The sequence below is a fragment of the Phacochoerus africanus genome, chromosome 6 (assembly GCF_016906955.1).
Source record: "Phacochoerus africanus isolate WHEZ1 chromosome 6, ROS_Pafr_v1, whole genome shotgun sequence".
Lineage (NCBI taxonomy): Eukaryota > Metazoa > Chordata > Mammalia > Artiodactyla > Suidae > Phacochoerus > Phacochoerus africanus.
In genome coordinates this window covers 16164420-16308598 of record NC_062549.1, presented here as the reverse complement: position 1 = coordinate 16308598, position 144179 = coordinate 16164420, and the positions used below count along the sequence as shown (strand labels likewise).

Genomic DNA, 144179 nt, shown 5'->3' with positions numbered 1-144179 from the left:
AAAAGTTTATTTTCAAGGTCAGGGGTTTAGAGCGCATCATCTAATTTTCCACGGAAATACACTTAAGAATAGTGGCGAAGGCTTCGGGCTGGTTCACCAGCACCCAATCATCTCTAGTGTGCTCCCCACATCCTGCATTTTAACCAGGCCTATTTCTGTGGGAAACGAACACTGAGTCCTGATGTCCAAAGGAAACTGCTCAGAAGGCCTCCTCTTTCTCGCCAAGTCCCGGCAGTTCCCTGTCCCCAATCCCAAGGCCTTGGTTCAGGCCAAGCTCATACCTTCCTAGAACCTTCCACACCGCAGCCACCAACTCAAAACTCAAGTCACGTGAGCTTCAGCAGCTCCCGCCTCCAGCCCTCTCCCCCTCCCCATGCTTCAGCCAGTTACTTTTTCAGCAACAAATATGAAAAATCTTTCAAGGGTTCCCATTTCCCAGTCATGCTCTTTCTCAGCCTGCCATTTTCCACCGATCTTTCAAAATCTAACCCTTCTATCCAATACAGCTTATGTACTTCCACTCTAGCAGCTTATCAAGTTGTATTGTAATCTGTGTTCACCTAGTCAACAAAGCTGGAGTGCTCAGAATGGGCCCGGCCATCTGCCTCGGTGGACAGATCACTATAAAGACAGGGGTTGCATCCTATTTGTATCTGCCTGGGCCCTGCTCAATAGACACTGTATTATATCTAATTTCTTTCCTTCCAGGCTACAAGGCAATTCCTCCCAGGGGTGACAGCTCCTTGATACCTGCAACGATTGTTTCCAAATGCGTTGGCCTGCCTTTTCAGCCTGGCAAGAAAAGAACCTTTTGGTGTCACTTCATGCCAGATTCTCAAGGTTGGCTTCCTCCACTGCAAAGCAGCAGCAGTGGGTCTTCACTCAGGGGTTGCGTCCCTTACCTTGTCTTGGGGACCTTCTAGCTGCTTGCTCTTAAGTGATTTACTCTCCTTCCTTACTCGGGATAATACAACCTCCATGAGGATAATACGACCACCTTCACAAGTGAGTTTAAGCATTGATTCCCACACCCAGGTGGAGTATCAGAACTTTCAGAAGATGCAGAATGGGAACGAAGCAAGAAATCTGCATTTTTCAGAAGTACCAAGGGATTCTCACACGGAGCCAGACTGGAAACCAGGGCGGGAGGCTTAAATTAGTTGTGAAGTACCGTCACATTAACGCCCGATACCCAGATGTGCTGCAGAAGATGGGATTTTACCCTGAGGAACAGAGGTGGGAGAATAAAAGCATATGGAGGAGCACTGTGGGCATACAAAAACCACACACACAAGGAATTACACGGCACGATGTCCCCCCATTCCAATCAGAATCGCTGGAGCTGCTCTGGGGAAGCAAGGAGCTGCCAGGTGGCGTGTGTTCTCACAGCTCAGCCTTTCAAGATACTAACGGCGAAAAGGCCAAGCGGAGAGGAGTACATTTTTCCACCGGTGAAGCACTGCTGTTACTGTTGAGAAGTTCCAAGGGGTCAGGACCTGAGGTGGCAGCAGATGCAGCTGTTGGCAGCTCCAACATCGCCCATCAGCTCAGTGTTACTCAAAGGGCAGCTCAGAACAGTGGGGATACTGGTAACGTGCTGGCCTTCAAAACAAGGATTGTTCCCATTTTTTCGGTACTAGAAGAGGGGTGCACAGCCCTGCTCCATCCCATTGGCCCACCTCGTGATGAAGGAAGTGGGCCTGCTCCAGGCCCGGGATAGACTTCGACAGCTCGGGAATGTCATGGCCTCTGCCTTTCATGATCTATGCTTTCTTAGACAGAAACAGGATTAAACTAATTCTGTCGGGTCCTAGGACTCAGACTCATGGGTGGGGGCGACAGAAATGCTATAAAACATCCTAAAAGGATATAACCCCTAACCCAATGTTCTGAGGCATCCTGCTTCATTATAATGAAAACCCAGACATCCTACTTCCAGGAAGGAATCCTAGAGGTATTTTCCCACACACGAACAAAAGTAGGTATAAAACTGTTGGCCATGTCGCTGTAATAGCGACACACACTGGACCCTCCTCAGTGCCCACCAAGAGATGACCGGCTACAAACATCACGTCATGTCTACAAGAGGCGGCAGAGTAGGCATTTGGAAACTTAAGACAGACAACCATCAAGTTGCACATTTTAATTTACAATTTTTTACCAATAAAAAGGATGGGTTACAAAAAAGGGAATTTCTCCATACAAAATTAGGATTTTTTTCATTCCTAAAGAGAAGCCGCTGTCACGACTTGCCTAGCCAAGTCACATCTCAGATAGCTTGCTTAGCTAAAATTCTTCCCAAAGGATTGGTTATCCAGACAAAAGTAATAAAAGTATCAGCTTCCTGAATGTGTTTAAGAGGAAGAACTTAAATGAACTTTGGCCTTGAACTGAAGAATTCTAAGGACTGCCGGTAGCCTTGAGAAAGACTACTGCTCTGAGGCAGTTGAGCTGCTAAGACAGCATATGAGAGACTCTGGCTCACTTACCGTGAGAGTCTTCTGAGTTTCCACTCCTCATGGTGAGTCGAGTGCAACATAACAGGATGAAGGGCTTCTAAAATTTCATAAGTAAATTTTATTGTGGCCACAGGTCAACAGCAGAACATATGACAGTTAGGGTTCAGATGCTCCCCGCCTATTTTATCATATAAATTAAGTATGAGGAGGTACACACACACACACACACACTTCATTAAAAATGAGGCGCTGTTTTCAGACCCCCATTTCCTAGTATAACACACATCGCTGCGTCAGAGCGAGGCCCAGAGTCGCACTGTCCGCACACAGTGTTTCCTGCAAAGAGCCACTGATCAGAATGTTCAAAGCCTTTTTTTTTTTCAGTTGATTCAAAGTATGGCAGTCACTCAACCCTGCTCCTAGCAGTCTGCTTGCAGAATAAAAATATAAAATAAGAAACTGTGAAACATCGTAGCCTTCAAAAACACTATTTGGTGACAAGCCTAGCTCTGATGGGAAAAGCTTACCTATGAAAAAAGAGTAGCGGATGTTGAAGCTGGTCTGATGAACCTTCATGAAGCAAAATTAAAAAAGACCCTCGCACACTCAAACACAGATGTCTCTAAAGCCATTACCACCCCAAACTTTGTATTTCACTTAGATGTGCATATAACAGCTCCTAAAATAAGACCTACGTACACAGGGGCTGCACGCTCCTCAAAATTAACTGAAGCACATGGCTACCAGGGGTGGGGGGTAGGGGCTTGGGGGTGTCAGTTTGAAAAATAAAATAAAATTGACAACTTAAATAAGGTTTATGGTTCTCACCTTCGCTCTACTCGATAAACATATATCCAGAAAGAGAAGGAAGTAGAATTAACGCCCAGGAGCCTCGCAAAGAGAGGTAATCCCTGGGGCCAATGTGATTTGGAACTTTCTAGCACAGTACAAACCCACTCCTCTAGGTACCCACAGAGCCAGTGTACCCTACGTGAGATGCAAAGGGACTGTGCCCACCGCAGTTTAAACCCAGCCCCCGTGTCAGATCCAACTCCACCAGAGTTTTGATTACTTTGGATTAAAAAAAAAACGCCTAGCAACCACCCTCACGACTCATTCATAGCAATCTGAGGTCCTCACTGACTCAGTGGTGCTTTTGGTTGTTTTTATCAAAGAGCTGAAGACGTGACAAATGGGGGCAACTGACACCAGGTCACGGCCATTCCAAAAGCTGGGAGAGCTCTCCATCCGCTGCTGTGCCTTGTCCCCCACGGCGAGAGCTCAGCCCCGGGAAAACGGTGGAGCAAGGTCTTTGTCAGCCAAGCGTTGGCAGAAGTCAATACGCAGAGCTTGTCAGAGGCAGAACGGCTTTGTGGGCGACCTCCTCTAGCTGCAAATGTGGGGCTGGGGAAGAGGGGGGGAGGCATGTGTGCGAGAAAGAGGTAAGAGTCCCTTTGATGAGGGGCTGGTGACCCGACCCCCGATGCCCAGCTTGGTGCCAGCAGGGCGGGACCTGCCAAAACCCACTATGCAGATGGAAAAGGGAGAGAAGACACCAAAAGAACATGGGCAGTTCTGAAATTTGCACAGCTGATATTTGTTCTTCTCAGCAGTAAGGACTTGAATGAGAATCATGGAACGTGAGGAACACTTATATTTTTTTTCTTCAGGATTTAAAAAAACTGCTGTCTTGGACTGAAAGACTACATTCAGTGTGGGTCGGGTCCAACAGCATCGGCTAGAACTCGGTGGGTAAGGTCACCCAGCACTGGGAGGAGACTTCATCGGAGCGGAGAGGCTGGTGGGCGGGCCAGAGGCCACTCCTTCACTGGTCCCCGAGGCGAAAGCCCTGTCCCCAGTTGTGTCTCCCGCCGCCGCCGTTCTGATCGGCGGCTCGCCGCATGCTAGCAGGGGGCACGCCAAACCCTGACACCCCTCCTCTCCTGCTGGGCAGCCAGCGGTACCTGGAGCACAAAGGGAGAAACAAGAGAGAGAAGGCCACACCGTCACTTCCACGTGGTCATCCGTCCCACTGCTGTTCCTGCTGCATCTGCCACATCAAATTACATTCGTCTGAGGCTGCGGGAGAGGCTGAGGACAACGTCTTATTAAACTTCGCCCATTCAGCACTTAGCGCAAGGGCCTGGCCACAAAAGGCAGCCACTCTTGAGGTGGTTTTTGTTTTGTTTTGTTTTAATTGATTGAGCTTTCAGGCTAATGTCAGTCTAAAAAAAAATTTTTTTTTCTGATTATAAAAGCAATTCATGCAGACAGTATGGAAACAAAAATATTATACCCACAAGCCCAATATCCAGAAAGAACCATCTACAAGGCATTTTGGTTTATACAAATACGGATCGAACTGGCTCAAAGGATACAAAATTCAGTTCCAAAGGACAAACTTGCAGCCGGTGTGCATAAGCCCTGCATGGCATCTCTGTGATGCGTCTGGGGTCTTCAGCCCCCGTCAAGGGACAATGGAGAAGGTGGCTTTGTGCCTTGGAGTTTGGGCGTGTTAAGTCTACTCAGTCTGCCCTCCCCCTGCATTCTTCCCACCTATAGATGGTGGGAAGGCTGAGGCCCGGAAAGGTTAGCTGATTTCCCATCTTTCAAATTAATAAATGCAGTCACGGAATAGCTAAGAAAATGTAAGCCTAGGCCTCCACATTCTCAAAAGTTCTTCCAGCTATTTCCCTTCCTTAACGATTAGTCAACTGAGAATGTACTTTAACCCATTCCACTTATCAGATGCTCATGTCTAAATGTTTCGGTTTGAAAGCAAAGACCGTGAGCTGGGACCACTGTTTAAACTCCTCATGGCACCAAGAGCAGGCAGGCGCGAGGTGTGACCTGCCCACAGCAAGAGGCCTGCCGAGCTCACCCTTATCACAGCGTTTCCCTTACACCGGGCGCTTCAGGTTTGTCGGTTCATCTCATCTCCTCGTCCGCCCTATGAGGCAGCCACTGTGATCACCCCATCTCACAGAGGCGAAAACTGAGGCAAGACTGAGCAGAGGTCTTCTAAAGTGACAGTCGGGATTCGAGGCCAGGCGGCCTGGCTCTGGAGCTGGCACCCTGCACATGTGCCCACACCTCATGCTCCCACAGGGACACAGAGGGCGCCGTTCAGGAGACCGTGACTGGACCCCTCATGGGTCTGTATCATCCCTGTCAGCGGCAGCCTCCCTCCCCTCCAGCAATAAACCCCGTTTAAACAGAAAAATAACCGTGCACTGAAGAGGGTCTGTCTACGTTTCTACGTGGGATGCAGAATCGTGATACGTCTTAGAATTCTGTAGCTCACGTCTTCCTTTTTAAACAAATACAGTTTTATCATTCCATCAACATGTATTTGCAAGCGCCGGTTTCCCAACATTCATGCCGTTCTGGCACAATAACGTGCCTCCGAAGTATATAATAAATCAGGAGACTTAAAAAAGGCAACGCGAGGGCTGTCTTGCTTTGCTTCTTACTCTGAGACAATATGGAAGCCATCTCCAGGGCTTCAACAGATAGGGAAATTAAATGCAAGTAATTAGTATAAAAAGATACCCAATTATACATAATCAACAAAGATTTATGGTAATTTCAAAGCAGTTACTGCCTGTGCAAGGAGCTACATTTTGTCATCTGATCTTTATGCAAAATTTAACAGAAGGGCTTCTACCAACGGGGAAAGCTCAAGGGGAAGACGGACGCCAGCGTGCTGTTGATTTTGCCACTAGACTCCCATAGACGTTCTTGTCCACAACCGAGAAATCTCTCCAAGCCATGAAGACGACGGCCTTTTAAAGTAAAATCACCCTCAGCTGTCCCCACAAAGCAACAAGTGTTTGTTTTTTTTAACTGATGCATCTGCCATCCCACCTGATAACCCAAGATGAAAAATCCAAACCTGCTGTGATGTGTGCTTTGACAATTACAAAGCAGATCGGTCATCTGGGTTTTGGAAGGCGACTCAAGGCTTGGAAGGGAAATGAATCTCTTTTTACATTTTTAAGGAAAAAAATAAAACCAGCAGTTCCTGCTGTGGTGCAGTGGGGTCAAGAATCTGACTGCAGTGGCTCGGGTCACAGAAGAGGTGCAGGTTTGATCCCTGGCCCCGGGCAGTGGGTTAAAGGATCCAGTATTGATAGCTGCAGCTCGGATTCAATCCCCGGCCAGGGAACTTCCATATGCTTCAGGTGTGGCCATTTAAAAAAACAAACCCCCCCCCCCCCCAATACACACACACACACACACACACACACACACACACACACACGCATGCACGCGCACACACACCAACAGTATCTCACACACACGTACAACAGTGTACTTCCCTGTTTGTATATTTTATCTCAAGAAGTCTTTCAAAAACCTTCCTCTAACCTATGAAAGGGGGGTGGAGGGGTGCCTACTCAAGTTGTACTGCCCTCATTGGCCCCTTGGAGGAATGACAAACTGCAAAACATTAATATGAGCAGGACATGAAAATGGTTTTTTGCTTTTTTTTTTTTTAAGCTTCTAAATGCAAGCTATTATCGCATATGCACCAGTGGAGATGAGGCGTGATTGTGAGGCCGGCGGTGACACCCAGATGGCGATGTCACTGGTCCCTTCCTCAGCAGCCTTTCGCTTCACTGACAGAGGGGTCACACTGCTTACAGGCTTAAGCGTGTCAGCATCTCTTTGAGCTCGTCGGAAGCCCGTCCTCCCAGCCCCAACTTCAGGAGCGAGGCTGAGAGCCTGCATTTGCGGAATGCCCACTGCGGTGCAGGTCTCACCTCCTGCACGTCTCACCTCCTGCAGGGCCTCCCCCCGACTCACGGACCTGGAGCATTTACTCCGTCACTTCCCCAGTATCAAAGCTGGTACAGGAGGGGAACAGGACTCCAGGCCAGGTCTGCCCCCAAACCAAAGCTGGGCCCTCGGCATCCTGACCTTTGCATATCCTGCGGGGAGACAGGGTACAAGGACAGCCTCCGGGGGCAGGACTATACATGCCTCGGGTCTCTGCGTGGAACTCTGAAAAGTCCTTTCAGGATTCTAGCCTAGGGAATTCCCGCTGTGGCTCAGCAGTAACAAAGCTGACCAGTATCCATGAGGACGCAGGTTCAAGCCCTGGCCTCGCTCAATGAGTTAAGAATCCAGCGTTTGCTGTGGTATAGGTCACAGTTTCAGCTCAGATCCAGCATTGCTGTGGCTGTGGTATAGGCCGGCAGCTGTAGCTCCGATTCAACCCCTAGCCTGGGAACTTCAACATGCCGCAGGTATGGCCCTAAAAAGCAAAAAAAAAAAAAAAGCATTCTACTCTCTACTACTGAATACACAAACTGTTTTAGGCTGCTACCAGTGAGCCCGCTTACCCTCTTACCCCTTCCTCAGCCAAAATCTTGGGTAAAACCGTGGTCACCCTGTCACCCTGGCCCCTCGCTGTGCACACAGGTGCCTGCCTGCTCAGCAGGGCCCTCAGCTCCCTGAGATGCCAGAATCTGGGCTCAGTGGCCCCTGGCTACCAGGGCTCCAGGAGGCCAAGCCGAGGAGGCCTTGAGCCCTGGCTTCCTGTGACTGTGTGACCCGGGCAACGCCCTTGTTGGCTTGTATTCTTCCATCAGACAAAGAGGGAAATCCTACCCCTCAGGGAGTTTTTATCAGGGCGCAGAAGAACTTGGGCAGTTAAAACAATTGCTGAAAAAGAGGAAGAAACACTTACAAAAACTGAGGCGTGGACAGAAAGTTTCTTCCTCCCAAGTCCATTGGGTATCTGAACATGAGGAAGAAATAAAGGTGTCCAACGAGATTTCCGATAAGCTCGTTGATGACCCTGCGGACAGAAGACCAAGAGTTTAAAGACGGTCGAGTAGTAAAGTGAGAGGCCCCAAGTTTTAATTAAGAGCACAGGGATCAGATCCTTCGAGACCGCCCATTTCTGGGCCCTGGGAGTCGGTGACAGCTCGACAGCGAGCCCTGTCATCGTCTGAGTGGCGAACGCATCCTGAATGAGACGGGACGTCCATCCTGCTGGACCAGCGCGGCCTGTGCTCTTCAAGGCCAGCCGCTCCTCTGACATCTCTTTCAAGCCCCAGCCCATCCTCAAAATACGGTTTTTGCTACTCCCGGCCTCCAAGGTTGGGGGGAGCTGCAAAGCAAGCTTCTGAATGCTACCAGATGTGAACACCACATTTGCAAAATGACAGATGTGAGGGCGGGCAAGAGAGACGCAGGGACGGAAAGGAGGGAGCGTCCATGTCCACTCCCCTCTTCCAGACATGGACCCAGGGCTCATTCGCCTTTGCCCTTGTGTCCCTGACTGTGAGACATCATAGCGATCACCTTGGAAAGCTGACCTTCACCTTGTAATCCTGGATTCACAGATGCACTCCTACATAGCCTCCCGTCTTCACCTCTAGGGGACTCCTGTTGTAGGAAATCAGTGTCTACACCTCCTCCCAGACTCTGCTCTTCTGGCCGCAGGGCAGTTCTACCGAGCCCACAGCTTGCTCTGCTCAAAACAGAGTCTGTTTACTTGATTCATTCCCTCCCTCCTATGGATGCAGTTCAAGTCGGGACCACACGGAGCAAAGACGTCAGGTGTATTAAGCACTAGTACTATCATAAAACCGAAACAGACTCACAGACACAGCAAATAAACTATGGCTACCAAAGCGGGGGGAGATGGGAGGGAGAAGCATAAATGAGGAGTTTGGGATTAGCAGATACAAACGACTCTATAAAAAATACATCAATAAGATCCCACCGTAGAGCACAAGGGACTGTATTCAGTATCTTGTGATAAACCATAATGGAAAAGAATACCAAAAAATGTATGTACACGTATATATATGTATGTATGTATAACTGAATCACTTTGCTGTATAACAGAAACTAACACAACGCTGCCAATCAACTACACTTCAATTTTTAAACAGAATTTTAAAGGGACTAGCACTATGAAAATCTATTTTAAAAACATAAAAAAACATCTTGTAATGTCAGAAACAGGAGTTCTTAGAATAGCTGCATCTTGAAATCCTCCTAAAATTTTGACTGGATGCATTCAAGGTTTTCTTAAGTCTCAGGTCTAATTCCAGATTAGAAATCTGACCCTGTTTCACCAAAACTTCTGTACTATCAAACCGCTGACAAAACTACTTCCCACCCGATCTGAGGAGTTTCCATAGGCATTCTGGAATATGCCTTAGGAATAAAAAAACAGGGAGTTCCCTGGTGGCCTAGCGGTTAAGGGCCCAGCTTTAACCATTGTGGCTTGAGTTCAATCCCTGGCCTGGAAATTTCCATAGGCCACGGGCGCAACAACAACAAAAAGGAATAAAAAACATAGTAATTTTATGCACAGAGGGCTCAGCCTGGATAGAAACTAGGTCTCTACGTTTGCTCTATCTGGACAGTGAATCCAGAAATATTTATTCAAAAGCACATATATGGAAGTATACATACTCTAACAACAAACTAACCAAAACAAATAAAAAGACAGAAAAGAAAAAATCAGTGCTAGGAAGCTGCTGTGTGGCACAGACAGTTAAGGATCCAGCATTGCTCCAGTTGTGGTTCAGGTCACAACTGAAATTCAGGTTCAATCCCTGGCCCAGGAACTTCCACATGCTGCAGCTGTGGCAAAAAAAAAAAAAAAAAAGTGTTAAATATGTTTAAAATCCTGCAATTTTAAACAATTATATCAGAATGAAATTATCAGAAGGATAAGGTATCAAAGCATCAATGCTGAGATTCTTTAAAGTTCTTTTTTTTTCTTTTTTTTTCTTTGTCTTTTTGCCTTTTCTAGGGTCACTCCCATGGCACATGGAGGTTCCCAGGCTAGGGGTCCAATCGGAGCTGTAGCCGCCAGCCTATGCCAGAGCCACAGCAACACGGGATCGAGCCGCATCTGCGACCTACACCACAGCTCATGGCAACACGAGATCCTTAACCCACTGAGCAAGGCCAGGGATCGAACCTGCAACCTCATGGTTCTTAGTCGGATTCGTTAACCACTGAGCCACCACGGGAACTCCTCTTTTTTTTTTTTGTCTTTTTGCTATTTCTTGGGCTATGCTCCCGCGGCATATGGAGATTCTCAAGCTAGGGGTCTAATCGGAGCCGTAGCCACCAGCCTACGCCAGAGCCACAGCAACGCGGGATCCGAGCCACATCTGCAACCTACACCACAGCTCACAGCAACGCCAGATCGTTAACCCACTGAGCAAGGGCAGGGACTGAACCCGCCACCTCATGGTTCCTAGTCGGATTCGTTAACCACTGCGCCACGATGGGAACTCCTCTTTAAAGTTCTAATAAAGTTTAGAAAAAAAAGATAAATAATAATGAAAGTCTTCCCAGGATCAGTTTGCAATAAATCTATTATCACTTACGAGCCTCCGATGATATAGTTGAATCCAAGGATAACCCAAGGTAAATAACAGGCCTAGGAAAGAAGATACACAAACATGAATAACTCCATACAACTGCTAAGGGGCTGGTATGGGTACGGTTATCCTAACAAGGGTGTCTATAAATCTTTTGGAAAGTCGCTGCAAAAATTCCTTAGATCCATCTGGCATCATTCCTGTTGTACTTAAAACTTCCCACCTAAAATTATGCTTATTTATATATTAGTAATTCAAGACAAGGTACTTTGCCCGTAGTTTTCAGATGTGATACGTGCCCTGCTGAATTATAACAGCTTTAGAAAACAGACGTGTCCCCTATGGATGCTAACAGAAACATAGTCCATAAGAGAGCCACACTAAGACTCCAGCCAGCAAATTGTTACCAGTAACTTACCAAATAGCCCCATCTTTTTAGGTTCTCCTTTTACGTACGTCACAAAATCATTTCGAGTTTTTATCACTTTATACATCTTGAACTAACACTCTCCCATACAAGACTTCCTGTACAGCCCAGGGAACTCTACTCAATATTCTGTGATAATCTATATGGGAAAGGACTCTGAAAAAGAATGGATGTGTGTATATGTATAACTGAATCACTGTCATACAGCAGAAATTATCACAACCTTGTAAATCAATTATACTTCCATAAAACTTTAAAAAAAAAAAAAAAAACCCACTCTGCCAAATGAGATCTCCAGACAAATTCAACATTTGAGCCCCTGTAAAAAATTAATAAACAGAAACCTCAATGAAGTACAGTTGGGAGACCAGAAGGGGGAGCTCTCATGCCCTGTTCCAAAAGCAGAGCCCAACAGGAAGAAGACAGACTTCTTTCCTTGCAAGGACTCAGCCAATGACAAGCTCTGTTTACCACGGCCCTCCCAACTTCCTCTTCCTCTCTCTATAAAAGCTCTCTCCTTCCCTTGGTATGCAGGAACTCACACGTGGCCAGCCATGGCTGCAGACTCCAAAGTGCAATTCTCTGCCGATCCCAAGTAAACCTTCTTGCTGGAGAAATATCTGACAGCCTATTTACTTTGGATCAACATCCCTTCCCAGATTCAAGACATCAATCTAATAACTAAGGGAGTTGCAAAAATATCACAAACATCGATAACTTGAAGGTAGAATGTGGTAAGTGCTCTAAGAGGAACACAAAGTAGTGCAAGAGCCCAAAGGCAAGATGAATGCCACAGGCAGATGAGGCAGGAAATACATTCAGTCCCAACTCAAATGAAAAAAAGAGTATGGTTTCGGAGTTGCCCTCATGGTGCAGTGGTTAACTAATCTGGCTAGGAACCATGAGGTTGCGGGTTCGATCCCTGGCCTTGCTCAGTGGGTTGAGGATCTGGTGTTGCCGTGAGCTGTGGTGTAGGTTGCAGACACAGCTCGGATCCCACGTTGCTGTGGCTCTGGCGTAGGCCGGCGGCTACAGCTCCGATTGGACCCCTAGCCTGGGAACCTCCATATGCTGTGGGAGTAGCCCTAGAAAAGGCAAAAAGACAAAAAAAAAAGAGTACGGTTTGGAGTTCCCACTGTGGCACAACGGGATTGGCAGTGTCTCTGGCACGCAGGGATGCAGGTTTAATCCCCGGCCTGGCACAGTAGGTTAAGGATCAGGCGTTTCTGCAACTGCAGCTCGGATCTGATGCCTGGCCCAGGAACTCAATATGCCAAAGGCGGCCAAGGGGAAAAAAAAAAAAAGTGCAGTTTTCATAAAGAAGAAAATCAAAAAGATGTTGCGGGCGGATTGTGAGCAAATGCACAAAGGGAAGTGTTTAGGAGGCAAAAAAATAAATAAAATAAAAATCTGTTTGGCTAGAGTGTAAACCACATAACAGGGAGTGATAAGAATGGATTTTCAAAGAAATAGTTCCACATGAGTATCCCTCCCTCCCTCTACCACACACATACATGAGATCACTCGGGGACACAGGCCTAGGGGGCCAAGAACTAACAGCAAAGGACTGAGGTTTGGCTAAAGAACTGCAGGGTGACAGGAGGGGCGAGGGGGGTTGCCTGTGGTTTGCTGCTCTGCAGTGACCTCTGCTGGTTGTGTCAGAGAGTGCATCTTTGGGCTGAAGAGCGGGATTTTTGCAAAGACTAATGAAAAGGAAGATCTGCCAGCTAGGTTATAGTACCTTAAATCTTGTTCCAAACCAAAACGATACAATCATGTCTCTGTTCAGCTGGGCCCAGACGTAAAGCACTGACATGATCAGAGGGATCATCAGCAACTGCAAGAGAAAGGAACACGTAAGGACAGGGCTCCAGCGGCACTGAGAACAAGCCGAGCGTCAAGCTACCTTTTTCTCTTTTTAACCTCTCCCCTCCAAATAAACTCACCTACGGACAGTCAAAATGCAGAAAGAAATTCAACTCATCAGAATTAAAAGTTGGCCCTTTCCCTTAATCATTCAATGCATGCTTTAAAATCTTATAATAAAATACAACACAATTATATTATTTTGGGTAGATTTAGAAGTATCAGGGGCAAGCTTTGTTACTTGGAAAAAAGTATGCAATAAAGCTTTACTTACTGTATAGTCTCAATTTTTACAAAAACTACATATCCACATAGACACTTAGAAAATACTGGATAACCATCATTCTCAACGTTCATACATAAGAAGAAAGCCAGAAATGAACAAGAAAAGTAATGCTTTAGGGACCTCACGTAAGATCTTCAAAATATCATATAATTAACCATGTAGTTAATATGATTTAAACTTCTATCAAAGGCCATCTTTCGGCTGAAGAGGGGGTAAATTTGAAACACATAAAAAGGCAAACAGACAGTTTCAAGGGACACTTACCTGCATATCCATTGCTAAGCCAGTAATCTTGGTTTGTCAAGTTAAAGATCAGACAGAAACAAAGCATTCTGCACCTAGTAAAAGTTCACTGCATTCCAGTTTTCTGAAGGAAACACTCTATGGTTCACGTTGCTTAAAACACCCTAGAACACAAAGGCGTCTAATAATCTTCATTCTGAAGGTGCTATTCGACTACACGATGACAACGAAAGAATAGAAATTAACTGCTGTGGTCTATGACTCCGTCTGGTCACCTGTGTCCCCTGTGCCCTGCATTTTAGCATCTCTCCTTCAACTAGGAGATGGAGGTGCCTGCGCCCTCTGAACCAAAGAATGCTTCGACTCACATTCGGGGCTCCAGGGTGCGGGTGGAGACCCCAAAACAATTTTCCCTTCCCCTAAAGGAGGGAAAAGGGCATCCAAAGTGCCACATTTTTCTGGCTCTTGGCCAAGTTGCAATGGCAGCTGAGCCCCAGAGTGATCGTGGGCTCACCAACTCTGCACAGGACTTGAGCCACCAAACCCTTCTGCTGCTCTCACCATCTGTAGAGGTCGCAGCCAGGAGGCTGCCGACAAGTGTGGGGGATGCACCGCCAGCAGCGAGACTGCTGTGGCCTCTCCCAGGGCTGGGGACCTCCACGGGGCCTGAATGACGATTTAAGGCCCCGAGACTAAGACGGCAATCAAGTCAGAGAAGGAGGCTGGTTGTAAATTAATTTTCTGATGAGGACCACAGCTTTCAAAAGCTGTCTCATGGCACGGAATCTCTTTGTGCTGCAGTCAACAAGCTGTCACACACGAGAACACAGAGAACTGGGAACAAGGAGCAGGGATGGTAATAAAACTCAACCAAATGTGCAAAAAGCCCACAAAGGCAATGACGGGAGAATCCATCACACTAGGGTTCCATGACTTACTCCTGCTTTTGAAAAGGACTTTCATGATTCTTAATTATTAACTGCAGTAAACAAAGATGCAAATATTATATGTTTAAAATGTTATATGGATTACTATCTATCTCCCCAAACCCTGGGGTGGGGGGGAGGACAAAAAATCCTGGTTATTTCTGGCCCAAAATAACAGACTGAAGGATACCACAATGCAAATCCAGTTAAAGAGGAGCATGAATAAATAGTCGGCCGGCCTCCCATCGAAAGCTCCTGGAAACAAAAATAAGCCAAATGTCATGGTTCAGAATTTTAAACAATGGAATGTCAATGTTGAGAAATACTTCCAAAAATTACAGAAAAAGCAAAAAATTAGAATATTTTAAAACCACTCCTCTGAAGCAAAAGAAAATTGTTTTAATATCTAAAACCATGTGTGCAATAAAGCCCTGAACTCAAGTCACCTGGATATCAAGGCTAGGCTGTGTTCTCTCTCTTTTTTTTTTTATGGCCGCACCTGCAGCACATGGAAGTTCCCGGGCCAGGGATCAGATTTGAGCCACAGCTGCAACCTGAGCCACTACAGTCAGGTTCTTAACCCACCGCACCCCAGCGGGAGCTCTGACTGTGCTCTCCTAACTGAACTCCAGTCTGTAACATGTTCAACTGGCATGAGCTGAAAGAGACCCCAAGGGAGGATGGTCAGGCCCACAGCTACTGAGACCCCATCTCCTGAAGCCCCTCTCAGCCCGCGGACGGCTCTTGTCACGAGAAGAGATGGAGACACGTTTGTGATCACCTGGTTAACGCCATCTCCCTCCCCTAGACCGTGGGTCTGTCAGGCCAGGAACTGTGTCCATTTTGCCTCCCACTGTGCATCCTCCACATGACTCTGCTCGGAGGCTGTTATTACTGAACACACACACACACACACACACACACACACACAAAACTACCACTGAGTCCAGCACAAGGCTTACTGAGAAGACTCAGTCTCCATCTTCCGGAAGCTTATAAGCTGGCAAAGGAAAACGATGGTGGGGAGAGCTGGGGACAGCCAAACCTTTCCACGGCCTTGACTCATCACCCTCCTGCTACATCTGTCAGGGAGAAGGGAAAGACCTACGCCCCCTTGTCACAGATGAGGAGATGAAGTGACATAACCCAAGTCACATGGCTTTTAGAAGCACAGTGAAAGCTAACTAGTAGTTCAGTGTTCTTGTCCCTACACCACATACTGGGCTCTGTCTTATGACTGAGCAGAATGATCACCAGGGCCCCAGCTCTCCCTTCGAAGGATGATCCCCGTGCCTTCAGCTGCAAGAACAGAAGAGGGGCAGAGGAAGGAAACTAACGACTGTACGGTCCCTCCACCTCAGTTACTTTCCTCCCCTCCGCACCCCATCACAATTACATGACATACAGTCCAGTTTTAAAAAATAATCCTAACAGGAGTTCCCTGGTGGCACAGTGGGTTGAGGATCCAATATCACTACCGTGATGCGGGTTTGATCCCTGGCCCAGGAACTTCCACATGCCATGGGCAGCCAAAATAATAGTAACAACAATCCTAACAATCTAAAAACTATAACAAACTAATGAACATAATGAACAAGAAGCCGATTCACAGACATCGAGAACAAACTAATGACTGGGGAGCAGGGGGAGGAGCAGTATAGGGTGGGGGAGTTGGCGGAGTATGAATCACTGGGTATACGACAGGCTCAGAGATGTACTGTACAACACAGGTGTTACAGCCAACAGTCTGTAATAACTATAAATGGAAGGTAGCCTTTAAAAATTGTGTACAAAATTTTCAATAAAAAAATGAAATAAAAATCCTAACTTAATACTTAATCCCAAGCATCAGAAAGGCAGAAAGAAAATCTATCTAAAAGCAAACAGGTTCCCAGGAAAAGTCTCTCCTCTTTTTCCTATTCTTCCCCCAGCCCCTCTGAGTACCACTTTAGCTGCAGTGTTTAGGATGCTTAATGGCAGGGGATCATGACGGTGCATCAGAGCTGAAATTCTAACAAAATTTCTGAATTTTAAAAATAATTGTGCTTCTTTTGATGTGGTTTTGGCCTTTTGATCTCTATGGATTCTTTAGATTGAGGGCTGAATATACGGCAATTGCATACGTTACAGTACTATATTATCTGACAAACTTGCAACTGGGAATTTACAAATTAACTGGTCTCAAATTGCAGTCTTCCAGTTCCCATCAGAAGTCTCATAAATAAGCCAACACGGCTAGATATTTAAAACAGCCAAGCGGGAAAATATGCAGGTGGCAAACATCTTGTGGGAAATGTTATCTTGAGGCAGGGTGGTGGAAAGCAGGCTGGGGGAGGGGGGGGTCCGTAAACTGGCTGTGTTTCTCAAAGAGCTGTGTCCTCTGGAGACGTCTCCACCTCTCCAGACCACTACTTTCTTGCTTGTGAGATAAGAGGGTTAAACCAAAAGATCTCGAAATGTCCTCTCTACGTAAATGTAGCATTATTCGTAGGAGCCAAAAAAAGAAACAAGCCAAGCCTCCATCAACTGATGAGTGGATCAACAAAATGTGATCAATCCATACAATGGACTCTTATTTGGCAATTAAAAGAAATGAAGTTCTAAAAAAAAAAAAAAAATGCAGGAGTTCCCACTGTGACACCGTGGGTTATGGACCTGATTAGTATCCATGAGGATGCGGGTTCCATCACTGGCCTTGCTCAGTGGGTTAAAGATCTGGCATTGCTGTGAGCTGTGGTGTAGGCCGGCAGCTGCAGCTCTGATTCAACCCCTAGCCCAGGAATTTTCATATGCCACAGGTGTGGCCCTAAGAAGGAAGAAGGAAGGAAAGGGAAGGAAAGGGGGGGAGGAAGGAAGGGGAAGGAAGGGAAGGAGGGAGGAAGGAAGAAAAAGAAATGAAGTTCTAATACACAGATGCTATGGGAAGAACCTTGAAAACACTATGCTAAGTGAAAGAAGCCAGTCACAAAAGACCACATGTTATATGATTCTATTTATAAGAAGTGTCCAGAGAGAGTTCCCTCATGGCCCAACAGGTTAAGGGCCGAGTGTTGTCACTGCAGTGGTTACAGTTATGGCACACGTTCAATCCCTGGCCCAGGAACTTCCATATGCCACGGGTGGGCATTGGCAAAAGACAGGAAGGAAGAAAGATAGATGAAAGGAAGGCAAGAAGGAAGGGAGAGAGGAAAGAAAGGAAAGGAAAGGAGGAAGGAAGGAAGAAAGAAAAAGAAAGAAAGGAAGGAAGAATCCAGAATAGGCAAATCTGAAGAGCAGAACCTAGCTCAGCGGCTGCCTGCGGGCTGGGGGCTGGGGGGTGACCGACTAGAAACGGGGAAGGGCTGTAGTGATGCGATGTTCTCACGTGGATTACAGCAATGACTGCACAACTCTGAAAATATCCACTGAACTGTAAATTTAGATAGGTGGAATTATATGGTATATGAACTATATCAATAAAACTATTTTTAAAAATGCCCCTCAGCTCTAGAATTTCAAAATGATCTGAGATTATAAAATAGTGAACAGGAGGCAATTTCTGAGAATTAAAGCAGATGGAAAATACATAATAATCCTACAGATTTATCTTCAGTGCGGTTCAGATAGATTATTACAAATTAGTTGTTCTGTCTGATGAGGTAATAGGAATGGGTAGATGGGTTCAAGGGCCTTAAAAAACCAAGAGAGGCTATTTTTACAAATAAAAAGCATGAAATTATTGTACTTAGGCTTAATTACAGTATACGATTATTTTTAAGTCCTTTTATTTCAGAGGTGAATAGTGAAATATATGAATGAAATGGTATGTCTATTATTTTGCTTCAAATAATGGGGGGGCAGACATGAATATAAATCAAATAAGACTGACTACGAGGCAACTGCTAAAACTGAGTGATAATTAAAAGTGGTTCATGGAGCTCCCGTCGTGGCTTAGCACCAACAGATCTGACTGGCATCCAGGAGGACGCAGGTTCAATCCTTAGTCTTGCTCAGTGGGTTAAGGATCCAGCCTTGCTGTGAGCTGGGGTTTAGATCACAGACGCAGCTCAGATCTGGCGTTGCTGTGGCTGTGGCATAGGCCGGTGGCAATAGATCCAATTAGACCCCTAGCCTGGGAACCTCCATGTGCCTCAGGTGCAACCCTGAAAAGAAAAAAGAAAAAGCAGTTCATGCTGTCACCTGCTACTACATGGGTGACCTCAGTTTCATCTCAGCCAAGTCACACTTCCTTAAATCTCCTGTTCTTTCTCTATAAAGAAATGGCCTAGGTCCCTTCCAGACGTTAACATCTATCACCCGACACTTTGTATTAACACAGTGACTTCTTTGCATCTAACAGCAAGTCCCACTTTAAGGAAAAATGACCTTTGACACCAAAGGCCTCACCTTCTCTATCCCTGCAGTTGTGTTGTGAGACTGGATCCCAATTCCCAAACGTATGCGCACTGACTCCGAGTTAAGGGTAGCTCAGAATTCTCTATCCTGAGCTAAGAGCCAGCAGGTTTACAGACTCTGAACTCAGACCACTTGTCCAAAATCATGTAGGCTTCGCCAAATTACATTCACATTTATGGAATGCAGTGTATGGATGTATCGCTTCTCTGTGTACGTAACTCAGAAGAGCGTATAAGGCATTGCAGGAAAAAACAATTCCGTCAGAAAGTTTCAGGAAATGCATTTTGGAGCTTATCCATGACATCATACAGGGAGTCATGTCTGTATTATTAAATCCTGGCTGTATATTTTCTAAAAGTTGACCGTTTCAATAACAGAGACTAAACTAAGTCTAGGCTTTGATTGCATAAGCAGTGGGTTTTCAACCGCGATTTAGTAGATAATATACACGTCAGCCCAACTGTGGGTTAAAAAACAGGGACTGCCACATGACAAATGAGGGCGATGTCACATCAAATGAGAGGCACGCAGCCCAGCCTCACAGGATATGGGCAAGACGTGTAAACCTCTGCTCTCGCATTTTTTTCACCTATGAGATGGTGACACGGCTACTGACACCTCGTGATGCTGCTGTGGGGATGAAAAGGCGAGCAAGTGCCTGGCACGGTTACTGCTTACTGGGCGTTTACATCATTATATCATTTCTCTACACGGGCTAACTGCCCTCAAAACTCCTCCAACAAGTAAATGCACAGATTAGCAAGTCAGACAGAAACAAGACTTAAAGCCACCAGGGCCAACATACCTGTTTCGAGTCGTGTAGAATACTGATATAAGAAGTATAAATTGACCAAATAAAGAAATCCAGTTCCTGGACCCACGGGGAAATAAAAGGTGGCAGTGATCGGCCTCCAAATCTGTCCAGATCAAAATAAATACAGCTGTCAGTTTCTCTAAGCCAATTTTTTTTCTCCTCTTAACTAAACAAAATTAACCCTTGCAAAACATTCTCAGTAATAAGAGCTACCAAAGGGACGTTACCAATATAATTCAAGAAAACAAATGAAGAAAAGTTTGTCATCAGCTACAATCACATCAATTGGCAAGTCAACAGAATAAGATGACATCATAAAATAAGGAATAAATATTTCTAAACAAGTTGCAAAAAATTCTTGGATGTCCTCTTTATACATATACATATAGGATAAATTCCTGTGAGTCAACCTGCTAGATAAAACTTTTTTTTTTTTTTTGCTTTTTTGGAGCTGCACTTGTGGCATATGGGCATTCCCAGGCTAGGAGTTACATCTGGAGCTACAGCTGCAGGCCTAGGCCACAGCCATGGCAACGCAGGATCCTTAACCCACTGAGTGAGGCCAGGGATTGAACCTGAGTCCTCATGGATACTAGTCAGATCTGTTACCTCTGAGCCACAACATGAACTCCAAACATGTGCATTTAATTTTGGCAGATATTGCCAAATGCTGTAAAGCTGGTTTAGTGTTGCTGAAGTCTCTTAGTTTTTGCTTAGCTGTAAAGCTTCTGATTGCCTATAGATTATCCTGATTTTCCAAATTTCCTCTCAGAGAGGATGTACATTTAAATAAATAAAGTGGGTCTTTGCTTACAAAAAATTTTTTTCTCCCAATGATGCTAACTTAAAGTGGAGTTTTTCACAATATGATTTATATCCTTGATCTCTCTTAGCAGCAACGTTTCCCTTATGGATAAAAGTCCCAGTAGGATTACGCTCATCATAACAACCTTCCCGCCCTTCACATGCCCCCTCACCTTCCCTGCCTAAAATCATGTCAAAAGCACCAACAGGATGGCTTTCCTGTTTGCAGGAAAAGTTCCATGCCTGGGTTTTGTGGCCTCAAACCCTGGGTGTTTGCAGGAAAAGTTCCAGCAGCATCGTTTGCAAGAAAAGTTCCGTGCCTGGGTTTTGTGGCCTCAAACCCTGGGGGGCATGAGAAGACAGAGCCAAGGAGACCAGGTGCCTGCGGATCCCTAGCATCACATCTCTGTACAAGTCCCACTCCTCTGGAGAGAAACCGACCGCCACATTCTCGATTATCACAAGTCCCTGAGAAGCTGCCATTTCCTCCTCTGCTTCCTCCCGCTCTGGGTCACTTTCTCATCAGTACTGCAGCAGCTCAACCCCCAGGCCCGCAGCGAGAAGCCTCGAGGGCCAGAGGGACTAAGACCTGGCTAGATATTGCCAAATGCCTGCAAAAATGTTTCACCAAACATTTCCCCCTAAATGGAGATTAATCCTGTTTTCTCTCCACACTCTCACCGTTTAGTGCATTTTATCTTATTTTTTTATTTTTAAGTTATTTCCCCAATATAATTTTTTTTCTACTGTACAGCATGGTGACCCAGTTTCACATACATGTATACATTCTTTTTTCTCCCATCATCATGCTCCATCATAAGTGACTAGACATAGTTCCCAGTGCTACACAGCAGGAGCTCATTGCTAATTCATTTAGTCTATTTTATATTTTAACCATCATATTTCTAAAATTTTAGCATTTTTTCATTTTTTTGCTAGATTTGCATTTCTTTAAATATTATGGAAACTGCCCCTTCTCACTGCTGCAATTATCTTCTCGTCTGTCATTAGACTTATGCTTTCGTGTTATTTTTGCCATATTTTGACAGACAAAAGTTTAATTTTACATAGGCAAATGTATCCATCATGCATCACACTTACAAGTACTCCACTCCAAGACATCAAAGTGCTCACAGATTATTGTAACACACTCATGGTTCACCCAAGGAGTGAGAAAGAGATTCAATTTGTTTTATTTATTTTAAGGGCCACATCCACTGCATGGGAAGTTCCTAGGCTAGGGGTCAAATTGGAGCTGCAGCTGCCAGCCTACGCCACAGCCACAGCAACTCGGGATCGGAGCTACATTAGCAACCTACACCAAAGCTTGTGGCAATGCCAAGGGATCCTTAACCCACTGAGCGAGGCTAGGGACCGAACACACATCCTCATGGATACTAGTCAGGTTTGTTAATGCTGAGCCACAATAGGAAGTCTTCAATTTATTTTTCTAGATGGCCCATGGTTTCCCCAATCCTATTTACAAAGTAACCCATCTTTTCTCCATTGATTTGAAAAGCTACTTTTATCATATATTTATTCTCTTTTATATGAAAGTCTACTTTTAGACGACTCTGTTTGGAATTGAATTCCAATACCACTAGTAAGCTATTTTAATTTTTAGTTTGGTATGTTTTCTTATCTGGTAAAGTTGCATTATTAAATAACACCCCTCTCCTGTTTTTCTTCCACTTGTCAATTTTCTTAAGTAGTCTCAACATTATTTTTTTAAATGAACTAGAACCAACATCTTTATTATTTCAATGTGATAATGACAAATTTCCAGCTGGAAAGAAGTCTTTCATAGTTTTTTCCAAGTTTTATTGAAGTATAGTTGATTTACAATGTTGTGATTGCACAGCTTTTTTTTTTTTTTTTTTTGGTCTTTTTAGGGCCGCACCCACAGCATGTGGAGGTTTTCAGGCTAGGGGTCAAATTGGAACTACAGCCACCGGCCTATGCCAGAGCCACAGCAACGTGGGATCAGAGACGCCACGTTGTAGCTGTGACCTACACCACAGCTTGAGGCAACGCCGGATCCTTAACCCACTGAACAAGGCCAGGGACCGAACCCGCAACCTCATGGTTCCTAGTCAGATTCGTTTCCAATGCACCACGACAGGAACTCCTGATTTCATAGCTTTTATATACAGTTTTCTATAGAGCTTTTGCTTTCTGTATCTCTCTCTCTCTCTCTCTCTTTTTGGCTACGCCCACTGCGTAGAAAAGTTTCCAGGCCAGGCAGGGATCAGACCCAAGCCACAGCAGCGATCCAAGCCACTGCAGTGATGCTGGATCCTTAAGCCGCAAACAAACTCTCTATTTTATACTCAGTCATTAAAGCTGGATTATCTAATTGTTTGTCACATTTGAAAGCTGAGTTTTTGTACTGTCCAAGTATACAACTCTATCTGTAAATAAAATTTCATATCTTATTCTTATCTAATGCACTGGCTCCAGAAAAATGTTAAGTAAGAGAGTGAAGAAGACAGCCTTCCCAGACGTGTGGAAACGCCAACATGCTGCTGGCTCCTGGCTTGAGAGCTGTGTGCCTTATTGCACAGCAGGAAAGACACGGTCCCCACATCAAGGAGGTCTAAATAATGGGGAGTCTGACCGAAGAAGCAAGAATGGGCACAAGGAAGGGGAACTTTGGTCTTGGAAAAATGAGTACAGAGTCTCAAAGAACTGCAAGAGCACAATAAATGAGTGGATATTGCCAACAATTTGGGCGTGGCTAGAACGGAGGGCAGCAGCTGTGGAGCCTGGCCAGACACAGCTGCTAAGTCATGCTGTCCCAGTACAGGCGTGTGACACAAAGAGCTTAATTCTCTGGGGGAGGAAAATGCACTTGCATACCCCAAAAGTTACTTTCCAACAACCCTGTATTAAATCAGTAAAACAAAATAGGTTAAAATTCATTTTGACTTATTCCCAGTTTTTTTTGTTTGTTTGTTTGTTTTTTCATTTTATGTGCACCCACAGCATATGGAAGTTCGCAGGCCAGGGCCTGCCTGAATCATAGCTATAGCCACAACCCACGCTGCAGCTACAGCAACGCCAGATCCTTTAACCCACTGTGCCAAGCTGGGGATTGAACCCACACCTCCACAGCAACCCAGGCTAATGCAGTCGGATTCGTAACGCACTGTGCCGTGGAGGGAACTCTGGTTTATTCACAATTTTATTACGAAATAGTATCGTCTGATGGAAAGAGCACTGGAAATGATTTGAGAAGACATAGATTTAAGTCAGAGCTTATAAGTTATCACTCCCGAGTCTCAACTTCCATTTGTAAAAGAGGAATGATACACTAATACTTGCTCTATTTTGGTTCATGGTCTTAAAACAAAACAAAACAAAACACTGTGTGCTCTTATGCTCATTTACATGCCCTAACTCAGGAGGCGGATTTTATAGATGAGGAAACAGGATGAGAAAAGGTTAATAAAAGCTAGTAAGTGGCAGAGCTAGAATTTTGTCCCAGACAGCCTGACTCCAGAGTTTACGATACTAAGCCTCTGTTTTCACAATGCCTCTCACAAGTGACATCATTATTATGAGGTATAATTAAAACTAGTAAAAATTTTCAGTCCTGCTATACTACTTGTATAATCCTGGAATGAACTGAGGGTAAGCCCAGAAATTCACTCTCCTTGTTTATGAAAAGCACTGGAGGAAAAGAAGAGAAGCCAGCCAGCCCTAACCTTGGCTCTCAAGAAGCCCTGAGGCTTTGCGAAAGTCTGGACCAGGTTTGCATCCTCATCTACCCAGTAATGTTCGTCCTTTGACACCCATCTTCCTCATCTCACATGTTTTGTAAAAGCTTGGCTCTAAGAAACTAGATTAAAGCCGTATTTTGTAAAAAAAAAAAAAAAAAAAAATTTCTGTGGGTGGAAGTCAATTATTACAATCTTTTAGGAGACATGTGCTGACCTGGTTTGTACAAATTCACATTTTAAATATTCCTCTAAGTTACTCCAGGCCTGATTTTGGAAAAGAATCCTCGGGGTTTTGTTCTGACTATATTTTTCACTCACGCTGATGACACGACACTATTTTTAGCTACTGTGTGCACCTGTGCTTTGGAAATCAGCGGCTGTCAAAATACCCCACTTCTTTTCCCGGTTCATTAAGCTTACCCTTGAGTTATACTTGCCTTCACTGATCTAAGGGACGCAATACTATTTTTGCATTGCTTTAAAATGATAATTTGAAAATACCAGGAGATAGCTCCTCTCTTCAAAAGGACACAGGGTAATTAATATATTTCTGAAATACCCACTGAAGGTTCCCAACTAAATCCCTCCCTCAGCTCTGATATGTAAGCAGGATAAGGAAATGGCTTTCTTTTCAGGGCAAGGAGTGGTGAAGGCCCATTTTCAATCCTAGAAAGTCTGCCCCGATCCCTAAAAGGCAGCCAGGGGCCAGGCAGAGAGCCTGGGACTGCAGGTAAGCGTCTCGTTTGAACCCCACAGTAACCCCAGGGCCGGAAGCATAATCGCCCGGCTTTTTCATGAGGAAAGCTGGGACCCTCATGAGAGCTGAGATAACCCGCCCAGAGTTCTGCACGTAACAAGAGCAAGAAGCTCACGTGCTCACTGGCACAGAGGCCTTCAAAGAAATATCAGACGTGTTCGTTAACCACCAGTCCAACGTCAACCATCCTTGAATGAAAATCTCCCAAACTGAAATCATTACAAATGCCAGAGGATTAGAGTCTAGAGCAGGTTGTTTTAACTATCAAAAACAAAGATTTTTCTTTTCTTTTTTTGGGGGGGTGCACCTGTGGCATATGGAAGTTCCCAGGCTAGGGGTCAAATCAAAGCTGCAGCTGCCAATGTACGCCACAGCCACAGCAACACCAGATCCTTAACCCAATGAGTGAGGCCAGGGATCGAATCCACATCTTCATGGATACCAGCCAGAGTCTTAACCCACTGAGCCACAATGGGAACTCTACTTTTTTTTTTTTTTCCAGAGTTTTCTGAAACAATAAGGACTGGTTGATTTGGAGTTAAAGAAAGCCTACATGGGAGTTCCCACTGTGGCTCGGTGGCAACCAACTCAACTAGTAACCATGAAGATGCAGGTTCGATTCCTGGCCTCGCTCAGTGGGTTAAGGATCTGGTGTTGGTGATGCCGTGAGCTATGGTGTAGGTCACAGGTGGCAGCTTGGATACTGCATTACTGTGGCTCTGCTGGAGGTTGGCAGCTGCAGCTCCAATTAGGTCCCTAGCCTGGGAACTTCCACATGCTGCAGGCTCGGTTCCGAAAAGCAAAAAAAATAATAATTAAAAAACAAAAACATGGGCATAGAAAGAAAGAAAGAAAGTCAGCCAGCCTATATGAGTCACCAAGCAATTAAGAAAGGAGAGCACCCACATGCCAAACACTGATGTTGGCAAACTCTGGCTTTTCTTTCTTTTGGGGGGGCTGGGGAGGACACTAGATAGGCAAGAAAAACAAATGAAAGGCACTCAATCTCAATTGAGGATTTTAAACAAGCTATTAGGAGCCATCAGTTCTACTCCTGGGTATACACACAACAAAAATGCCCACCTATCGTCACCAAGACATGTTCCAGAATGTTCACAGCCGTACTATTCATTCTAGCCAGAGCTAGAACTACCCCAAAGGTCTGTTACCAGGAGAATGGGCACATAAATGGCAGTCTGTTCACACAATGGAACAATAAAAGGATGAGCCATCTACAACTGCGTGTAACAACGTGGGCGACCCACAAACTGCTGAGAAGAGTCCAGACACTAAGAATACACACCCTACAATTTCATTCATAGGAAGTACAATGATTGGCAAAAAGCCTCCAGGTGTTGAAAGTCAAGACAGTAGTTACCTTTGTGGGAACCCGAAGGGAGCAGAAGGAAGGTTTAGGGGGTGCTGGCAATGTTCTGTTGTCTTGATCTGGGTGCTGGTTCTGTCCTAGTATTCAGTTTTTGAAAATTCAACAAGATGCAGATATGTAATGCATACACCTTCCTGCTTGTATATAGTAACTCGACAAAAAGTTAAAAAAAAAAAAATGAAGCAAATTTAGCTACAAACCGCAGCAGAATTATCTAGTGTGGACAAGACTGGAAGGGGAAGATTTTAAAGCTGTACATACCAACACACTTGCCACTAAAGTTCTAAATCCAAGCCTTGAAGCTACTTCTATGTTCAGCCTACAGACAAAGTTCACTCCCCTTCCTGTTATACGTCTATTCGGATCTCCTCCCCAACACCCTCAAATCAATCTGCTAGGGTTGCTGTCATCGGGCTAAACGTAATAACACAGCAAACGCTTGGCAAATATAAGCACCAGGCTCGATCACAGATTTGGTTGATGCCATTTCTTATTATTCCTGGAAAACTGAAAGAGAAAATGAAAGATCACAGCTTCTCATTTCTAGGGCAGGACAAAGCGTGGGACAAAAAGTAGACTAATAATCCAGCAGTTACATTTCAATTTCAAATACAAATTAACATTAGAATATTACTGCCCAAGTAGAGAAGGCAGCAATGGGCAGGAATTATTACTGGCTAATAAATAAAAATAGGTGCTATTTTTTAATGGATTACATACCAGACTATTTACTGAGCACATACGCTCACATATATGTGTTTCATACAATAGAAGCATGAGGTAGATAATGTTTTTCCTCAATTTGAAGATACCTGTTTCCGTGTTTCTGAAATTAGGCTATAGCTTACATCAATATGTTCCTTTAATGTAATTTCTACTTTTCTCCCCTTCCAAAATATTGTGTTAAACTGATGGAGCATCTTGTAATCAATAAAATTGAACAATTAATTCTTAGAACAGAGTCGATTTGCTACTAAATCATCCTCATTTTGAGGTGAAGAAATTGAGGCTCAGGAAGGATAAAAGTTTATCTGAGGGCACAGCTAGCGAGGGGCTGAGCCAGGCCTGGAGACCATTACTCAACTGCCAGAAAGATGACAGTCTTTCCACTCTAACAGAAAGGGAGCAATTAATTGGCTATGACTGGTTTGAAAGAAATCACCCTCAAAAATGTTGTTAGGAGTTCCCACTGTGACTCAGCGGCAATGAACCACTGGTATCCAGGAGGACGCGGCCTCGATCAGTGGGTTAAAGGATCCAGCGTTCCCATGAGCTGCAGTGTGGGTCACCAACATGGTTCAGATCCCAAGTTGTCGTGGCTGTGGCATAGGCTGGCAGCTGTAGCTCTGATTCGACCCCTAGCCTGGGAGCTTCCACATGCCAAGAGTGTGGCCCTAAATAGCAAAAAAAAAAAAAAAAAAAAGTTCTGTTAAACACTTAACTATGTGTTTTCGTAGATATTATGCAAAGGAGCTAAAGCAAGAGAGCTCAGAACTATCTTGAACTCATGGAAATAGAAACTGAGACTGCAGCTGTCTGTCAACTGGGATAACACTGACCTCAAGATGAATGCGGTAGCTGAACAAGGTACATACAGAGAAGCCCAATACAGATGGAAGGGGGTGATGTTGTTTTTATCCCAAGAAATGAAAGAGCCTCATGCAGGCAGTCCTGGAAGACTTATCTCAGAAACCACGAGGGTAGCAGCGAATTGCCCCTCCCATCAGGGGCCAATATGGAGAAGTTTCATCACTGCGGATACGGATACGTGATTTTTACGGGAGTTAAGTGTGAGAGTTGAGGGATTCTGGACAACAGCAGAGTGAGTCTTGATACACACCTACGTGCTTCCCCCCACCAAACCAAGGATGAAACATTTTAAACTTCAGAGTTGCAAACCAAGGAGCTACTCAGAAGAAACCCATGGGTGAAGAAAACTGCCTCTGATCACTGCCAACATGAATCCACGATTGTAAATGATCATGCCAGTTTTTTCAAAGATGCAGGTTTTAAGGAAAAGATGAGCCTCTAGCAGAAAAAAAACACATGCTGTTCAGCCTCACCTATTAGCCTCTCAGATGCAGCTTTTCCTTTAACTGCTTCACTTGCAAATGAGTTCCTCCAGGTGACCAGAAAGAGCAGGAGTCAGAGTAGCAGCGAGTACAGACACTGGTCTCTCCACACCTGGGCACACGTGCCTCCTACCAGCAGCTTCTTGCCTTGCCTTCAGTGCCAGGAAGATGGGAAAATTAGGAAGGTGCGACATGAACCTTTCCAATCAGTTCGCTGCTTTCACCATCAGACACCTGTGGTCTATTAGAAAGACTCTTATTTTTACTAAGTTGACTGCAGAAGTGAGCAAGATTTTGCAAGGAGGGCCAAAGAGCCAGTCTGGACCAGGTGTCTCTCATTTACCACCGCTGCTCCTCATGCAGCGCATTACCCAACATGCCACCAGGCACAAAGTGCAACATTCCCGTGATCAACAACTGTGTTACCAAAGCGAGTAGAAAAGTGTAGCAATGCTGGCTGCACACCCAAATCATACTCTAAGGTACAAGGGCCTACTTACTTCTCCACTTCAGATGCCTAAAAAGCATCTCTAGACTTCACAAGGCCAAAATATAACTTTTTATCGATACCCTTCCCAACCCCCAACCCTAAGTCTCCCTAAACGTTCCTTCCCAGGCTCAAAAAAGCGCTCCACCAGCCACTCCGTTGCTGTGAAAGCCATGACATCCTGAGTCCTGCTTCCTTCACCCATGCACTCTTCATATCCATTCAGCTCCATCTTGTCCATTAACCCTTCATATCCATGCAGCTACAGTCTTGTCCACTCCAACGCCCAAATCTATCCACGTCCTTCTTCACAGTCAAGCTGGTCCAAACCACCATCTCTCCTGCTCCCTAACTTAGCTCATGTCTCCTGTCCTGTTAGCCAGCTCCCCTTTCCCCCACTTACACACCAAGTCCAGAGCAGTCAAGGCAATCTTCCAGTCCTTTCTAGTCGAGGGCCTTTAAGATGAAGCTCAAACCCACAAAGCCCTATACAATCCAGCCCCAGCCTACCTTCCGTCTTCAGGTTAGTGCTCTCACCCCAGCTATCGCTCTGTCTTCATCTACCAATCCTCATCCCGACAGCCGTCTAATTCTTGCTTCTAAGACTTTCACTTTCTAGTCCTTCTTGGAAGATTGGCCCCAGAGCCAGGTCTACCCGAAGCTCATCATTCAGGTTTCAGTTCACATAGCTTCTCTGAGGCCTTTCTGGAACACTCTATCAAAGTCGCTCTCCGTCACATGCCTCTCTCTTGTTTTCTTCATAGGAGCTGGGACTTTTCCTGTGCTATTCACTCCTGTACCCCCAGTGCCCAGCACTGGCAAGTACTCAATTATTTCCAGGCATTCAACCAATATATAAGCACCTGCTACATGCCAAACACTATTCTAGGTAACAAAGACAGTGATAAACAAGACAAGTGGCTCTCATGGAGTTTTATTCTCTGAAGTGAGCTAACATCAAGCAGTGCTATGTAGCAAGAAAAATTAAGGGAGGCAGAGTGAAGAAGGGGTACATTTTCATGGAGGGCAATCAGATAAGGCCATGCCAACAAGGTGGCATTTGGGCTGACTTAAAGGAAGTAAGGCTTGTAAACCACGGCTGTCTTCCTCAAGCTGGAAAACACCATGTGCAAAGGCCCTGAGGAGGGATGGAGTGAGGTGCTGAAGAAACATCAAGGATTCCATTGTGGAGCCTAATACACACAAGATGGAGAACAGTAGGAGATGAGGTCCGAGAAGCAGCAGGGGGCCTTGCAGGCCACTAAAAGACTTGGGCTTCACTGGCTGAGTTGAGAAAACATTAAAAGGTTCTGGACAGGAAGTTCCCGTGGGGCAGAGCAGATTGTTGAGGATCTGGCATTGCCGCAGCTGTGGCACAGGTTCAATCCCCAGCCTGGGAACTTCCAGATGGCTAAGGTGCAGCCAAAAAAAAGAGCCTCTGGGCAGAGGACTGACAGAACATGATTTATGTTCTAAGAGGATCACTCTAGCTCTGTAGAGAAAAGACTGAAAGGAACAGGGCTGGTATGACAATGGCTTGCATTGGAGAACAAAAAAAGGATTGTATTCTGGATATTTACTTGAAGTAAATCTGCTAAGAGACTGTGGGATGTTTGAGACGTCAAGGATGACTCCATGACTATTAGCTTAAGCTCCTGCAATGCTGAAGTTGCTATTTACTTCAGCGAAAAGGGCATTGTTTTACACTCATGAAGTTTGTCTATTAGTCATCTCAGTGGTAATTTCAAGTCTACGGCTGGATGTACAAGTTTGGAAGTGAGATAGCTCTGGACAAAGAGGTATATTTGTATTTGAGAATCTTCAGTTTATAGAAATTATTTAAAGCCATGAAGCTAAATGAGATCACCTACAGCTAGGGAGACTCTGAAGAGTCCTGGGGCACATCACAACATTTAAAGGTCAGGAAGGTAAGGAACCAGCAAGGGAGACTAAGAAATGGCCAGTGACCATTGCAAAGACAAAAGGGTGTTAAACAAAGTCCAAAGGATGTGTTGAAATTAATGTCTGATCTTGGTATCTGACCTGCCTCCAGGTCAGGTCTGATGAAAGATATAAATCACAGAATTCAGTGAATAAAGATAACCTCCAGGAAACTAATATTCTCTTGTCAGGAATGTTACTCTGGGCTGTTTTCTTCATGCTTAAGAAAAAACCAAGACAAAAACAAACAAGGCCTTCCATTTCTGGAGCAATTTACTCTTTACTCAGTCCTTTATAAATTCAACTACTACCTGCCAGAGCCAAGGAGACACACAAATAAATAAACTCACTCTTCGAACCTCTGTCTTCAAACCACTCCTGCCAGGGAAGAAACGCCATCAACATACAAAAGACTCAGCTGGCTGTTGGGCAAGCGGTGGTCCACATGCCATCCACGTGGGTGGCAGAGGGAGCTCAGAGGGCCATAGCCCCATGCTGCTAATCACCGGCGTCCGACAGACTGACAAGTATTAGACTTACCTTCCCCACTGCCGCCTTCTCTGGGTACAGAGGGCGGGGAGCACAGACTTAACAGCATGGCGAAATCGGTCCCCTTCCACTGGGCCAAACCGAGGACTCTCCACGCCTCCAGCTATCCAGGCCCAGGCTCAGACTCCTTTGCCTCCACCTTATCCCTGGGCCACAGGACCCCGCCCTAAACCCCTGGAGCCGCCGCACTACAAATCCCACCAGACACCGCGCGTCCGCAACCAGCGGGTCTACGCTCCGCCGCTGCGGGGCCACCTGGGGCCTGTAGTTTCCACTTCCCCCATCGCCGGTCAATACCTGGAAGCGATAAAGGAAGGCTTCGGGCCAGAGGAAGAAATAGGCCGGGCTGATGAGACCGAGTTTGCCGACTAAGGGCACTGCAACGGTGGCGGCGAACCAATAGCGCGTGATAGCCGGGATACTCCTGAACCAGTCCCCGATGTCCGACATCTTCGCCTCGTCGTGGCCGGGATGTGCACAGCCGTCCGACTCCCGGTCCCGGCCCCCTCCGACGCGGCCTCCTGGGTGAGTGGAAGGTGTCGAGGCGGAGCCGCCCCAGCCCCGGTGCAGAAGGCGGAGACCCGCGGACGTGGCGCCACCGAATTCGGACGAGCGAGGGAGCGTTCGGCGGCGAACTTCCCCTTCCGGAGGCCGCAGACGACGTTAACCAGAAGTCCCGCCGCTTAAAGAGCTAGCAGGTTTTTACCACTGGAAGGAAGTTCGGAGCTTGGGGGCGGGGCCAGGCGGGGCGACAACAAGACTGGTGGAAAACAGTGGTTGCCGGGAGCAACGACAAATACTCCAGCCAATGGCGAAGCTGAATGCCTTCTACCGGGTTCCTGCCCGCTTTATAATCCAGGTGGGTACAATTTGTAGGGTATTCAAAGGGAAGGGAGGAGGCAAAGTACAATGTAGTTCCTCTTTGTTCATTCGTTACGCGAATGTGTATTGAGAGCTTACCAAGTGCGACATAGGGTTCTAGACAACAGAGGTGCTGCAACTAGCAGAGTTGTTGTGGTACCTTCTCTCCTGGAGCTTACATACTAACAAAGATAACAGTGAATGAACAAATAGTTGAACAATTTAAAGAGATAAGGAGAAAAAGGCAAATAAATTAGGAAGATGGGGATAGAGTGACTGCGTGGGAGTGGGGAAGTGTGGGGAGAGAAATCTGCTTTAGATGGGATTGGTCAGAGAGAACTCGGAGAAAGTGACCTTTGAGCACGCACACCCCAGCCCCCTGCAAAGATATGGGGAGTTTTCCATTCAGAAGAAACAGCCGCTCTGCGCACCAAAAAAAAAAAGAAAAGAAAAGAAAAAAGAAAATGTTGACGGCCATTTCAATAAACAAAGAATGCTGCCTTCCATTCCAGTAAAGTGAATGTTGCCTGCCGTCAAGTCATCAGCCACTGCAGCCACCCAGATGGTGCACCCTAGAAGGATTCAGGAAGGAGAAAAAGAGGATACTGGCCCTAAATAGTTAAGATGCATATCTAAGTAATAATTTCAATGAGCCAGAATCTTGCATCTTCCCTTACACAAAAAAGCGCTAAAATCATTTAGATGTCTGATTTTTGTGATTAGCTGTAATATTTTGACATGTGACTACATGGTTTGTTTGTATTCAGCCAAAAATCCTAGATATTCTGACTCCTCCCTTACCTCTTCAGAGCAGGTCCTCTGAGCTACCTGAGAGTCTGGGTCTGGGGCTAGAGTCCTCAGTAAATTCCTCAAGTAAAACTTAACTTGCGACTTAGATTGTGTGTTTTTCTTCAGTCAGCAATTCCAACTGGCTTGGAATTTTGGAGGAACTGAAAGCAGAAATGATCATGACTATTAATCTGGTTTGTTGGGTAGGACTTAAGTTACAGGTAGATCACGTAGATGAAAATCCACCTTGTTTTTACCTTCTTTTTTTTTTTTTTTTGTCTTTTTGTTGTTGTTGTTGTTGTTGTTGCTATGTCTTGGGCCGCTCCCGCAGCATATGGAGGTTCCCAGGCTAGGGGTCGAATTGGAGCTGTAGCCACCGGCCTACGCCAGAGCCACAGCAACGCAGGATCCGAGCCGCGTCTGCAACCTACACCACAGCTCACGGCAACGCCAGATCCTTAACCCACTGAGCAAGGGCAGGGACCGAACCCGCAACCTCATGGTTCCTAGTCGGATTCGTTAACCACTGCGCCACGACGGGAACTCCTACCTTCTTTTTTAATATATTATTTTCCATTATGATCTATCCCAAGAGATTGCCTATATTTCCCTGTGCTGTACAGTAGGACCTCATTGCTTATCCATTCTAAATGTAATAGTTTGCATCTACTAACCCCAAACTCCTAGATCTTCCCGCCCCCTTCCTTCTTCTTGGCAACTGCAAGTCTCTTCTCTATGTCTGTGAGTCTGTTGCTGTTTTGTAGATAGGTTCACTTGTGCCCTATATTAGATCCTACATATAAGTGATATCGTATGGTATTTGCCTTTCTCTTTCTGACTTACTTCATTTAGTATGATAATCTCTAGGTCCATCCACATTGCTGCAAATGGCATTATTCCATTCTTTTTTATGGCTGAGTAGTATTCCATTGTGTATATGTACCAGATCTTCTTAATCCATTCATCTGTTGATGGCCATTTAGGATGGATGCTTCCATGTCTTAGCTACTGCCAGTAGTGCTGCAATGAACATAGGGATTTATATATCTTTTTGAATTATAGTTTTGTCAAGACATATGCCCAGAAATGGGATTGCTGGATCATACAGGAATCTATTTTTAGTTTTCTGAGGAACCTCCGCACTGTTTTCCATAGTGATTGTACCTCCATCTTGTTTTTAAAAGAAATTATCGAAGGGTATGGAGTAGGACTTTTCCTGTTTTTTTCAGAAGTAGGACTGTTGGGCTGCACCCTGCAGGTCTGCAAGCCCTGTTCTTACCCAGCTCCAAGGCTGAAGGAAGCCCAGCGACAGCAATGGTTTAATGGGTGGGGGATCGCACATGTCTGACCCAAGGTCCTGGAGTGACACCCCACCATGTATGGCAGACAGCAGGCAGGATATGGCAGCAGTCTTTGCTACCTGGAGGAGGGGGGTGTTACCAGTTAGGGGGAATTTATGTCAAGTTGACTCATCACTTACCAGAGAAACTACCAGATGGGCACGCCCCTCACCACCTGTTTGATAAGCTATTCTGATGGAGATGTTCTGATCTAAAGATGAGAACTGTCACTAGCCGGGGCAGGGGCAAGTATGTAGGAAGGTGAATCAGTTCAAGCAGAGGACGTATAGAGAGCAAGAGAACAGTCATCTTGAGTGGCCCGACCATGCAAGAACCTACAGTTAAAAATTGCTGAGGCCATTCAATAGTGACCCCTAGGAACCCATCTATAGTCCACAGGGTGAGGTTTATTAACTTACTGAGAGGCAAACTGCCCTCCAGAGGAACCTGAACCATCTCACCAAACAAAAGAGAATAGGGACATGATTGGATTATAAAGAAGGGTTGAGTTTTGTTAATATTTCAATAAAGCTGTGTTTTGATATGCTCAAAGCAGAGCAGGGCTGTGTGTAAGTATTAATATCATGCTTCATCCTAAGCTGAATAGCAAACCCAGGGTTCTCTTTCTTTGGAAATCTCAAAATTAAGATAAATATGGAATGTTGGGCTGAAAACTTATCTAAAGCTTTGTACCTGGATTTAATATCCTGTGTCAAAATAACCCTTATGCCTCAAGTCCTTCAGCAAGAATGGGATGTTTCATCCACAATGATATAATTTCAAACAGCAAAGTTTCTGCCAATCTATTGTTTTAGAGAACATTTCTCAGCACCTTGTCCTTGATGTTAATTAACAAAAGCAGGAGTTCCCATCGTGGCTCAGTGGTTAACGAATCCGACTAGGAACCATGAGGTTGCGGGTTCAGTCCCTGCCCTTGCTCAGCAGGTTAAGGATCCAGCTTTGCTGTGAGCTGTGGTGTAGGTCGAAGACGTGGCTCGGATCCCATGTTGCTGTGGCTCTGGCATAGGCCGATGGCTACAGCTCTGATTAGACCCCCTAGCCTGGGAACCTCCATATGCTGCCGGTGCGGCCATAGAAAAGGCAAAAATAAATAAATAACAAAAGCAGTTTCTATAGAATAGAAAGACACTATTCTATAGTCTAATAAGAATATATAATATTTAGGGACCAAATAGATATCAAGCGTAATAAATATATGAAGAAGAAAAGATCCTTGCCCCTCAATGGTTATCGCAGCCCTAGTTACAAGAGCCAAGACATGGAAACAACCTAAATGTCCATCAACAGAGAATTGGATAAAGAAGATGTGGTACATATACACAATGGAATATTATTCGGCCATAAAAGAAGAATGAAATAATGCCATTTACAGAACATGGATGGACCTAGAGATTGCCATAGTAAGTGAAGTCAGAGAAACACAAATATCATATGAGATGACTAATATGTAGAATCTAATAAAAATGATACAAAAAAATTATTCTTACAACAGAAACAGAAACAAAAAAACTTATTCTTACAACAGAAACAGACTCAAAGATTTTGAAACCAAACTTATGGTTACCAAAGGGGAAATGTTGGGGGGAGAGAGAAATTAGGAGGTTGGGTTAACATATACACACTACTGTATACAAAATGTATAAGTAACAAGGACCTACTGTATAGCACGGGGAAATCTAGTCAATACTGAGTAATAACCTATATGGGAAAAGAATCTGAAAAAGAATGGATATATGTATGTTTATAACAGATTCATTTTGCTATACACCTGAAACTAGTACAGTGTTATAAGTCAACTATATTCCAAAAATTTATATATATATATATAAAATAAATAAACTCACTTATACAAAGTTAGTGGAAATGTAAATTGGTTTTTCTGGAGGCCTTATTACACAGGCAAAATTGAGTAGAACATCGGCCACCATGACTGAACTCAACTCCCAGTCTCTGCCCTCCTTGGATCCAACATCCTGTGTCAAAATGACCCTTATGCCTCAAGTCCTTGGAATAAGGAAGTGGTACCTCAAGATCCAACCGTCTAATCACAGGGTTGGCTCCTCTGCTACCAGCCTCCAACTTCCCAGAATCACCTCCTTGATATGAACGCAGGTGTGGTTGGAAGGGGCTTGTGAATAATGAAAGACCCTCCTTTCCCCTCCTCATCACTCAGGAAATTACAAGAGTTTTAGAAGCTCTGTGCCTGAAACCGGGGACAGAAGCTAAATGCATATTTCTCATTATATCACAATATCACAAAACTGTGAGTTCCGTAGTTAAAAACATTAAGGGTAGATTGTTTTCTGGGAAAGAATAGAGTAAGGAGAGCAGGGTTTGGGGAAGGGAGGATGCTTTTTGAAGAGTTGCTATAAACATTTTACTGTCTCCTAGTTTTTGTCCATATCAAACTGTTGTCTCATCTTTTCATTTAACTTTACACACAAAAAGCTTTCCCTTTGTCTACTAAGTCTTCATAATTATCATTTTGATGACTAACATTCCACCAGTGATGAAACAATCTTTTGACCATTTTCCTGTGTGTTGTTCAGTATTAAATATAGCTTTGATGAAATAAAATTCATATTTTAGGAGTTCCCATTGTGGCTCAGCAGATTAAGAACCTGACTAGTATCCATAAGGATGCGAGTTCAATCCCTGGCCTCACTCAGTGGGTTAAAGATCCGGCATTGCCACAGGCTGCAGCACAGGTCACAGAGGTGGCTCAGATCTCACATTGCTGTTGCTGTGGCATAGGCTGGCAGCTGCGGCTCTAATTTGACCCATAGCCTGGGAATTTCATATGCCACAGGTGCAGCCCTAAGAAGACAAAAGAAAAAAAAAGAAAGAAATTCACATTTTATGACCAGTACTTTTTTTTTTTGTCTTTTTGTCCTTTTTTAGGGCTGCACCCATGGCATATGGAGGTTCCCAGGCTAGGGGTCCAATTGGAGCTGCCAGCCTACACCAGAGCCATAGCAATGCCAGATCTGAGCCGCATCTGCGACCTACACCATGGCTCACAGCAACGTGGGTTCCTTAGCCCACTGAGCGAGGCCAGGGATCGAACCCGCAACCTCATGGTTCCTAGTCAGATTCATTTCCACTGCTCCCATGACCAGAACATTTAAATATAAAATTGCTCCCTGCCCATTTGGGCCTCCTCCCTTCCCTTTAGTGTGTATTGTGCATTTGCATTAACCAGACCTCCTTAGGAGATAATAATGCCTCTTTTAATTTTTTTATCTTTATTTTATTTTTTTAGAGCCACACCTGCGGCATATGGAAGTTCACGCCTAGGAGTTGAATCAGAGCTGCAACTGCTGGCCTACGCCACAGCCACAGCAATGCCAGATACGAGCCACATCTTTGACCTACACCACAGCTCGTGGCCACGCTGGATCTTTAACCCATTGGGCAAGGCCAGGGATCAAACCCATATCCTCACGGACTCTATGTCAGATTAACCCGCTAAACGACAATGGAAACTGGAACATTCCTTCTTAATCATGTATGGGCCGTGATGACCCATGACCCACTCTACTCATTTTGTACGTGTAGATCTGGATGGCGTAAGCTTCCAATAGCCTTATTTGATATAGATCCCTGTCTCAAAAACTTATGTAACTGAGCTTCAGCCTCTCACGGGCAGAGCAGTCCTCAGAGCTTTCTGAAAGACTGTCTCCAGGGATTTAATCCTCAGGTTGACTGGAATTAAATTTTCACTTCTTTCTTAGATCAACCATTGATTAATTTTTTTTGTGTGGACAGCTTGGACATCTTTATGCATATATGTTTTTGTACAAATTGCTAACTTGTTTTTTTAACTAATAACTAACATTTACCAAGTGTTAATTTGATTGGTACTTTCTCCACTAGTCTTCGCAAGAATGTATCAGACCTTTGAAGTACTTTTATTTCCATTTATAAAGGAAGAAACAGCCTCAGAAAAGTGAAGTAACTTGCCATTGGCCAGCAGGTGCATATGTAAGGCTTAGACTCGGGTCTATCTAAATCCAAAGGGGATGCTCTTTAATTTGACCCTTCAACAGTGTTTTTGTCAAATACTTGTGTCTTACTCTGATCTGGCTGCAATAACAAAGTACCATAGACTGGGTGGCTTATAAGCAACAGAAATTTATTTCTCACAGTTCTGGAGGCTGGGGGTCCAAGATCAAGGTGCCATCATGGCCAGGTTCTGGTAAAGGCCATCTTCCACATTCCAGACTCCTCTTCACATCCTCGTATTGGTGGAAGGGGCAAGGGAAGCTCTCAAGTCCCTTTCATAAGAGCGTTAACGTCATCATGTGGGTGGAGCCTACCAAAGGCCCCATCTCCTAATACCATCACATTGGGTATGAGGATTGCAAAACTTGGGGGAGAATTTGGGGAAGACACCAACAATCGGACCATAGGAGCTTGTTATGTGCCGGGTACTCCTGTAGGCACTGAGGATGCAGCAGTGAACCAAACTGACAAATCCCACTTCCCTCTTAGAGGTTACATCCTACAGGAGGCAGAAACTGAACAGGGTACAAGTAGTTGCAATTATCCAATCAAGATCCTATCACCTATCAAAGAAACGCAATGAGGTAGCTGCGTTTGATGTTTCATCTTGAAGGATGTTTGGCTGTTTGTTGTTTAGATGATTTATTTAATCAGATAAGGCTGATCATAATCCCTACTCAAGCTGGGACCTGCTTTTGAAGAATAAAGCTAGGAGTTCCCACTGTGGCACAATGGGTTAAGAACCCAACTGCAATGGCTTGGGTAACTGAGGAGGCGAGGGTTCAATCCCTGGCCCCATGCAGTGGGTTAAAGAATCCAGCGTTGCCACAGCTGTGGTATATTTCACAGCTGTGGCTCGATTTAGTCCCTAGCCTGGGAACTTCCATGTGCTGCAAGTTCAGCCGTAAAACTTTAAAAAGAAAGAAAAAGCTAGAAGGGTGTTCACACAGATTCTGCAAGCGAATCTGTTTGTTCTATGCCAGATTAACAATTCTGCTCCTCGAAATTAGGGTGGTGGCCTTCTTGTCTGATCATTTACCTTTCTTCCTCTCCATGACAATGATTGCTTCTGGCACTGTTTTCGTCCTCCTTGCTGGAGGGAAGGTCTTGAATGGATTATGCCAAAACTCAGAACACATCCCTCCTGGACCAGAAGAACCAGTGAGGCATCGAACTGCCCAGTGTCATCCTGAGGATTTTGAAACAGAGGCAGCAACAGCCAGAACCTGGCTATGATAATATATGAAAACCAGATATCCGGGATCTTTTAACCTTCTGAAAGTTCCTTAAGTATTCTTTAAGTAGAAATAAACTCAAAAGAAAAAGAAGGGAAGGAAGGGAGGGAGGGAAAGAGGGAGCGAGAGGGGGAAAGAGACAAAGAAAGAGAGAAAGGAAGCAAGAAAAGAGCAAAAGTAAGCTATGTAGTAGAAGAACTGGTGACAAGTGCTGGAAAAAAGAAGACGGGTTGGTCAGGGAAGGCCTGTTACTCAGGATACTTGAGCAAAGTTCTTAAGGAGGTGGACAAAAAAAAAAAAAAGAGTTCCCATCGTGGCTCAGTGGTTAATGAATCCGACTAGGAGCCATGAGGTTGCAGGTTTGATCCCTGGCCTTGCTCAGTGGGTTAAGGATCCGGCGTTGCCGTGAGCTGTGGCGTAGGTTGCAAACGCAGCTTTGATCCCGCATTGCTATAGCTCCGATTAGACCCCTAGCCTGGGAACCTCCATATGCCATGGGTGTAGCCCTAGAAACAAACAAAAAATTTCTTAAGGAGGCGAAGGAACAAGCAAGGTGCATATCTGGGGGAAACGCTATCAGGAAGAGGGGTGGGCACAGGCCCTGCAGGGAGGATGGTGCCTGGCACAGGGCAGTAGCACATAGGAGGAGAGCGAAGCCTTGGGCAGATGTTCAGAGGGAGAGAATGGAAGGAGAGGGTCACCAGAATCAGAAAAGACTTAGCGGATTATTGAAAGGAACTCTTACCCGCTGTACCACGGCTCAATCATTCTGTGGAACAGATTTCCAGGCGTGGGATCCCGAGCTGGAAGGATAAGAACATGGTCGTGACTGTTCGTCCCCGAGACCACCTGGTTGTAAAACTAATCAAGCTTAGGCCATAGCGCTCCGCACGTAGGCAGCTCTTCCAAGGTCCTTGCCTAATTTGGAATTCATAATTTTATATCCTTTTTTCCCCCTTTTTAGAGTCTCAGCTGTAGCACATGGACCAGGGGTCGAGTCAGAGCTACAGCTGCACATACAGCTATGCCACAGCCCACTGAGCAAGGCCAGGGATCTGAACCCACATCCTCCTGGACACAGCCACACCAAATCTGAGCCCCTGAGCAAGGCCAGGGATTGAACCCACATCCTCCTGACACCCTGTTGGGTTCTTAACCCTCTGAGCCACAACAGGCATTCCTATTCTTTTTCTTAAAGAGGACACCCAAATTGTATAAGCCTCCAGCTCAACAAAACCTGGGTCTGCCCACTTACCTCATATTGTCCTACTGCTTTTTACCCATGGAAATCTTGTTTTGCCCACAAAGTCATTTTCCCCTGAGCCCTTAAGATTGGACTAAAACAAAGACATTAGGAATTGTTAAGGCTTGATAAGATGTGCCTGGTCTGGTGTCCTCAGGGATTCCCCCCAACACCCCCCGTCCTGATGTAGACCCCTCCCACCGAGAGCCCTTAGCTCACAGTTGAAGGCTCAAGACCCTAATTCAAGTTCAGAGCAATCTGCATAGCACTGAAGGAGGAGCAGATCCCCAGCACCTCCAGCTAAGCTCCTGGTCAACTTCCTCTTTTCATCCAGGGGCAGACTCTGGCTCTCGGCCCATCCACAGCCCAGATGGCCAATCCTCTTCACCATCCACTGGCAAATGATGAGCGGATCTAGCAACACCAGCAACACCAGCAACACGGACCTTGGTGAACTTAACTAGAATTTCCCAATCAGATAATCTTTTGTTCCCGAGTCTGAATTATCAATGGGAGGAGGTACTTTTCGTCTCTTTGGATTTAGGGTCTGCCTCTAAAGCTCACAACCCAGCCTTACCTTCCTTCCCTCCCACGCCAGCCAAAGCCCTCCCCTCCTCTCCCTTTTCTTTCCCTCTGAAAACGTGCAGGTGCCTCGAGGGAATGGCTTCCAGAATCCTATGACTGGAGTTGATTAACATGAATAAGTTATGCTACACATGCACTGACAAGCATTGATCACTTCCATCAAAAAAGAAGAGGGGGGAGTGGTTAACGAATCCGACTAGGAACCATGAGGTTGCGGGTTTGATCCCTGCCCTTGCTCAGTGGGTTAATGATCCGGCGTCACCGTGAGCTGTGGTGTAGGTCACAGACGCGGCTCAGATCCTGCGTTGCTGTGGCTGTGGTGTAGGCCGGTGGCTACAGCTCTGATTAGACCCCTAGCCTGGGAACCTCCCATAAGCCGCGGAAGCGGCCCAAGAAATGGCAAAAAGACCAAAAAAAAAAAAAAAAAGAGGGATTCAGACTGTGACCTCTAGCAGGTAAGCTCCACAGGGTCAGAGATTTTGGTCCATTTGCTTCTGTATCCCGCGTGATCACCTGGTGCATAGTAGGTGCTCAAGAAATACTTGTTGAATAGACAAATAATGATTCATCCTAGAAATTTTCCCTGACTCCCCTACTCCCCATCAGAAACTCATCCCCTACCCCTTACTCTAAACTAGAATATCTTACACAATCCCCCTCATTGCACTTAGTGTATTGTCTTATAGTTATTTGCATGTGTATAGCTAGCTGTCTCCTCTAGAGCATAAACTTCTTCATGTGGAGACTGGGTTGTATAACTCCTCCTACAAGACAGAAGAAATTTCGTGTGCAGATCCTGGCCTCTCCAGCTTCAAAATGTATCCCCAATCCAACCACTCGGAAACATCTCCACTGTGCTACCCCACCCCACTCCAGTCCCAGCACTTAGAGGCTGAACTTGTATTTTTTTTTTTTCTTTTAGGGAAGCACCTGCAGCCTATGGAAGTTCCCAGGCTAGGGGTCGGATTGGAGCTGCAGCTGCCAGCCTATACCACAGCCACAGCAATGCAGGATCCAAGCCGTATCTACCACCTATGCCGCAACTTACATCAATGCCAGATCCTTAACCCACTGAGCCAGGCCAGGGATCAAACCTGCATCCTCAAGGATACTAGTTGGGTTCTTAACCCACTGAGCCACAACAGGAACTCCTGGTGGCTGAACTTCTGCAGTAGACTTCTCATTGGTCTCCCTGCTTCCACTGTATCCTTCTGCAGTCTGTTCTCACACAGAAGCCTAAATCAGAGCCCGTCCCTCCTTTGCTCAAAGCTCCACTGAATTTTACTCTAAGTATGATGGAGAATCTTTACCATGACTCTAGATGATCTGAACCCTGGCTGCTTCCTTGACTCACTCCTCCCACTTTTTCCCTTGTCACATGTCCGGCCCCACTGACTTCCCTGCCCTGGACAGGCCAAGGCAACACAAGTGTTTGCTGGACCCTTAGCCTGGAAGATGCTTTTCCCAGAGGAGCGGTACTTAGCCCAGTGAGACCAAACACCCTCTCTTTAAAACAAATATCTGATATTCCAAATGAAAATCCTATATTATGGATTACAGTTCCAATAAAATCAATATAATGGCTAATTGTCATATAAGTGAGAAATAAAAGAAAATTAATTTTTACTATAATATGTATTTTAACCTATAAATGCTCAGGCACAACTACATAAGCAAATGGAATGAAATGGCCTGGTGCTTGCGGTTACACGTAGAGTCATGATGAGTGAAGAGCTACAAGTGCAGACAGATGCCCAACTGTTGTATCTGTGACTCAAAACACCACCAACCACATAGCCTGGGATTGGTTCCAGGATTATCCAAGATGGTGGACAACTCTGGGGACAGTTCTGAAGATACAAAAAGGACATCAAAATTCATAGGTAATAAAAAGATAAATTGAACTGTGTAAAAAATGTTTGCGTGACAAAAAAAAAATCACTAAGTCAAAAGGTAAATGAAATTATGGGAGAAAATATCCTCAAGATATATCACATTTAAAAGTCTAATATCCCCAAATAGGAGTTCCCTGGTGACTTAGTGATTAAGGATCTGACGTTGTCACTGCTGTGGCTTGGATTGCTGCTATGGTGTGGGTCTGATCCCTGGCCTGGGAACTTCTGCAGGCTGTGGGCACAGCTAAAATAACAAACAAAAACTAAAAACAAGAGACTAATAGTCCCAAATGAGTAGAGAACTTACCAAAAAAATGAGGAAAAAAGACCCCAAACCCAATAGAAAAATGGACAAAATGTACAGCTAATTACCAAAAATATGTTAAATTACCCTAAACATATTAAAAAATAGTCAACTTTTCTCATTATAAGAGAAATGCAAACTAATTCTCTCCTGTTAGATTAGCAAAAATTAGCCTAGGGAGGGAATTTTTTTTTAACATATACATATTTTTTATTGAAGTATAGTTGATTTACAATGTTTCAGATGTACAGCAAAATGGTTCAGTTATACACCTATAAATATATCTATTCTTTTTCAAATTTATCCCCATTATAGGTTATTACAAGATTTTTTTTTTAGGACCACACCTGTGGCACATGGAAGTTCCCAGGCTAGGGGTCAAATCAGAGCCACAGCTGCTGGCCTACACCACAGCTACAGCAACGTGGGATCTGAGTTGCATCTTTGATCTACACCACAGCTCACAGCAACGCCGGATCCTTAACCCACTGAGCAAGGCCAGGGACCGAACCCGCAACCTCATGGTTCCTAGTCGGATTCGTTAACCACTGAGCCACGATGGGAACTCCTGCATAAATTTTAGTACCTTCACACAGAATAATATGCAGCTCTAAACAAAAAATAAGGAAGAGCTTCATGAATGCATAAGGAGTGACATGTAAGGTACCTATACCTTGGTAAGTGAAAAAAAGAAAGTGCAAAATAGTGTGGATATATATTTTTTTTCTTGGAAGAAAAAGAAGACATAAGAATAACCCACATGTACATTAAAAAGAACAAGTACATAACCTTAAATTTAGACAATGTTATGTGTCAAATATATTTCAACTTTTTTTTTTTGGTCTTTTTAGGGCCTCACCCACAACAAATGCAAGTTCCCAGGCTAGGGGTAGAATTGGAGCCACAGCTGCCGATCTGTACCACAGCAACATGGAATCCAAGCTGTGTTTGCAACCTATACCATAGCTCAGCAACACCAGATCCTTAATCCACTAAGCGAAGCCAGGGATCAAACTCATGTCCTCATGGATACTAATCAGGTTCATTACTGCTGAGCCATGATGGGAACTCACATACTTCAACTTTAAAAAATGAAAACAGGAACAATCTTGCCTCAATGAATGCAGTAGTTGAGTTCCAGGAAGATTTGATGTATGCTAAATCCCTGTAAATATCCTTTATATGTATATATAAAACAGAATTTGGGTCTCATTTAGCTATTACAAACAGTATTTTCATTTCCAGGAATGTCTTGGAAACATTGCAAAGGATATGGAGGCTTTTTATACATTGCAGGATGTCTGCCTAGCCTGTCTCTGCCCCTGTCCTAAGTGCCAGCTGTGCCCCTCATCACGGTGATAACCCAAAACAATCATGGCATGGGTTGAATTATATTCCCCCAAAAGATAGAGGAATGCCCTAACCCCCAGTGCTTGTGACTGTGACCTTATTTGGAAGTAGAGTCGTTGCAGATGTAACCAAGTTAAAATGAGGTTAGACTGGATTTGGGTGAGCTAATCCAGTAGATTAGCAATGACTTGGTGTCCTTATAAAAAGAGAAAAGAGACTCAGACACATATACACATGGGGGAGAAGACCATGGGAATACAAGGGCAGAGGTTGGAGCGAGGCACCTACAAGGCAAGGATGCCAAGGATCGCCCACCACTACCAGGAGAGAGGAGGCCCGCAGGGAACTCCTTAGAGCCTCCGAAAGGAACCAACCTTGATTTCAGACCTCTGGCCTCCAGAAATGTGAAAGAATACATTTGGGTTGTTTCCAGCCACCGTTCGTGATACCTGGTGACAGCAGCCCTGGGAACCAAATACAAAGCTCTGACGCAGTGTGATGGGTACACATGGGAAACCTATCTTTGTGTCTCCCTCCTGCTCAGTCCCCAGTCCTCTGCTGAGCAACCCTCAGCAGGACCTTCAGTGAAATGCTTAATCAAGGTGTCACCCCATGCCACAGCTCTCGTCCCTTTATTTTGCTTCAAATTTTCTTCACTTTTCATGGCCTAACATGATATCATTTCCTTAGTTGTGGTTTGTCTGCTGAACTAGAATGCAAGCTCCATGCAAAGGCAACTTTTCTCTTTTCCCTGCTGCACCCCAGCACCCAGGGCAGCCCTGGCCAGGCAGGAATTCCATTGGCATTTACTGAACTAATGTGTGAGATCCCTTTGCAAAGAGAGGGCAAATGTGATCCTAGCATCATGAGGAATAAGACAGAACAGCTTACCCGAAGAAGAAAGCAAAGAGAGGTGTCTTTTTTTTTTTTTTCTTTTTCCCTTCTGTCAGAGCTGCAGCTGCTGGCCTATGCCATAGCCACAGAAACTTGGGATCCAAACTGCAGCTGCCAACGTACCCCACAGCTCACGGCAACACCAGATCCTTAACCCACTGAGCAAGGCCAGGGATCGAGCCCACATCCTCATGGATACTAGTTAAGTTTGTAACCTGCTGAGTCACAATGGGAGCTCCCAAAGACAGGTATCTAGAGCTTCAGAGAGCCGGAAGACCTGGAGGAAAAGTCATTTGAGGCATTTTACTGGAAGTTGGATGTGTGACCTCTTTTAGCCACGGAATGTTATTGCCAGTGCTGCAGATGTGATGTGCAAACAGGCAGATGCTTGCCTGGCAAGGCACTGGAGCCAGAAAAGCTACATCTGTCACATTTGTTTGAAGCCCATCCAAGTAGGCTAAACACACATTCAGAGAGCTCTGAGAGAATTTTATATCTTGTTTGTGCTGTCAGAGGCAATAGGGGAAAATGTGTTGGGAAGAGAACACATACGGCACAGAGAAATTCGTGCTGTGAGCTTACAGGCAGGGTTTCTCAGCCTCAGCACTGTTGACATTTGAGGTTTGACAATGATTTGTTGGTGAGGGGCATCCTTGTGCAAAGGATGATTAACAGCAAATGATAACCTCGCCAGTTATGACAACCAAAATAGGCTGCAGATACAGCCAAATGTCCTCTGGGGTTCTGGGGCAAACTCACCCCCTGGTTGAGAACCCCTGAGTTATATGTGGGGCTTGTCCACTCCACCTCCTCCATTTGCAACTCCCCATGCGTCCCCAAGACATACACACACAGTCATGCACACACACATAAGACAATCATCTCAACCCCTCAAAGGAAGATTTATTCCCATGTGTACTCCCTCCAAATGTACCCTGGGATTTTCTGATGTCATCTCTGGCCAACCATTGCATTAGTAGCCTCTAACAGAAGACATCTCTCAGGATTCATGCATGTGTGTAGTTTCCATCTACAGAGTCTGGACTTGACCATGTGACCTCCTTTAGCCAATGAGGCATCACAGGCAAATTTGTATTGGTGATACCAACAGAGACTTGTTACACGTTGACACATTTGGGCTTGCCCATTGGAACACTCCTTTCTTAGGAGCCAACACCACATAAAGAAGTTCAGGCTAGACGGCTGAAGGACCGGAGGCCACATGAAGACCAGCATGGATTGATGAAAAGCTCCCTTGGATGTTCCAGGACTAGGTGAATTTCAGCTGAATGCAATCACAAGTGACGCCGACTACATCACATGAAGCAGAAGAACTGGTCAGCTGAGCCCAGTCAACTCACAGGACGGTGAAAACCAGGAAAGCAGTTTTGTTTTTAGCCAATACGTTTTTTAAAATTTTATTGCAGTATAGTTGATTCACAATGTTGTGTTGATTTTTGCTGCACAGCAAAGCGACTCAGTCATACATACCTATCTTCTTTTTCAGAATCTTTTCCATTATGGTTTATCACAGGATATTGACTACATCTCCCTGTGCTATACAATAGGATTTTGTTGTTTATCCATCCAATACATAATAGTTTGCATCTGCTAATTTCAAACTCCAAATCCATCCCTCACCCACTTCCCCGGCCCCTTGGCAACCACAAGTCTGTTCTCTATATCTGTGGCTCTGTTTCTACTAGGTAGATATGTTCATTTGTGTCTAATTTTGGATTCTACATTTAAGTGGTATCATATGATTTTTGTCTTTCTGACTTCTCTTAGTATGATAATCTCTAGGTTCATCCATGTTGCTGCAAATTGCTTTATTTCATTCCTTTTTATGACTGAATAATATTCCATTGTGTGTATGTACCACATCTTCTTTATCCATTTATCTGTCTATGGATATTTAGGTTAGTTTTTTAAAATTATAGTTGATTTACAATGTTCTCTCAATTTCTGCAATATAGCAAAGCGACCCAATTATATACGTATATATATACACACACACACACACACATTCTTTTTCTCATATTATCTTCTATCATGTTCTATCACAAGTGACTGGACATAGTTCCCTATGTGCTATACAGTAGAACCTCATTGCTTATCCACTCTGAATGCAATAGGTTGCATCTACTAACCCCAAACTCCAAGTCCATCCCATTTCTTCCTCCTCTCCCTTGGCAACCACAAGTCTGCTCTCCATGTTTCTGAGATCCCACTGTGGCTCAGTGGGTTAAGGATCCCACTGCAGTGACTTGGGTCAATTACGGAGGAGCAGGTTTGATCCCCAGCCATGTGCAGTGGGTTAAAGTTTCTGGCGTTGTCACAGCCAAGGCGTGGATCACAGCTGTGTCTCTGATTCAATCCCTGGCCTGAGAATTTCCACATGCCATGGTTGTGGCCATAAAAGTTTTTAAAAATTAAGTCTTTTAGGAGTTCCTGTTGTGGCTCAGCAGAAACAAACCCGACTAGTATCCATGAGAATGTGGGTTCAATCTCTGGCCCCACTTAGTGGGTTAAGGATCTGGTGTTGCCATGAGCTGTGGTGTAGGTCACAGGTGAGGCTTGGATCCCATGTTGCTGCGGCTGTGGTGTAGGCCAGTAGGTGCAGCTCTGATTCGACTCCAGCCTAGGAGCCTCCATAGGCTGCAGGTGCCGCCCTAAAAAAAAAGAGTCTTTAAAAAACTACCTGGGAAAGATGGGTTTTACTGCTGACTGAGGCTCTGTAGAAATCAGCAGAGACTGATGAGTCTGTTGAGATGTGCTGAATGGGTCAGGTCTGCTGGGTGCTGATTTCTTGCTGAAATCACTCGGCCAAGTGTCCCCTCTCCATGCACTGCCCAGAGCAGGCACTGGAGGAAGGATGCCACGCTGCCCTAAAACATGTCAGTGGACAGAAAACGCTTAGCTCAATGAGTTTGCCTTCCTCCCTTACAGCAATTAGGGGCATTTTACTCATGGTTTACGGGCATCCTGTCATCCAAGATTGATAATTTGTCCTCTGAGGCCACAAATGTTATTAGGAACCTGTGAATCAAGACGAGTTGTTCTTTGCTTTGGGAGATATTCCCATCATCCTCTGACTCCACAGCCCTCTGCCCAGGGAGGCCTTAGGCCCCTTCCTGCAAGAGCATAATTTGGAAGGTTTAAGTTTCCCAGTCGAAGCGTCCCAAGCTGGCTTATATCAGTGCCTACAATAACACACTTAGATATTAATTTCTCTGGCATAACTTTTGCATATAATTTTTTAAAACCCACCTGCCCCAAATGGGGAATTACAGGAGTTCCCATCATGGCTCAGCAGTCATGAACCTGACTAGCACCCACAAGGACACAGGTCCGATCCATCCCTGGCCTCACTCAGTGGGTTAAGTATAGGTCAAAGATGCAGCTTGGATCTGGTGTTGCTGTGGCTGTGGTGTAGGCTGGCAGCTGCAGCTCAGATTCGACCCCTAGCCTGGACCTTTCATATGCCACAAGTGCAGCCCTAAAAAGCAAAAAAAAAAAAAAGGAGAGGGGCGGGGGAATTATAAAATGATGCCGTATCCATAAGATGGGACATTATGCTGTTGCAGTTCAGGCAGAGGTGGCTCTAGGCTGTCCTTGCTTTTTAGGACAGCTTTGGACAGGACAGAGGCCAAGATTTCACACCCTCTTCCTCTCCTGGCCACGTGGAAGGGCCGTAAGGATGGGAAACCTGCAGCCACGGCCCATTCTGCCATGGAATAGGCAGCTTCCCTCTGGTCTCCTCCTTCCTTTCATCCAGAGGAGGCCTTGTCGAGACTCTAGTCATGTGAACAGTTTCTCACTGTCCGTGGGAATGATCTTGCTGCCTGACAAGCTCAACATCCCATTTCCCCTCTGCTTTGATACTGTTCCTTTTCAGCTGTAGGTGCCAAACCCTTGTGATTCCAAATCAAATACTATGCTTGGTGGCTTTCGTGTATGTTTTATGAGAACCTCTAGGCATGAATATTTATCGAAGCGACTTGGAGCACCTCCCTTTGATTTTTCTTTTCTGTTCTGACTCATGATTAAAGGGCGAGCGGAGGTACCCTATGTCAGAGTCCACCTGTAATGGCTTTGGGCCTCCTAACCCCTTTCCTTACAAGGCCAAAAAGTGGTCTAGGAAGTGGAAACACATGGCCTGGGTTTGTGTCAGTTAACAGCATGACACACAATGCTGTTTAACTGATGAAACAGAAATCTTTCCTAGGCAGTGTCAGCTTTCCTACACGATATGTCACCATGTCCTTGTCATCTACCTCTTGCCTGTTTGGATTCCTTCCACAGTGACTGAATTGGTCAACCCTTCATCCATATTAATAGTTTCTACTCATTCAAAGACACTGTTAAGAGAATGAAAAAACAAGATGCAAACTGGGAAAAACATATTTGCACAACATAAATATGATAAAAACAGATTTGCACAACATAAATATGATATTCAGAACACGTCAAGAATAGTCAAAAGTCAATAGTAAGAAAACAAACAGCCCTAGATGTGAACGGCTACATTTAGAATGGAGAAGCAGTGTGTTTCTCCTGTATTGCACAGGGAACTCTATCCAATTTCTTGGGACAGATTATGATGGAAGATAACACAAGAAAGGGAATGTATATATATGCATGACTGGGTCACTTGGATGTACAGCAGAAATTGGCATGACTTTGTAAATCAAATATACTTTAACGAAAAAACATTTTTATACTTTTTTTTTTTAAGGCTGCACCTGGAGCATATGGTAGTTCCCTGGCTAGAGGTGGAATCAGAGCTGCAGCTGCCAGCCTATGCCACAGCCACAGCAACACCAGATCCAAGCCACATCTGTGCCCTACACGGCAACCTGCGGCAACATCATGTCCTTAACCCACTGAGTGAGGCCAAGGATCAAACCCACATCCTTGTGGATACTAGTCAGGTTCTTAACCCACCGAGGCACAATGGGAACTCCCTAAAAGCCTGGCCACTGGCAGGTTAAACTAGAGTAGTTAAGGAAATCATTCAGCAGATTTGTCTCTGCTGTTGATAAAAACATTGTATAGTTACCAGCGTGGAATCAAATGTGGGAAATATACTGTTTCGTGTTAGGTGCTCATAAGCTCGACACCCTAAGTTTTCTGAACAATAATTCAAACATTCATGTACATAGTTTAACACCCTCTCAAATCCAATAAATAAAAATAAGGAATGCAGTCATCTCCTCTGCAATGGGTTTACTAAGAGTTGTCTGGTCTCTCTGGGTCACCCCTTGGTGAAAGTTTAAAAATCTCCATTGCTAAATTTTTTGTGAGAGTTTTGTCTTTTGGGTAGAATTGTAGCTTTTAAAATATTTTGGCCAGGTAATTTTGTAAAAAGTCATTTTTCTGTTGTAAAAAAAAAAAGGAACCAGTGAAATGAGAGTTTTAACTAAAGAACAACCCCCCCCCCCCCCCCGCTTGGCTAAAAAGGCAGCTGCAAGCCTTTCCAGCTATGCTTGCCTCATACCACCCTTCTTATAATAATGTAGCAACTGTGTGCCCTATGTCCAAGCCAGCAGCCCTGCTAATCATGTACCCAGTATTGCTTATCAGTTCTGCTTCTGTAACCTTGCTTGCTCTGTTTCTTAGGGAGGAACACTGTCTACTTGGGGAAGGGGGTGGGGTGGAGCCCGGGATGCTTACATGAGAAAATCAAGACCTTGTAATGTATAGAAGTTGCTGAGAACAAAGACCTGGTGCCCAGACCCTGGAGGTGACGCATCTGAGCCTGCACCAGTGCTGAATAAACCTTGCTTTTCCATATCTCCGAATGCAGTTTGTCTCCTTCCATTGCCACGGTTTTTGCAGTTTCCGCGGCACCAGGAATGAAAAGATTAAATATCTAATCCTGGCTCCTCTACGAATTCAGTTTCCTTGTCTGCAAAATGAGGAGAACAGGAGTGCCTACCCGCAGTGGACTGAATGGTGGGCCCCCAAAATATATGTCCACAGCCTAATCTCCAGAACCTGTGACTGCCACCTTATTTGGAACAAGGATCTTTACAGGTGTAACTAATTTACAGGTGTAACTAATTTTTTGTTGTTGTTTTTTTGCCTTTTCTAGGGCCGCTTCCCTCGGCGTATGGAGGTTCCCAGGCTAGGGATCTAATTGGAGCTGTAGCCACCGTCCTACGCCAGAGCCACAGCAATGCGGGGTCCGAGCCTAATCTGCAACCTACACCACAGCTCATGGCAATGCCAGTTCCTTAACCCACTGAGCAAGGCCAGGGACTGAACCCGCAACCTCATGGTTCCTAGTCGGATTCGTTAACCACTGCGCCACGGCGGGAACTCCTAGGGATCTTTAAATGAGGAGTTAGCCTAGATTTTCCAGGTGGGGCCAAAATCCAATGACAGGTGCTCTTTTTTTTCCTGGCTGGTAAGATTGTGTTTTACTTTCAAAATATTTTTCTATTTCTTAAGTATTCTTCAATGAAAATATATTACTTTTATCTATTTATATCTGTTTCAGACATTATATATTTTTACTATTTTTATTTTATTTTATTTATTTATCTTTGCCAAGAAGGGCCGCTCCCGGCATATGGAAGCTCCCAGGCTAGGGGTCGAATCGGAGCTGTAGCTGCTGGCCTATGCCAGAGCCACAGCAATGCGGGATCCAAGCTGTGTCTGCAACCTACACTGCAGCTCACGGCAACGCTGGATCCTTAACCCACTGAGCAAGGCCAGAGATCGAACCCAAAACCTCATGGTTCCTAGTCGGATTCGTTAATCACTGAGCCACGACGGGAACTCCAATATTTTTAAAAAGCATTATATATGCATTTAAAATCTCACTTTTACCCTGCAATGACAGGTGTTCTTAGAAAAGCAGTGAGGCGTTCCCGTTGTGGCTCAGCAGTTAATGAACCTGACTAGTATCCATGAGGATGTGGGTTCGATCCTTGGTCCCTCTTAGTAGGTTAAGGATCTAGCGCTGCCATGAGTGGTGGTGTAGGTCGCAGTAGTGGCTCAGATCCCAAGTTGCTGTGGCTGTGGTGTAGGCCATTGGCTACAACTCCAATTCAACCCCTAGCCTGGGAACTTCCATATGCCAAGAGTGCGGCCCCAAAAAGACAAAAATAAACAAACAAACAAAAACAAAGTGAGATTCAAATAGAGATTAAAGGAAAGAAAGTGATGCGAAAATGGAGGCAAAGATACTTCATCAGAGCCTCTGGAGGGCGTGGCCAACCAACACCTTGATTCAGACTCTGAGCTCCAGAACTGCAAATGAATAAATTCCTGTCGTCTTATGCACCAAGTTTGTCAGGAAGCCAATACATTACCTCACAGAGCAGTAAAAATGGGGATGGTAATGCTACTAGAGTTGTAGGTTTGCTTTGAGGATTAAATGAATTAAAATTCTAAGGAACTTAGAAGTGTGTTTGATACCTAGTAAGCACTGTTAAAGTTCTAAGTGAATTTTTACAAAAAAGAATTTCTCTGGCGTCAATGCAAGTAGTTGTTGAAGACATCGCTTCACTGGTGTATAACTGGGGTATTGGACACCATAATACCGAGTCTCTTGTTAGACTATGGAATTGAAACAACATTCATAGCAATGGCGAAAAGATCAAGAGTGGGCTCCACAAAGGTTCTTTTTGAACCCAAGTGTTCTCTAAAAGAAACCCTTCAATTCTAAATGCATTTGGATCCTGGCTTCTATTAGTTTTCTGTACAATCCCTTAATCCCTAAACACAATGTGAAACGCAATCAGAGACCACTGGGGAAAATCACTTTATCGCCTCCTTTGGGAGCCTAAAACCCTGCGAGGCCCCCAGAGAACAGAATTCCCTAGCCAGTTCCTCGTTCTCGCTTTGCACCTGCAGAAAACTACGATTCCCAGAAGGCTTTGGACCGCGAAAGGGGGCGGAATCTAAGAGAGAGTTGGTCGTTGGCCGATCCCATGGTCTAGCGCGGGAAGGGTCGCCTGGGCGGGGTTTGGGAGGAAGCCGCCTCCCGATTAGTTGTAAATGGAAAGACTGCGTCCTGCTCGTAGTTGGTACGGTCCGCGGCGGGCCGGGGCGGCAGCCGCCGGCGCTCAAGTTTCCCGGGCCGGAGCGTAGGGCCTGCCGGGAAAGCGCCGGAACCGTTGTCCGCCAGGCCGGCTGCAGCAGCGCGTGGGCTGCGACATGCAGAGCACAGACCTGGGCAACAAGGAGAGCGGCAAGATATGGCATCGGAAGCCATCCCCGGCCACACGGGACGGGTAAAGGCCGCGGCAGGAGGCGCGCTATGGATGGGGATGGAGGCCGGCGACGGGCGAGTCCACGGCTTTGGAGAGGCGTTCGAGGGGCTAGTGGGAAGGGTCTCCGGACGGGGTGCGTAGGACTAGGTGGAAATTCGGGTTCTGGCTCTGATCCCGCGCGGAATCCCTGGGGAACGCAGGTAGCCTTAGTCTTGGTTTGCTCCGACCACTTGGTCCTTAAAGACCTCCTTCCCAGTCCTAGGGGCGGGGGTCTGTTTAGGATCCGCTTGGAGTAATAGGTCCTGATTTATGTCAGGGAATTTGCGCTTCTGATGCGTGCCAGGACTGCCTGCCTTAATTATCACAGTATCCCTGTGGTATTCCTGGCACGCAGTAGATACTCAGTAAATATTTGTTAAGTATTCCAGCTGGGAAAGAACTCAGGAGGAACGGATGCGGGGAGAGGAGGAGACGAGTGCACTTCTCCCCGTTCCAAATGCCGTTTATCCATCCTCGAATCATGGTCTGTATTCAGGCGAGCATTCATTCATCGACGGCTTGATGAGGACCCACTGTGTGCCGAGCTAAGTGCTGGGGGACAGCTGGAGAGCAAAAAACTGCTGGTTCTCTTGGAGTTTACGTATTAACGTGTGTGGTGGTGATGGTGGCGGGAAGGGGGAGCAGTTGTATTTACAACGTAGGGCGACCTTCAAGTAAGACTAGCACTGCTGCTGTTCCATTTTATTTTTTTAATAGATTTTATTTCTTTAGGATAGTTTTAGGTTCACAGAAGAATTGAGAGCAAGGTACGGAGATTTCCCATGTACCCCCTTGCCCCCACACCTGCCTAGCCTCCCCATTATGGATATCCCCCACCAGACCTGCAGTTGTTGCGATTAATGAGCCTACACTGACCCATCTTTATCACCCAGAGTTCACATTTCACATTAGGATTCCCTCTAGGTATTCTACATTCTGTAGATCCGGACAGACATATAATGACATTATCCACCTTTACGACCTCATACAAAGTATTTCCATTGTCCTAAAAATTGTCAGTGCTCTGCGTATTCACCCCTCCCTCCCCAGCGCGTCATTCTGTCCTGTTTGAGGCTCCTGTGTGACTTGAAGGCAGGCTTTGTCCCAAAGTGGTACCATCTTGGTTCCAGTTGTTTCACGGAGACTAACCTTCTCGCTTCGAATTCCTTAGGATTTCATGGCCCTCGCTGCATCACTTGAGTTTATGTTTCTGTGTATTTCTTGTTCTAGTAATTATTCTGTTGATCTTTTGGTTGCTTCTCAACCAATGAGTAGACTTTTGAGTGCCAACCACCCATGCCCAAAGCACTGAGCTACATGTTGTACTGTCGGCTTGTTTGGTTTCTCGTTGCTAGCAGTCCCCTAACAACGCTGCTGACGCATCACCTCCACTGCACTGAATAAACATTTTATCTAGAATAGGGATTTTTCTTTTTCCTTTTTTTTTTCTTTTTTATAGCCGCATCTGTGCCATATGGAAGTTCATAGGCTAGGGGTCCAATCAGAGCTGCAGCTGCTAGCCTACACCCACAGCAACGCTGGATCTGAGGTGCAGCTGCAGTCTTACGTTGCAGCTTGAGACAATGCCAGATCCTTAACCCACTGAGTGAGGCCAGGGATTGAACCTGAATCCTCATGGACGCTAGCCAGATTCTTAACCCTGCTGAGCCACAACCAGAACTCCTAGAATAGGAGTTTTTCAGTAGAGATTTCCATTTCCAAATTTGGAGTTTATGTAAATGCCACCCCTACTTGTGATGTTCTCTAAGTGTTATAAAAGTTATGCCAACCTACAATAATTCTTTCTTGCTGTAAAATCTAGATACAGGTGCAAGGTTCGAAACATAAAAAGAATGAGTTTGTGTGCAAATGTTTTTATTTCTTTTACTAAAACATAGCTTTCTTGGAGTTCCTGTCATGGTTCTGGTTAACAAACCTGACTAGCATCCATGAAGACACGGGTTCGATCCCTGGCCTCGTTCAGTGGGTTAAGGATCCAGTGTTGCCATGAGCTGTGGTATAGGTTGCAGACGCGGTTCGGATCCTGCATTTCTGTGGCTGTGATGTAGGCTGGCAGCTACAGCTCTGATTCAACCCCTAGCCTGGGAACCTCCACATGCTGCGGGTTTGACCCTCAAAAGACAAAAACAAACACATAGCTTTCTTTTTGCTCATTAAAACCCATCATTATAGTGTAGAGGGATTCCTGCTGTGGCAGAGGTGGTTAAGGATCCGGCTCTGGCTCTGCAGCAGCTGGGGTGGCTGCTGATGCTCAGGTTTGATTCCTAGCCCTGCATAATGGGTTAAGCACCTCGCTTTGCCACAGCTGCAGCTCGGATTTGATCCCTAGCCCAGGAACTTCATATGCTGCAGGTGCCGCCCCCCCCCCCAAAAAAAAAACCAAAAAAAATCCTATTATGTTGAGAAAGCAGAGAGCATTGACTGGAGTTGAAGTAAATGTCCATTTACTAGCTCTGTGACCTTGAGCAAGTTAATCTCTCAGGCTCTAAGTGAAGATAATCATACCTAATTGTCTTAGGGAATTAGTGTTTCATGCCTCTTGGTGTTCAGTGAATATCTGATGTTTTTACTGTATTTTGGGACTGAGGGACTCTCTCAGGTGAACTGAGCAATTGACAGACAGTTCTAAAAATAAATAATACGTGTGATTTCTATGAAAAATCAGAAAGACAGAATGTTGCTGTGGTGATTATACCAAGATGGTAGGGCTATAATACAATTGACTTATTAGCGTTTTTCCGTATTTTCCATATTTGGAACAGTGAGCATGTAATACACATAGTTAAATGTTACAGAAAAAAGACTGGAGGCAACAGTCGTTTGCTTGGTTTGAGTTTAATTGCCAGGGAACATGTTGATGTTAATACCTGTCACTTCAGTACATTTATTCATCCCTCTCCCCTTCAGGGATGTCAGAGAAAAAGCAGAGTTTGACAGTAGTTAAAGTGGTAAAAACAGACTGTACTCAGGACTATTGCAACAGAGGAAAAGAGAGCCTACTCTAAAACTGGGCTCAATTCTGAATACGTATGGCCTGAGCAAGTGGGAAGTTAAGGCCAACAAGCAGGATGGGGGTCAGTAGATGGGAAATTACTAAGAGAAGACACCTGAGATGCGGGTGTTCTGGCTAAATCTACCTCACAGGATTCTTTTTCTTGTTTGTTTTTGGCTTTTTAGGGCCACACCTACAGCAAATGGAAGTTCCCAGGCTAGGCTTTGAATTGGAGATGCCTACGCCACAGCCTCGCTGGATCCTTAACCTACTGATCAAGGCCAGGGACCGAACCTGAGTCCTCAGGGATGCTAGTTGGGTTTGTTACCACTGGGCCACAAGGGGAGCTCCCCCGCAGACTTCTCATGAAGACAGGCCGAGGTGATCAGACCTGGCTTGGAAGATAAGGTGGCGGGGATGAGAAACCTGATCAGATGTCTAGGATGAGGATACGGAGCTTAGGAGCTTCCGATTAAACTGACTGACCAGCTTTCTTGCTAAAATAAGATTTTACAAGGAAGTGCGCAGATGGGCCTAGCAGAAGCCTTGGGAGCCTGACTAGTTTGGTCAAGCCAAGAATCTTTGTCAGAGACTAGATAAAAATAATCTTGCTGTTTCACCCAATGAGTCTGAAAAGCCTTAGATTTAGACAAACGGAAGAAAATGTTTGATATACTTAAATCAATTTGGTATTTTTAAAATGAAGTGATAATGAGGCGATGTGGTTTTAAAATTAAAGTTTAAATTCATAAGAAATCAGTTAAGATAAAAAATGTCATTACTTGAAAATTTGTTTCAGGGGAGTTCCCGTCATGGCGCAGTGGTTAACGAATCCGACTAGGAACCATGAGGTTGCGGGTTCGATCCCTGGCCTTGCTCAGTGGGTTAACGATCCGGCGTTGCCATGAACTGTGGTATAGATTGCAGACGAGGCTCGGATCCTGCGTTGCTGCAGCTCCAAGTGGACCCGTAGCCTGGGAACTTCCATATGCCGCGGGAGCGGCCCAAGAAATGGCAAAAAGACCAAAGAAAAAAAAAATTTGTTGCGGGAAAGGGTAGGATTATTCTGGTGTTTATACATACACACACACACGTATATATTTTTGTCTTTTTAGGGCTGAACACGAGGCATGCGAAAGTTCCCAGGCTAGGGGTCAAGTCAGAGCTGCAGCCGCCAGTCTACACCACAGCCACAGCAACACCAGATCCTTAACCCACTGAGTGAGGCCAGGGATCAAACCCACATCCTCTTGGGTACTAGTCAGGTTCATTAACCACTGAGTCACGACAAGAACTCCTAATTTTTAAAACATTTTTAACTCAAGTATAGTTGATTTACAGTGTTGTGCCAATTTCTGCTGTACAGCAAGATGACCCAGTCAGACAGATACATGTATATATATGTGTGTGTATATATATATATATATATATACACACACACACACATTCTTTTTCTCATGTTTTCTTCCATCCTGTTCTACCCAAGAGATTGGGTATAGCTCCCTGTGCTGTAGGAGTGGGACCTCATTGCTTATCCATTCTAAATGTAATAGTTTGCATCTACTAACCCCAAACTCCTAGTCCAGCCCACTCCCCCCTCTCTTTTCCCTTGCCAACCACAATCTCTTCTCTAGGTCTGTGAGTCTCTCTTTTTGTAGATTGGTTCATTTGTGCCATCTTTTAAATTCCACATATAAGTGATATCATAGGGTATTTGTCTCTTTCTGACTTCACTTAGTATGAGGATTTCTAGTTGCATCCATGTTGCTGCAAATGGCATTATTTCACTCTTTTTATGGCTGAGACGTATTCCATTGTGTATATGTACCGCATTTTCTTAATCCATTCATCTGTTGTCTATTTTTTTAGTGTCTGTCTTTACTGAAAGTTTCATGAGGTAAGAGCACCTGTCTTTCAACGACTGAAAGCTTCATGACGTCAGGGTGCCTGTCTGTCAACTTACTCTTAGCTCTTGACTTGTTCATTGTCTGACATGTAATGGGTTTCCAGGTGTTTGATGAATAAGTGAATGGTAGCTAATAATAACTTCCTGGACTGCTTTCAAAAAAAATCATTGTAGGTTTGCTTCTAGAAGAGGAGGAGCAGCAGAAGGGGAGGGAAGAATATGTAGGCAAAAACCTTGGAAATTTGTGAGGTGTATTAGAAAAGCCATAGTTTTCATAATAGCAAGCAATGCTTATCATAGACTTTAATGGTTTTTGGTTTTGGTTTTGTTTTGACAGAATTATAGTGAACATCATTCACAACACTTCTGATTACCTTCCCAAAGTTTTGCGATTTCTGAATGTGGCTTTTGACAGCTCAGGTGATTGTTTACTTGCTGGGGACCATCAAGGAAATATTTATGTTTTTGACTTGCATGGAAACAGGTGAGCAGATACTTCTGAGATTTACCGAGTGATTAATTCCCTGACTCTTTTAACACCTGCTGTTAATTATTCATTCAGAAAGATTTATTAAGTTTTTAACTATATTTCAAGCACTTTGTAAAATTCTATCTTATAATGGAATTGATGGAAGAAAGTGGGGGAAGGAATAGAAAGTTAATATGGTTGGATTTTTTTTTTTATTTTAAAGAGAATTAAAGTTATGTTTTTTGTTTTTGCTTTTTTTGTCTTTTTGCTATTTCTTCAGCCACTCCCGCGGCACATGGAGGTTCCCAGGCTAGGGGTCAAATCGGAGCTGTAGCCACCAGCCTATGCCACAGCCACAGCAACTCGGGATCCAAGCCGCATCTGCAACCTACACCACAGCTCACGGCAACGCCGGATGGTTAACCCACTGAGCAAGGGCAGGGATCGAACCTGCAACCTCATGGTTCCTAGTCAGATTCGTTAACCACTGCGCCACGACGGGAACTCCAAAGTTCTGGTTTTAACAGCATCTCTAGTAGCTTGTTTTTTCTTACACTTGAAAATTCATTGTTGCTGACTTTGCCGTTCATGTCTGGTCCTTGTTTAGAAAGAGCACAGTTTCCTTTGTACACTGTTGGCAGCGTTTACTAGGTCTGGGAGTTTTATAGCACTGATCCTCAGTCTTCCTCCTCTTTGCTTCCTTTGCTGAATAATGCACTACAAAACCAGTTAGGTGGGATTGATTAAGGTAGGCTCTGGGCAGTGGGAATGGGTAGGAAGGAAAACTGTGGTCCCAGCCAGTGAGTGAGGAAGTACCTGCATGGGGATGGTGCAGTGAAGGGAAAAAACAGCTGGTTTGGGTCAAACAAGTAAATATATGGAAGATAATGGGGGCCACGTTCCTAACTATTGGAAAGAAGAGATAAAAATCTGGAAAGGAAGAAAACTGTACTGAACCCTGTGGAACTGGATGGGCATGGGGTATAGCTGTGTGAACTGGTCTTGAACATATGCAAACATAGAGCTAAGTGGAGGTGTGTGTATGAGAGAGTGAATGAAGCACACGTACTTATATTTCCTAGCTTTGTCCACTCAGAGGACCTGGGAGCAATAATAATAGCAATGAATATACCCAGTGGCCAGTTCTTTTTCAAATATCCCTCTCTGCTAAAAAGAATCCGGGATCCTTGCAGAAAGAGCCAGGTTTCAGGATGGAGGCCGGAAAAGTTGAAGATGCACCTGGAACACTTTGTAGGCAGAAAGGAGGACTTGTTGAAATAACGATGGGGATGATGTGTCAAAGGACGTAAAGGTCAGCTTGAAGGAGCTCTCTGGGCAGACGGGGGACAATTTAGAGGTTCAGAGTTAGTGATAGAGATGTGTCCTAACCCACTGAATACAATAGAAGCCTGTGAGTTCATATGCTGTGATCAACATACAGTGTAATGAAAATGGGTATTCGCGTAGTCGCAAAGTACCTCCCCACAAAACACTTATTAAAGAGGGAAAAAAGGAATTTTATAGTGAAGAAGCCTGGCAAACACCACATTATCGAATGATTAAAATTAATCAGTAATGGGACAAATCAAAGTTTGCCTGCCACCTGATAGGGCGCAGTGATAAGACACAGCGTCACTTCTGTGATACTCCTACCCAAGATGTGTGACCTGAGTGTAGTTAGTAGAATCAGCAGACAAGGCTAAATTAAGGGCATCATATAGCAAGACTGGCCTGTGATCTTCACAAGGGTTAAGGTCATGAAAGTTGTAGAACATCTGAAGAGCTGTTGAGGATGGAGGGAGGCTAGACACAGGACAAGTCAAGGCTCGGATCGGGACTGATCCTTTGCTGCAGAGGGCACTATTGGGACCATGGGCAAAACTGGGGTCTGAGGATCAGTTGGTAGGAATATATAAATGTGTGTTGCCTTGTGATTATATAGGAGAATTTCCTTTTTTGTAGGAAACGTAAAAATCTCAGTAACTTATTCTCAAATAGTTTAGGGAAAGAAGAGGTCGTATTTGATTTACTTATCTGTGATTTACTAGGTAGAACTCTGTTAAGCATTGTTTCTACTCTTCACCAAAAAAAAAAATAATAATAATAATGCCATAATTCTCCCAACCTTTACTCTTGCCTAACCTACCCAACCAATTCTCAATCTTAAATCAATACACCTATCTCTTCTTTGCTCCCTCTGCTAAACGAAAATAATCAGTTGTTGACTGGCTGCATTACAGAGCAGGACCTTCAGCATCAGCGAGGCTAGTGCTTTGTTACTTACTTTTCCGGTTCTTCTCTGAGTATTCCAAACCTTCGCCAATTTCCTTGACTCCTTGTGTTCAGACTCTGACTGCCAAGCTTCCTGCTTTTTGAGAATACAGGCACCCTCAAGCTTCCTTTCCTTCTCCCCGACCGCAACCTCAGACAGATCTGTAAGTTCAACCATCCCTAACTCTTTGCCACTTGATTGATAAAAATAGGTGGCCTCATTTCTTTCCCTGCTAATCTCTAATCTTCCACAGCGGCCCTTGGGACTTTGCACCGTGAGTGTTCCTCTTTTTTATTCCGTCCACTGTCCCTTCTCTTCCTGTGACTACTCACATCTGAGCAGGGGAGTAAGTGGTGGATCTGTGCCCTGCAATCAGGCCCATGTGTTTCGAAAGCCCACTACAGTGGACTCCCTCAGAATCTTCCTAATTGGCTAATCGAATGCTCTCTTTTCAGTTCTCCTCTTACTAAACCCTCTTGTCTTCCTTTCTTTTTTCCCTTTTACTTCAAGGTCCAACTCTTTCCTGACTTTTCTACCTCTCTGATCACTTCCCCCTCGCTTTGCTGACTCTTTCCAGTATCTGCCCCCTTACTGTTGGGCTGGTCAGGCACCTGCCCCTGGGCTCCTCCCTTCCTTATTGCAGGTGTTTCTTTTTTTTTTTTCTCTTTTTGCCTTTTTTTGTTGTTGTTGTTGTTGCTATTTCTTGGGCCGCTCCCGCAGCACATGGAGGTTCCCAGGCTAGGGGTTGAATCGGAGCCATAGCCACCGGCCTACGCCAGAACCACAGCAACGCGGGATCCGAGCCGTGTCTGCAACCTACACCACAGCTCACGGCAACGCCCGGATCGTTAACCCACTGAGCAAGGGCAGGGACCGAACCCGCAACCTCATGGTTCCTAGTCGGATTCGTTAACCACTGCGCCACGACGGGAACTCCAGGTGTTTCTTTAATAGTCTCACCACCACCAGAGCCTCAGGCTTCAACTGCCACGTGACACTGTCAACTCAGATCTGCTTCTGCCACCAACCAGGGAGCCTCTAGAGTGGGCAGTGTTATGCAGTGGCCACCAACTGCATGTCATTCTTCAGCCCTTGAGAGGTGGCTGGTTGAAATTGGGATGTGTTGTTCGTGTAAGATACACACTGGGTTTTAAAGACTTACTGTGACAAAAGAAGAATGTAAAATCTCTCTAATAATTTTTTTACTGATTAAATGTCGAAATAATACTTTAGGTACACAGTGAATTAAGTAAATATGTCAAGATTAATTTTATTGGTTTCTTTTTACTTTTGTAAAATGGGGCTTCTAGAAAATTTTAAATTGCACATGTGGCCTGCATTATATTTCTTGTGGACAGCACGGCTCTAATATTTTTCAGAGGCCTTAAACTCTACGTGTTTAAAACCAGAATTATTATTTCCTACCCCCATACTTGTTCCTTTTTTGCCTAAGCTTGAAAACTTTGTGGTAAATTAAACTCTACCTCTGTGCCAAGCACTCTGCTGATCACTAAACATAACATTATTTTATTTAATCATCATGTATCATTGCTTTAACCATTACAGCAGCTTTATGGGACATCTTCACATGTGAGGAATTCCTGACTCCTCCCTCTTCACCCCTTGTTCGATGTGTCACCAGGCCTTTCCCTGACTCCTCCCTTTGTCCTTTTTATTTTATTTTAAAATTATTATTATTTTGCTCTTTAGGGCCGTACCTGCAACATATGGAAGTTCCTGGGCTAAGAGCCGAATCAAAGCTACAGCTGCCAGCCTACACCACAGCCACAGCTACGTGGGATCCAGGCCGAATCTGCAGCCTACACCACGGCTCATGGCAACAGCAGATCCTTAACCCACTGAGCAAGGCCAGGGAGTGAACCCTCATCTTCATGGATCCTGGTTGGGTTTGTTAACCACTGAGCCATGAGGGAAACTGTCCTTTTCTTTTTATATCCATAACTCTGGTTGAGAGTCTCTGTAGTAGCTTTCTGAGTAATCTGTTTTTTTGTCCTGCCAAAATGAGAGCTCATTTTTCTGGGTTTCACTTTCTTCCTCTCTAAGGACTCCTCCAACATGCAATTTTATGATTATTGGAAGACTTTCTGATACTAACACAGTGATCTCTTAATAGGTTTAATCTTGTTCAGCGAACAGCACAAGCCTGCACAGCTCTGGCCTTTAATCTTCATAGGAAGTCTGAATTCCTTGTGGCATTAGCTGATTATTCTATTAAATGTTTCGATACAGGTAAGAAGCCCTATTTATCTTTTGAAGCAGAGTGAAATATAGACAGACGTACCCCAAGGAGTTGGCTAATCTGTGCAGTCTGAGGGAGCAGACCCTACAAGACAGCCCTCACTGGAGACACTGGCCACAGATTTGGGGGCTTGGGACCATCCTCACATCAGATCAGCTGGCTACAAATTCAGGGTCCCCACAACTACCTGCAGGTTTGAGAATCACTAGAATGACTCACAGAATTCCAGGAAGCACTGGGCTATGGTTATAATTGTTTTTAATTTATTTTATTGAAGTATCGTTGATTTATAATATTGTATTCATTTCTGCTATACAGTGAAGTGATTCAGAGAGATACACACACACACGCACACGTGTGTGCACACACATTGTTTGTCATATTTTCCATTATGGTTTATCACAGGATACTGAGTATAGTTCCCTGTGCTATGGAGTAGGACCTTGTAGTTTACCCATTCCCTATAAAATAGTTGGCATCTGTCCCTGCTAGACTCCCAGTCCATCCCTCCCTCACCCCACTCCCCCTTGGCAGCCACAGGTCTGTTCTCTATGTCTGTGAGTGTTTCTATTTCATAGATAAGTTCATTTGTGCCCTTTTTTAGCCACATATAAATGACATCACGCGATATTTTCTTTCTCTTTCTGACGTACTTCACTGTGTTTTTATAACAGGGACTGGTTTATGATCTATGTTCATCTGTGTTTCTGTGGTTATAGTTGTAATGTAGCGAAAAGATGCAAAATAAAACCAGCCGAAAGAAGAGACTTATAGGGTGGAATCTGGGAGTCTGCCTAAAGAGAAGCTTCTATTGTGCTCAGGAAACACATTACCTTCCCACATCAGTGTGTGGCCAGGCACGCTGAGTATTGACCCAGGCTCTGACGTCCAGAGTGTTTATTGAGGCTCCACTACATGGGCTTGATTGGATTATTGCCCGTTTGGTTGAACTCAGTTTCCAGCCCTCCTTTTCTCTGGATATCACGTGGCCCAAATCCCAGGCTTCTAATCACTCCCGTAGTTGGTCTTTCAATTGTGGCCAGGCCCCACTTTGAGGTTCTCTCCTTCGTATAAACCATCTGCTCTTGCCCAGGGACCTGCCATGAATTACAAAGACACGCCTACTACTGGGGAAATGCCAACAGTTTAGAGGTTGCCTCCTTGGAGCCTGAGCAAAGGCCAGACCACTCTTTCAAGGCCAAATTCCTTGCTACACAGATATAAGAATAAATAGGTTTTGTTTTTTTGTTTTTTGTTTTACTGTAACCTATGTGTTTCATACCACGTCATATTTTTTAATAGAGCACCTTGAGTTCTGCAAACTAAAGAAAAAACTCGACTTCATTGTTTTTTCTTAGTAATGTAACCAGTGTGTTAAAGTATATAGAAAGTTTATAACTTATTTTATGCATGTTAATTTTAATTGTCATAATAACCACAGAGATGGATACCGTTATTAAGCCCATTTTGCAGATGAGGAAACTGAGGCACAGAAGTAACTTGACCAAGATCCCACAACTTGGTAAGCAGTGGAGCCAGGATTCCTGATCCAGGAGTCAAGCTGCAGGGTCCCTGCTCTTAATCACTCCTACCCTCTCACTGTACGTCCAGAAGGAAAAAGCATCAACCCTCAATAGTGCCCAGAGACAGACAGTGTTTTTATAACAGGGACTGATCTTTCCAATCTGTTTTCTATGCCCATACCTTTTTTATAGTCTAACAAATACCTGATCATCCCATTTATATTGAATCATTTTCTTACCCCATTAAAAATTCATATGTATATTGTTTTTTAGGGCCACACCCTTGGCATATGGGTCAAATCTGAGCTGTAGCCGCTGGCCTACGCCACGGTCGCAGCAACACGGGATCTGAGCCATGTCTTCGAACTACACCACAGCTCATGACAATGCCAGATCCTTAACCCACTGAGCAAGACTAAGGGTTGAACTTGCAACCTCATGGTTACTAGGCAGATTCATTTCTGCTGTGCCACAATGGGAAAAAAATTCGTATATTTAAAATCAGTACTATTCTACTCTGGATGTTTGCAATACTGTAATTAATTTATTACCTATTGATGTTTCCAGTTTTTGGCATTACAAACACTGCTACCACAGAAATTCTGAAAAACAAAGTCTTAAGTTCGTCTGTGATTGCTTTCCTTGGATTCCGTCCATTCTCTTCTCTCCTCTTAGTTTTATCCTTCTGTAGTCTCTTCTGTCTTAGCAAAACCCCCCAAAGGAAGCCCCGTCCTTAGATGTTGTCTCCGCCTCCCCACCTCCCTCCCTCCCTTCGCAGCCTCCCTCGCTGAGTTCTGGCTCTTGCTTCCCCTACCCCGTGCTCCCAAGACGTGGATCTCCGAGGTCTTGAGTAACCGCTGGTTGTGTAAATGCTCTTCATCCTTCGCATTTTATTTCTCCGTAGCTTTTAACACTTTAGGTAACTTCAAGACTTTACTTTCTACTGTTACCTCTCTTGGTTCTACTTTTCTGGACCGCTTCTTTGTAGTCTCTCTTCTGGGTGCTTTTAGTGGTCCCTAGACTTTTGGATATTTGACTCAATTAAAAAGTTGAGAAAATGACATAGGCTGTTAGCTTTTAATTTTGCTAATTGACTTGCTAATTAGTTTTACATTGGGAAAAAAAAATGTAACCTCATTTCATAAAACAAGGGCTTCTTTGGGTTGTGTGTTTTTTTTTTTTTTTGCTTCCCTGTGGTATATGGAGTTCCTGGACCAGGGATCAGATCCAAGAGCACAGTTGTGACCTACATGCAACGGTGGCAACGCTGGATCCTTTAACCCACTGTGCTGACCGGGGATGGAACCTGCGTGCTGCAGAGACACTGCCAATCCCATTGCGCCACAGCAGGAACTCCAGCAAGGGTTTTTTTTTAAACATAGAAGGATAGAATAAATTAAAAGGTATACTTTTATTGTTTATTAGCTTTTTAGAGCCACACCCGTGGCATATGAAAGTTCCTAGGCTAGGGCTTAAATTGGAGCTACAGCTGCTGTCCTATACCACAGCAACGTGGGATCTGAGCTGCGTCTGTGACCTATACCACAGCTCGAAGCAACGCTGGATCCCCAGCCCACTGATCGAGGCCAGGAATCGAACCTGCATTCTCATGGGTATTAGTTGGATTTGTTCCCATGCACCACAGCGGGAACTCCCTGAAAGGTAGTGCTTTTAAATTAAGCTTTATGAAAAGCTCATTGCATTTTCTTTAGTTTTCTCATTTCACTGAAGGCTAAGGAAAAATTGATCATTAAGTCATGCCAGACTTCAGACTGGTGTTTGGAAGCCACTCCTCCCTTCCTAAGGGTTTATCTGTTCCTCTTCAGTTTTGACCTTCCTTGTATCTTAATGTTTCCCAGATTGACATCTTGCTTTCTGACTCTTCTGAGTTCCATCTTTCCAGAGGGGGAAAAAATTGATCATCAAAGTAAATCATGCCTACCATAGAAAACTTGGAACACAGAAAAATGTAACAAGAAAATGAAAATCACATACAATTTCACTACCCATCAATGATTGCCATGAAGAGGTTTGGATGTTTTTTCTACCAGACTGTTTTCTCTATTTGTATGTCACACACACACCTCAGAGTCAATTTTAAGGAGTTCCCATCGTGGCTCTGTGGTTAACGAACCCAACTAGTAACCATGAGGTTGCAGGTTCAATCCTTGGCTTCACTCAGTGGGTTAAGGATCCAGCGTTGCCATTAGCTGTGGTGTAGGTCACAGACGCAGCTTGGATCCCACTTGGCTGTGGCTGTGGCATAGGCCAGCAGCTATAACTGATTCAGCCCCCAGCCTGGGAACCTCCATATGCTGCAGGTACGGCCCTAAAAAGACCAAAAAAAAAAAAAAATCAGTTTTAAAAGCCTGATTTATTATCTCCTCACAGTGCTAAGTCTGTTCCTCCTTATGTGTTTACATCAGGTTGTAGACTCACCACCTGTTTATACAACTTAACAGCAGCCACTGGAGTCTCAGCTTCTCTGTTGAATCCCTGAATCCTTTGATTTTTTTTTTTCCCCCTTGTAGCTCTTGAATTTGTTCCTTCCTTCAAGGCTGCATTCTTAGCATAGACCCTCCTATCTCCTGCCTGGATTGTTGCAGCAGCAGCTCAGCTCGTCGTTTTGTAATCTCGTCCTCCTTTCTAGTATATCCACCGTATCTTCAAAGCGCTCTTCCTGAAACAAATGAGATACAGTATTCTCCTACATAAAGCTGGTGCAAGAGAAAGCCCAGACTCCATAGCACACACATTCAAGGCTGTTGTTAAGCCCTTTTTTGGCCTCATCTCCTCCTCCCTCCTTGCTGTGTGCTACCAACATGTCCTGCAGTGCTCTTTACCACCGAGCCACAGGCTCCAGTTTTCTGGATGCTAATGGAGACGGAGGGGCCTCACGTAATACCTAGCTGTCGTTGGATCCGTTCTTGGATGAAATATGGGGCTTTACTTGTGTAACTTTCCTTTTCCCCGCAGTCACCAAGGAGCTGGTTAGCTGGATGAGAGGACACGAATCCTCCGTGTTTTCCATCTCCGTGCACGCCTCAGGGAGATATGCCATCACTACGTCCTCTGATACAGCACAGCTGTGGGACTTGGATACCTTCCAGAGAAAAAGAAAGCTGAATATCCTGCAGTCTGTGGGTATTCAAAAGGTCAGTGAAGAGGGGGACATCTTGGTCTGTTGTGTTTCTCAGGCTGGTTTTCTCCATCAGCAGGATGCAGATGTTATGAGTCATGATTTGCTTTGTCCCACTTTGCTGTGTTCTCATAACTCAGCAAGGATTATTTTTTTGTTTAATGAAAAAAAGCTTATTTTTTTAATTAAAAGTTTGTGACTTCAACTTAAGTGATAGTTTTTATTTAGCTGTTTGGTTTATATCTTTTCTTTTCTCTTTTCTTTGGCTACACCCACGGCATACAAAAGTACCCATGCCAGGGATTAAACCCACTCCACAGCAGTGACAACACCGGAACCTTAACCCACTGAGCCACCAGGGAACTCTTGATTCATTTTTTCAACCCAGCATTCTCGTATGAAAAATTTTAAACGTACAGCAGATTTGTAAGAGTTAAACAGATGTATACCCATGATTTAGGTCCTTCTAAACTGTACTGTACTTATATATTACTAAGCTGTATCATCGATCTATCCATTTTTCTGTCCCTCTATTGATTAATTCCTCTTTTTTTTTTGCATTTTACGTATATTGCAGACATCACTATACTTGCCCATAAATGCTTACACCTACATTTAATTAACTGCATTTAATTGTTGATATAAAATTTGCATATAATGGATAAATCTTAAGTGTTCATTTGTTCAGTTTGACAAACACATACCCTTTTGGAACATGTGCAGACCTATCATTATATTCCAGAAAGTTCCATTATATCCTTTTTAGGTAAGCACTACTAGGATGGTTTTCCTGTAGGTTAGTTTTACCTGTTCTAAAATTTCACCTAAACAGAGCTAGTCAGTAATAGTATGTGTAAAGCTTTTATCATTCAGCATATTGTTTTTGAGATTCATTCTTGCTATTATGTATCACTAGTTGCCTTTTTTTTTTGTCTTTTTTCTATGGCTGCACCTTTGGTACATGGAGGTTCCCAGGCCAGGGGGCTAATCAGAGCTGTAGCTGCAGGCCTACACCAGAGCCACAGCAACGTGGGATCTGAGCCGCGTCTGCGACCCACACCACTGCTCACAGCAACACCAGATCCTTAACCCACTGAGTAAGGCCAGAGATTGAACCCACAACCTCATGGTTCCTAGTCAGATTTCCCTCTGAGCCATGACGGCAACTCCACTAGTTCCTTTTTATGGCTGATCAGTATTCCATTGTATACATATCACTTTAAAAAAAAAAAAAAAATTAAGGTTTTTTTCCCTACTTGATTAGCTAAATGCTGTTTTCAGGATTGTCTGTCTCCTGTGTAATTATTTTGCTTCAGGTTATATAATACTTAGTGTATTGCTTTTAATTTCTTGGTTGTTAACATGAATAGCTAGCAATGTATGTCAATCAAAAATGTACTTTGGGGAGTTCCCGTCGTGGCGCAGTGGTTAACGAGTCCGACTAGGAACCGTGAGGTTGCGGGTTCGGTCCCTGCCCTTGCTCAGTGGGTTGGCGATCCGGCGTTGCCGTGAGCTGTGGTGTAGGTTGCAGACGCGGTTCGGATCCCGCGTTGCTGTGGCTCTGGCATAGGCCGGTGACTACAGCTCCGATTCAGCCCCTAGCCTGGGAACCTCCATATGCCGTGGGAGCGGCCCAAGAAATAGCAACAACAACAACAACGACAAAAAAAGACACACACACACACAAAAAATGTACTTTGGGAGTTCCTGTCTTGACACAGTGGTTAACGAATCTGACTAGGAACCATGAGGTTTCGGGTTCATTATGTGGCCTTGCCCAGTGGGTTAAGGATCTGGCTTTGTTGTGAGCTGTGGTGTGGGTTGCTGATGCGGCTTGGATCCCGCATTGCTATGGCTCTGGCATAAGCCCATGGCTACAGCTCCGATTGGACCCCTAGCCTGGGAACCTCCATATGCTGCAGGAACAGCTCAAGAAAAAAAGCACAAAGACAAAAAAAAAATTATTTTGTAGTTTCCATGGAAATCCCAGACTTATTAATAATTTTAAAAAGATAAAGGTTATCAACAGTTTCTTCACCAGGTATTTAGGCCAAATGTCTTAGTCTTTTTCTTCAGTTGCTTTAATGCTTAAACTTAAATTTTAAATTCTAAAGAAGAGAGCATTGAGGAGTTCCTGCTGTGGCAGAGTTAAGAACCTGACTGTAGTGGCTCCCTTGTGTCACTGAAGAGGTGTGGCCTGGGCACTTTCATATGCCACAGGTGCAGCCATAAAAAAATTTAAAACAAGAGCATTGAAGGTTGAACCCACAGTGGAAACAGTTATGAAACAATGACATACAAGCCATCTGTCCTTTTTACCATGAATAGTTGGTAATTTTAGCCTTTCATGGTCATTCAGACATTTTAGTATAAAAACAGGATTCCCAAAGGTTCATCAACAGGTAAGTGGAGAAACAAACTATAGTGTATCCATACAGTGGACTACTACTCAGTAATAAAATGGAATAAACTATTGGTACACGCCGAAAAATGCATATGTATATATATATATAGGATTCCAAATGTTAGCCGTAGAATAAAAATGTTGTAAATGTATGTACAGTGTATATGGAAGTATATTGTTTTAAAATGATAGAACATCCTAATCATAAATGACCGGCAAATTTTTCAGTTTGGTTTTGTTGGCCAAGAGCAAAATTGAGGATATTATGTGTGTACTTACATAACCATCTAAAATGAAATCATTCTAAAATGTAAAAACCATTCTTCTCTCCTGAACCACTGGAGGTGGGTCAGATGGTTGTCACTCCTGGTTTATTCTTTAGAAAATAGGAAATAATTGTAAACTAATCTTAAAGTAGAACTTTTATTCTTACCATACCAGATTTTTATTAAACTTATATTTTTATTCCAGTTTCTAATCTTTTAAATAAAACTTCGTGGGTTTTTTTGATGACACATGGTGACACATGAGGCTATAGTTTTTATTTTTATGATGGCTCTTTTCATCTGAAAATGGTTCCCCCCCCCTTTTTTTTTTTTGCTGCACACTGTGGCAAGTGGAAGTTCCCAGGCTAGGGACTGAACCCGCACCACAGCAGTGACAACAGCAGATCTTAACCTGTTGCCCCACAAGGCAACTCCTCCACCTTTTTTTTTTTTTTAAGAGAGACCAGGCCATTTAGTTGTGTTGGAAAATGCCCATTCTGGATTGGTCCTACTGTCTCATTATTGTGTCATTAATTTGTTCTCCCACCTCTAATTTTGAAAACTTGAAGCGCACATCAAACATTTTTGACAAGCTATTTACTTTATGTGTGAGATAAAAATAGTAATAGTGTTTACCTCAGGGTTGGTTTCAGGATTGAATGTGATAATCTATGCAAAGCACTCAGAACAATGCTTGTTGTATAGTAAGTGTTCGTACAGGTAAGATGCAACGGCTGCTATTATGTTTTTAATATTTATTAGTATATATTATCTAGCTCTATTATGTGGTAGTCTCAGTGCAGTTAGATATCTTAAAAAACTATAAGGTAACTATTCTTTTCTTTTTGCACTGTATTTAATAGATGCACAATCCCTCACTAGCAACTCAAAAAACCAAATGTTTTTTAGTAACTCATTTGGTGGCAAAATCTGAACTAAATTGGCCTGAGGCTGAAAGACTATGTTTGAGAATGGGGTGTTTTTCCAAGTCACTGGGACTTCTGTGTAATATTACAGAATTATGTTTTATTACCTTTCTCAAATCAGAAATAATTCTCAATTCTGGAACACATATCTCCTTAAAGGTTGTATATAAGGAACGGTAGACCTTTGATTTTAAAACTTTTTTTTTCTTTTTCTTTTTAGGGCCACACCTGTGGCATATGGAAATTCACAGCTCGGGCTTCCAATCAGAGCTACAGCTGCTGGTCACAGCCACAGCCTCAGCAACACAGCATCTGAGCCACATCTTCGACCTACACCACAGCTCACAGTAACACCAGATCCTTAACCCACTGAGCAAGGCCAGGGATCAAATCTGCATCCTCATGGATAGTTGGGTTCTTAACCCTCTGAGCCACAACAGGAACTCCCTAAAACATTTTTAAAGAGTTTACCACTCCATCCTTTTTCCACTGTTTTTTGTATCTAATGGACTCAGTAATTAGCATTAATAGTAACGGATACCAGTTGTTGAGTAAGTACTTTGTGTATGTACCACTTTGTTATTTTTTAAATCATTCTAAAAGGTAGGTACTGTTACCATCATTGTACAACTGGGGAAACAACTTCAGAAACATTTAAGCAACTTAGTGTCACATAGCTTATGAAAGAGTTGCAGTTTTGTCTTTTTTTTTTTTTTTTTTTTTTTTTTTCCTTTTTAGGATTCCATCTGCAGCATATGGAGGTTCCCAGGCTCGGGGTCAAATCAGAGCTATAGCTGCCAGCCACAGCCACAGCAGCACCAGATCCGAGCCTCATTTGCGATACACCTACACCACAGCTCACAGCCACGCCAGATCCTTATTAACCCACTGAGCAAGGCCAGGAAACAAAACCTCATCCTCGTGGGTCCTAGTCAGATTCATTAACCACTGAGCCATGAAGGGAACTCCAGAGTCGCAGTTTTGAACCCTAGCTTGTTTTACTCTGAGGTCCCTCCATTACACCATGCCGCCTCTCAGGGAAACCAGTTACATTTCTTCAAATTGGTAGATTTTGATTCTTTTGTTGATACTTGGAGGTAGGATATTCAGCTCTTTATTTAGAGATTTTGGAACAAATCCTGGGGTTTCTGATGGTGGTTCGGTGTCTATTAGAAAAGGTTTCGTGACGGGTATCAGAAAACATTTCATAGTGCTACCGAACTTATTGTCTCTGTGTACAGTGGGCACTCAATTTTTGCTGAGTTGTACATTTGTCTTTAATTTGCTCCTGTTACTATCATGAACTCTTGAAACTTTGAACTCGCATACCTCTCAAAAGTGAATTGGGGAGTTCCCGTCGTGGTGCAGCGGTTAACGAATCCGACTAGGAACCATGAGGTTGCGGGTTTGATCCCTGCCCTTGCTCAGTGGGTTAACGATCCGGTGTTGCCGTGAGCTGTGGTGTAGGTTGCAGACACAGCTCAGCTCCTGCATTGCTGTGGCCCTGGTGTAGGCCGGCAGCTACAGCTCCAGTTGGACCCCTAGCCTGGGAACCTCCAATATGCCGCATGAGCGGCTCAAGAAAAGGCAAAAAGACCAAAAAAAAAAAGTGAATTGGAAAGCCTAGGATTTTCATATTTTGTAAGGAAAAACTGTAGACAGCCCTCAAAAAGTGTATTTTGTTAGTGCTTTTGATTTTTTTCCCTAAGCATTTTTATGTTTGTCAGGAGATGACACTATCTAAATAATGACATGATTCATTAGGAACAATTTTATAATCATTAAAATCTTGCAATTAAAATCACAAATCTAGTAATGAATAATCATGTAGGCAATAATCTATCACAGCCATTCCTCAAAATAGCAGCTGATGCTCATTAACTTTTAAGCTTTTGCTTCTCCCAGTAGGAGTAAACTTTATTACTTTTCTAGAAAAATATTGCTAATTATAATGAAAATTACAGTCACTTTCTTGACATCGGATTTGAAACAGTGTTGTAATGCATTCATTGTGGATTATAATGTATTCATTGCAAATTATTTGAGACCTTCGTATTACAGATCATCCTAATAGGATGAAACTTTTGGCAAAAGATCTACCAGATTGTCTTTGACATGTGAGCTAAGGACAAAAGTCAGGGGATGCCGAATCAGGCAAGGGCATCAGCATCTGATGTAGCCAAGTTAGCATTTTTTTATTGTCTTATTAGCTTTAATCCTTAAGAGATGGTTCTAATTAACCAGGATGTTTCATGGTGCATTCTATATGTGTGTATGCCTGGTTTTTTAAGGCATTATTGTAAAAAAAAAAAAAAGATGACTAGTAGATATGTATATGAGAAAAACAGTATATGATAATGGCCTGCAACTGTTGTTATGAAAATTACGGCTTACAACCCCTGAAGTTTTTATAGTAATATTGCTAACTAATAGAATCATTTCCTAACTGTGTGTAATAGACTGGGTGGCAATAATACAAATTAGTTGCAAGGCTGCAGTATTTCATATAGATGCCTTTCTGATCGATTATTTTTGGTGACACTAGGGAGAGCCACAGTAGATGCAGGGTTGATCCTGCTTTCGCCCTGGGCAGCTCGTCTCTCTTCCCTCTGACGCCAGTACAATTAAGGAGGTGTGTCACAAATCAGGGGTTGGAATAAAGGTAACAGATCCCAAAGGTGCTCTGCCTCCTCTGTGAGTCCCTGACCCTCTCTTTCCAACACAGAAACAGTCACATATTTTAAAAATAAAGTTTGTAAAGATACACCAGTAAAAACAACAAGACGGATTCAAGTATAAAGTGTTAGAATAAGCTATAATGCCGTTAGGGGGACTGTTCTAGAAGGGAGTCAAAAAAGAAATACCTAGATTTCAGTGTTACGTGTTAGAGATGAACATCGAGTAGTTCCCCTTGTGGCTTAGCAGGAACAAACCCGTCTAGTATCCATGAGAATTCGGGTTCAATCCCTGGCCTCGCTCAGTGGGTTAAGGATCCGGCGTTGCCATGAGCTGTGGTGTAAGTCGCAGACGTGGCTCAGATCCCGTGTTGCTTTGACTGGGGCATAGGCTGGCAGCTGTGGCTCTGATTTGACCCTAGCCTGGAAACCTCCATATGCTGCAGGTGCTGCCCTAAAAAGAAAGAAAGAAAAAGGATGAACATACACATACCGTCCCAACGCAGTAAGAAGAGGGTTCATTCATTCATTTGTTCAACAAATACCTACTGAGCACCTCTACCAAGTTCCAGTCGTGCTCAGCACTGAGTCGTGCCCTCTCAGAAACTAACAGGATCTTTATCCCAAGGCAGCGTGGAGTCTGGCCCATCTCTGGCTCAGTTTTGTGCAGTGTTTGGAGTCAGTCCCACACACGATATCTCTGGGTAAATTTCCTGTGGGCAGACATATGTATAAAGGAATTATAACGATCCTCTGGTTCAAAAGAGGAGTAAAATATTAAAACCAAAGCTGAATTGAGGAAGAAAGGGGGAAAAAGAGTAAATAGAGCTGTAATGATCAAATCATGTGAAATGTCTCAGGCTATTTTCAGGGATCTCTTTTGAGAGGATAGGTTAGGAATATTTTCCATTTTCTTTCTTTCTTTGCTTCCTTCCCTATCTTTGTGTATTTTACATGGATGACACACAACACACACAATTATATTTGAGGCCGTTGAAACTCTTATGATAAAATATTGGTCAATTTTGGAGTTCCTGTCGTGACGCAGTGGTTAATGAAACCGACTAGGAACCACGAGGTTGCAGATTCGATCCCTGGCAGGTTAAGGATCCGGTGTTGGCGTGAGCTGTGGTGTAGGTTGCAGATGGGGCTCGGATCCTGCATTGCTGTGGCTCTAGTGTAGGCTGGCGGCTACAGCTGCGATTAGACCCCTAGCCTGGGAACCTGCATATGCCATGGGAGCGGCCCTAGAAATGGCAAAAAGACGGAAAAAAAAAGGTCAATTTTAATTAAAATTTTATGTTCTCAAAAGTGAGCATTGTTTATTGCTTATGCAATAGTTGGGGAATAAAAGGACATTTTCAACTTTGCTACTAATTTTAGTCCTAATTGCCCATTTGATAAATTGAATCTAATAAAATATGATTATGTATTTTCAGCTTTTTACTTTTATAAATAATACTTAACATTTATGCACATTTATCTTAAAGCATTTTGCTGACTTTTTTCTCCCAAAGTATTAACTCTTAGGAGCAGATTGACTCATTCAGAAGAGGTTTTTTGTTCCATGTCTGTGGCACATGCAAATTCCTGGGGCCAGAGACTGAACCCACACCACAGCAGTGACCGGAGTCACAGCTGACAATGCCAGATTCTTAACCACTAGACCTCCAGAAGAAATATATTTTTAAGGCTGTTGAAATGTTATACAATATCTTTAACCAGTTTTTACCACCAGCAGCAGTGTATGACAGTGCCTTTTCCTATACTTCGTCCAGAATTTAATATTTTTGATACTTAGTATTTAATGTAATATTTATATTAATACGTAGCTTATAAATGTGTGTATGTTATTTTAAAATAAATTTAATATATGTAAGTGGTATCTTAAAATCATTTGAATCTTTTATAATGTTAAATATTTTAAAATTGCTATTTAGTGTTTTATGAATTACCTAGTCATTATAGTTACCTATTTTTTGTTTAAAGGAGTTTACCTTTTTAGTTTATAATAGTATATAAAATAACAGTTTTATTCTCTATTATGTATTGTAATTGTTTTTCCAGTTTAAGAAAAAATAATTTTAAAAATAAAAATTAACTACTTGTAAATTTTAAATTTATAGAGGGCTGTATTATTCTTAGATGAACAGTAATTTTTTTTCTCTCTCTAGGTTTTCTTTCTACCATTAAGTAATACCATCCTCAGCTGTTTTAAAGATAATTCCATCTTCGCCTGGGAATGTGATACTCTTTTTTGCAAATATCAATTGCCAGCTCCACCTGAAAGCTCTAGTCTTTTATACAAAGTGTTTGCTGTGACCAGGTAATGTCCGTTTTAAGACAAGGAGGATTTTTAAGAAATTTCACTTCCAGTGAATATTTTATAAATTTTCATTCAATATTTTATTGTCATAAGGAAAAAGTTTCCTTGAAACTTAGGTATAATCTAAGATATGGTAATAAGTTTTTTATTTATTGTGGAAAATGTACACAAAAATATAAAAGTACACAAAATTCTAAGGCTAATAGTCTCATTAGCTGTAATAAGCACTAGAGCTTATTAGCACTGATTAGCACTGCTATTTTGTCTGTAACTCTACCTACCACTTCTCTACTGCTTTGTCGTAAAGCAAAGCCCAAGTGTATCATTTCATTCATAAATATTTCACTGTATCTCTCTAAAAGATAGGACCCTTTTTGAAACATAACTGTGGTACTATCATCACAGTTTTAAAAATGTGTGATTTAATATTATGTATCTAGTTATTTAAATTACCCTGATTTGTCCAATTCTTTCTGTGGTTGGTTGGTTCAAATCAGGAACAAAGCTTACACGCTGCCTTGGCTGATGTGTGTCTCTCTTTTTATATTTCCTTTGCAGTTCATTTGTTAAAGAACTGGCCATTTGTCCCGTAGTTTTCTGTTGTTCTGGATTTTGCTCTTTGCATCCCTGTGGTGCTGTTTAACACGGTGATCTTTCATCTGTATTTACTATAAACTGGTAACACCTGTATTTCCTATAAGTTGGAGACTTGTTCTGACCTGCTTTGCTTGGGGAGCAGGAAGACATTGTAATGGTGTGCGTACTTTAATCAGGAGGAGCACCCAACTCTCTCTTATGCTATTAGCAGCTATTGATTATGACCTAGATAGCCTGTGTTGCATTGGAGGTTGCCAAAGTGGCAATATTCTAATTTTGTCTTTCCTTCTCCCTTATTAAGCAGAACCTTCCGAAGAAAGAAACTTCTTCTTTTCAACTATTTGGTTACTTTGCTGTGTGGTTTGTAAAGGAAAAGCAGGATAAATAAATGCTTGATTTCTTCCTCTTTAAAAAAATTTTTTCAGCAGTTGCCGTCGTGGCTCAGCAGTAACAAACCCGATTAGACTCCACGAGGACTTGGATTTGATCCCTGGCCTCTCTCAATGGGTTAAGGATCCAACGTTGCCATGAGCTGTGGTGTAGGTCATACATGGCTCGGATCTGTGTGGCTGTGGTGTTGGCTGGCAGCTATAGCTCCAGTTGGACCCGGATCCTGGGAACTTCCATATGCCTTAGGTGCAGCCCTTAAAAAATATACAAATTGTTAAAAAAAATTTCCCCCAAATAATGGATTGATTTTTTTGGCATCTTCCAAGGTGGCCAATGGCTTTTGTTCTTTTTTCTTTTTTTTAAGGTCTGCACCTGTGGCAAATGGGACTCCCTTGAAAGGCGTTCCACTGCTCTTAGAAAATCCAGCTCCCCACCATGTTCCCTGAAGTCCTTTGTTGTCTGGTCCAGGCCTCCTTCTCTTTTCTCCTTGTTTCCTTCCCTTTATAGTGTTTTACCCACAGTTGATTGTGGCTTCTCACTCTTCCTTGTATGTTAACCTTACTCCTTTCTCAACGTTTTTGTACCGGCAGTTTGGAATTCTCCCCCACGTCATCCTGTGACGGGCCCATTCACGTCATTCACGTAGCAGCTCTTGCTCCTTTCCCAGTTCTGTAACATTACCTCATTTTAGTTCTTTATTCAACTTGTCACCTGATAGTAAATTCATTTATTTGTTTCTTCCCCTTCCTTTAGACTGAAAATCTCATAAGAACAGGGATCTTACCTGTCTTCTTGTTCACCCTTGTGTCACTGGCATCTGGAATGAAACCTGGCTTATAGTGGTGATCTTACAGTCTTTGGTGAATGAATGAGCAGCAACCTTGCAAATGACTAAACTTATTCTTTTTGTACCTTCTAAGCATAAAATAGCTTTCCTCGAGCAGACAAAAAGTGTGGGCTTTTTGGTTTTTCATAGAGCAATGCTGTAACAATTCAGTATAGTCATATGTGAATTACAGAAAGGTGGATAGTAAGTGACTTTGAGAGCATGCTATAAAATATGCATGTTACTCAGAAACCCCCAGTCATCAACAAGTATTTTGTTAAGGTGGTCTTAGTACAGTAGGTTAAAAAAAATGTACAGTCTGGAGTTCCCGTCGTGGCGCAGTGGTTAACGAATCCGACTAGGAACCATGAGGTGGCGGGTTCGGTCCCTGCCCTTGCTCAGTGGGTTAACGATCCGGCGTTGCCGTGAGCTGTGGTGTAGGTCGCAGACGCGGCTCGGATCCCGCGTTGCTGTGGCTCTGGCGTAGGCCGGTGGCTCCAGCTCCGATTCAACCCCTAGCCTGGGAACCTCCATATGCCGCGGGAGCGGCCCAAGAAATAGCAACAACAACAACAAAAAAGACAAAAGCCAAAAAACAACAACAACAACAACAACAACAAAAAATATACAGTCTAAACCCGAGTTTTCCTGGATAGCCCCTGGGTGCCTGGGACTATTTAAATTAATTCTTAATTGTATTTAATTTTTATTAATTTCTGGAGTTCCTGCTGTAGCACAGCAGGCTAATGGTCTGGCATTGTTTCTGCGGCAGCACAAGTTGGAACTGGCTTTGCTGCAGCTATGACGTAAGTCACAGCTGTGGCTAGGATTTGATCCCTGGCCCAGGAATTTCCATATGCTGCAGGTGCAGCAAAAAGGGAAAAAAGATAGGAATTGACTTTCTCTGAAGCACGAGCTACATTTTCGTTCACCACCACCACCTGTGACTAGTAGTGACTCTACTGGAGGGCAGAGATGTAGAACATTCCATCATGATGTTGGGTCCTGTTGGACCACACTGCTACAAATAAGTCACCTGGTCTTACTTTCTCACCTTCTCGTTGCATAGAGATGGGCGAATCCTGGCTGCTGGGGGCAAATCAAATCATGTGCATTTGTGGTGCTTGGAAGCCAAGCAGCTATTCCGAATTATCCAGATGCCTACTAAAGTGCGAGCTGTTCGCCACCTGGAATTTCTTCCTGATAGTTTTGATGCGGGTTCTAATCAGGTGGGTAGCAAATGTTAATAACATTATACCTTTTTAGAAAAGATCACAGATAATTTCTGAACTATATCAGTTCTCTTATTTAACTTGTAAACCTGATTGTTACAAGGATTTGAAATTGCTAGTATCTTTATATAGAGTCGAAAACTGAAAGAAGTTGAAAAAATCTTAGGTTCTGTTTATTTTTTTTATTTTTTTATTTTTTTGCTATTTCTTTGGGCCGCTCCCGCGGCATATGGAGGTTCCCAGGCTAGGGGTCCAATCGGAGCTGTAGCAGCTGGCCTATGCCAGAGCCACAGCAACACAGGATCCGAGCTGCGTCTGCAACCTACACCACAGCTCACGGCAACGCCGGATCCTTAACCCACTGAGCAAGGGCAGGGACCGAACCCGCAACCTCATGGTTCCTAGTTTGATTTGTTAACCACTGTGCCACGACGGGAACTCCCTCTGTTTATTTTTGATAACTTAGCCTTTTTCTTTTTTTTTAATTTTTTGTTGTTGTTGTCTTTTTGCTATTTCTTTGGGCCGCTCCCACGGCATATGGAGGTTCCCAGCCTAGGGGTCTAATCAGAGCTGTAGCCACGGGCCTACGCCAGAGCCACAGCAACGCGGTATCCAAGCCGCATCTGCAACCTACACCACAGCTCACGGCAACGAGGGATCCTTAACCCGCTGAGCAAGGGCAGGGACCGAACCCGCCACCTCATGGTTCCTAGTCGGATTCGTTAACCACTGCGCCACGATGGGAACTCCAACTTAGCCTTTTTCTAAAACTAGTATATTTTATGTCATGCTTGATGGTTTACAGGGCGATTCAGCATGTTATTGTTTATTTGCTTCTTAAAGAATTCTTTGAGCATAGGCAGGAAAGGTATTCTCACCATTACACAGATTGTGACACTGAAGCTTAAGGACACTAAGTTACTTAACATCTATTAATTATAAGGATTAAAGTTTGGCCTAGAACTGACATTTCCTCCCTTCATTTTGCTGTGTTTTATCGACCATAACTGATTGCCTCTGTCCTACAAAACATGTTCTTTTCTGTCTTTCCTGAGCTTACAAACAGCTCCCCCGCCACACGCCGTTTTTCTTTTTAATAGTTGAGTAGTTGAGCCTTAACTTTCTTGTTTTAAATTAACTATCTTATGTCTTGCACATTAATAATTTATATATGTGTGTGTGTTATGTGTATATGTATAGTGTGTATTTATAATATCTATTTTAACTTAAGTTTTTTGAGTAGATAATGCTTGCACACAGTTGAAAACATAAAATATAAAATGGGGGAGTTCTCGGGAGTTCCCGTCTTGGTGCAGTGGGAACGAATCCAACTAGGAACCAGGAGGTTGTGGGTTCGATCCTTGACCTTGCTTATAGCTTAAGGATCTGGCGTTGCCGTGAGTTGTGGTGTAGGTTGTAGACATGGCTCAGATCCTGCCATTGCTGTGGCTTAGGGTAGCAGCTCCAACTCTGATTGGACCCCTAGCCTGGGAACCTCCATATGCCATTGGTGTGGCCCTAAAAACGACAAAAGACAAAAAAAAATAAATGGGAAGTTATCTTGTGGCATAGTAGGTTAAGGACCTGGTCTTGTCATCTGCTGTGATGTAAGTTCGATCTCTGGCTTGGGAACTTCATGTGCCAGGGGCACAGCCAAAAAGATGGATGGATGAATGGATGGATAGATAGAGGCATAAAGTGAAATCTTACTGCTCCCTCTCATTTGCCCAGTTACTCACTCTCCATAGCCACTATTGTTATATCATTTTACGTTTTTCCTGTTTTTTTACACAGCTTTACACCTTGTTTTTCTTAGTTTACCTTGAAGATTGAAGTATATTAGTACAGAATTCACTTCTATTTTACAGCTGCATAGGTTGTTTTTTTTTTAACCTGTGTTTAGTTCTTTTCTGTCACAAATGATGTTGCACCGAATAACTGTTGCACTGAATTCTGATAGACCTTGCTAAATTGCCTTCTAGAGAGGTTGTGTCAACTGAATGAGGGGGTTTCCTACCATCTGACCAACAGAAGGATATGCTTGTTAGGTTGTCATCTTCAAATTGCCTCCAGCTACCTCCAGACTGTAGTCTTCCATGTAGCAAGAGACCTTAGCATCTCACACAGTCACATGATGGCGCTGCTGAGCAGCCACTGGCCCTGGGAAAAGAACCTGTATGTGGACAAGGCAGTAGAGGGGTTATTGTTTCATGCATTTAAGGTTTTTTAGTACATGTTTTTAGTTTTTCAAATTATGTGGGTTAAAAACTAATTTTTCCCCTTAAACAACTACTTTCCCTCTGACCCCCCCCCCCCCCCCGCCACTGTCCTTGCAGCTCACAGACTTTCCCTCTATGCTGCCCGAATGCTGGTCACAGCAGTGGTGGGGATGGGTCACAGGTTTGTGTGGGGCAGCAGGATAGATGTTGGCACCGGTCCAGCTGGGGGTGGAGAAGGGAAATGAATCCTCCCCCCTGCTTGCTTTTGGTGGCCAGTGTGGAGTCACAGTGCAAGACTCTAATCATCTGTATTCCCTCTGGAGGGGTTGGTGGAGTTAAGCCTGCCTGTGGGAAGGGAAGATTCGTGTGTGACCTTTCTGTGGCTTCCCAGGATGGGCTCCTCACTGGGTCTGTTAGAGCCAGGCCTATCTGGACCTGAACAAGGCGAATCTACGTGAGCTGGAATTAGGGATTTTAAAATACATCATGGCTGTAGTTCCTGTCACAGTGGTTAACGAATCCGACTAGGAACCATGAGGTTGCGGGTTCGATCCCTGCCCTTGCTCAGTGGGTTAAGGATCCCGCGTTGCCGTGAGCTGTGGTGTGGGTCGCAGAAGCGGCTCGGATCCTACGTTGCTGTGGCTCTGGTATAGGCCGGCAGCTACAGCTCCGATTAGACCCCTAGGCTGGGAACCTCCATATGCCACTCCGGCCCTAGAAAAGGCAAAAAGACAAAAAAAAATAATAATAATAAAAAAATACATCATGGCTCTTTAGGGTATCTTCTGACTGCCCTCCCCTCACAAAAAGTAAATACACACACACACACACACACACACACACACACGTGGGTGTGGGTATGTAGTTTGACTTTCAGACATTTGACTTTTTTTTAAAATTGAGGTGTAATTGACATATAACATTTTATTTCAGGTGTACAACATGATGGTTCAATATTTGTATACATTGCAAAATGATCGCCGTAATAAATCTAGTTAACATCCAAGACTTGTTCCTTTTTTTTTTTTTAGGGCTGCACCTGCGGCATATGGATGTTCCCAGGCTGGGGGTCGAATCAGAGCTGTAGCCGCCGGCCTACACCACCACCATAGCAACGCCAGATCTGAGCCACATCTGCTACCTACACCACAGCTCACGGCAACACCAGATCCTTAACCTGACGAGCAAGGCCAGGGATCGAACCCACAACCTCCTGGTTCGTAGTCAGATTCGTTTCTGCTGCACCATGACGGGAACTCCTGAGACATTTTACTTTTTTTTTTTTTTGTCTTTTGTCTTTTTGTTGTTGTTGTTGTTGTTGTTGTTGTTGCTATTTCTTGGGCTGCTCCCACGGCATATGGAAGTTCCCAGGCTAGGGGTCCAATCGGAGCTGTAGCCGCCGGCCTACACCAGAGCCACAGCAACGCAGGATCCGAGCTGCGTCTGCAACCTACACCACAGCTCACGGCAACGCCGGATCCTTAACCCACTGAGCAAGGGCAGGGACCGAACCCGCAACCTCCTGGTTCCTAGTCGGATTCGTTAACCACTGCACCACGACGGGAACTCCCATTTTACTTTTAAATGTGTTTTAGGAACTCATGTGTTGTTTCTCTCTACTCTTAGGTTCTTGGAGTGCTGAGTCAGGATGGTATTATGAGATTTGTTAATATACAGACTTGTAAACTTCTTTTTGAAATTGGGAGCCTTGATGAAGGAATTAGTTCGTCAATAATTAGCCCACATGGACGGTACATTGCAGCTATCATGGAAAATGGAAGTCTGAACATATATTCAGTTCACACTTTAACAAAAGAAATAAATAAGGTATGTTAACAAGTAAACAATATCTTCAAAGATTTAAATGTATCATCAAAAATAAAAGCTTTAGGAGCTCACTTGTGGTACAGTGGGTTAAGGATTTGGCGTTCTCACTGCAGTAGCTGGGGTCACTGCTGTGGCACGGCTTTGGTCCTTACCCTGGGAACTTCCATGTGCCACAGGCACGGCCAAAAAAACCACAGAACTTTGTTAAAGTTTTCTAACTTCCTTGGGGTTCCCATTGTGGTGCAGTGGAAATGAATCTGGCTAGTAACCATGAGGCTGCAGATTCGATCCCTGGCCTCACTCAATGGGTTAAGGATCCGGCATTGCCATGAGCTGTGGTGTAGGTTGCAGACACGGCTTGGATTCTGTTTTGTTGTGTCTGTGGTGTCAGCCAGCAGCTGTAGCTCTGATTTGACCCCTAGCCTGGGAACATCCATATGCCGTGGGTGTGGCCGTAAAAAGCAAAAAAAAAAAAAAAAAAAATTCTAATTTCCTTGCATTAGTTTTTCTGGATGTGTTTTTGTTTGTTTGGGGTTTGTTTTTGGGGGGGATTGGTTTTTTTGGGGTTTTTGCTCTTACTCCCAAAGCCACATTCTAGGCTTCTCTCACCTGTGCTCCATTCTTAAATTCCTGCCTGCATAAAAGGCATCTGTTTGGTGTGCCTGTGCCATTCGAAGTGCCCCTTTGATCTGCTTCCCAAAAGAAGTCTTCAATCCCAATCTCTTCATTTCTGTTTCTTCCTGTCTAGTCGGCCAGACACCTTGGAGTACTGTGACTATTTCTATTCCTTTATTTCCCAAATCTAGTCAGAACTAAGTCAGTAAACCTTAAATTTGAAATGTCTGCTATGTGCCACCCACCCGTTCTCTATCTCCACTCTGGCCATCCCTGTGCTGGTGCTCATTAACTAGTCTCAAATACCAGTTATTTAAACACACCAAAACTCAGAGCCCTCAGTGCCTGCCCCTGCTCTTTAATCCATCTTGTATATAACATTTTTCTAAAATAATACTTCACTCATTTTTAAAGTAATGCTACTTTAGTGACTTCCTTCCTTTTGCCTGGCTCCCAAAGTCCTTTATTCCTAATGTAGTTACTCATATTTTCAGCTTCCTCATTGTCCCCCCCAGATACCCAGTTCATTTCTGCACCTGTTATTACCCTGTTCATTTCATCTCAGATGTACTTCCTACTTCCCTCACAGTCATCTAAAATTTTCCCAGCCTCTTGCTAAGTGCACTTGTTCTCTGTGAGCCTTGCCAACTCTGGAATTGCATCACAGTAGCCCTAAGAGGGACTTCAGTGATCACTGGGTCTAACGATGTCACTTCACAGGCAAAGAAGCTCCTGCCACAGCCTAACCACACAGTTGGTCATTAGTAGGCCTGGGTGTTCTGTTCTTAGTATGATAATCTTTTTGCTATATGCTTGGTCCTTTTTATCTTTTTTTTCTAGTTAGATAGGTAATAAGTTCATATTACAGAGAAGAATTAAAGGATAAGCAAATAGCTAAGTCTCAGTATTCTCAGATGATACTGAAGTGTGTACCTGCCCAGTCTTTTTTCTGTGTGTGTGATGTTTTACAGTCAGTCCTCGTCCTTCATGGGCTCTCAATTTGTGAATTTGCCTGCGAGTGAATATTTATTTGTAACTCTGAGATCAGCGCTAACCACATACTCACAGACATTGGCTTGCAGAGAGCAGCAGAAAATTGGATTTGCCATCATGTAGGCTCCACCTGAGGTCCTGCAAGGCAGCACTCTGCCTTCTCATTTCAGCTCTCATACTGGGAACCAGCGTCCCGCTCATGGTCTACTTAGTGCCACGTTTTTCCCACCATTTTGCTCTTTAAAACGGCCCCCAAGCCCAGTCCTGACGTGCTGTCTAGTGTCCTGAGCACCCAGCGGCTGTGAGTCATCCCAGGGAGACTGTGCATACGTTAGACAAGCACGAAGTAAAGTGTTACCAGCCTGAGTTGAGTGCTAGTGAGTCAACGCTGTGTAGTAAATAAGTGTCTTTAAACAGAAGCACACACGAAACAAGGTTGTCTATTGATTGGTTGACAGAAGTGTGACCAGAGGCTCACAGGGACCTGATCCTGTGTTTCTCCTAGGAGCACTGCTTGAGTACTAACTTGGTACTTACTCACTCAGTGCTTATGCCACTCTATAGAACATAACTACTGCAAATGGTGAGAGTCTACTTTGTGTGTGTACACGTGCATACAATTTCTTTAAACATGGAATTATTCTCTACTGTTCTTGTACGCTTTGAAAATTTTAATAACATTATTCGCCTTTTTTTTTTTTTTTTTTTACTTTTTGCTTTTTAGGGCTGCACCTGCAGCATATGGAAGTTCCCAGGCTAGGGGGTCTAATTGGAGCTGTAGCTGCCGGCCTACGCCAGAGCCACAGCAGTGTGGGATCTGAGCCACATCTGTGACCTACACTGCAGCTCACATCAATGCTGGATCCTTAATGCACTGAGCAGGGCCGAGGATTGAACCTGCGTCCTCATTGATGCTAGTTGGGTTTGTTACTGCCGAGCCACAGTGGGAACTCCAGACAACGTTATTCGCTCTTAATGAGCGTGTTCAGCCTCGCTGAATTTTACAAGAGCTCAATAAATGTTATTAATGGAAACAGAGATCTGAGAAGAACCAAGGTGAGAATGAGTCATTGGTTTCCTCTCTGTTATTTGTTAAGCAAATTGAGATCATTTGACCAGAAAGGCTAGCTTATAACAGAAGGAGGATAATTTTTTTTTGGCTGTGCCCACAACACACAGAAGTTTCAGGGCCAGGGATTGAACCCAAGCCACAGCAGTGACAACACTGGTTCTTTAACCCACTGAGCCACCAGGAAACTCAGATAATTTTTTTTGGCACATTACCAGCACCAGCAGTGTCTTTATGGCTATTCTAAGCCCACAAAATGTCCAGGTTTATACAAATCTTTTTACCCATGTCCCATTCCTTCAAATCCTATCTTCATGCCATTTGAGAATTTTGGTACTGTGCTAATAATAAGTTAATTCCTATGTCTGTGTTGACATTTTAATACTCCTAAGGTGTGACAATCCAGGTTATATCTCAGGCTTCAACTTTGGAGAGATTCCTTCGTGGAAGAACCATGAAAAATGTGGCACTAGAATAAGTTATTTTTCCTTTTTAGGGCCGCACCTGCAGCATATGGAAGTTCCCAGGCTAGGGATGGGATCAGAGCTGCAGCTTCTGGCCTACACCACAGCCAGAGCAACACGAGATCTGAGCCACATTTGCGACCTGTGCTGCAGCTCACAGCAACACCAGATCCTTAACCCACTGAGCGAGACCAGCAATCAAACCTGAGTCCTCATAGATACTAGTCAGCTTTGTTACCACTGAACCACAGTGGGAACTCTCCCAGTACTATTTTTGGTAAGAGCTATTGTTATTATGTTTTGCATTATCCTTGTAATCTTTCTATATGTGAATAAATAACAATGTATCCTAGAAAGACACTATAAAAAGACGTATAAATAAGCAGTTAATACTTTAAATACTTTTCATACTTCATTTTTGTTTTTAAATTATTATCAATGCCATGTGTATTATAACCTTACCTCTGCTATACATTTTACAGTGTTATTGTCTTACACATTGCAATCCACAACAGGATACACTTTTTTGGCCTCCTGTAGTAGGCTGCAGGTTTCAAAAGCAGAAGTCCTGAGCTTATTAAGGCAACATGAGAAAAATCTTTGTTTGAAACCTCAAAGTAGTCTTTATTTAAAACGAGTCAAGATGTTTGCTTTGTTTATTTCTTTCGGGGGCAAGGGGAGGAGGTCAGAGAAGTTTGGTTTCTGCTTTGAAGAGCTTCCCCAAAGAGTAGTGATTCATTTTCTTTGTTACATCATCATGAAAGCACATGGTTCGGTTCTGGCTTTCATGACAGCTTGAATTCAAGGTGATGTGTATAATACGTATTTTTCTGAAATCAAATATGTTCATTTGGATGGTGGGGGGTATCCCTTGTGTTCTTCTCATATGCAAGGAATTGGCATTTTGGCTTCAAGAAAAAAACATTTAAACATCACAAATCCACCTTTTCTTCGATCTGGGTCCAGGCTAACTACTAAGGGAACATTCAACAGTAACGGTCTCAGACATTTATTTATTTATTTAGTCTTTTTGCCTTTTCTAGGGCCGCTCCCATGGCATATAGAGGTTCCCAGGCTAGGGGTCGGATCGGAGCTGTAGCCTCCAGCCTACACTAGAGCCACATCAACGCAGGATCCCAGCCACGTCTGCAACCTACATCACGGCTCTTGGCAACGCTGGATCCTTAACCCACTGAGCAAGGCCAGGGACCGAACCCGCAACCTCATGGTTCCTAGTTGGATTTGTTAACCACTGCGCCAGGACGGGAACTCCTCAAACATTTAAATACCCTGTGAAAGTCATTGTACTTTTAGTCATATTTAGAACTCAGAAAGCCAGAGCTGCTTTCTCTGTTCATTTCCTTTGAACAGGGAAGATCTTTTCATTTTAAAGAGGGTTATTCATAGAGAAAAATGTCTTAGTGAATCATTTTTTACCTTAAACTGAAGTTGTCAGGGCTTATTTTCCTTCCTGTTTTATGGGTGCTGTATAAAAGAAGGCTTGGCATCTAAGTCGTGCTGTCTAAACTGCCTCTGAGGAGGAGTTTCCATTGTGGCTCAGCGGTTAACGAATCTGACTAGCATCCATAAGGACGCAGGTTCAATCCCTGGCCTCCCTCAGTGGGTTAAGGATCTGGTGTTGCTAGCACCTGCAGTGTAGGTTGCAGACCCGGCTCGGATCCTTCATTGCCGTGGCTGTGGTGTAGGCCAGAAGCTACAACTCCAATTTGACCCTTAGCCTGGGAACCTCCATATGCCATGGGTGCAGCCCTAAAAAGCAAAAAATAAATATGCCTCTGAAGCTGTTGATGTGGTCAGGACTAACTGCCGTCTCCATGTAGATTAAAAAAAATGTAACTAAGGACAGAGAGGCAGGGATCCTGGGTCCCATGCTTTCAGAGGAAAGTCATTTGACAGTTTCCCTCAAAAGAAAATGTCACTTGAGCCCAAAGAATGTTAAGGTGCTTCTCTCAGCGTTCTAGAGGGCCATGCTGCTGTAGGTTATCACTTTGCTACTCATTTTATCACGCAAGTGTTAAGAAAAAAAATGGGGAGTTCCCGTCGTGGCGCAGTGGTTAACGAATCCGACTAGGAACCATGAGGTTGCGGGTTTGGTCCCTGCCCTTGCTCAGTGGGTTAACGATCCAGTGTTGCCGTGAGCTGTGGTGTAGGTTGCAGACGCGGCTCGGATCCCGCGTTGCTGTGGCTCTGGCGTAGGCCGGTGGCTGCAGCTCCGATTGGACCCCTAGCCTGGGAACCTCCATATGCTGCAGGAGCGGCCCAAGAAATAGCAAAAAGACAAAAAAAAAACCCCAAAACAAAAAAACAAAAAAAAAAATGGAATGATACTGTATAATTTAAGCTTTCAAGGAATAATTTATATTTTTCGTTGTTAATCATAATCTTTATTACATCCTTCAAAGGAATTTGGCAGAAATTTGCTTTGATGCATTAGTCAACAAGGAAACATTCTTGGACATTTTACTTACATTTTCTGCCTAAAGAATAATTATGTAAATTTGCATTGTTAAATTGACCAAAACAAATGTTGTAAATAATATAGTAACAGGACTATTTCCAAGGACAGCCACTGCATTTTTTTTTTTTTTTTTTTTGACCTTTTAGCCACCTCCTCCTTTAGTGAAAGTGATTGAAGATTTGCCTAAGAGGAAAGTGAGTTCTGGTGATCTTAAGATGAAAGTAACATCAGGAAGAGTACAGCGGCCGGCAAAATCAAGGGAAAACAAAATACAAAGTAGAATATTAAAACAAGACCTGACGGGTAATTTTGAAAATAAAGAGGTAAGAATATATTAAACTTCGTTTGTCATGTCTCTGCTATGGGCAAGTCTCATGATGTCCAGGCTGTCATCGCTTTTCTTTCTCTTGGGAATTAAAGGAGAGTTATATGAAAAGAAAGTTGTAACTGAAATTATAATAATATGCTGCTTCTTAAATTTTTTTTTTTTTTGGTTTTGGTTCTGCTTTGTTTATTTTTTAATTTTTTTAATTATTATTTTATATATATATATATATCTTTTTATTGTTATTTCCCAGGTTTTTTTTTTCTGTACAGCATGGGGACCCAGTTACACATACATGTATACATACTTTTTTCTCCCATTATCATGCTCCTTCATAAGTATCTAGACATAGTTCTCAGTGCTACACAGCAGGATCTCATTGCTAATCCATTCCAAAAGCAATAGTTTGCACCCGTTAATCCCAAACTCCCAATCCATCCCATATCCATCCCACTCCTCCCTCCCCCTCGACAACCACAAGTCTGTTCTCCAAGTCCATGATTTTCTTTTCTGTGGAAAGGTTTATTTGTGCCATATATTAGATACCAGTTAAAAGTGATATCATATGGTATTTGTGTTTCTCTTTCTGACTTACTTCACTCAGTGTGAGTCTCTAGTTCCATCCATGTTGCTGCAAATGGCATTATTTCGTTCTTTTTTATGGCCAAGTAGTATTCCATTGGGTACAACACCACATCTTCCTAATCTGATTGTCGGTGGACATTTGGGTTGTTTCCATGTCTTGGCTATTGTGAATAGAGCTGCATTGAACATGTGGGTGCATGTATCTTTTTTAAGGAAAGTTTTATCTGGATATGTGCCCAAGAGTGGGATTGCTAGATTAAACTTTTTAATGTAAAATTAATACATGTTGATTTTTTTTTTTTAAAGTCAGACAGTATACAATTGCACCATCCAATATGCTAGTCACTTGTGGCTATTTCGAATTAAGATGTGGGGTATGAGTGAAATCCACATCAAATATTGAAATTTTATTGTGAACAGGAGTTCCCATCATGGCTCAGTGGTTAACGAATCCGGCTAGGAACCATGAGGTTGCGGGTTCGATCCCTGGCCTTGCTCAGTGGGTTAAGGATCTGGCGTTGCCATGAGCTGTGATGTAGGTTGCAGACCTGGCTCGGATCCCGAGTTGCAGTTGCTCTGGTGTAGTCCGCCAGCTAGAGCTCCGATTGGACCCCTAGCCTGGGAACCTCCTTATGCTGCAGGATCAGCCCAAGAAATGGCAAAAAGACAAAAAAAAAAAAGAAAAAAGAAAGAAAGAAATTTTATTGTGAACAAAACAATATAAAATCTTTTTTTTAAATGAAGTATAGTTGGAGTTCCTGTCGTGGCGCAGCGGAAACAAATCTGACTAGGAACCAGGAGGTTTTGGGTTCAATCCCTGGCCTCACTCAGTGGGTTAAGGATCTGGTGTTGCCATGAGCTGTGGTGTAGGTCGCAGAATTGGCTCTTTCGGATGTGGCTGTGGCTGTGGCTGTGGCTGTGGCCAGTAGCTACAGCTTGGATTTCATCCAGCCTGGGAACCTCCATATGCCATGGGAGCGGCCCTAAAAAGCAAAAAACAAATAAAATAAAATGAAGTACAGTTGATTTAAAATATTATATTAATACAGCATAGTGATTCAATATTTTCATGGACTATACATCATTATAAAATATTGGCTGTGTTCCTTCCCTGTGCTGTCCAATACATCCTCGTAGCTGATTTATTTTATGCATAGTAGTTTATACCTCTTCATCTCCTACCCCTAAGTAATGTAAAATATCATGTTAATTAATAATATTAGGCTAATTATATGTTAACATGATTTTTTTTTCTGTCTTTTTAGGGCCACACCTGCAGCATATGGAGGTTCCCAGGCTAGGGGTCAAATCAAAGCTGCAGCTGCCGACCTCCACCACAGCCACAGCAACGCCTTATCAGAGCCAGGTCTACAACCTTACACCACAGTTCACAGCAATGCCAGATGCTTAACCCACTGAGCAAGTCCAGGGATCAAACCCAAATCCTCACGGATGCTAGTCAGGTTTGTTTCTGATGAGCCACACCAGGAACTCCAACATGATAATTTTATTACATTGGATTAAGTAAATGCATTAAATTTGATCTTGCTTCTTTTTACTTTTTTAACATGGTTCCTAGAGAACTTCAAATTATATTTATCTCTTGCATTATCTGTTAGACAGTGCTGGTATATAAAGTTGTAAATGGAAGAAACAAAAGCAAGCTTTTCTCTCTCCCTGTGCCCTAGCCACTCGTCCTTATACTCCCCAGAGGTTACTGCTGTTAATAGTTGTTGATGTCCTTTCACAAGTTTTCTTTGTATGAGCCTGTGTACATCTGTGTCTGCTACCTTTTTGTTTTTACATGAATCACACTAAAGCATTGTTTTGTAACTTGGTGGTATCACCTAACAGAGGGAATGCATTTCTCTTAGTGCATGTAGTGCTACAACATTTAAAAAATATTTGCGTAGTTTTGTACTTACGGATGTACTTTTTTTTAACAGCTGCACCCACAGCATATGGAAGTTCCCAGGCTAGGGATTGAATCTGAGCTGCAGCTGTGGCAAAGCCAGATCCTTTCACCTACTGTGCCAGGCTGGGGATCGAACCCACGTCTCTGCAGCGATCCAAGCCACTACAGTCAGATCCTCAATCCACTGTGCCATGGAGGGAACTCCTAAAATATACTTCAGTTTATCTCACTAGGGCCCTGCTGACTGACATTCAGGTTGTATCATCAGTCTTCTGTTAATACAATCTGTGTGATGCAGTGAATATTCTTGTATAATTATCTTTAAACATTTTCACAAATACATCTGTGGAAGTAGAATTTTTAAGTCAGATCCTGTGCATAAAGATTTTGATAGTAGTAGCCAAATTGTTCTTCAGGAAGAACATACCAATTTCCCTTTTGCCTTGGGGATTACCTATTTGTGTGTGTGTTTCAAGAAAAACATAGAAACAACCAAAATATCTAATAGTGGGTGATTTTTCCATATAAATTATGGTAGAACTATATACTAAAAATCTAAGAATATTTAAGAGGAAAGGGAAATAATTACAGTACGTTAAAAATAAAAAGCAAGCTACAAGAACTGTATGCTTGGGTATCAGATAATTTTCCAAAGATATGGGTATTTATGTATTATTTTTAAAACTCCTTAAGAAGGACCAAGATGCCAATAGAATTACCTATTCAGTCAGTTTTATTTTCTTCTTTATATGTATTTTTTGTATTAATTTCTGCAAAGAGCATATATTGCTTTAGAAATTGAAAGAAAAAATCAACATTAATAGAGAAGCTGCTAGGATTTTCAAGGACTTTTGTGGAACTTTTTATTTTATTTTTTTATTTATTTGTGTGTGTGTGTGTCTTTTTGCCATTTCTTGGGCCGCTCCCACAGCATATGGAGTTTCCCAGGCTAGGGGTCGAATTGGAGCTGTAGCCACCGGCCTACACCAGGGCCACAACAATGAGATCCGAGCCGCATCTGCAACCTACACCACAGCTCACGGCAATGCCGGATCCTTAACCCACTGAGCAAGGGCAGGGATCGAACCCGCAACCTCATGGTTCCTAGTCGGATTCGTTAGCCACTGTGCCACGACAGGAACTCCGGAACTTTTTATTGACATGAAATCAGTCAGTCACATACACATAAATATACAACTCAATAAATTTTTCACAGACTGAATATACCTGTTATTAGCACCCAGATCAAAAAATAAACCAGTCCAGCACCTGGAAATGCCCCGCCCCACTGCTCCCTTCCCTCCAGGCACATTCCCCCTACCCCAAGTGTAACTCTCCTGCCTTTAACACTATAGATTAGTTCTGGCTTTTTTGCACTTCATTGGATCACTCACTTTTGCTTTAACTATGTCCTTAGTTTTGTGTCCGGCTTCTTTGATTCAGCAGAATGTTTGAGAGATCCATGTAGTTGTAAGCCATTCACTCACAACCTACAGAATTCCATCATGTGAATAAACTCTACTATATCCACTATGCTGTTGGCAGGCATTTGGACAATTTTCTAGTTTTTTGCTATTAGCAAAATGAGCCTGGCTAGTATCCATGAGGATTCTGGTTTGATCCCTGGCCTCACTCAGTGGGTTAAAGGATCCAGCATTGGAGTTCCTATTGTGGCTCAGTGGTTAACAAATCCAACTAGGAACCATGAGGTGGCAGATTTGATCCCTGGCCTTGCTCAGTGGGTTAAGGATCCAGCGTTGCTGTGAGCTGTGGTGTAGGTTGCAAACACAGCTTGGATCCTGAGTTGCTGTGGCTCTGGCATAGACCAGCAGCTATAACTCCAATTCGACCCCTAGCCTGGGAGCCTCCATATGCCACAGGAGCGGCCCAAGAAATGGCAAAAAGACAAAAAGTAAAAATAAAAAATAAAGGATCCAGCATTGCTGTGAGCTATGGTGTAGGTTACAGACGCAGCTTTTGTGACGGTGGCGAGGTGGCAGCTACAGCTCCAATCGTCCCCTGTCCTAACAACTTCCATTTGCTGCAGGTGCAGCCCTAAAAAGACAAGTTAAAAAAAAAAGAGAGAAGGGAGTTCCCGTCGTGGCGCAGTGGTTAACGAATCTGACTAGTAACCATGAGGTTGTGGGTTCGGTCCCTGCCCTTGCTCAGTGGGTTAATGATCCGGCGTTGCCGTGAGCTGTGGTGTAGGTTGCAGACGCGGCTCGGATCCCGCGTTGCTGTGGCTCTGGCGTAGGCCGGTGGCTACAGCTCCGATTCGACCCCTAGCCTGGGAACCTCCATATGCTGCAGGAGCAGCCCAAGAAATAGCAACAACAACAACAAAAAAAAAAAGACAAAAAAAAAAGAGAAGGAAGAAAGAGAAAGTAGTGCTGCTGTGAACATTCTAGTGCATATTTGGTGAACATAAAGATATGTGTCTGTATAAACCTAGGAATGGAATTACTGGCTTATGGTCTGTGCCTATGTTCAGTTTTAGTAAATATTGTCAAATCATCGCCCAGGTGGTTGATTAAAACCATGGGGTTCCTGTCGTGGCTCAGCAGGTTAAGAGCCCAACATAGTATGTGTGAGGATGCAGGTTTGATCCCTCGCCTCACTCAGTAGGTTAAGGATCCAGCATTGTAGCAAGGTGTGGTATAGGTTGCAGATGTGGCTTGGATTCAGTGTTGCTGTGGCTATGTTGTAGGCCAGCAGCTCCTAACTTGGGAGCTTCCATCTGCCACGGGTTCAGTCCTAAAAAGAAAAAAGTGAGGCCAGGAATTGAACCCTCATGGATACTAGTTGGGTTCATTAATGCTGAGTCACAATTGGAGCTCCAGGTTACCTGTTTCTTACCATAAACAACACTGAAATAAGTCAGAAAATCTGGCTTTGAGTCATGAGCCAAGACTTAACAGGCTTATGCCCTGGAGCAAGTCACTGAACTTCTAATCTAACCAAGACAAAACATCTCATCTGTTTCATATTCTTGTTAGTTAGGCTTATATAAGATGTGTATGGCTTTATGATCCTGAAATCTAGAAAATATTTTCCATTAAAATAAAAATTTACTTAAAAAGGAAAAAAAAAAAGCAAAGGAAGAAAGAAAGTATCAGAATGCATTACTCTTGCTGCAGGGGTTGACAGACAACAGCCCATGGGCCTCAAGCTAAGTATGATTTTTACATTTTTAAATGGTTACACTTTAAATAACTCTACAGATAGCTGCATGATATCCTTCATTTTGCCTCTTGGCCTAAAAAGCCTAAAATATTTACTCTCTGAACCTTTATAGAGAAAGTTTGTTCAGCTCTATTGTAGGGTAAATAGTATGTCATAAACTTTATTTGCTGTGTACATGCACACCCAGGAGAAAGAAAGAGTGTGTGTGTTTGTGTGTAGAGAGAATCCAGTGATATAAAACTTATTTATTTATTTACTTATTTTGGCCACGGAAGTTCCCAGCCAGGGATAGAACCCGAGCCACAGCAATGACAACACTGGAACCTTAACTCACTAGGCCACCAGGGAACTCCTAAAATATTTGTTATTGTGTTCTAGAGTTGAAAAGCCGTTGTGGACTAGATTACCTTTTCTGTTTTAAGATCATGTCACTCGTTGGTACTTTTCTTTTCTTTACAGAATGAGTTGTCAGATGGATTAAACAAAAAGCGTTTACAAATCTTATTAAAAGGCTATGGTGAATACCCAACAAAATACAGGTAAAATTTAAATTCTCGCATGTTAAATCAGTCTTATCCCCCAAAAGTTTCCTAGTTAAAATTATGCTTTAATTTCAGAATGTTCATTTGGCGCTCTCTGCTACAACTACCTGAAAATCACACTGCATTTAGTAATCTTCTAGATAAAGGTATTCACGTGGCGTTTCTCAACCTTGAGAAGACATACCCCATCAAAAGTAGGAAGCTACTCAGAGTATTACAGAGGTATGTTTAGTGTTTTGCAGCAAATTCTATCTCCCCCAAGATATTTATTAATTACCAATGGAAAAATAGTGATTTTATAGTATAGACACTCAGCGGGCACCACCTTAACCAAGTAATCAAATTTAAACTCAACAGCAGTAAAACCTATCAGTGTGTTGCACGTCACTTTTGTGATACTCTTGCCAAGAATTTATAACCTAAGCCTATTCATGGGAAAATAGACAAACCCACATTTCACCAAAAGTACCCTCTGTATCAAGTTTTTTTGTCATGTGAATGTATTATTTCTTCAGATAAATTTTAATAAGGTTTTTGGTCTTTATTTCCTTATTTTCTTCACAGAACCCTATCTGCATTAGCGCACTGGTCCACCATCTTTAGTGATACACCATATCTTCCACTCTTGGCATTTCCATTTGTAAAATTATTCCAGAACAACCAACTCATCTGTTTTGAAGTTGTTGCTACTCTTATAAGTAAGTGAATAATGAAACCAAAAGTAGATACGTACATTTTCATGTGATCTTTGCAACTTTTAACACTTAGAGTGTGAGATAATCAGACACAGAGGATAAACTGGACATTTATACATAAATAAACCCTTTTGCTTTACAGTAAAATTTGGATGGCTGCATTTTAGAAGATACTGTTACCGGCCTGATTTCATAAGTAAGAAGGAAGCAGATGCTTCATTTATTGAAAGTCTAGTTACTATTCATGAGATCGCAGTAAATATATGAAGCATTTAGCACAAAATACCTAATGTGGCAGGTGTTGGCTGTTAGCCTCATTCTCATCACAGCTAACATTTGTTGAGATCTTTCCGTGTATTAAGTACCATTCTCAGTGTTTTGCCTTTTTAATTCATTTAATCCTTAAAATAGTCCTGTGAGGTAGGTGTTATTTATCATTATCCCCATTTTATAGATGAGGAAAGTTCCCGGGGTTAGGTTAGTGGCAGAATAAGGATTTGAACGCAGGCAGTCAGAATAATCTATAGTTTGTGCTTCTGTTGTGTTTATTACTTCATCATTATCATCTGCACTAAACTGAATCACTTTTTTCATATTAGTAAAATCAGGTTAGCTAAATGGTTAATAAATTGCATCCAAATTCAACCCAAGAGTGGTTTAACAAAAGTAGCCAATTTTAAATGTATTTTTCTTGTATAAAGGAGCTAAGCATTTAGCTGTAACAGTAAAGTTCTGAAAAGTAGAAATGAAGAGATTGAAGCATGCGTATTGTCGGTATTTTACTATATTTCTCTTCACATATTTTCATTCCTCTTATTGCATTTACTTTAATAAATTTTTACCAATCTTTGGGGAAAATATACAAAAGAAAAGAAAATTCACCAATGTTTCTCTTCCTCAGAGACAATCTTGATAATAGTGAATTTCTTTTTTTTTTTCTTTTTTTTTAAGGTCGCAACCACAGCATATGGAAGTTCCCAGGCTAGGGATCAAATCGGAGCTATAGCTGCCATCCTACGCCACAGCCACAAAAACTCAGGATCCAAGCCGAGTCTGGGACCTATTCCATAGTTCACGGCAACACCAGATCCTTAACCCACTGAGCAAAGCCAGGGATCGAACCAGCATCCTCATGGATACTAGTCATATTTGTTTCCACTGTGCCACAATGGGAACTCCAATGGTGAATTTCTTGTAAGAGTATTTTCCCCAAGTCATTAAATACCTCCAAAAACATAATTTATTGCCTCTATATTGTATTTTATCTCATATCGGTATACCATAGTTTATCTCCCAACTGTTAGACTTCTAGGGTTTTTTATTTTTATAATTATACTACTTTTATTTAACATATACATTGCTTTTACAAACCATAAACACTTTATATTCCATAGTGTGTATGTTCTAGTTTAATCTTTTATCATTGGACATTTAGGTGGTTTCTAATTTTTATGTATTAAAAATAACAATCTTATAACTCGCTTCACATTCATAAATTTATAATTTATTTTGGGTAGAGTCCCAGAATTGATATTAGTAAGTCATGAAATATAAACATTCTAATTGAATCCACAAAAGGGTTGTATACTAGTTTACCCTGCCAATAATACCAAGATTTAAAAGGAAAAGAAGTAACAACAAAAGACCAACAATCCAATTTAAAAATGGGCAAAGACTTGAATGGGTGTTTCTCCATAGAGGATGTACAAATGGCTAATGTGCCCATAAAAAGATGCTCAGGATGGTTAGTCGTTAGGGAAATGCAAATCCAAACCACAGTGAGGCATCCCAGCAGTGGCTCAGTGGGTTAAGAATTCAAATTTAGCAGCTCAAGTCACTGCAGAGATGCAGGTTTGATCCCTGGCCCTGCATAATGGGTTAAGGATCCAGCAATTCAGCCATCTGTAGCTGCAGCTTGGATTTAATCCGTGGCTCGGGAACTTCCGTATGCCAAGGGTACGGCCATAAAACACACACACACACACACATAGAACACACATGGTGAAACATTGCTGTATACCTGCTAGGATAGCTATAATTTTAAAAAAGAAAATAATAAGAATTGGCAAGGATGTGGAAAATTTGTTAAAAAAAAAAAAAGAGAGAGAGAGCTCTATGTATGTGTGTGCTGTTTTCAAATTCCCAGAGCTAGCAGTGTCTGAAATATCTTAAGTACTTACTTGGTAAATGTTTTACTGAACTGGATTTTTGTTTTGTTTTGTTTTGTTTTGTCTTTTTGCCTTTTCTAGGGCCGCTTACCGCGGCATATGGAGGTTCCCAGGCTAGGGGTCGAATGGGACCTGTAGCCACTGGCCTACACCAGGGCCACAGCAGCGTGGGATCCTAGCCATGTCTGCAACCTACACCACAGCTCATGGCAACACCGGATCCTTAACCCACTGCGCCGCAGGGCCAGGGATCGAACCTGCAACCTCATGGTTCCTAGTTGGATTCGTTAACCACTGAGCCACGATGGGAACTCCCTGAACTGGATTTTTAAAATTAACTTATTTAAGAGTAGCAGTTAAGAAAGTTGAAATATTTCTGTTAAAACTTAGTCTTCCCAAGATTTTATTTATGACTTTTTTTTTTTTTCTGGCCTTACCCCACCCCTACCCTGAAGCACATGGAACTCCCAGTTCAGGAATCAGATCTGAGCCACAGTTGCAACCTAAGCCTCAGCTGTGGCAACACTGGATCCTTAACCCACTGTGCTGGGCTGGGGATCAAACCTGTGTCCCAGTGCTCCAAAAACACCACTGATCCCATTGTACCACAGAGGGAACTCTCCTGTGACTTAATTATTAACTCAAGTCTAAATAGTTAACTAATAAATGAAGTAAATTCTAGAATTTGAAGACCTTGTAAAACATATGTAATCCTTGGGGTTCCCATCTTGGCGCAGTGGAAGCGAATCCGGCTAGGAGCCATGAGGTTGTGGGTTCGAGCCCTGGCCTCGCTCAGTGGGTTAAGGATCCAGTGTTGCCGTGAGCTGTGGTGTAGGTTGCAGATGCGGCTCAGATCTGGTGTTGCTGTGGCTATGGTGTAGGCTGATAGCAACAGCTCTGATTCAGCCCCTAGCCTGGGAACCTCCATATGCCACGGGTGAGGCCCTAAAAGACAAAAAAATATATGTATATGTATAATCCAGCATTCTGAAATTAATTTCAAAATATTCTAAAATTCTCAAATTAGCAATATTCTTTTGCTAATTTGAGAAAGGCACTCTATCGAAGTATGAAACCATAACTCAGTATTTAAAATAGAGTTCCCGTTGTGGCTCAGTGGAAACAAATCTGACTAGTACCCACGAGGACACAGGTTTGATCTCTGGCCTTGCTCAGTGGGTTAAGGATCTGGTGTTGCCGTGATCTGTGGTGTAGGTTGAAGGTACGGCTTGGATCCCTTGTGGCTGTGACACAGACCGACAGCTGCCGCTCCAATTCAACCCCTAACCTGGGAACTTCCATGTTCTGCCCTAAAAAGAAAAAATAGCCGAATTTAATAATTAAGGAGATCTGTAGTTAGACATAAGTTAATTGAGCAAATTGCTGATCTTACTAGGGTTTTTGGAGAAGAATGTTTTGGGGGTTTCACTAGTTACTAAATGGGAGTGGGTTAAAGTTAGCTCTAGAAGCCCCTTCAGTGGACTTCTGCTTTCTGTTGACTGACTTTTTGGAGGATACCACAGCTGCTGTCACTGGTTGGTTTTCAGAGTCAACTGTATTGAAACAAGTTGTTATTGATCAATTGGATTTAGAACCAGTCATGGTGGTTACCTGTTACCACGGCTATTAAATAGTCATTTCCTAGGAATGGGGACTCTTTTAATTAGGTATGAATTGTAGTAGGTTTGAGGAGCTTGCAATTTAAGATTGATTACGAAGGGCTTTTTTTAGGAAGGTCATTTTGTTAGCCAGAAATCTAGATATATATATATATAACACAATTCAGCAGGAACCAGAGCCCTATAGCTACCATCAGGAACACTTTGGGAAAGTTTTTTTAATTTGTTTAATTGACACTTTTTCACTGACTGCTTGGAAGAAACTGACAAATTTCTGTTAACCTAAAATACTATGTTAACATGATGAAGGTTTAAAATCTATTCTAGAATCTAAAGACTTATGTTTTATTAATGGACGTGTTGAGGACAAAAAAGGTGGGTAAATTTAGTAACTACAGCTCCCTTTGATGATACAGAAAGGTAAAAAGTTTTCAATTTCTTTCTTCATAGTCAATTGGTGTCAACACTGGTTTGAATATTTTCCTAATCCTCCCATCAATGTTCTTAGTATGATAGAAAATGTTTTGGCATTTCATGACAAGGAACTCCTGCAACACTTCATAGATCATGATATAACTTCCCAGGTAAGAAGTCTAAGGTTTTTAGAATAATACAACTTATTTCAAAAGCTAGCATTGGTTCTGGTATAAGTAAAATAGTATTTTCTTAAAAGAATACAATAAAAAAGATACTACTGTTATATTTTGAAAAGTACTCCATTCTTGTTCTTCATTAAACTGCTTTCCTGAGAGTCTGTAAAGGAGGGCCCAAATTAGGGTGGTTCTTATTCATAATTCTGTTCTGAATGATGATTTTAGTAGCTAAACTAAACACAAGAATATTAGCAATGACCGTTTTGGCTTTTCCCTCAAGAACTAATACATTTATGGAGTTCCCATTGTGGCACAGTGGAAATGAACCCAACTGGTATCTATGAGGAAGCAGGTTCGATCCCTGGCCTCACTCAGTGTAACGGTTAAGGATCTGGAGTTGCGGTGAGCTGTGGTATAGGCCGGCAGCTATAGCTCCAATTCAACCCCTAGCCTGGGAACTTCCATACGCTGCAAAAACTAATACATTTTTTTCCTTACTTATTTTAGCTATATGCATGGCCTCTTCTTGAAACTGTGTTCTCAGAAGTATTGACAAGAGAGGAGTGGCTAAAATTATTCGATAACATCTTTTCCAACCATCCTTCATTCCTCCTGATGACCGTGGTGGCCTACAACATATGTTCTAGAGCTCCTTTGCTCAACTGTGATCTTAAAGATGATTTTGAGGTACAGATCCTTGTTCTTTTTTTTTTTTTTTTGCCTTTTCTAGGGCTGCTTCCCGTGGCATATCGAGGTTCCCAGGCTAGGAGTCGAATCAGAGCTGTAGCCTGCTGGCCTACGCCAGAGCCACAGCAACTCGGGATCCAAGCCGCGTCTTCTACCTACACCACAGCTCACAGCAATGTGGGATCCTTAACCCACTGAGCAAGGCCAGGGATTGAACCAGCAACCTCATGTCGGATGCACTAACCACTGCTCCACGACAAGAACTCCCCAGATCCTTGTTCTTAAGTAGCAGTTTTTTCAATTTTTTTTTCACATTTTTTTTCTTTTTTTTTTGGTCTTTTCTAGGGCCACACCCGAGGCATATGGTCACAAGATGTGTATGTGTGTGTGTGTGTGTGTGCCCAGGCTAGGGGTCCAATCAGAGCTGTAGCCACCAGCCTACGCCACAGCAGTGCGGGATCTGAGCCGAGTCTGCAGCCTACACCACAGCTCATGGCAACGCTGGATCCTTAACCCACTGAGCAAGGCCAGGGATTGAACCCGCAACCTAATGGTTCCTAGTCGGATTCATTTCTGCTGCACCACGATGGGATATCCAGTTTTTTTCAAATTTCATTTATTTCAATTGAAAAATCAGTTTATTTGTAGAGTACCTATGATAAGTCAGGTACTGGTTCCACAGGTAGTAAGACTACAGCAGAGAATGAGTTACACAACCACATCCCGGACCTTGCGTTGTCGTGGGCAGTTCAACAGGCAGTTACAGCTGACTGCTAGTCCTAAAAATCATAGCTTCAGAGAAAAATTTGATAATATTGGAGTTTTATGCTTTTTGCCTATTGAAAGGATGTTTAGCAGTTGGATAGTTATTTTGTGCATAATCTTATTTGTATATTTGTGCATGATCTGGCTGGTCTGTGATAATCTGGAAGCTTATTACATGTGCACAATGGCAACTGAGAATTTTGAGGCTTGCAGGGACAGTGACTGAAAGCATGCGGTGGTTTTTAAAGAGAGTGGTTCGGAGTTCCTGTCATGGCACAGTGGTTAACGAATCCGACCAGGAACCATGAGGTTGCAGGTTCGATCCCTGCCCTTGCTCAGTGGGTTAAGGATATGGTGTTGCCATGAGCTGTGGTGTGGGCCACATCTGCAGCTTGGATCCCGAGTTGCTGTGGCTCTGGCGTAGGACGGTGGCTACAGGTCCCATTCGACCCCTAGCCTGGGAACCTCCGTATGCCGTGGGAATGGCTCAAGAAAAGGCAAAAAGACAAAAAATAAAGTGAGAGGTTCTTTTGGTACAGGTTGAATTAGGTTGGTTTTGTTTGTTATTTTGTGGTTCCATCAAATTAAACTTTTTGCTTCATGATTACAAGATGTGTGTGTGTGTGTTATGGAGGTGGATGAATTTGGATCTGATGCTGTTGTGGCTCAGGTTCGATTCCTGGCCTGGAAACTTCCACATACAATGAATGCAGCCAGTGGAGGTGGGGGGTAATCAAGCTTATTTTCAAAGGTGAATTTATTTTTGATTTTGAAGAAAAAGAAATCCCGTTAGATGAATGGATTTTGGATTTTGAAGAAAAACAAATCCCACTGTTTCATTGTTGAAGCAATCTTCTATTGTAAAGGAAGACTTCATTTTGAGTTAAAATTTTTAAAGTGTTATTTCAAGATTTCATAATAGGGCTGTAAAGTCTTATTACATTTTGAAAATATGAAACTGGATCTTCATTTTAAAACTTGGTTTAAGAAAAGCCTCTGTGAGTTTACCAAAAAAAATCCTCCTAAAGGTAAATTCACATTTACATTTTTAAACTCATTTTAGTTCTACCTATGATTGCTTTACTAGGTAAATCTCAATTTAAACAGTTTTCTTACAGTATTTTTTTCACCATCGGAATAACCTGGATATCAGTGCTGTAATTAAAGAAGTTTATCGTCTCATGGACACGACACCCACTGACATTCATCCAGACAGCATGCTTGATGCTTTTGTAGCCCTGACAAAAGGGCAATATCCAGTGTTTAATCAGTATCCAAAGTTTATTGTGGACTATCAGACGCAGGAACGAGAAAGAATAAGGAAGGATGAATTGGATTACTTAAGAGAGAGGTAATCATAGTCATAGTTGTTCTTTGATAAAAACTAAGTATGTTATAGATAAGAAAATTCTCATGAAAAATGTATGTAAATTATGAGGTAGTTGTATAAAATCAGAGTTTGAAGGATGGAAATATCTTTAAAAATATTCTTGCGTGTAGACGTAAAACAGCTACCTGTTAACCCGGTAAATGTTTTGTGTTTTGGTTGTTCTTAGACTTAAATTACCCAGTCTTCTTGGCTGTGTTTTGTCCTAATAATAAATATTATCTACTCAAGGCAGACAGTGGAAGACATGCAAGCTGAAGTTGACCAGCAAAGAGTTGAAGATGAGGCTTGGTATGAAAAACAGGAACAACTACGTAAGGCTGAAGAAACAAGGAGAGAAATGCTCTTACAAGAAGAGGAGAAGATGATACAACAAAGAGAGAGGTGTGTTTAACAGAAAAAATCCAGACATCTGAGTTCCTTAAATTTTTCTTCCTTTCTTTTTTTTATTATTGTGAAATTATATATATTATATATAGTTCCAATGTATGTAGCATTTCCCAGCTGTACTGTTCCATTAAGCAAATACTGAAGTTAATAAATTGTAACACATGTTTCAAAAAACAGGCATAGAATAAAAGTTAATTCTAGAGTTATACTGAGGATGATGTAACATACTCTGGTTATTCAGAAGTCGTGCAAGATCTAAGGTACCTTAGAGAATACTGTTAGAAACATTCTGCAGTGGGCTCAAATGCCTTGCAGCACAGTGCTGGGTAAATCACTGTTAGTGGAACGTAATTTTTTTTAATTGTTTTAGACTTGTCCATGTGACCATAAAATTGAAACATAAAAATGATTGTCCTATTGTGCATTTCATAACTTTGGAGGACAGGGAAAGAAGTATTCAGTGCTTATTCAAAAGTATTTTAAAAAGGCAGAATGTTTAAGTTACTCAAGATTATGAGACAAGCACTGAAACTAAGCCTAATTGATGGAAAAATCACTTCTATACATGTTTGTTGATGCTTATTCTTGGGTAGGATGTTATAAACAGATTTCTGGTGTGGGTTAAAAGGAATTACTGATCCGAGCCATTAGCCTTCTACTAAAATTCTAAAGGAATAAGCATACATAGTCTTTGGTGACACTGGAGCACTTGGGGGACATTCTCTTTCTCAGATAAAGAATATTGATTGTATTGAGGTGAACTGAGCAGTAAACCTGTTAAAGAGAACTTGAGAGTGTGAATAGCCAGTTGCATGTGGACTTGTCATTTTCATGAATGCAGACTTGTTTCGTAATTGGGCATTTTTCACACATATGTTATAAAAACAGCAGTGTTATGGCACCAGATACATGGGGAAAGCCGACCAAGATAGGCAGCAGGCCTTTCATTGCTGTGAAATATAGTATTTTTCCATTTAAGTCTATATTGGAAAATGTTTTTAGTTATTCCTTTTGATGTATTTTGTGTTTAAGACTAGCTGCTGTGAAAAGAGAGCTGAAAGTAAAGGAAATGCACTTAAAGGAAGCTGCAAGAAGACGTCTCTTGCAGCTTCAGCAAGAGCAACGTGAAATGGAGCTAAGAAGACTGGATGATGAAATTGAGAGAAAGGTTTATTATTCATTTCTTTGTTCTCGTACATTATCTCTATTTACTTTCATTTGAATGTAATGAACACTTTCAAATAAATATTATTCCTCGAATTCACAGTGGATACTAAATAGCCCCTTTAGTTTTATGTAATTTCCCTCTGCAGCTATTCTTATTCTCTTTTGTATTTCATTAATGGTTAAATATTTTAGAAATAGCATGAAAATTAGGCAAAATGACGAATGTCCTTGATGACTATTTCTCTAAAAATGGAAATATCAATTAACCATGAAGTTAATTGTGGAAAAAGGGAAATATTCTCTTTTAATATAAAAATTTACACATAGCCAGTATAAAAATTTCCATTATAAAATATATGGAATTAAAAATGGACCTTCACTCCTCTCATTTCATCCCCAAAGATAAATTATTTTAAAATGGTTATATATCTTTCTCTTTTTAAGGGTTGCATAGTATTCCGTTGCATGGTCAGGTCATAGTTTATCTAATCCTGTGCTGTTGGACATTTAGGTTGTTTTCAGTATATTTCTGCACAAGACAGGCCTAGATTGTACATTCGCTGTACAAATCCTTGAATACCTGCATACATATTTTTGTTAAGTAAATTCCAAGGTACGCCAAATCATCCTTCAAAATGAACCCACTTAAGCTATTTTAAAAATGAGTATGTAAGTACCCATACCCTAGTCAGTTTGGATTGTGTCCGTCTTTTTTTTTTCTTTTTGGTCACACCTGCAACATTTGGAAGATCCTAAGCCAGGGATTAAACCCCCGCAGAGTAGCAACAACACCAGATCCCTAAACCCACTGCACCGCAAGGGAAATCCTAAGAGTGGTTCAGTCTTAATATCTGCCAGTCTGATAGGTGATAGGTGAAAATTGTTTTGCTTTTTGTTTTTTTTGCTAGTGATGTTAACTATTTATCCTCCATTTATAGAACTATAAATTGCATGTCTAAATTGTCCATTTTTCTACCAAACTACTCTTTTTCTTACCCATTTACACGGGCTCTATTATCACTCTTCAGTAGAAATAATGATATGAGTGCCATAGGTAATTTCAAGTTTTCTAATGGCCACATTAAAAAAATAAAAGGATGAAGTTAATTTTAATATTTAATTCAGTATATTCATTTCAATATGTAATAGTATGAAGACATTATCAGTGAGACGTTTAACCTTTTTTTTTTTTTTTTTTAACTAAATCTTTGAATTGCAGGGTCAGTTTATACTTGCAGCACACCTCACTTAGGACTAGTCATGTTTTAAGTGCATTGAACAGCTAACGTGAGGCTAGTAGCTGCCTCAGCATAGCGCCAAGGCATTAATCCTTTTTCCTCTCTAAGAATGTTTGTGGTATCTTTTTTTTTTTTAATCATGCAAAATATTTCAATTTTTGGATACTCAATGTCATTTTTTATGATTTTTAGGCTTTGTATCATGTTTATTAGAAAGACCTTCCAATGTAAGGTTATATTACCATGTATGTATGTTCTCTTCTAATTCTTTTTTTTTTTTTTTTAAGGGCCACATGTGCAGCACATGGAAGTTCCCAGGCTAGGGGTCAAGTCTGAGGCACATCTGCAACCTATACCACAGCTCACAGCAACACCGGATCCTTCACCCACTGAGCAAGGCTGGGGATCGAACCCACATCCTCATGGATACTAGTCCAATTCGTTGCTGCTGAGCCATGACAGGAACACCTCTACTGTTGTTTTTAATCTTTGATTATCTCGAGGGTCGACAGATTATTGTGCATCAGCAAATCTGACCCACCACCTGTTTGTTAAGTTCATGAGTTAGAATGCTTTTAACATTTTCAATAGCTAAAAAAAAAAAAAAATCAAGAATAATATTTCAGGACATGAAAATTATGTTAAATTTTTTAAATATATGAAATTCAAACATCAGTGACCATAAATACAGTTTTATTGGAACATGTAGTCACACTCATTTGTTTACATGTCTTTGGCTGCTTTTGTACTATGACGATAGAGATTTATAGCGGTACACAAACTATGTCCCACAAAGCCTAGAGCATTTACTCTATGCCTGTTGCAGGAAAAGTCTGCCAACCCCCGATATGTCTGAAAATTAAACGTAAGGAATGAGTTAGGGACCACGCTTACTTCTTTCCAAAGACGAGGCAATTTTCATAGCACCATTTGGTGATATTAGCAAAGTCATTTGCCAGCTGACAGCTAGTGCATGTTCAGTGCCTTTATATACTGATCTCTTCCATTGCTGTCTATTCCTAAGCTGTTTCCACATTTTTGAATAACACCTTTGTAATGATTGCTAATTAGTAGGTCTAATTACCACAATTAGCCTGCCTTTCCACTTTTCTTCAGTATTCTCAAGTGTTTATCATTTTAAATAGACTTTGAAGATTTTCTTTTTCTCTCTCTGAATCTCCACCTCTCCCCTTCCTATGGAAATTTTTATTAGGATTGCATTGAATTTACAAACTAGTTTAGGAAGTTTCAAACTTAGTTTTTTGTTTGTTTGCTTTTTAGGGCTGTACCCGCGGCATATGGATGTTCCCAGGCTAGGGGTTGAATCAGAGCTACAGCTGCCAGCCACAGCCACAGCCACATAGGATCCGAGTGGCTTCTGTGACGTACACCACAGCTCAGGGCAACGCCAGATCCTTAACCCACTGAGCGAGGCCAGGGATTGAAAGAACCGGCATCCTTCTGGTTACCAGTGGGATTTGTTATCACTGAGCCACAACGGGAACTCCTATGATTCCCTTTAATTACCTAGTAAATAGGGTTGCTAATTCATTATTCTGGAAAAGTCTGTGTTCTTCCCCAGAAGTAACAGAGGCTTAGAACTCTGCTCTCCTTATTCCAAACTCCTTTAAGGTAGTGGAAGGCAGTATTTTCGTGAAAGAATCCTGTGAAGTCCTTTCAGTGGCATGTTCTGGCCTCTGCCTCCCCTCCCAGCCTCCTTCCCTTCCGTGTCCCTGTTCTCATAATGAGCTCTGACCCTGCTAAACTGCAGAAGCATCTCTGTTCACAACTCGGGCACCAGCGGGAAAGACTGCTGGAGTCCAAAGTGACGTGGACATGTCTCAGCAGCAGGCAAAGTTGATCTCTTTTGCTCTGGTACATAGCTGTTTATATCTGAAAATTCATAAGCGAAAGAGTGTCTGTAATTGAAATTCTTAAAAAGCATTATTTGCTGTGCCAAACGTCTCCTCCACCTCTTAGTGTTATAACTCTTCCTGCTTCATGAACGCAAGGATCCCCACCTTTGCACTGGCTGCTTTTTCTGCGACCTCTTTAGGTTGAACTGGTTTTCAGTCCGTGGTTTTTTACTTCTTGAATGTACGTATGTCCTTGCACATGCCACTGTGTTCTTGTCTTCACTGTTGGTTTCTCTCATTCTGTGTCTCCAATACTGTGCCCATGATGTCTAACATCTGCCTTATGCACGCAAGTTATGATGCAGTTGTTGGCTATTCACCAGCTAGATGAAATGTTTAGGGTAGATGCCTAATGGATTATAGTTCGTTTTGTTTTCCCTTTTTTGCTTTTCGTGTTTCTTTTTCTTTTTTCTTTTTTTTTTTTTTGTCTTTTTTTTGTGTGTGTGTGTTTTCTGGGGCCCCACTCGAGGCATATGGAGGTTCCCAGGCTAGGGGTCTAATCGGAGCTATAGCTGCCGGCATATGCCACAGCTGCAGCAATGCCAGATCCTTAACCCACTGAGCAAGGCCAGGGATCGAACCCGCAACCTCATGGTTCCTAGTCGGATTCGTTAACCACTGAGCCACGATGGGAACTCCTCACATGTTTCTTTATTTAAAAAAAAAATTTCTGGAGTTCTCCAGTGGCACAGTGGGTTATAGATCTGGCATTGTCACTACAGTGGCTCAGGTCACTGCTGTGGTGCAGGTCCGATCCCTGCCTGAGAGCTTCATATTCTGTGGGTATGGTCAAAACAATTTTTTTTCTGGGAGTTCCCATTGTGGTTCAGCGGAAATGAACCTGACCAGTATCCATAAGGATGCAGGTTCGATCCCTGGCCCCACTTAGGGTTAAGGATCCTGCATTGCCATGAGCTATGGTGTAGATCACAAATTCGGCTTGGATCCAGTGTTGCTGTGGCATAGGCCAGCGGTTGCAGCTATTCAGCCCCTAGCCTGGGAACTTCCATATGCTGCATGTGCAGCCCTAAAAAGCAAAAAAAAAAAAAAAATCTGACATGGATTTAATTTACTCTTTTTGATATGCTTGTTTTTTGTTCCTTTGTTTTTAATCAATATTACTATTTTATTTTCATTTTTTAAAGTTTTATTGAAGTATAGTTGATTTACAATGCTGTGATAATTTCTACTGTATAGCAAAGTGATTCAGTTATACATATATTTGTTTTGTTCTGAAACACATAGTGTGTTATTCTCACTCCTAAAAATAATGAGATTTTAGGCAGCCAAATATTTAAGACAGTTCCTAAGATCCTCTATCTAAAGAGACCCTTATCCAAACCCTCTAGCTTACAGGAGTGAAAAGCTCCCAAGTAATCAAATTTTACAGAAAAGTGAGCTTGAAATTGGCTGGGTCCAAGCAGGGTACATACAGGTTGAATAGACCACAAATTTTAACTTGGAGTTACTAGTTGCCAAACCGAATTTAGAAAAGTATAGAAGTTTAATCAAAAAGAACATTAAATAAATGTTATATTGAATAAGATTAAACATTTTATATTTTTTGTATCCACTGGAAATTCAAATTGCTCAAGTTTTCTAACTTATAATATGACTAATGTCATATGGAAAGAACTGCCATCTGTTCTCCCAATCTGGGTAGATGAGCATATGGTAATCGTGCTTTCCTTTTTAGAAAATTAAGCTTAACTTTAACTCATACATTATTCCTGGGTTCCACAGTGAATGTTAATATATTGTCAGTTACTCTGGCGTCAAAAAAACCAATAGCTTTTATTTTAAATGCATTTAGTGGGTTGTTCGTATTTGAAGATTACTTAATCTATTAAACAAAAATTATTTTTGTAATTTCTTTTTGGTATTCACAGTTTGTTGTTTGGCCTTAGATACATATGAGAGATCGAGAAATTGCTGCCACAGCCAAAGACCTAGAAATGAGACATCTGGAACTCGAATCACAAAAAAGACTTTATGAGAAGGTATATAAATCCACCATTTCTAATATAAGAAAAGCCGAGATTGTACAAACTCTTTTTCGACCTTATTTACTCAAGGTTTTTTAATGCTCATTTCATTTGTTTTTGCAAGAAGTGTCATCCAGGATTATAAAGTAGCCAGAGTGTCTGAATGTGCAGAATTTGTTGTAATTCTTTAATTCATGTTTCTCTTAGTCTAGTATCTGAAACGCCAGATGTAAGGCCCAGATCTTGCCTCAGGATCTTTACTAACTTACCAAGTTTTCTTATATGTGTGTAATAATGACTGCAAAACTAACCCGATACTTCTCAAGGATCTATAAGGTAAATCAAACAAGAGCTCTAAAGGACTTCATTTATTTATTTATTTATTTGTCTTTTTTAGGGCCGAACCCGCAGCGTATGGAGGTTCCCTGGCTAGGGAGCGAATTGGAGCTACAGCTGCTGGCCTACACCACAGTCACAATGAGGGATCTGAGCCACGTCTGTGACCTACACCACAGCAAGGCTGGATCCTTAACCCAGTGAGCCAGCCAGGAATCAAACCCACATCCTCATGGATACTAGTCAGCCATGAAGGGAACTCCCTATAAAGCACTTTAAATTGGAATCTTCTGGAATCAAATAAGTACTTACCATAGCACATATAATTTAGTTTCTAAGACTCTGGAAAAGGGTTGCTACTCTAAATATTTATTATTACTGGGGAGAAGCGCTATAGTATTTAATGTTGAAACCTTAGGCTTCGCTTCCTTCACCCTCTTAAAGTCACACTGACTTTGAAATTAGTGATACGTGTATCTGATTGTTTATTGCTCACATTAAATAAGATTTAAAACATGGCATCTATTCATAACTACAATACTTTTTACATTTCTGCACTGAACTTTTTTCTAAACCTGAGCCCCAGGAATTTATACTTTCACTAAGTCTTCCATGACGTTTTAATTAGAATTAATTCATTTGTACTAAGCTTCAGATTATTTTTTACTGTCTTTTGGGGAGGTGGGGTGGTAGCAGCAGGAGGCACAATTTCAGAATTAACAGAAAATTTGCAGGACGAGTACTATGAATTTCCAAGTGTTTTTCTCTCAGATTCTCAAACATTAACATTTGGCTAAATTTGCATTAGCCTTCTCTATCTAACACAAACAGATTTTTTTTTCCTCAACTGTTTAAGGATAAGTTGCAGACATGATGCTCTTTTACCCCTAAATACTTCGTTGTATATTTTCTTTTTTTTTTGTCTTTTTTTTGGCTATTTCTTGGGCCGCTCCCGCGGCATATGGAGGTTCCCAGGCCAGGGGTTGAATCGGAGCTGTAGTCACCGACCTACGCCAGAGCCACAGCAACTCGGGATCCGAGCCGCGTCTGCAACCTACACCACAGCTCACGGCAACGCCGGATACTTAACCCACTGAGCAAGGGCAGGGACTGAACCCGCAACCTCATGGTTCCTAGTCGGATTCGTTAACCACTGCGCCACGACGGGAACTCCCTCATTGTATATTTTCTAAAACTAAGGAATCTTATTACACATAATCATGGTACAATTATCAATATAAGGAGATTAACATATTATTATTATTTACATTTTAGAAGTTGTCCTGAAAATGTATTTAAAGTAAAAGAAAATTTAAGATAGTCAATTTTTTTAGTTGTCATGTCTCTTTATTCTCCTTTAGGTTGGAGCCATTCCTGAGTCTTTTCTTTATGGCATTTATATTTTTGAAGAATGTAGGCCGGATATTGTAGCATGTTCTTCAGTTAGCATTTGTTGTTTCTCTGATGACTAGGGATGTCAGGCACCTTTTCATAGGTACATTGTCCATTTTTATATCTTCTTCGGAGATCATGTGGTTAATGTAAGGTCATACTTGCTTGGTTTTTAATATGTCATGTAATTTTTTGTTGGAAACTAGATATTTGAAATAATATAATATGGCAGTTTTGGAAGTCAGATTCTCTTCTCTCCTTTGGGTTGCTTATTGTTTCGTTGTTTAGTGACTTTTCTGAATTACTGTTGTAAAGTCTCTATTCTTTGTCATGCGTAGACACTGAAGCCTCTACTCAAGTAGCTTGGTGACTGGCAGAGTTCCTTAGCTCCCTTGAAGCCAGTAAGCCTCTATCTTTTTGCCACAGCGCTCTGCCTGCATCATTTTGGAGCATACCTTCAACACTCGGCGAGGTTGTTTACACCTCTCTTAGATTTCACTTCCTGATTTTGCAGAACCTCAGCTCACCAAAGGTGAGCACTTAGGACCTTCTCAGATCTGAGCATCCACACAGCCTTTGGCATGTGTACGTTTTTACACATGGCCTTTTAAAGTCCCAAGAATCAGAGTTCCCATCGTTGGCTCAGTGGATTAAGAACCTGACTAGTATCCATGAGGATGTGGTTTGATCCCTGGCCTCACTCGGTGGGTTAAGGATCTAGCGTTGTCGTGAGCTGTGGTATAGGTTGCAGACATGGCGTGGATCTGGCACTGCTGTGGCTGTGGCGTAGGCCGGCAGCTGCAGCTCTGATTCAGTCCCCTAGCCTGGGAACTTCCATATGCTGCAGGGGTGACCCTAAAAAAATGCAGTAAAGTCCCAGGAATCTATTAGAGTATTTCACAGCCACCTGTCGACATCTAATTGCCCAACTTTTCCTACAAAGCTTTTTTTTTTTTTTCTTTTCTACACCTGCAGCAAATGGGAGTTCCTGGGCTAGCGGTTGAATCAGAGCTGCAGCTGAGGCCTATACCACAGCCACAGCATTGCTAAACCTGAGCCATATCTGTGATCTGTGCTGCAGCTTGGAGCAACACTGGGTCCTTAACCCACTGAGCAAGGCCAAGGATCAAACCCGCATCCTCACAGAGACTATATCAGATTCTTAACCTGCTGAGCCACAGTGGGAACTTCTACAAAGCTTTTTGATTAGCCTTTTGTTTGCTTTGTGATCCACTGCCTCTGAGAGTCAGTGTTCAACAGTTTCCCCTGTTTGTTTTCAGCAAACACCCCCAGGGAAAATGCTACAGGTGAGTTCTTAGTCACCTTGAAAGTGGGGTCTTCCTGGTCATATGATGATAGTTCTCCGGGAATGAGAGTTTGAAGAACCTCTAGCTTCATTTGTCCCTCTATTGGCTGCCAGGCTATGGTTTTTCAAGGCTAATGGCAGAGCTTAGGGGTGACATAGAATAGGAATAATACAAGTTTAAAATGCCATAAAGTTCATCTTTCTTACTAAGATTCAGCCTTTTATACGAATAAATACTGCCCAGATTGCTGTAAGATGTAGAATTCTGAAAAAGTTTGTTTTGCCAGTGACCTCAGTGCTTTTATAGATGAGAGAATTTTCAGAGGTCCTTCCTCTTTTCACTGTTTGCTTTTTACTTTGAGAATTAGATTACAGTTTTTATTTGTATAAATGCTGATATTCTAAAAAAGAAAAATATTTTTTCCTTTTTTGGTCACCCTGTGGCATTTGGAATTCCAGGGCCAGGAATCAGATCCAAGCCATAGTTGCAGCCTAAACCATAGCTGTGGCAGTGCCAAATCCTTTAACCCACTGTGCTGGCTGGGAAACAGACCTGTCCTGGCACTGCAGAGATGCCACCAATCCTACCATGCCACAGTGGGAACTCTAAAAGTCGTTTTTTTGTGTTCTAGCATTATTATTATAGAGAGTGGTGGTTTGTTGTTTTTGTTTTTGTTTTTTTGTCTTTTTGTCTTTTCAGGGCTGCACCCTCAGCATATGGAGGTTTCTAGGCTAGGGGTCAAATCCAAGCTACAGCTGCTGACCTACGCTACAGCCACAGCAATGCTGGATCCTTAACCCACTGAGCGAGCCCAGGGATCGAACCCACCACCTCATGGTTCGTAGTTGGATTTGTTTCTGCTGTACCACAATAGGAACTCTGATTTTTTTTATTTTTTGACAGAATCTCACTAGAAATCAAGAAGCTGTTGCAAAAGAAATGAGAGAAGATGCAGATGCCTATAGACGAAAAGCGGATCTTGAAGAACACATGTTTCATAGACTGATAGGAATGGATCAAACCCAGAACCAAAAAACCCAGAAGGTAAAAAAATACCATAAATTAGTGTACCTATAAAGGGCAGTTTCCACCTGCTATTCTTGTAAAAGAAGGAATTCAGTGTTGAACTCTGTAAAGCTAATTTGTTTCTTTGCTTCAGTTATCACCGTTCTTAGAAACTCACATTATTTTACTTACAAGTTACTTACTTCATTGACAGCCATATGCGAATGTCTTTTTTCTTTGCTTTTTGTCTTTTTAGGGCCGCACTTGGAGCATGTGGAAGTTCCCAGATTAGGGGTCAAATCAGAGCTGTAGCTGCTGGCCTACACCACAGCAACACCAGATCTGAACCACATCTGCAACCTACACCACAGCTCACGGCAATACCAGATCTTTAACTCACTGGGCGAGGCTAGGGATCAAACCCCCATCCTCATGGATGCTAGTCAGGTTCATTACCACTGAGCCACGATGGGAACTCCATATACATGTGTCTTTTATATCCTTTGAGAATTTCAAGACTTAGAAGAAAGTATTAAGGAACTAATAACATCACAAATTTTAGTGCCCTATGTTATAAGTCTCAGAAGTTATCCCTGAGTGATTAGTTGCAAAACGTTAAGTCTCTGCCTGGTATATAAGCCAGCATTTCCAAAGTGTATTCTGGAGAATATCAAGAACTAATGTCTAATAAAATGGGGAAGACAAATATTAGAAATGCTGTCTAAAAGTCAGGTAACTTCATGTCAAATTTGACAATCTGGTACACTGTGAATCTTTAAGAAAATTTCTCAGACATCTTGTATAGAATTTCTTCTGGAGTATCCTTTCAGAAGTGCTGGCTTAAGTGATTTCAAATCAAATTTGAGACCTTCAGGGAAGAACTTTGTCTGTTATCCCTTTAATGAAATGTTTGATGTGTTTGTGGCAGTGCCTGGCCCTGTTGCCAAAAGCAGCAGGAATAGCGTAAGATTTCCCTATCTTTAGCTCTGTCCCTTGGCTGTTCCCCCCAGAATGTCCCTTTGTTTTCCTCACAGACTTTTGTCCAGTCTATAAGAATAGGTTCTTCTGACTGCTTTTCAAAGGATCGAAACATGGAAATTGGATAATTTTACCCATCCCTTACCCTAGAAGTTTTCAGCTTTGGCTATCCATTAGAACCACCTGAAGAGCTTTCTAAAAGCACCAATATCTGGAGTTCCCATTGTGGCTCAGCAGTTAACAACCCTAGTATCCATGAGGATGTGGGTTTGACCTGGGTTAAGGATCTGGCATTGCTGTGAGCTGTGGTGTAGGTTGAAGACGTGGCTCGGATTCCACATGGCTGTGGTGTAGGCCAGCAGCTACAGCTCTGATTTGATGCCTAGCCTGGGAACTTAACACATGCTCTGGGTGCAGCCCTAAAAAATAATATAAAGTAAATAAAAAAATAAAAGCACCACTGTCTAGCCACTCCAGAGATTGCTTTGGTTGGTTTGTGTTTGAGCCTGGAGGTCAGCTTGTTGTAAATGCAGAGGTGATTCTGATATGCAACTGGGATTGTAAACGTGTGTCCTAGACACGTGGACACATCGAGTGGACACCATATTTTATGTACTCTGACCTTGTTTCTGAAATTTATGAATTTTTCTTAGTTAATTGAAGAAAATTTGGCAAAAGCTGAACAAGCATGTCTAAATACTGACTGGCACATTCAAGCTTTACATAAACAAAGATGCCATGATCTACACCGAAATGAATGTTACCAGGAAATGGCTAAACTCCTTCGGAAAAACAGAAGGAAAGAAATAGAAATATTAAATGCAATGAGGGAGAGGGAAGCTGAAAAGGTAGGAATGGTGTTACAAACTTGTTATTAATCATTTAAATCTTGAAATAGTACATAATCAAATGCCAAAAGCATCAAACCAAGTAATCTTTCTTTGAAAAAACCTTAAAGATGATTTAATTTTAATAGGTTTTGCTCAGGAGGGCCAGTGTTGATGTCACCAAGAATGACTAAGTGTCTTTTTTTTTTTTTTTTTCCGGTCTTTTTTAGGGCCACACCTGTGTCACATGGAGGTTCCCAGGCTGGGGGTCGAATCGGAGCTATAGTTGCTGGCCTACATCACAGTCAGAGCAACTCGGGATCCGAGCTGTGTCTGTGACCTACACCACAGCTCACGGCAATGCCAGATCCTTAACCCACTGAGCGAGGCCTGGGATCAAACCCGAAACCACATGGTTCCTAATCTGATTTGTGAACCACTGAACCACAACAGAAACTCCTGTCTTTCTCTTACATTAGCACCTCAACCTCCCAGCTTCCTGGATATGTTCTAGTAGTAGAAAAATAGGAAATTTAGGAGTTCCTGCTGTGATGCAGTGTACTGGTAAAGGATCCATTGTTTTCTCTGCTGAGGTGCAGGTTTGATCCCAGCCAGGCACAGTGAGTTGAGGATCTAGCACTGCCCCAGCTATGGCGTAGATCACAGCTGTGGCTTGGATTTGATTCAGTCCCCAGCCTGGGAATTTAGTAATAATACACAAACAATGTAAAAGATTTTGAACAGTTAAGAATTATATGTAGCTCCTGGTAAGAAAAACCAAAATAACAGCGCCTATAAGCAAGATAGAAGTATTTTTCTTTTTTTTTTTCTTTTTAGAGCCTCAGCTGTGGCATACGGAAGTTCCCAGGCTAGGAGTTCCAGTCAGAGCTGCAGCTGCCAGCCTATACCACAGCCAGAGCAGCTGCAAATCTATACCACAGCTCATGGGAACACTGGATCCTTAACTCATTGAGCATGGCCAGGGATCGAACCTGAGTCCTAATGGATATTAGGTTTGTTTCCACTGAGCCATGACAGGGACTCCCAAAAGTATTTTTTTTTTTTTTTTCCCACATGAAAAAAGTCTGGAGGTAGGCAGTGCAGGGGTGGTGTCCTGGCTCCAAGGTCATCAGGAAAACTGCCTCCTTCAGCCTTTCGGCACCACTTCTGGTGTACGGCTTTCGTTCTCAAGGCTACCTCTCCATCCAAGGTGACGGCGGTTCCAGCCATCACGTACACCTTCCATTCAGCAGGAAGAAGGGAGGACAGAGGGCAGGAGGTCCCACCACCCAGCTGAGACATCTTCTTTTGCACTGCTTTCCAGAAGTCCCCCATCACATTTGTAGCCACACTGGCCGCAGAGGATATCAAGGAAAGTAGTATTTTTAGCAGGGAAGCATTATCATCCTGAATAAAGTCCACCTCTGTTGCTAAAGCAGCAGCAGAGATGGATTTTGAGCAGGCAGCTCAGGAGTGTGTGTCATGCCGATGTATCTTTTGGCTGATCCTCCCAGCAGCTCTGGACCATCTTTCTGCTGCTCTGTTGTAATGAATTTTCTGAAAGCTTGTCGTAATATATCTCCTTCAAGACGCTTTTCGAGATTCATTTCCCTCCTACCCCGGCCCTAACCCATAACCCTTTTGTTCAAGGCCAGGGAGAGGCAGGGGTGGTGCCCAGAACACGGAGGGCGCTCTCCTCAGGGAACTGATGGTGGGAGCCCCCATCTCAAGGTCTCCATCACTGACACCAGGGCGAGACTGTGTAATTGGGTGCTGCTCTCCTTTGGGTAACGCGTGTATTCGAAAGTAGAACTGAGAATCACCACCGTGAGGGCTCCTCATGTCATAAGCTCTTTCGTGTCCAGTGTCCTGGGTTCTAAATCTAGTCGGACGACTGCATGGCTTTGGCAGGTCAGTCTCCTCATCAAGTAACATGAAAGGGATGGATGGCTATGGCCCTTCCTGGCCCTAATGATTCCTTCGTTTTTGTTACTTAATATGTATTTATTGTATTAGCATTTGTATAACATGAAAACTGTGTTGCATATAAAAGCTGTCGCATCTCTAGAACATTAGCAAACTTTGAGAGCTATATAGTAATTTAAACCTATTATTTTAGTTACTCCTTAATCCAGCTTTTAAATTGCTGTTTTCTCACTTTTGGACGAAGAAAGTAGAGGCTAATAAAAGTTACTTGACTTTCCTCCTGTACCTGTATCATTTGTACCAGAGCTGGGCAGAGAATTTATTCTCTGAATTTTGTTGACATTATTAAGGCATAGCATTCATATCAACTAATGCCATAGCATTCATATCAACTAATGCCAGTAGTTTTAAAAGCTTAATCCCATAGGATTTGAGATCTGAACTGTATTGAAATGTATTATTTCAGTGACAGTTGGGACCCCTGTGTGTGCAGCCTGCAGCCCTGAGTGGGAGGGACAGCAGAAGTGCCTCTGCTTTCAAGGTTTGCCAGCAGCCTTGAGCCAAGACAGGCACCCAATTACCTGATACCAGTAGGGCCTCGGAAGTAGAAGAGGAAATGGAGTAGAGGAAACAAACGGGGCTTGTTCCACTGGGGGAGCTTGCATTACCACAATTTATTTATTTATTTAAATTAATTAATTTTTTTTTGGCCTTTTCGAGGGCCGCTCCCATGGCATATGGAGGTTCCCAAGCTAGGGGTCCAGTCGGAGCCATACCCACCAGCCTACGCCAGAGCCACAGCAACACGGGATCTGAGCCGCACCTGCAACCTACACCACAGCTCACGGCAACGTCGGATCCTTAACCCACTGAGCAAGGCCAGGGATCGAACCCACAACCTCATGGTTCCCAGTTGATTCATTAATGTGATTTGGGCGGGGAGATTTTTTTCTTTTTATTAAAGTGTAGTTGATTTACAATATTGTGCTAGTATCTCTGTACAGCAAAATAACTCAGTTATTTTATATGATTTTTTTCATTTATTTGTATTTAGCGGGAGGAAGCTGAGGAAAAAGACCTCCATTTGAAATCAGAAAAGAAAGCTTCTACTCTTTCAGAGGCATCTAGAAAGTGGTTTCTAGAGAAGGAGATAAATGATGCTTTACATGCTCAGCACGCATGTAATAAAGGTGAGCGTCTGAACGCTTCTGTCTCCCTCCGTCCTGCCCCACATTCACGCATCCAGTCTGGTCTCTCATCACACACGCATCCTTGAGAGGGATTTTGGCACTTTCAGTCAAATTTTACTCAGCTGAAAGGTAATCACTAGTTACCATTTTTTGGTCAGAAGAAGTGTGCTAAGGAGGTGGGCTGTTTTCAAAAACAAAAAACAGGAGTTCCCATTGTGGCTCAGGAGTAACAAACCCATCTAGTATCCATGATGGTCATGAGTTTGATCACCGGCCCGCTCAGTGGCTTAAAGATAGGGCGTTACTGTGAGCTGCAGTGTGGGTCACAGACACAGCTCAGATCCCATGTGGCTGTGGCTGTGGTGTAGGCCAGCAGCTGCAGCTCCTATTCAGCCCCTAGCCTGGGAACTTCCATATGCTACAGGCACAGCCCTAAAACGCAAAAAATTCCAACAAAAATTTCTCAGCCATTCTGTAGAATTCTGTTTTATTCCATGGTTCTGTGGTCCTTGGCATCCCCTCAATGTACTATATGATTTGTTTCCCAAGTGCTACTTCTAGTTAATTTTAGTGAATATGTGTGTTTTGCCAATAACTGAACAGTCTATTAAGGTAGCATAAGGAAACGTTACAGGAGTTCCCGTCATGGCGCAGTGGTTAACGACTCCGACTAGGAACCATGAGGTTTCGGGTTCGGTCCCTGGCCTTGCTCAGTGGGTTAAGGATCCGGTGTTGCTGTGAGCTGTGGTGTAGGTCGCAGACGTGGCTCGGATCCCGCGTTGCTGTGGCTCTGGCGTAGGCCGGTGGCTACAGCTCCGATTCAACCCCTAGCCTGGGAACCTCCATATGCCGCGGGAGCGGCCCAAGAAATAGCAACAACAACAACAACAACAAAAGACAAAAGACAAAAAAAAAAAAAAAAAGGGAAACGTTACAGAATCTAATCAAACATTAGGTTTTGGTGCAAGGCTTATAGTGGCATCCAATGAAAAATCAAAATTAAAGTTCTAAAACAGAGATGCAAGGAACTTTTACTGTATCTTGTATTGTTTCAGTCTTTTATAAAATGTATATGTCTTACTTTTAAAATAATAGCCGAATGGACCTTTTTTTTTTTTTTTTTTGTCTTTTTGCCATTTCTTGGGCCGCTCCTGCGGCATACGGAGGTTCCCAGGCTAGGGGTCTAATCGGAGCTGTAGCTGCCAGCCTATGCCAGAGCCACAGCAACTCAGGATCCGAGCCGCGTCTGCAACCTACACCACAGCCCACGGCAACGCCGGATCGTTAACCCACTGAGCAAGGGCAGGGACCGAACCCACAACCTCATGGTTCCTAGTCAGATTCGTTAACCACTGCGCCACGACGGGAACTCCCGAATGGACTTTTTAAAATAATAGCCTAATGGATGTGTAATTCACACGCCTACCATTCACCTATTAAAAGTACACAATTCAATGGTATTATTACATATTAAAAAATATATTGAGTTGTGCAGCCATCACTACGATCAATTGTAGAACATTGCCAGCGCCCTAACATGAACCCCATGGCCATTTGCAAGTCATTGTTCATTTCCTGTCACTCCGTCCAGCCCTAGCAACCCCTGATCTATTTCTGTGTCCGTAGATTTGCCTATGCAGGAATTTCATATAAATAGAATCAGAGAAGATAGGGTCTTTGTGTCTCATTTCTTTCACCTAGCGTAATGTTTGGAGGTTCAGCTATGTTGTAGCATATATCAGTACTTCATTCCTTTTGAAGGCTGAGTAATATTCCATTGTGTGGATAGTCCACATTTCGTTTATCCATTCATCAGTTGATGGACATTTGGCTTGTGTCCACTTTTTGGCTTTTATGACTAATGCTGCTCTGTTTACTTCACAGATTTGAAAAGCAAAAATAAAGGTTAGATGTTATCATTTAATTAGGCTGCTTTTGAAACCCTTTGCTACCTCTCATGCTTTAGATTTAGGTCCCAAATAGCCACCAGAGCCCTTGGGGTAAGTGGGGAATGGAATGTCACTCTTTATACAAACTAAATGTTTAAAACCTGTTTCCATAAGACACTGAACACTGGACTAGAGCTGCCATTTCTCCCTAACCCTGTCACACTTAACCCTGCATTAGAGAAAAATATCTGGAGTTCCATGATGGCTCAGCAGTTTACAGATCTGGCATCATCACTTTTATGGCTCAGGCTTAGATACCTATCCCGGGAACTTCTGAATGCTGTGGGTGAAGCCAAAAAGGAAAAACAAACAACAAAATCTTGAGGCTCTTGAAGAACCGATGGATTTAGAAATAGGAAAAGGGGAGAAACTGCAAAAAAACCTCCGCACCTCAGCAGTCTTGCTGTCTGCCGGCTCTTCCACCTCCACGCTGTCTTCCTACCCTACTGCCTACCTTTTTTCAGCACTCCTGAATCTCACCAACGAAGAGATAATGTGGTTAATAATCATGTTTTTGTTTGTTTGTTTGTTTTGGGTCTTTGGTCTTTTGTCTTTTTAGGGCCGCACCCGAAACATATGGATGTTTCCAGGCTAGAGGTAGAATTGGAGCTGTAGCTGCCGGCCTGCACCACAGCAACGTGGATCCGAGCCACAGCTCATGGCAACGCCAGATCCCTAACCCACTGAGCAAGGCCAGGGATCAAACCCACAACCTCATGGTTCCTAGTCAGATTTGCTTCCACTGCGCCAAGACGGAAACTCCCTCATTTATTTTTCAAAAGGCAAATGTGTAAGGATTTGATTATTGCCCTAATCAGGGCATATAAATTAAATCAATGTTATTTAATCCTAAAGCTGGGGGATAATCAGCTATAATTAGGAAAATGGCATTTTGAGTGGCCATGGTCAGCTTGGTTTGTCACTCAGAGCCTAGAAGGGAGGCACCAGGAAGTAGGAAACAGATGAGTGTGCCAATGGCAGATGGTTTATTTAAATTTTTGCCTTGTGTCAAATCTGTATTAGCAGTGGGGAGGAAATTCTTACTGTTTCCCAGAAGACAACTTTTGGACAAGATGAATGGCCCTCACTGCCCCTAAAATCTCAGGCCCATTGACTTAAATTGAGGCTGAATAGCCATGTGTTATAAAACATTAGTCTAGATATGTATTTAATGGCCACACCCAGGGCATCTGGAAGTTCCTGGGCCAGGGATCAAATCTGAGCTGCAATTGCACCCTTCACCTCAGCTATGGCAATGCTGGATCCTTTAACCCACTCTGCCACAGTGGGAACTCCTGGTCTAGATTTTTAATGAGCAAAAGACTTGAACACAGTTCTCTAAAGATATACAAATGGCCAATACACATATGAAAGATATTCACCTTAATTAGTCATTAGGGAAATACAAGTCAAAACCACATGAGAAAAAACTAGAAGAAATATGCAATGAGATACAAACTTCGCAATCAGCAGCATGAATATAGTAAGTGTAGGCTATGCACAAAAATAAACTAAATGGATTACAGACCCAAATGTAAGGCAAGATGCTATAAAACTCCCAGAGGAAAACAGGCAGAACACTCTTGACATAAATAGCAGCAATGTCTTTATTGATCTACCGCCTAGAGTAATGAAAATAAAAACAAAAATAAATGGGGACCTAGTTAAACTTAAAAGCTTTTGCACAGCAAAGGAAAGAAACCATAACATGAAAGACAACCCACAGAATGGAAGAAAACCCTTGCACATGAAGCAACCAACAAGGGATTCATATCCAAAATGTACAAACATCTCATGCAGCTTTATATAAAAAAATCAAAAAATGGGCAGAAAGCCTAAACAGACATTTCTCCGAAGATGGACAGATAACCAAAAAGCACATTAAAAGGTGCTCAACATTACTAATTAGAAAAATGCAAATCAAAACTACATTGAGGTATCACCCCATCATCATCTTTTGGCCATCATAAAAAAGTCTACAACTAATGAATGCTGGAGAGGGTGTGGAGAAAAGGGAACCCTCCTACACCATTGAGGAATATAAGCTGATGCAACCACTGTGGCTCTGAACTAGGCTCTGATTAGACCCCTAGCCTGGGAGCCTCCATATGCAGGGGGTACAGCCCTAGAAAAGACAAAAACAAAACCCCTAAATCTAGAACTACCATATGATCTAGCAGTCCCATTCCTGGACTCATCTCTCCAGAGAAAACCATAATTCAAAAATGTACTTGCACCTACAATAGCCAAGACATAGAAACAGCCCAAGTGTCCATCAAAGATAAACAGATAAAGATGTGTTACGTATATGTAATGGAATATAATCAGCCATAAAATAATGAAATGGGAGTTCCCATTATAGCTAAGTGGGTTTAGAACCCGACTAGTATCCGTGAGGATACAGGTTTGATCCCTGGTGTTGGGGTTAAGGATCTGGCCTTCCTGCAAACTACAGTGGAGGTCACAGATGTGACAGATCTGGCATGGCTGTGGCTGTGACATAAGCCTGCAGCTGCAACTCAGACACAGCCACTTGCCCAAGAACGTCCATGTGCCACAGATGCAGCCCTAAAAAGAAAAACAAAAAAACGAAATAATGTCATTTGCAGCAACATGGATAAACCTAGATGTTATTATACTAAGTGGAGTAAGTCAGAGGAAGACATATGATATAACTTATATATGGAATATAATAATAGAATGTGTTTATGAAACAAAACAGATTTTAAAATCAAGCTTATGATGGAATTCCCGTCATGGCTCAGCAGAAACAAATCCAACTAGGAACCATGAGGTTACGGGTTCGATCCCTGGCCTCGTTCATTCAGTTAAGGATCCGGCGTTGCCATGAGCTGTAGTATAGGTCACAGACGTAGCTCAGATCTGACAATGCTGTGGCTGTGGTGTAGGCCAGCAGCAACAGCCCCGATTAGACCCCTAGCCTGGGAACCTCCATATGCTGCAGGTGCGGCCCTCAAAAATGACAAAAGACAAAAAAATATATAAATAAAATCAAGCTTATGGTTACCAAAGGGGAAACTGGCGGGAGGGATAAATTAGGGGAAGGGGATTAACGTACACGTTACTGTATATAAAGCAGATAACTAATAAGGACCTACCGTATAGCACAGGGACATCTACTCAATATTCTGTGATAACCTATATGGGATACAGAATGGCGATATGTGTAACTGACTCACTTTGCTGTACATCTGAAACTGTTCCCGCCTCGTAAGTCATCTGTACGCCAATAACATTAAAACACAACAAGTATAGGTGAGATCACAGGAGTTGGGACAGTGCTGGTAGGAGTGTAACACGGTGCAGCTACTTTGGGAAACAGTCTGGCAGTTCCTCCAGAAGGTTACCTGTAGGGTGACTGGCCCAGTAGTTCCACTCCTAGGTATACACCCACACTGTTCCAGAATCAGTGGTGATGGCTACACAACTCTAAGTATATTAAAAACCTTAACTGTACCATTTAAAAGGGTGAATTTTAGGGCATATGAATTATCTCAGTGAAACATTTTTTAAGTGACATAGGTAAATGCTGGTTGCCAGGGAGGGCCACTGGACCAGGTTTTTAAATTCCTGGGCTTAGAGTAGTGAGAAGCCATTTCAGAGGGGAAGGATTTCGTGGTGGAGCAGGCACCCAGGCCGGATGGTGGGAATACCGGGTGCTGGTCCCAGCCTCGTGGTGAACAAAGACAAGGTTTAAATAAACTCAGCCAGAGTGACTAAGCTGTGTACCTCCGGGAAGTCAGTTTACCCACTTGCATTCATTCGTGTGCATTTATTCAGAAATGTTACTGGTCTTGAGTTTTTTCATTTGTAAAGTGAGAAGATTATAGACTAGGTGATCCTTCATTTTCTCACAGTTCTAACATTATACCTTCTGCTAAGAGACCTGAGAGTCTCTCCCACAAACATGCACACACGTGCACACATGTCCACACACACACACACGATTTTCCCTTTTTGTGGACTCACCAACCAAAAGCCTCCATGAGTTCCACTTGTATGACGTGGAACTTATTACAGGGAATTAATCAGTGGCAGAGACCTGCTGCCCTGGTGACACAGGTTAGGCCAGCTGGAGCAGAGAGCTCATGGTCAAGGAGAGTTAGAGATGCCACTGAAGAAGATGGGTGATGTGGACCTTGAGTGCCAGGCTGAGCAGTTGGGCTTCATCCTGTTTGCCAACCTGGCTGCACAGCAGAATGATTTAATTCAGTAGATCTAGGACAGAGCTAGGAAACTAGAGTTTTATTTTAAAGTTGTATAGGGGAATCTCCGTAAGCAGTGTTTGAACCACTGCTATAAGCAAAGGAGGAAGCCATAAGCTACTTGAACAGAGATGATATTTACGACACAGCCATTTGGGAGAATGAATTCCACAGCTGTGGGCTGGGTGGATTTAGGAGGACAGAGGGGAGACAACTGTCCGATCTCAGATTTGGAAGGATCTGATATGTGAATCATCTCTGCAGCATTGGTTATTCAGCTGATGCCAGCACACTGGTAGAGCTGGCGAGCTCATTACCGTATGCGGTTTTCTGCCAGTATTTTATTTAAAAGTTGTTCCTCCCTTATTTAAAGTTTCTGCTTTTCTTTTCCTTTTGCAAATTCTCTCGTTAAAAACTGTTCTCTGGTCAGAATGGCTATCATCCAAAAGTCTACAAATAATAAATGCTAGAGAGGATGTAGAGAAAAGGGAACCTTCCTCCACGGTTGGTTGGAATGTAAATTGGTGTAGCCACTGTGGAAAACAGTATAGAAATTCCTTAAACTAAGAATAGAGTTTCCATATGATCCAGCAATCCCAGTCTTGGGCATATATCCAGAGAAAACTCTAATTCAGAAAGATACACATACCCCAGTGTTCATAGCAGCACTGTTCAATCCATAGCAGGACATGGAGGCAACCTAAAACGTCCATCAACAGAGGATTGGATAAAGAAGATGTGGTACATATATATAATGGAATATTACTGAGCCATAACAAGGAATGAAATCATCTCTAGGACTGTCCATGTTGCTGCAAATAGCATTATCATACTAAGTAAAGTCAATAAGAGAAAGACAAATATCATATGATAACCACTTATATGTGGAATATTTTAAAAAGATACAAATGAAAAAAAAATAAAAAGATACAAATGAACTTATTTACAAAACAGACTTGCTGACATAGAGACAGAAAACAAACTTAGGGTTACCAAAAGGGAAAGGAGAGAGAAAATTAGGAGTTTGAGATTAAAATAGATACACTACGCATATATATTTATATAAAATAGTCAACAAGAACCTCCTATATAGCACAGGGAACTAAATTCAGTATCATAGTAATCTATAATAGAAAAGAATCTGGAAAATTATACGTGTGTGTGTAACTGAATCTCTTTGCTGTACACCTGAAACTAGCACAACATTGTAAATCCACTGTATTTCAATTTAAAAAAAAAGCTGGAGTTCCTGCAGTGGCACAACGGGATCGGAGCACTGGGACTGGGGTTAGAACCCTGGCACAGCACAGTGGGATGGAGATCCAGCGTTGCTGTAGCTGCAGCTTTGGTCACAGCTGTGGCTCAGATCTGATCCCTGGCCCAGGAACTCCGTGTGCCTCAGGGCAGCCAAAATTATATATATGTGTATATATATATATATAGAGAGAGAGAGAGAGAGTCTCTGAAGCCATTACTGCCTTTGCCACATGCCAGCCCTTCAGATATTTGGAGATGACTTTTTTTTTTTTTTTTTGTCTTTTTGCTATTTCTTGGGCCACTCCCGCAGCATATGGAGGTTCCCAGGCTAGGGGTCCAATTGGAGCCGTAGCCACCGGCCTATGCCAGAGCCACAGCAACGCGGGATCCGAGCCGCGTCTGCAACCTACACCACAGCTCACGGCAACGCCGGATCCATAACCCACTGAGCAAGGGCAGGGACCGAACCCGCAACCTCATGGTTCCTAGTCGGATTCGTTAACCACTGCGCCACGACGGGAACTCCTGGAGATGACTCTTATATTCCATTCCCCCACACCAGTTCAAAGTTCAAATTAGCTATTTTGGTAATTAGTCAAATTGTCTTAATGACTTATTGGGCTAAAACTTATGAGTTAAAACCATTAGCTGACTCTCTTGAGCCCAGGTGAGAAGCAGGCATCTTCATCAGTCACCGTGACCCAAGGGGTCTGGGCCTGACTCACAGAGGCTTGGACCCCAGTGATGAGTGTGGAAAGGAAGGGACATCCTAAGTGGTTTGAAAACCCAAAACGACTCTGGTATCTCGGAGGTAAGCTGTAGGAGTTAGGAAACAGTAAAAATTCAGCTGAAAGGTAAGTATAAATTTTGAAATAAAGGAAGTGACAATTAGGAAAAAAAAAATAGGAGACACCGGCTAGGTGTGGAACCCTGCTCTGCTTCCTGTGCTAAGAAGCTTCAGGTGCACCTTGCCTGCTGTTGCTCTGCTCTGCGGGGCATCATTGAGACGAGGCCCCGCCAGCGTAAAGCCTATAGCCATCAACTCTCAGGAGTTCTCCGGGAAGGTGTGCTAATCCCATCTCATAATCTCTCCCAACAAATGTTTTGGGCTCCCTATCCTAATATCTCTATTTGTGAGTTGTTGGCTTTTTGTTGGAGCTAAAGGTGTTTTTTAAGGGCGGCACCAAAACTTCATCTCTGCTCTTAATTCTCACTAACCGCGCTTTTCCGTGCCTTCCTAGAACAGAAAAGTAAGGGGCTTCTTATCCTTGGCAATTTTAATTTACCAGGGACCATTTGGAATTAATAAAGGCCTTCTACCCACTCCCAAACATCTTCTTTATTTTTTCACTTTATAGCAGTGGTGCCCAGGTGCTACACTGAACGTGTTGCCTCAAGCTGTTTACCTAGAAACTCAGAATTAAATGACATTTCTGCAGTGGAGTCCTCGACACAGAGTAAGTTGATGAACAAGAAAGATGTCTTCTATCCCATTAGATTGAGCAGTATTTAAACAAGACTGTGCCTTCAATGACATTTATAGCACGTTGAGGCCATTTTCCCAGAGCATTGATCATGGAAATCCTGGAGTGGAGGCAGCAGGAGTCTCAGGTTTCCGGTTGGGGAAAAACTGGGTCAGACCGAAGCCCAAGTTAGGAACGTTTGCCAGATGTCATTCAAGCGTCTCTTGGACTTTAGCGCCAGCATCGCTGCCCCGAACATTGTTGGAGGCTTCAGCAGAAGTCCGTCCCCTAACTAAATTTATGATACGAGTAACTACTTTTTACCTCCCTATGGAAAGAAGATCTCGAGATGCATTTCAAAGCTATTACAGATCTGAATTTTCTTTACTCTTCTGGGCAGGGCTCCCTCCAGCCACCACTGGAAACATGGGTCTGCCCCGGTCCCTGGGGCGGGCGCTGGGCAGCCGGCTCAGAACTGCTCAGGGCAGAGGGCGCCCTGCTGATTGGCAGACTTTTGATCTCTTGACTTGATTCAGTGGAGGTTTCAGTGTAGTTTTGGAAGGGGTGGGATGGAAACATCTTATAGAACTGCGGTCCCAGCATCAGCCCATAAAGGAGCTCACCATTTCCCTAGTAAAGTACTTGATTTGTTTTTTAAAGGAGGGGAGGGGATGGGAAACTCTGTTAAGACTTTTTTTCAACCACCTTTTTCAATAAAACTGTCATATAAATGAGCTACAACTTAAGGTCTTTGGCGTTCTTTTAGAAGAACAGATTTTTATATAACGTCCTCTAAAGTTGAGCTTTGTAAGAAATACATCTACCAACAAGTCGTGAGAGTCCAGTGTTGTGGAAAGTATCCTCGCTAACTCACACTCTCCTGTGCAGCTCTAAACTGTGTCAGGAGACGAATTAAACCCAAAGTCATCCTGAGTCAGATGAAAGGACGGGAGGTTCGCCATTCCCCTCTCTCCCGACATGTCAGAATTTAACTAGGTAACTCTAAGTATCAAAATCGAGGTGAGGACATTTGGCAAGTGGGTTATTTGGCAGCAAAACAAAACAGAAAGATGATGAAAGTTTTGTTCCTTGGAGGGAAAAACAATTTTCAGAAGTCGAAGTTATTTGAGTATGTAACTAAGTTTCAGAGAAATATATTTTTAAGATGCTTTTTCAAATTCCTTACTAGCGCCTCTAAGTCAATCTGAAATGACTGTTACACTTGGACACAATGTTTTTTAGGTTTTGTGGGGTGGGGGGGTTGTATGTTTAGGGCCACACCCACAACATATGGAGGTTCCCAGGCTAGGGGCCAAATGGGAGCTGTAGCCACCAGCCTACACCACAGTTCACAGCAACCCCAGATCCTTAACCCACTGAGCAAGGCCAGGGATCACACCCGCCTCCTCGTGGATACTAGTCCAGTTCGTTGCTGCTAAGCCATGACAGGAACTCCCATTGTAACGTTCTAATCTTGATTTTGAACCCTGCCTGTGTTGACCACTGTAAAAAGCCTGTGATTATTTATTTGTATTTAATTAGGAAGTGGTTATGGTGCCCATTTCCCAATGTTAATTTTGGCGACTTGGAATTTTTCTCACTACAGTAATCATCATAGTGGAGAAACTTACTATTGCCAAAGAACTCAGATTCTCTCCTTGGACAAGCTTTCTTCCTAATTTAAAAGATCATCTGTATCCCCAAATCAAATTTTAAAAAAAGGCTTCGTAACCAAAAGCAGATAAACTCTCTAATAGCATGTATTCAATTCAGCAAATAAATATTTGACTTGTAAATGGGACCACATGCAGCCAGCTGACATGTTAGGCTTTTGTTTAGGAAACTTGGCGTTTACAATCTTGATTGCATTGTTAATTTTTGCAGCATATATACCTTTAAAACCAATGCTGTACCATTGCTAAAATTAACTATGGTTCATTTAAAATTTTTGTTCTTAAGGTTCGTTAAACCAAAGAAAAGCATACTGGGACAGCATGGAACCAGATGTTATGGCAAGAGTGAGAAATCTCCGCCAGAGACTCGCCACCCAGGCTCGGAACAGATGTCAGACGCCTCACCTTTTGGCTACATAGGAGGCTGAGGACCTTGAGACGGTCAAAGAGCGAGATGCTTATTTTGCAATCAGTGATGCTGATTTTTCAGATTATTTATTTTAAATTCCTATAAGATCAACTTTTTGTATGAAAAATGTGTATATAAAAATGATGTGTTATATTTAATGCTGATGCTTTGGGACATGTAAATGGCTTCTTATACTTTTCACAATTAAAAAAAAAAAACCTTTGAAACTTTTAAAGATTTGTCCTAGGCCCTTTTGGGTTGCAAAGACCAGCATAAACCTCGGGAACTTTAGTTGCTGAGGTTTCATTTTAAAGATAAATGGAGAAATAAAGAAGACACCATCTCCACAACTGTGCAGCCAGAACTGAGCTTCAACTCGGCAGCAGCTCCAGAACCCCAGCAGCGAGGAGGAGCCCACCTGACAGCCCTCCGTGCCCCCAGCAGCTGGACCCGCCCTTTGCCAGTGATCCCGCTGCTCTCACAGCGCCCCTGCTCCTGTCTCTGCCTCTCCTGACAGCACGGGCTCTTGACCCTGCAGCAGGGCTGCCCCTGGCTTCATCATCTTGGCAAGTTACTTGCCTGAACCCATTGCTAAGAGGGGAGTAGAGGAGTTCCCTGGTGGTGCAGCAAGTTAAGGACCCGGCACTGTCACTGCTGCGGCTGAGGTTGCTGCTGTAACGCAGGTTCAATCCCTGGCCCACGAACTTCCACCTGCCACAGGCATGACCAAGAAATGAAAAATAAATAAAAGAGTAGCAACAGCACATGGTCTTGATGTGACGATTAAATAAGATAATGGACATCAAGTTCCTAGGAGGTACTTAACATGTGGTGCACAGAACAGAAAAGTTGGTGGGTTTTTTTTTTTTAGTTGGGGCGCAGTCACAAAGCATGACCTTAATGGTGAACCTAATGTTCCGTTTTGTCCCAAGTCCCAAGATAAAATCCCATCACTTCGTGAGGCCCTGGTTTCCCAAGGGTGCTTCCTGCAGCCTCATTTTCTTTCTGTTTTCAGGTCGTCACAAACATAGCTTTGTGGGCCAGGCTCGTGTGTTTGGCAACAGAAAGCCACTGGATATGAAATATTTTGGGTGTGAGAGGAACTTTGGTGAGCTAGAAACTGCTCACCTTAAAAGCATTCGAATTTAAAATACTGCGATTCTCTGGCAGCCAGAAACAGTTGTATGTTGCCAGTTTGTGAGCTGTGCCTCAGGTCCTCTTTTACTAGAATTTAGACACCCCCCCCCCCCCCCCCCCGCAACACACACACTCTTGTAGTATTACAATAGGCCCTTGGTAAAGAAGTTTCTGTTCATCCAATCAAAGTGAGTTATTCGTGCTTTAAACCACATGTAGTTCTTTTTACTACTGTCTTCCATCCAGTTCTCCCTGAGCCTACGCTCTCCCAGTAACCATCCTGATAAAGTCACTGCCTTAGCAGAGTTCAGGTACTTAGTCTCTTCGGTCATGTGGGTTTGGTTGCTGTGTTAAAGGTTATCATCATAGTGGAATATGGCCGTAATTTCTCAATAATATAAATTCTCTGGGAATTGAATGAAGATTGAGGTTGGATCAAATTCTTCCCACGCTCCATTCACAAAGGTTTTCTCCAGTACTCCCTTCGGTTAGGTAAAGAATAGCAGTTCCTAAAGGCTTTTTCTTCTGTGTCATATTCATGAGGTTTCTTTCTGGTGTGACTTATACAGCGGATAAATGTGGGGCTTCAGCCAAATCCCTCTTCACGTCAGCTCCCCTGAATCTCAGTGTGAATTCAGTGGTGTGGAAAATGTTAGTAACTTGGTGAAAGCCCTTCTCACGTTTATTACATTCACACGGTCTTTCTCTGGTATGAATTCGGATGTTGAGCAAGATGAGAGCATTTGCTAAAGGCCTTTCCACAGCGACCCCACACTGACCATTACAGCAGTAATGCTGACTGCAAGGACTGCCAAAGGCTTCCTTTATCACCACGGAAGCACTAGACACAGATTTCTTTTTCATTCCTTTTAGGGCCGCAGCTGTGGCATATGGAAGTTCCTGGGCTCAGGGAGAATCAGAGCTGCAGCTGCCAGCAACATCACAGCCACAGCAACCCGGGATCCAAGTCTCATCTGCAAGGCCAGATCCTTAACCTATTGAGCGAAGCCAGGGAGCAAACCTTTGTCCTCATGGGCGCTACTCGGGTTCAAAACCTGCCGAGCCACAACGGAAACTCCTTGACACAGATTCTTAATGTTTCATCTCAGATCAGTCTGGGTCCAATCAGATAAACCACATCATTTAGACAAAACATTTTAATATAAAGTTATTAAATCATACTAAATGTTAAATCAGGAGTTCCCGTCGTGGCGCAGTGGTTAACGAATCCAACTAGGAACCATGAGGTTGTGGGTTCGATCCCTGCCCTTGCTCAGTGGGTTAAGGATCCGGCATTGCTGTGAGCTGTGATGTAGGTTGCAGATGCGGCTCGGATCCAGCGTTGCTGTGGCTCTGGCGTAGGCTGGTGGCTATAGCTCCGATTCGACCCCTAGCCTGGGAACCTCCATATGCCGCGAGAGCGGCCTGAGAAATGGCAAAAAGACCAAAAAAAAAAATTAAAAAAAAAAAAGTTAAATCATAATAGGGGAGTAGCTAAAGATGTTGGAGAAGACTATAGGGTGCCCAGGGCAGAGGGAGAGAACCCAGGGAGCCCTTCCCTCTCCAAGGCTCAGGTTCTCACTGTGTTGGACAAGGTCAGACCACTGGGCAGTGGAGGGGGTAGTGGGCTGCCCAGGCCAGAGCTGACCCATAGGCCCAGGTAGCAGGAAGTACATCTCCAGAGTACACGCTATCCAAGGCTGCTGGGTGGAAGCTCGTAGGAAGTCAGGACCCCGAGGGTTGTCAATGTGCTGTGTGATCCGGTGTGTGCACTGGCCTTGTCGGGAGGGAGAGGTTCGAGGGGAGACACACCCTGGGCCCCAGGCAAACTGAGGTTGGAAGGCAGGTGCTCAGAGCACCTGAGGGTACTGCGGCTGGTGCCAGACCTGAACATGTCATGTCCATTGGAAGGTCCACAGCAAAGGGGTCATCAGGCTGTGCGCTCAGCCCATGCCAGGACAGAGCACCGCAGGCGTCTTACAACCGCTATGGAAAACAGTATGAAAGTTCCTCAGAAAACTAAAATCAGAATTACCATATGACCCATCAAGCCCACTCCTGGGCATATGTTCAGAGAAGACTATAATTTGCAAAGATCCATGCACCCAGTGTTCATTGCAGCACTATTTACAATACTTAAGACATGGCAGCAACCTAAATGTCGACAGAGGAATGGACGAAGAAGATGTGGTACATTTGTACAATGGAATATTACTCAGTCATAAAAAAGAATGAAATAATGCCACTTACAGCAACATAGATGGACCTAGAGATTATCATACTAAGTGAAGAAAGTAAAACAAATATCATGATATGTAGAATCCCCCCAAAATGATATATATGAACTCATTTACAAAACAGAAACAGACAGACCTTGAAAACAAACTTACGGTTACCAAAGGGGACAGGTTGAAGGGAGGGAGGGATTGGGGGTTTGGGACTGACGTATGCACACTATTGTACACAGAATGTACAGGTCAATAGGGGCTTGCTGTAGAACACAAGGAACTCTCCCCAATATTCTATCATAACCTATATGGGAAAGTCATCTGAAAAAGAATGGATATGTGTATATATGTATAACTTAATGACTTCGTTGTAGAACAGAAATTATGACAGCATTATAAATCGACTATACTTCAACAAAACTTGGAAGGAAGGAGGAGTTCCCGTTGTGGCTTAGTGGAAACGAACCCCTATCCATAAGGATGTAGGTTCTATCCCTGGCCTCGCTCAATGGGTTAAGGATCCTGCATAGCCATGAGCTGCCATGTAGGTCACAGATGCGGCTTAGATCCTGCAGCTTCAGCTCTGCAGCTTCAGCACTGATCCAACCCCTGTTTAGCCTGGAGGTGCCGCAGGTGCAGCCCCAAAAAATCAAAAGAAAAAAAAAAAACCTTGGAGGGAAGGAAACAGCAAGCAGCACATGTGAGCCAGGAAGAGACACCCCATTCCTTCCAGCAATGACCTCCAGCGCCCTCTACTGCCAGCCTAGCACCTGGGCACAATGTAAAGAGAAATGCTTGAAATCCGAGGTTGCAGAGCAGACACTGATGAGTGAATTCCGAGCTCAGAGGCCATAAATTGATCACAGCACTCTCATGCAATTGAAAGTGGACCGAAGAGTTTACTTGGCTGGTCGACAGAAATGCAGACTCAGTGTTGGCCTCTTTTTAATCACACTGAGACGGCATCATGTAGATGAAGTTATCCGAAAGCTTAGGGACATAGGAAAGCAAGAGTGGACTTTCACATAGGAACGTCTCACTCTCTTCCAAGCTACGTGCTCAGCCGCAAAGACACTCCCTTCTTAAGGCGCTGTGAGTAAAGGGAGAATTGGCAAATTTGAACAACTCTGTGGGCCGAGATGCTCATTGATGTTCTTCCTGATTCTAGTGGGGATGATGGGATTTCACTAGCAGAGGCCAAGCGGTCGTGGTTTAACTACCAAAGGAAACTATTTACAGCTGCAGGCAGCCGAGAAGTATTAAGGGATTTGGGGCCATTGGTGATGATGTTGTCCCTAAGAATGAAACAGGCTGCCTACTAAAATGCTGTTTGATATATGTAATGGGATAGCTTAAGATACAGTGGCCCCAAACCTGACTTGAGTCGCTGTTAGCAAACCAAATTTAGGTCCGATCACCCTTGTGCAGTGACGCCAATCTACTGACACCACGGTGTGGGGAAAGAAAGTACAGAACGCCCAGCCAGGAGTCCAGGCAGCTAGTGCCTTTAAGACCCAAGCTCCCCAGTGGCTTCCAGGAAAAGGTCTTAAAAACAGGGGGAGGGAGGCGGGTGGCAGGGTGGGTGATCCGCTCAGACCTTCTTCTGATGGGTTGGTGGTGAGGTCATCAGGAGTCAACATCAACCTTCTGGTTCCAACTAGTCTGGGGACCACATGCTTGTGGGCAGCAAACAGTTAACTTCTTCCACCTAATGGGGGTTTCAGTCACTGCAAAGTAGATCAAAGGATATGACCTATAGCCCTTGAGGACGAGGTAGAGGTCCTTGACTTTGTTAAATGGCTAAACTATTATTTTGTCTTGTGTGACTGTTTTGCTTTGCTTCTGTGTTCTCACTTCTTTGATTAGATTTATTCTTTGGAACTTGGGAAGACCTAGGAGGCTAAAGGTTTTCGGCAAACATGAGGCAGGTGGAGGACACAGGGGTCTGTCCCAGGAAGGCCCCAAAGGGTCCTACTCAGTTAGATCACCACAATGGAGAGCCACACCTGTCACTGATTTTCCAAACCCAAGCTCATCCCCAGATTCAGAGCCTGTTGATTGAAGGGAAGACCGAGTCCCCTTGGTGAAGGACCCTGCAGCTGTGAATGCTAAATATCTATGTTGTAAATAATCCCTCAGGCCTTTCCAAAGGGACCCATTGGCACTAACTGGAAAGACTGGCTGGTGGGAAAAAGCAAACATCCAGCCCCTTCAGGGATAATTAGACATTGGCTGTAAAAGGACGCTAATTACTGAACCCACCAATGCCAGAGCTAACAGTGGTCAGGTGATAAAGGAGCCTTGGGCCACTCTGAATTACAGTGAATGCACTAAGACCATGAAATCAACTGTGGTGACTTTCCAAGTACCTGATTGTGTAATTGGGACAAACATAATTTGACAAAGGGCAGAATCTCTTTGCAGGCACCATGACCCACTGAGTCAAGGTCCTCATGGTACAAAGAGCCAAGTGAAAGCCTTTGAAAGCCCTCGCTACCAGGATAGCAACCCCAAAGGATTATCCCATCCCTGATGGAGAACTGCAGAGATCAGCGTGCCATCAAAAAGTTGAAGGATGAAGGGCTGGTTAGAGCCATCACTGTCACTGAGTCCAAGCTGGTATTCCTCCCCACACAACAGGCCAATAGATGGAGAGAGGAGTTGTTGGGGAAGGAATAGCAATGTTATCTGGAAAGTCAGCAGACCAAGAAGATGGTGGACTTTCGTCCCAAAGAACCATCTTGCCTGAGTTAGAATTCAGGCTTCTTTACACTAAAAGGGGGGGGGGGTTAAAATCAAACATTTCTGGGTTCTGCTCAGGCTCCATAGGGGAGATGCTAATTTCTCCCTTCCCGCAGGCATTCACAGGTGGGCCTGCTCAGAATGTTTCCTGTGGGCTAAACAAAGGTATTCCAGCTTAATGCTCATTACCTGGGAGGCAGGGTTCCCAGAGATGGGCCATTATGTGTCATTTAAGGTTATAGGCAACATCCCTTTAGTGATTAACTTGTAATGGAACACAAAGTTTCTTCCCTATTACACTTTCCCACTTTTAAGGTCCATCCCATAATCTTTTTTTTGGGGGGAGTGTCTTTTTAGGACCACATCCATGGCATATGACCTTCCCAGGCTAGAGATCCAATTGAAGCTGTAGCGACCAGCCTATGCCAGAGAGACAGCAACGCTGGATCCGAGCCACATCTGTGACCTACACCACAGCTCACGGCAATGCCGGATCCTTAACCCACTGAGCGAGGGCAGGGATTGAACCCACATTCTCATGGATGCTAGTTGGGTTCCTGAGCCACAACAGGAACTCCAATATCCATCCCATCATCTCGTGGAAGAGATGAAGACCAAGCTGGCTCCGTCCTACTGAACAGGTGATATTCCTTAGAATCTGCAGTCAGTCCTTTTCTATCTCCAATTATTTGAACTCGATGAAACCCCCTTAACACTTTGTCAAATTTGTAACTGAACTTGGGTGTTGGGTTCCAGTTCCCAATATATATGCTAAATTCCTGTGCTCTTTATTTGGACAAAACTCAACAAGGTGGTTGACCCTTCTCCTGCTATAATGAAACTACCATCTTCTGCCGTTGGCTAGGCAGACCCGTGAACCGAGATTAGTGCAGTGCTAAGTTTTAACATAAGTGGCAACTGCTAGGTCTTTCAGAGCATTTATAGTTTCCCCACCCAGGAAGACACCTGGAACGGCCTACCCTACAATAATTCAAAAGGGCTTAATTTAAGCTTGTTTCTGGGTACCACTGAGCCATAGCAAAGCAACTGGCAAGGCCTTATCCTAAATTAAATTAGTCTCTTAACACATTTTAACAATGTTCCTTTTTTTTTTCTCTGCAGCATATGGAGGCTCCCAGGCTCAGGGTCGAATCAGAGCTGTAGCTGCCAGCCTACACTGCAGCCAGAGCAACGCCAGATCCAAGCCGCATTGCAACCTACACTATAGCTCACAGCAATGCTGGATCGTTAACCCACCGAGCGAGGCCAGGAATCGAACCTGCATCCTCATGGATGCTGGTCAGATTTGTTTCTGCTGAGCCATGACTGGAATGCCAACAATGCTCCTTTAAATGCAAGGTTCATTTTCTTGGTTTTCCCGGTTAATTGTGGTCTCCAGGATGAAAGCAGTGCGATGTCTCAGTCCACATCTGGGGATAACTTCCCCAAGGAGGGCCTTTATCCGCTGCAGAGATTTTCCCTCACGTGGGATGTGCTTCCACCTATCCTGACACCAGCAGGTTATCTGATATTTCTTGCAGCTGGACGCATTGGAGTCAAGCCTATTTGCCCGTCCTCAGTGGAGGACGTTCTTCTGTGTTGAGATCCCCATTTGGGGAGGTCTGACGGCTGCCTTGGGGTTGTTTTTAGCACAAACCATGCAATTCTGGGTGACTCGCTGGATAGTCTTTTGTAAGTTAAGGCCCATTCTATGTACATTGGGGTCCACCGTGAGGTGGCATCTCTCCCATAATGGCTGCAATTGTGAACGTGCTGCCACCCAGCATCCAAGAGCATCCGGCATCAAAATCACCCTGCACCCCATTTCCAGCCCCGAGACGTGTGATCCAAGTGAAAGCCTCTCTTTGTCCTTTGCTGAATACACTGGCTGGTATTTTGACAAGTCAATCTGTAGGAGAAATGATTGCCTCAGACATTGGTTTAGATAAGATGTCCCAGCACACTTATTTTTTTTTTATTTTTATTTATTTATTTTTTGGCCACACTCATGGTATACGGATTCAAACCACGGTATATATTCAAACCAAGCCAGGGTTTGCTGAATACACTGGCTGGTATTTTGACAAGTCAATCTGTAGAAGAAGTGATTGCCAGGGTTTGAAGCCCAGCTACAGCTGCAACCTATGCCACAGCTATTGGCAACAGCGGATCCTTAACCCACTGCACCAGGCTGGGGATCGAACCATGTAGTTTAGCAAACCAAACAAGCCTCATTAGTTTAATATTCCTCTCTCGGAGATGGACAGAAAACAAACAATTTGAGGTGTTCCAGGGACCCTTTGGAAAACCTCAAAGTTAGCTAGAGGTCAAATGAGCTTCACGTAGAATTTGATCTTTGGAAAGTTTTTCAAAAATATTAAAAAATCCTAAAACACTTGGTCAAAGAGAATGGCAGGGCCCTGTGAAGCAACACTCCTTCACTTAACCGGGAATGATAAAAGATCTCAATAGCGAACACAGATCACTTAGAAACTCACAATTACCAAAAGCAGTGCAGTATTTTCAGAAAACTTTGTTCTCTTAGAGAACCAAAATGAGATTTTGTACCACCTTATCTCTAAATTTTTTTTTTGTCTTTTTGTCTTTTTGCCATTTCTTGGGCTGCTCCTGTGGCATATGGAAGTTCCCAGGCTAGGGGTCTAATTGGAGCTGTAGCCACTGGCCTACTCCAGAGCCACAGCAACGTGGGATCCGAGCCGCGTCTGCAATCTACACCACAGCTCACGGCAACACCGGATCCTTAACCCACTGAGCAAGGCCAGGGAGTGATCCTGCAACCTCCTGGTTCCTAGCCAGATTTGTTAACCACTGCGCCACGACAGGAACTCCTAAAATTCATTTTCTTAATTAAGTTCAACCTCATCTTAGCCAATCCTGCCCATGCATAAACTCTTCCAGTGTTCCTGCTCCACGAAACTTCCCCAACTTTCTGTATCATATAAAAGCATCCCTTACTTTCTTTTCCATTCAGAAAGAACCAGCTCAAGGACAAAACTGCCTTTTCCCCTTTAACAAAATGCATTTTCACTCCTCATTCCTTCTTTGCTGAAAACACACACCCTACATCTTTGCATACTGCAATGTTTCCCTTATAATCTTTTAACTTTTAAATCTGGGAGTTCCCGTCCTGGTTCATCGGAAATGAATCTGACCAGCATCCATTAGGACGTAGGTTTGATCCCTGGCCTTGCTCAGTGGGTTAATGACCTGGCACTGCCGTGAGCTGTGGTGTAGGTCGCAGATGTGGCTCGGATCCCACATTGCTGTGGCTGTGGCGTCGGTCAGTGGCTACTGCTCCAATTTGACTCCTAGCCTGGGAACCTCCATATGCCATGGGTGCAGCCCGCCTCCCCCCAAAAAAACCCGCCTTAATCTGCAATGAAAATCAAGAAACAAGAACTGCGAACTGTCATACCAGCATTTCCTGGCTGACAAACTTATGCTTCAGTCTCCCTCTCCCAAGAAGGCAAAGGCAGGTAAACTTAGACCTGACCAGCAATTAATGTTCCAGTATTTTATCCTATTTGAAAGGACGCAGATAGCCAATGAATTCTCTTCATTCGACTTTTAGTTTCAGTTACAAAAATCTGAAGAGTATATTAGATATTCCCCAAACACAATTATTCCTATAGAGTCTACTTAAAATTCTCACCTCATTTACCTCTATTTACTTAAAAGCTTTTTATTTTTCTTACTGACAAACTTTGTAACAGGACTAATAAAGTTTTATTATTATAGAAAATAATTTGATTGCTAGTAAACCTAGATACAATAAAAGTATTATACCTAATGTTGATGACTCTAAAGATATGTTTGTATTAGTCAAACCAATAAGCTTAAACAAACTTTAGTACCAGGTATTAAGTCAATACTGAATATTTCCTACATCATGTGAAACTGAAATTCATTCTGGCCAGTTTCTTCCATATTTGAGCATTTACATAAGCACTTGATTTCCTTTAAGCCAGTTAAATAGAGCTCTTTTACACATTAATTTTGGCCATGTCATACGTCTATAACACACATGCAAGCACACAAACACAAGGATGTCATAGTTCCCATAGTTCCAAAATTTCAGCCACGAATCAGTTACAAAAGAGCTTGAATTCAAATCGGGTTTCTGACAGATGGGAAAAGTCAAGGTCACCTATCTAGAAACTAATACTAATGGAAATAGGACTAATATTCATGGAAAAGACACTTCTGTTTCTGTCTGTAGCTTTGGGTCATTTAGGAATTAAATGGGACGTCTCTCCTCTTCCTGGGAATGTCTCACTCTTGGGCAAGAACAGACAGGTTTTTATTTTTACTCCACTTGACATCAATAAGAGTTGTAAATATCACAAAGCTGATTTGGCTGTAAAAGGAGAAGTACCGAATGAAATGAAAAACCCAAAGAACGAAGAGAAAAATCCTAAATAAACCCTCAAGCTTCATCTTGGGGTTTTTATAGAGCAGTGACAGGAGACCACAAATGATATGATTAACACAGCAAAGGTAGCAGGACCAGGTGCACAGGGTCCCAGGAGAACCCTGCCTACACCCCCTGCAGAGATGCTAGAAGTACTGGGGCCACGCATTGTACAATAAAATATAACCTTCCTCTCACCCATGAGTTCATACCTGTAATCAGATCACTTTACCCAAAATACACCTTGGAAGGCTTTCTATAGGGATAGTTGAAACAATCCCCATTTTTAAAGACAGAAATTCAAGACAAGCAAAACACAAACTGCAAATGCTAGGATCCAAAGAAACAAAGGAACCGGTTCACAAATCAGGTAAAATTCCAACAACTCTTTCCTATCTCCAACAGGGTACCCCACTCAAATACAGAATACATTGGCTTATTCCAAAGAAAAATCCCCAAACAGAGGAAATAAAGTTCCCAGCTAGGTACATGGGGAGGGACTTACCCTACTGTAAGCTTCCAAGTGTTGAATCCTTCCTGCAACTGCCAAGCACTGGGGTGGGGAAGCGGCAGGTACTTGCAGGGCCTTTTGAAGGGAAGCTCCTTAGGACAAGTGGTCCCGGCAGCTGCTAAGGTTACTCAACTGGGGAGGCTAGTGGAAGGGTAGGCCAATAAATGGAGAGAGGGGTTATTGGGGGGAAGGAAGAGTGACTTTATTTGAAAAGCAAGCTAGACCCAGAAAATGATGGACTCCTCTTGGAAAGAACTTTCTTGCCTGAGTGAGAATTCAGGCTCCTTTTTACTAAAAGAGGAGGGAGTAAAGCCAAATATTTCTGGGTTCTGCTCAGCCTGGCAAGGGATGTGTTAGTTTCTTCCTCCCTGCAGGCATTCACAGGTGGGCCTGGTCAGGATGTTTCCTGTGAGCTAAACAAAGGTGTTTCAGCTTAACACTTACCACCTGGGTAGCCCGGGTCCCAGGGATGGGCCATTAGGTGCAATTTAAATTTATAGGCAACATCCCTTTAGTGATTAACTTAGAATACAAAGGCGCTTCCCTATTACTTCACAACTCAATTAATTTGCTACTTGACCTGTGCAGAATGGCTGAATTGTCAGATATGTGATTGGTGGTCACTGCAATGCAGCAACTGTTTCAGATGCAGCGTCAGCACTGCCCCTGTCACATTATGCTGCCTGCTAGGCCTTCCTAAGACCTGATCACCCCAGACGTGATCACTTCTTGCCGCTTCCCAGCTCTGCAGCCCAAATTCCTCACCATAGTTTTCAGCACACTGCACTATGGTGGCCTCTCATCACTGTGCCCCCCACTTCCCACAGTCCCCTAGACCCACCCTTCCCTGGGGCCAGGTGTCAATAAACAAGACCCTCCCCGGGGGGCCGTGGATTCTAGTCACTGCCCTGGGACCTCCCTTAGAGGGCTTTGCACCCAGAGGCGCCCTCCTGGGCCGCAAGCGCCCCCCGGGACCCCCTCGCTTAGGGCTGAGCACATCCGCAGCGACAGGACCCAAGAGCCAGGGCAGGGCTCCGGGTGGAGGGTGGGATGGCAAGAGTGCGTGCTCCTCCTGGGCACCGGGGCTGCAGCGCTCATAAAGGGCTCTTCCCGAGAGGCTCACCCAGGGATCACCCCACCACGCGAGAGTGGGCTTATCGTCACGCTCCGGCCTTTCAATGCTCCCAGTTGGGTGTTCTGGACCCAGGACGCCAGGGGCGGCAGGGTGGCGAAGCAGAGAACGCAGATGGCCCCGGAAGCGAGGGCAACACGCTGGTGACCCCAGGGAATGAAAGGGCGGACGCCAGAAATCTCCGGTTCACCCACAAGCAAATAAATCCCTTCTTTCCTAGCAGGAGGAAAGGCCTGGAGGGAACAAAAGTACTGTGCCCCGTGTGAGGATCGAACTCACGACCTTCAGATTATGAGACTGACGCGCTACCTACTGCGCTAACGAGGCACCTACTAGCAACTTCCGGGAGTAGGATAATGAGGCTTCCGAGGCGGCCCGGTGCGCATGCCCAGAAAAATGCGATTTTTTTTTTTTTTTTTTCCCTCCACTGTGTCGCTGGCCTCCGACGCTCGGAATTCCGAGATCCGGCGCCTGCCTGAGTCAAACCGCCCACTCCGCTCGGGTCTTCTTCCGCCTGCCTGCCTGCTTATCAACCATCAAACACAGCGGCTAGCTTGACCCCACTGCTCTTGAGTAGCAGGGACGCGGGGCCATGGGATTTTTCCAGCTTCTGTACATTCTTATGTTTGCAGAGTGCTTGCAAAGCGTTTGCACCTTGGCGATCTCTTGAAATATTTCTTGGGCACCTACTGTGGACCCGGCCCTGTGCTGGGTGCTGCGTTCAC

The 144179-nt window shown here is 43.2% G+C and overlaps 2 protein-coding genes and 1 non-coding gene across 17 annotated transcripts; 1 reads left to right on the top strand and 2 right to left on the bottom strand.

Annotated features, from left to right (window-relative positions):
- Positions 1–2128: 2128 nt before the first annotated feature.
- Positions 2129–32144, bottom strand: DERL1 (derlin 1). Of its 4 annotated transcripts, XM_047783337.1 has the most exons (9): positions 29519–29773; positions 28513–28673; positions 19771–19882; positions 14761–14825; positions 13666–13692; positions 12991–13086; positions 10829–10881; positions 8155–8265; positions 2129–4423 (listed from the first exon to the last, which is right to left on the bottom strand). In XM_047783337.1, exons 4-9 carry the CDS (start codon positions 14788–14790, stop codon positions 4285–4287), a joined length of 456 nt encoding a protein of 151 aa, XP_047639293.1. In that variant the 5' UTR covers positions 14791–14825; positions 19771–19882; positions 28513–28673; positions 29519–29773; the 3' UTR covers positions 2129–4284. The 4 variants fall into 4 exon arrangements, with proteins under 4 accessions (XP_047639293.1, XP_047639291.1, XP_047639292.1 ...); XM_047783335.1 differs by lacking the exons at positions 28513–28673; positions 29519–29773 and adding an exon at positions 31796–32144; XM_047783336.1 differs by lacking the exon at positions 28513–28673.
- A 21917-nt stretch (positions 32145–54061) lies between these two features.
- Positions 54062–131507, top strand: TBC1D31 (TBC1 domain family member 31). 12 transcript variants are annotated; one of them, XM_047783325.1, is made up of 22 exons: positions 54062–54266; positions 59541–59687; positions 64079–64194; positions 68704–68882; positions 77312–77463; positions 80346–80505; positions 84354–84554; positions 90321–90497; positions 96642–96721; positions 96800–96946; positions 97289–97422; positions 101657–101790; positions 102307–102486; positions 104370–104602; positions 104870–105022; positions 106061–106196; positions 111257–111349; positions 115273–115413; positions 117006–117200; positions 120160–120295; positions 129089–129184; positions 131150–131507. In XM_047783325.1, exons 1-22 carry the CDS (start codon positions 54190–54192, stop codon positions 131281–131283), a joined length of 3201 nt encoding a protein of 1066 aa, XP_047639281.1. In that variant the 5' UTR covers positions 54062–54189; the 3' UTR covers positions 131284–131507. The 12 variants fall into 12 exon arrangements, with proteins under 12 accessions (XP_047639281.1, XP_047639280.1, XP_047639288.1 ...); XM_047783324.1 differs by having other exon boundaries at positions 129086–129184; XM_047783323.1 differs by lacking the exon at positions 54062–54266 and adding an exon at positions 54274–54378.
- A 12201-nt stretch (positions 131508–143708) lies between these two features.
- TRNAM-CAU (transfer RNA methionine (anticodon CAU)) lies at positions 143709–143781 on the bottom strand. The gene has a single exon. It is a non-coding gene; the product is annotated as a tRNA-Met (tRNA).
- Between the last annotated feature and the right edge of the window lie 398 nt (positions 143782–144179).

What these genes read in the sequence shown, in the direction of transcription:
- TBC1D31 (XM_047783322.1), top strand. Translation starts at nt 54,293, where the DNA reads ATGGATGGGGATGGAGGCCGGCGACGGGCGAGTCCACGGCTTTGGAGA. An exon ending in ATGATGAAATTGAGAGAAAG is followed by an intron (nt 106,197 to 111,256) that starts GTTTATTATTCA and finishes GTTTGGCCTTAG; the next exon opens with ATACATATGAGAGATCGAGA. An exon ending in AGAACCAAAAAACCCAGAAG is followed by an intron (nt 115,414 to 117,005) that starts GTAAAAAAATAC and finishes AATTTTTCTTAG; the next exon opens with TTAATTGAAGAAAATTTGGC.
- DERL1 (XM_047783335.1), bottom strand. Translation starts at nt 31,948, where the DNA reads ATGTCGGACATCGGGGACTGGTTCAGGAGTATCCCGGCTATCACGCGC. An exon ending in GGTTTGGAACAAGATTTAAG is followed by an intron (nt 10,882 to 12,990) that starts GTACTATAACCT and finishes CTTCTTTCCTAG; the next exon opens with GCCTGTTATTTACCTTGGGT. An exon ending in CTGTCCACGCCTCAGTTTTT is followed by an intron (nt 4,424 to 8,154) that starts GTAAGTGTTTCT and finishes TTTGTGCTCCAG; the next exon opens with GTACCGCTGGCTGCCCAGCA.